Source organism: Galendromus occidentalis, unplaced genomic scaffold (genome assembly GCF_000255335.2).
Source record: "Galendromus occidentalis unplaced genomic scaffold, Mocc_1.1 scf7180000077497, whole genome shotgun sequence".
In the NCBI taxonomy this organism is placed as follows: Eukaryota; Metazoa; Arthropoda; class Arachnida; order Mesostigmata; family Phytoseiidae; genus Galendromus; species Galendromus occidentalis.
In genome coordinates, this window is record NW_003805485.1 from 1,263,562 (window position 1) to 1,403,649 (window position 140,088).

At 51.0% G+C, this 140,088-nt stretch overlaps 9 protein-coding genes across 9 annotated transcripts; 6 read left to right on the forward strand and 3 right to left on the reverse strand.

Moving 5' to 3' along the window:
* Nucleotides 1-28,641: 28,641 nt before the first annotated feature.
* Usp39 (ubiquitin specific protease 39) lies at nt 28,642-31,550 on the forward strand. Its single transcript, XM_003746462.1, has 10 exons — nt 28,642-28,898; nt 29,130-29,346; nt 29,513-29,690; nt 29,797-29,898; nt 30,047-30,179; nt 30,336-30,413; nt 30,572-30,661; nt 30,784-30,890; nt 30,990-31,180; nt 31,285-31,550. Exons 1-10 carry the CDS (start codon nt 28,719-28,721, stop codon nt 31,524-31,526), a joined length of 1,518 nt encoding a protein of 505 aa, XP_003746510.1. The 5' UTR covers nt 28,642-28,718; the 3' UTR covers nt 31,527-31,550.
* Nucleotides 31,551-43,879: 12,329 nt separating this feature from the next.
* LOC100900462 (potassium/sodium hyperpolarization-activated cyclic nucleotide-gated channel 4) lies at nt 43,880-47,167 on the forward strand. The gene is made up of 10 exons (XM_029112398.1): nt 43,880-44,058; nt 44,217-44,496; nt 44,604-44,767; nt 44,989-45,218; nt 45,319-45,468; nt 45,582-45,714; nt 45,821-45,906; nt 46,075-46,260; nt 46,415-46,619; nt 46,891-47,167. Exons 2-10 carry the CDS (start codon nt 44,252-44,254, stop codon nt 47,118-47,120), a joined length of 1,629 nt encoding a protein of 542 aa, XP_028968231.1. The 5' UTR covers nt 43,880-44,058; nt 44,217-44,251; the 3' UTR covers nt 47,121-47,167.
* An 826-nt stretch (nt 47,168-47,993) lies between these two features.
* On the forward strand, nt 47,994-50,485 carry LOC100900603 (legumain). The gene is made up of 7 exons (XM_003746465.1): nt 47,994-48,256; nt 48,738-48,900; nt 48,995-49,094; nt 49,188-49,414; nt 49,548-49,685; nt 49,793-49,975; nt 50,086-50,485. The coding sequence occupies exons 1-7, from the start codon at nt 48,027-48,029 to the stop codon at nt 50,335-50,337; spliced, it is 1,293 nt and encodes a 430-aa protein (XP_003746513.1). The 5' UTR covers nt 47,994-48,026; the 3' UTR covers nt 50,338-50,485.
* mRpS18C (mitochondrial ribosomal protein S18C) lies at nt 50,473-51,702 on the reverse strand. Its single transcript, XM_003746466.1, has 4 exons — nt 51,447-51,702; nt 51,156-51,217; nt 50,927-51,010; nt 50,473-50,779 (listed from the first exon to the last, which is right to left on the reverse strand). The coding sequence occupies exons 1-4, from the start codon at nt 51,511-51,513 to the stop codon at nt 50,561-50,563; spliced, it is 432 nt and encodes a 143-aa protein (XP_003746514.1). The 5' UTR covers nt 51,514-51,702; the 3' UTR covers nt 50,473-50,560.
* Nucleotides 51,703-52,992: 1,290 nt separating this feature from the next.
* On the forward strand, nt 52,993-54,185 carry LOC100901701 (cytochrome b561). Its single transcript, XM_003746551.1, has 5 exons — nt 52,993-53,017; nt 53,151-53,337; nt 53,436-53,675; nt 53,752-53,884; nt 54,150-54,185. Exons 1-5 carry the CDS (start codon nt 52,993-52,995, stop codon nt 54,183-54,185), a joined length of 621 nt encoding a protein of 206 aa, XP_003746599.1.
* A 5,775-nt stretch (nt 54,186-59,960) lies between these two features.
* Lerp (lysosomal enzyme receptor protein) lies at nt 59,961-69,380 on the reverse strand. The gene is made up of 14 exons (XM_003746552.1): nt 69,195-69,380; nt 68,826-69,084; nt 68,508-68,719; nt 68,165-68,330; nt 68,019-68,024; nt 67,530-67,719; nt 66,698-67,380; nt 65,195-66,522; nt 64,637-65,085; nt 63,759-64,522; nt 62,383-63,569; nt 60,679-61,911; nt 60,196-60,471; nt 59,961-60,068 (listed from the first exon to the last, which is right to left on the reverse strand). Exons 1-14 carry the CDS (start codon nt 69,378-69,380, stop codon nt 59,961-59,963), a joined length of 7,047 nt encoding a protein of 2,348 aa, XP_003746600.1.
* Nucleotides 69,381-76,164: 6,784 nt separating this feature from the next.
* Nucleotides 76,165-77,985, forward strand: LOC100901989 (glycine receptor subunit alpha-4). The gene is made up of 5 exons (XM_003746553.1): nt 76,165-76,469; nt 76,651-76,906; nt 76,984-77,251; nt 77,360-77,519; nt 77,637-77,985. The coding sequence occupies exons 1-5, from the start codon at nt 76,165-76,167 to the stop codon at nt 77,896-77,898; spliced, it is 1,251 nt and encodes a 416-aa protein (XP_003746601.1). The 3' UTR covers nt 77,899-77,985.
* A 1,695-nt stretch (nt 77,986-79,680) lies between these two features.
* LOC100902139 (MPN domain-containing protein-like) lies at nt 79,681-82,696 on the reverse strand. Its single transcript, XM_029112386.1, has 12 exons — nt 82,561-82,696; nt 82,346-82,449; nt 82,172-82,220; nt 81,893-81,995; nt 81,637-81,776; nt 81,289-81,466; nt 81,029-81,198; nt 80,655-80,897; nt 80,371-80,531; nt 80,160-80,240; nt 79,982-80,060; nt 79,681-79,835 (listed from the first exon to the last, which is right to left on the reverse strand). Exons 1-12 carry the CDS (start codon nt 82,694-82,696, stop codon nt 79,681-79,683), a joined length of 1,599 nt encoding a protein of 532 aa, XP_028968219.1.
* A 2,388-nt stretch (nt 82,697-85,084) lies between these two features.
* Nucleotides 85,085-118,219, forward strand: LOC100900890 (puromycin-sensitive aminopeptidase). Its single transcript, XM_003746467.1, has 21 exons — nt 85,085-85,357; nt 102,997-103,144; nt 107,076-107,238; nt 108,730-108,851; nt 108,939-109,140; nt 109,270-109,418; nt 109,806-109,894; nt 110,096-110,210; nt 110,293-110,424; nt 110,552-110,689; nt 112,174-112,329; nt 112,569-112,676; nt 114,909-115,016; nt 115,209-115,343; nt 115,669-115,891; nt 116,190-116,277; nt 116,437-116,557; nt 116,695-116,796; nt 116,881-116,978; nt 117,654-117,765; nt 117,945-118,219. The coding sequence occupies exons 1-21, from the start codon at nt 85,311-85,313 to the stop codon at nt 118,062-118,064; spliced, it is 2,676 nt and encodes an 891-aa protein (XP_003746515.1). The 5' UTR covers nt 85,085-85,310; the 3' UTR covers nt 118,065-118,219.
* The last annotated feature ends 21,869 nt before the right edge of the window (nt 118,220-140,088 follow it).

Here is a 140,088-nt window from a genome sequence, read left to right on the forward strand (position 1 = left end):
ATATCAATTTCCCTTTTGGCGTACGCGACGAGCCTATTCGTAGGCATGCCGCCAAGCACGTCGTCGACAAATAGTCCCTTGCCTAGGAAGCTTTGGAAATTATTTAATGGTTTTCTCCGGGTCCGCTCTGACCAAGCTCAAAATCATCTTGGATTTCGCGGCTTCTTTTTTTGGGCGTGTCTTACAGCATGCCACCGAGAAGTGTCGCGATGAACCGTCAGATGAATAATCGCCGCATGTCGTCGGCGGAAACCTTCATTTTAACCTTTACTCACGCACCGGCCGGCCTGGGAGCCCGCAGATATTATCCCAGGCTTAGCTTGTGACCGAAAAATGGAGAATCGAGAGATACGAAAGAGAAAAGTCCGAAAATAATCAGAAGGTGGGATATTCGCGAGGAGATTGTACTCGGCCGAGTGTCGGTTAAGTTTGGGCGGGCCTGCGGTGTTACTTGTCGGTGTCGTGGTCCCATCTCCAAACCTGGCGATGCTCGACCAGGGAGGATCGAGGGAAGAGGCAGTTTGTATTCAGGACCCTCGCAAGTTTTCTCGTGCTAATGGAGGTGTTTTCGTACTACGTATTGCTTTCCTGCGTTTATATCGCATTCTCGGATTTCTCGCGTGAGCTAACCCCTGAATGAACCTCCTCGGTCTTGAAAATTATGGCAATTTTTCAGTCTCGACTTGCTCTTGTGCAATCTTCCGTTCGGTCATGAAGACGTGTCTCGGAGAGATGATACGGGTTTCCGAGGAAATATTCGTACACTAATGATCGTGAGTGGAACTCGAACGATACAGAACGGGATTCACGAAAGAATTAATGCCAGATGAGGCAAGTGCTTTTCGAAACGTAAGGGACGAGTCGCACCTCTTCCATTTGCCGGTCGGTTAGCGCAACGAACCTCGGGGATGTGATGGATATCGACTTCTGGCTCACTTAGACGGGTAATCCACCATTGTGAGACCGAGTTAATGGACTCGCTTCTTATGTCTATGTCTTCATTTCACCATTTACTTCTCTTCTACTCCCCCTGTATTAGATCCGGTCGGGATCTACTTGGATATATAGTTAGTCGAATGGATGAAATGAAGGAGAAATAGATAGATAAATGAATGGATTGCTGGTCGAATCGCCGAGCGGGACAGAGAGGTTCAGGACTTCGCTGCTTGCAACGGTGTCGATGGGCGATTAGGCGAGACTTAGAGTGGCTCAAAGCTAATCATTAGCTCATAGAATGAATTGTTGATTCAGCCCCAGGGAAGTCCTCCATGCCGGAGTCTCGCGATCTAAAACTAATTGATACGGAGGAGTCACCAAGAAAGTGATGCGCGATTCATCACCGCTCTGGAATCTTTTCTGAGATCGGCGCTGTCGCCGCATTGCAAGCGCGCGAGCACGCATGTGCTTCGGAGGGAGAGAAAAAAAAACACAAAAAAAAAGCGAAGAGAAAAAGACAGCCGATAATGTAAAGAATTGGCTTTCGATCCGGTCGGATCGGGGTCCGCACTCAAGGCTCCACGATTCTCCGCGATCTCCGTGATCGACTTTTTGATTTCCTCGAGTGCTCGGGGACGATTTTTCCTCGGCACACTTTCTTCCACAGCCCTTCGGGAGACGGCGACGAATCCCTACAGCGTCTCGGTTTGCCCCGAACAGCGTCCGTCAACTCCCACGTCGTAGAGCGGGCTAGACTGTGGGGGTTGTTGTTGTCGCGGAAAGGGAGAGGGGTATGAAGACAACAGGAAAGAGGGGCATAGGCAACAGTTTTCTCGAGTGAGCCGGACCCACGGGCGACCCGGACCGAAATATCGAACTTCGATCCCAAGTCAAGAAAATAGCTTAAGCAACTTTCTCGTGCAATGGCCTCGGGATCCTAGCGAGCTCCCCGGTTTTTCATTCCGTGTTTCCCCGCCTACCAGGATCGATATAGCTGTCTCGACTATGCTTTCCGGAGGTTCGTCGAGTCGCAGTCGGTAGTGAGAGTACATTCTGACAGTTTCACCGCGTATCCACGAGATGGCCCCGTCGACACAGCGCAAGAAATCTCCAAATATGCCTGGGGTTGATCCCTAATTGAGGTAGGGGGGAGGGGCACTAGAGAGTATCATTAATCATCATTCGCCTATATTGAATCGCATCCTCCCCGCGGAGTATCCACGTATTCGACTCAAATACAATGCAGTTTGCGATAGCCTTCCGCCGACCGAGTCTCTGACATGGGCCAAACATCTTGATCCAGAGGGAAAAGAAACAATTCATGCGGAATCCCGCCCAGCTGGAGCTCGGGGTACGCGCTCTATGCATCGGTCGTCCGCAATAACGCCCATGTCGTTCGCCGATTTCGTCGTTTCCGTCGACGTCATCGTCTTCATCGTCATCAGCATCGAAACTTTGCGGGATATTCGTTTGATTTGTCTCAATTTCCGACCGAATTGACATCTGCCTCTTGCTGTGAGTCGGGGGCAAATATAGAAGGAGCGAGGAGCGGGAGAGACGGAGAGATCGGGGGGACATGGGGCCGGGGAAGAGAGAGTATGAGACATGGAGCGCAGGAGGCTCAAACAATGCGAGCAAAGGAGGAGAATAAGGCGAAATCCTCATGCGTAGGTCTAGGGAGCTCCATGTCAGCAGAGCAAGAAACAGTTCGGCCCGCGGGAGAATGAGGAGCAGTCGGAAGAGATGCGCGGACGGTGAAGAGAGTGATAGGGAGCAAGAAGTTCTGCAGCTGTGAAACGATTGACAGCACAAATCCGATTTCGTCCCTTCCGTCGCATCTCCGGGCCCTCGCGATTGCATGCTCTGCTCGCTTGCCGTTTTGTCTCCGAGCTCATTCGTCTTGCCTACTCGCTCGGTTGACTGGCTGCTAAGTTGGAATGCCTGCCACAACGCTCCACTCCTGTCATCAGGGCCACATAGGAGGAGAACGTCTACGGATTGCGATGCTGCAATCCTTCGATGAGGGAAATCCCATTCGCTCAATTCAATCTCTCTCCTTCTTTCCCTGTGCTTCGAGTCACCTCGATGAATAAACCCGCTCGAAACCTCCAGATAATGCCGCACCGATGCTGTTCTCCGTGATAACGTAGAGAGCACTTGTTCCGATCGGGGAAGCCCCTTAAGAGCAATGACGTCTATCAGATCACGAGAATCAGGGGCAGATCACCGAGACAGGGTGGAGTCTCGGTGGAAGTCTTTTCTTCAGGACGTGGCGGATGCAGATCGTCTGATTCCGTCGTGAGTCGTGAGGATGTATATGAGACGTGCCGTGTCATTGCCGGATTGTTTTCCATCGCTCGCTCTGTTCGACTGATACCCTGATGCTGATGACATGTAGATGCATGTGTAACTTTCCAACGACGCGCCGCATCTCCACTGCAGGGACGGAAACTGAGCGTTTCGTGAAGGGGGGGCATGGGGACTCCATCTCGGACTAAGCGAACGGAGCGTCCAGGATGGTGAGCTACTATCCTAGACCCGCAGGCAACGTCGAGAGGAATGGGCCTGCGGAAGTCTAAGGAGCTGTTCGTGCTACATACATGCGCAACAATTATTTAGCTCCAAGAAATGAAAATCGGGATGTCGGAGGGCCAGGAAATGCCGGGAGTTGAACTGACGGGCGAGGCATAGGCGAGGTTGAGATTCGATACTAAAGGCTTCGAAAAAAGTTCTTCTCATGTTTTTCTTGTCTCATGCATCGATGCGTAATCGCATTGATGATTCGAGTGGAGGAACTGCTTTACGGCTACAGGTACAGGACAAAGAATTACCAGCAACTGATCCTATTTCAGAATACAACTCGCTCACCAGGGAAGAACAGAAACGGAACGCTTGCGATCGCGAGCGGAGTCGGATGAAGGACATGAATCGAGCGTTTGACCTCCTCCGGGAGAAACTGCCCTATTGCAAGCCGCCGGGGAAAAAGTTTTCGAAGATTGAATCTCTGAGGTGAGCGATTCACGGTACAGGAACTCGAATACCCGACCTTGTTCCCCTCGAAGAGGGCGGAAACGGCAATATTACCAGCTTTGAGGTTTATTGGCCTGCATGTTATCTCATTCGTGGGAGGGTCCTCTGCCAAGCTCCCTCATCCGCGTTCTCTCTCTGTAAGGGATTTCTCACGTAAGCGACTCTATTACTCTATTTCCTCCTCGCCCTCTCGTTTTCTCTCTCTGCGACCCCTCTCACCCTCGTTCCACCCATCGCACCTTCACTCTCCCTCTACCCGCTTCCCGCCGCTCACCCTCTTCCGTCCTTACAGGGTTTTATCTTATTTATTCGTTCCTCTCCATGCTCATTTGGGTCCCGTTCCCTTCCTTACGCGTAGCATCAGTTTCATGAACTTCTCTCCGTAGGTCTAATTAAGGCTCTCTTCTTCTGGACTCGCGTGCTCTGCGCTGTCTTCCGAAAGCCTACCCTCCGATGTCATTCCTTCCGTTCTCACTGCATCCCCTTGCAAACCGTCTCTGCCCGACCAGTAAAAATACAGTAAATCTCGCCTTTTATACATCTGTAGTTAAGGCATTCATCTCCCCTTTTCTCACATTTACCCGCTAATATTCCACGCCGAGCTCACTCCTTCCCTTCCTCCAGCGTTCCCCGCACACTCTCTCGGTCTTCCCTAAGCCTGTCCTTGTATGCCGGGTAGTAAAAGCTTTTGTGGTTTATACGCTGTGAGTCGATAACATCGACTCGACGCCCGAACTTAGTGCAGGTTCACCTTTCGGTACGCGGGAAAAATGATCCAACGTGATTTCGAGAAAACTCCTCATAGAGCCCACCATAGACTGGGATGCTCGATTCATTTCAATCGCTGTCTATGATGCGTCCTTAATTCGACGAGGTTCGGTATAGCGGAGGCACTCTTTCTGTACCGTGACTGGCGCGGAATGATCGTCTGCCGTAATCGAGGGGTTGAATAATTTCTCACCTGAAAGTAATGAAGAATTCTTAGGAGTCTGTCTTCCGGCGGATGATTTATTCTGCGGATGATTCCATATCAAGAGCATGTATCCCAAGGTGAAAAAATGTATCCTCCAGCTCCTCCCGGGGCCCCTGCGGAGCTACCACGACACAAAGAGTTGACTCTAGGGGCTTTCCTCGATTTGTTCCCACTGAGTGGGTCTCCGACCCTCATACATATTTCCCTTAAACCGTGTATCCCCTCAGAATGGCGATTAAATACATCAGCCAACTGGAAAAACTGTTGGATGAGCCCGGACATCCCGGCGCGAATTCCGACTTAGCAGTTGGGGGCATCGGTGGAGTTGGCTACTACGCTGTTTCTGGCGGAGCCATGATGACCAATGCCGCATGGAACCAGACGACGAACGCGCAGTTCTCTTCAGGCACACAGAAAACCTACTGGATACGACAAGTGAGTCACAATTCGTTCCTTGTATTACACGCCTAGAGCACGGGCCATCAGAAAGGCGATGCTGAGGTTTCGATCGAACAAATGACGGAGGTTGTCAGCTCGTAAGAAGATGAAGGACCAGAATCGACAGCATGTCTAAAATTTCGCATATCGCAGGGTGAAGACTCATTGTGAAGGCAACCAGAGCAAAAGTCTCGCAGCTAGAATGATAAACAACGACTATCTCCGCCCGGAAGCGACGGATTTTAAGGAAAATGATTTTCATGATTTTCGCCACCGTATTGACAGCAATATATACATACGTTCATCAGAGCAGAAGTCATAGGCTCATCAGGAAACTGCTATTGAGATGAATAAAAAAAAAGAATCCCAAAGAATTCGAACCCATGAGAAACTGAGATGTGATCCTTTTTGCCCATCGAGTGCGCCAGTCGTGACAACGCCGCCACAGGACTCCAAGAAACTGTTCGAATATGCGCAAGTATTTCGTGCTATCTGGTGGACTTGGGCAATTTCTCGGTTCGTCGAGCTTGTCACTTGAAATTGAATCGAAACCGCTCCGGAAATATGGGAGGGAGGGTCAGCGGAACTGAGTAGAGGGGCAGGGCGGCGGGCAGGGAGCCGCGTACGGATGAGGCGACGACGGCGGCGGCCGTGGAGCTCTTGTGTGGGGAGCATAGTCGTCGTCGGAGTGGACGGTGGTCATATTGAACGTGTCCCGAAAGGGGATGGGGGTTGGAGAGCCGCCTGTCTGCTTCGCTGCTAGCCGGCGTGAACAACCGCTCTCCACCTTCCTCCTCCTCCTCCTCCTGCCGTCACGGGGAGCAAGGATAACGGCGCGAGGGCTATAGGAAAAAGGCGAACGGCTGACGAAATTAATCGACGGCATTCCTTCTGGGTTTTGCGTTTAGCAAACAGCGAGTGAGAGGAGAAGAGACCAAAGGACGGGCCCCTTTGAGCGGCGGAATGGCAGGCAAGAGGATGAGAACAGCCAAGACATGGGTCTTGGCGGAATAGAGCGGGAAGTGCGAGACGTTAGGAGAAAAAGATGAGGGAGCTCGATTGGAGTGTGGAATTGAGCTCGAGAGAGTCTGGATAGGAACGGGGAGGAATCATGGGACATAGGAGGGGAGAGCTGGAGGAGCAGTCCTGGAAAAATGACAGGGGTAGTGAGGGTAGTGAGGGTAGTAGGGAGGGAGGGAAAACATGGGAGGGGGAAATGATCCGATAGGGGGCCGAAAAATGGAAGGAGGTGCGAGATGAGCTGGGAAGGGGGAAGGCCGAGAGGGAGAAACGTGGAACGGCAGATGATAGCGGTGACATGTATTGGATTCCCCTCTGTCTGCCCCTGTGGCCAGCGAGAACAAGAGGTACACTCCGTTGGGCACAGAGGAAGGCTTCGACAGCTTGTCGCAGAGGTCAGAAACGTCGCGTCGATAGCGTCCGATGACAAAGTTCGCGATCTCCGCTCGACAAGCAGAATTTCACAACTTCTACTCGGGTTTTTGGAAACGACTGAAAAAAGGCGCTCACTCAGACCTGCGACCCCCGCCGGAGCTCACTGAGCTGGTTGCTCATCGTGAAACTCAATGAGGACGTATGTACGTACGTATTTCGGGATACCTAGACGAGAGACCATACCTTCCGGGCAAGTTTGTGAGGAATGACAAGAGCTCAGAAATTCGAGGCGCGCGAGTAAGAAACGGAAATGTCTCATCCCCCGACTCGAGCCAACTCAATACTCTTTCTCTTCTCCCGCTTTTTCGGACTCCGCTCGGGAGAATGAGACCGACGCCGGGCTCTAGTGGAGAGGAGCGGCATATCTGTCGTGTGGTATGCTTGGTCGAGCGCGAATGTCTCCGCACGGACATGAGCCCGGCTTGAGCGGAGAAGCCCGCCGAAGCCCGTCTGTCTGTGACTCTTGGAGCCCAGCTATCCACTCGCCCGTCCGCCCGCCCGGAATCCGCTCTGGATCGACCGAACACGCGCCGATAACTTCGAAATATTCTTCTTTGTCGTTGACGTGGACCCTGCCCGCTCGATCTGCCCCTTTGCCTTCATCTTCTTCAAGGGACTATTCGATGGGGAAATGACATCGAGATGAATCTGGATCTCCCGACGGGAGTCCTCCTACGGGAATGATGTTGTATCGATGGCATTCGGCCAGTTTGAACATGTCGGGCCCGAGGAGAAACATCATCGAGCCTGAGAAGGAGTTTTAATCCAACAATCTCGACGATGCTCCTTGCTCGATTTGTCAGCGTGACGTCGCGACGTCTCATCGGAAATCGCAATGGAGACTGTTCTTGCCTCGTACTCGACGACTTCCGGGTCGACGCCTCTGACTTCGCAGCAAGAGTTTAGCTCCCGACATGCAGACGCATTTGACCTGCATATGATGCCGAGAGATGCGGAGCCGTTGGAATTTTCGTCAGAATGGAATACTTTCCCCATCGGTCCAGAAATCTCGGGACAGACAGGCAGACTGACAGAGCGAGTGGGCTCCTTAGATGGGAAGGATGACGTAAAATGCGCATATTTCCCGGATATGAGGAGGGCGGCCCACCGTTTGGAGCTCGAGAATACGAAAAGTCGCACTAAAGGTTTCTCCGGAGCTCGGACCGCTCCATCTTCCCGACGCAGGAGTCCCGCCCCGCCGACGTGAACGGTTTTCCGGAGTTGACCGGCTCAGTCTCATCTCTATCACGGAGATCATGATCCAGGTGTCCGACGACAATGAACGGCTTAGCTCGCCCAACTCTCGAAGGACAGCGGTCCGTTGACTTAATGATCTGCCCCCTCCTAGAATTCGGAAGAATACGACTCTGAAAAGACTATCAAAGAGCTCTACTGCATACGGAACGATGGAGACGGTGGCCGACGCCGTCCTTTGACCGACCGGGGAAGAGCGGGGTTCCAGTATAAGTGAAGATGAGAAGACGGCGAGCGCGCATATCGGAAGAACAATCTCCGGATTAGCGAGCGAGATAAAGGTCGCGCAAACTTGGGCGAAGAGAGAAATCGTGCATTGGGGCGCGGCGTGAAGAATGGGAGCACATGTTGGGGTGCGATCAAGACTCTCCGCCTTCCCATGAAGAATGTAGCTCGCGAAGGAACTCCCGAGTAGAATCCCTCGGCCTCCCGCTCATCTCAGTCCCATTCCGATCTGATCTCTCGCTGATTTCTCTTGTGATCTTGAACCTTTTGTCAGAATAATCAAGTATCGTTCCGGAGGCGGTTCGTCATCGTCGTTATATTAATTAGCTTAATCTAAAATCCTCTTACGAAGAATAATTAGGACGGAGTGCCACGTCCTATCTCAGCGCCTTTAAAGGGCTCTGCTTCTCCCCCCCCCCGTCTATTCACTCCTTCGATCGACACCCGTCGTTCCCGCGGGGCCCGAGGAGACAAGCCCGCCAGGGGAGTCCGAGGTGAGAAAATCTGAAATCTCATTATCCTTGTCGTGTGCATGCCGACGCTCGTGAGCGCCCGCGCGAACCTATTATAGTCTCTTGCATCGCCAATCCTTCCACGTCCAGTCTCGGAAAGAAATCTTGACTGGATAAGATCGGTCAAGCATGTAGGGTAAAAAATCGCCTACTCTCCGTGATACAAAGAGCTTGACGTTGGGAGAGCTATCCGATTTGACCCGGAAGCGGATCCCGGGACTCGAAAGTCCCGATGTGATTCGAGAATGATTTACCTGCAGACCTCGGTATCGGTCATCATGTCACACCTCGACTATCTGCCCCTCATTCTCACGAACAAAGCGACGCCTCTGACTGTGGATTTTGTGTGTTATTCGTTGCTGTGGCGAGAACTCGAGGCAGACGGCCGACGCGGCGAAGATATTTTAGGAGTAATAAACGTAACAGAGACTCCAGGCACAAGCTCCGACGTATGAGCGTGTCGTTCGGTGAGACTACGTAAACATTCATTGTGACGCTGCCTCTCGTCCGTCGACTGGTTTCAGATTGCGGTTTCAGCTATCCCGCTGGTTTTTGTTTGAAATGGAAAGAGGGTATAAAGAAAACCGAACTACCAGCATGTCAGAATTGAAATAGAGAGAACAACGCGTTGATATGTGTTCCTCAGACTCCTTTCGTCCGTTACTCGAGTGTTCGGCTTCCTTCAGCGATTCGTCTCTGTGGTTGCTACGAAAAACCAAGCGATGTGAGTGAAATAATTCTCGCCAGAACACTTTCGTACCGGATGAGAGTCGAGCTTATTCTGGAACGTACAGGTAATCGGCGACCTCGTCGCGATGATGGAGAGAAGAGACCAATGAATTCGGCGAGTCACGGTGAATATACCTCTTTGCCGAACTTCCCGCCTATGAATTCCGATATGGTTATCCCCGAGCTCATCGTATAAGCAGCTCGCGAAAGGCTCGGTCCCCGCGGAACTCTCACCGCTTGATAGCAAGCCAACTGACGCGATTGGTCCTCGATTTCTCGGAGACGTTCCCGAACTCACATGAAGTCTTTGCATATTGCATAGAACGCGCGAGAGATCGAATACCGAGCTCAATCAGCCATTCGCTGACTGATCCGATGGCAGCCTTCGGAGACATGCTCCGGAGGCAGGACAATCACAGCCTACAGTCGAGTGGCCCTTTCTAAGTTGATACCAGTGACGGTGATTGGGAGCTCTCAGGTGATTATTTCGACTGGAGATCCGATGAAATGCACGCCTTGAAGTGCGCCGTAGACTTCGCTCGCTGTGATCGCGGGAGGGGGGAAGCGGGGGAGAGGGAATAAATTCAGGAGCAGAGCAAGGGGGAGAGAGAGATAATTTACGAAGGGAAATCCCGTAGAGTAGGGAAGGAGTGAACGGGGCATTCTCTGTCGCAGCATCACTGAGATGGGATTTATGTTAATTCTAGATCGAATTAAACAAGAAATTCGCCTCGCCCGCATCTAGTCACGAGCGCAGACAAGGCTTGAGACATTCCGAACCGGGGACGGTTGGTTGTTGGGAATGGGATCCATGAGTCTATTCGTCGCTCTTTATATTCGATCCGTTCACAAAGCCCCTCGCAGAGTCGGTGCTGGCGGCGCTACAAGCGACAGGATGCTCCGATGGCTTTTGACTTGTCTAGTACGCCGAGCGAACAGTTTTGGGATCAAGACGATCGACAAGCCAGGAGTCGTCAGACGGAGGAAGCCGTTAAGTAAGAAAGACTGCGTCACCAGGCAGCTGACTGGGTGAGCGAGTGGACGAACGAACGAGCGAGCGAGCGGAGAAGCATCCCTACGGATCGTTGGATAGCTGATCGAGTGAGACGCGGCTTCAACGAGTCAGCTTGCTTCTATCAACAAAGGACCGAAGGACGTCGATAGTGCGATCTGACCGATTAACGATTCCCTGCAGCCAACCCTAGTTCAGACGATGGACTTGGGAGACAAATTATTATGGTGTTCCGGCTGACTACCTCCCTTCCGAGACTCAGGTCAGACCTTTGCGGGAATCCGTAGCCGGCGGAGTGATTCGAATTCATAGAAGATAATTCTGGAATGAGCCGGAATATTGAAAGAGTCCGTGGTAGGCTTCGGTGCAAGTTCTGGTGCCGCGGCTCAATCCGCCAGGCACGGTTGCTGCGGTCCTCGACGTCAATTCTACGGGGGAAGGATTCAATTCTGTCTCAATCTGGTTATTGCGGTCGCCGGTCTCTTCATTTTCGACCCTTACGGCGAAGAAAAAACCGGCATAATCGCCTTATCACAGATTGATTCTGTCCCCATAATTAGTCAATTGCCATATCGCTAATCAGCGGTGAGAATCGAGTCCCGATAGGTTCTCGTCGGCGTGCCATCGCCCCGTCTGCTGGTCCCTCTCGCTAATTCGATCAATCGGTCTTTCTGTCTCCATTCACCTACCTAGACTGCACACATAGTTTGCCGCAAACTAGGATAGTAATGGAATGTAGCTAATGGCTGACGGAGCTGCAGGATGGTAGCGGACAGACTGCGGGAAGAATCGTATGGGACGATGAATCAAAGAATGGATGAATCAGATCCGCATCACGAGATCATCTGACGACCGTAACTGTACCGCTCAATTTACGGTGGGGAACAAGTCATTACCGACTGATCCCGCTGTATCGACGAGAAGTCCTCATTTCCAGCGACCAGCAATGTGTCGATAGAACATTCGAAAATTGGCATCCGTCAAAGGATCGGAGATCTCAAACTACCGCAACATAGAAAAATCTCAAGCAACGGTCTAGTTCGCTTCTTGTTCCCTGTATTAATGGATATCGGCTCAATCTTCCTCCCTGACGTTCGCGGCTCAGAGGAACACGGTCTGATCCACGGACGAGTCCAGCGGACGCGAAAGAGCAAGTGAGAGAAGTAATGTGCCGAGTGATCCGAGAGTTTATTCAGCTGAACGAGTCGAATGATGGACGGCTCGTCTAACAAGAGACCGCTCCCGAGGTCTCTTTGAAGCCTTCGCTCGACAATGCTCGGCGGCAATCTAGGAAACAACATTGCTCCACTCGTTTCACTGCGCTCTGGCTTACGGGAATTAAGGAAAAGAGAGACGCGAATATTAATATTTCAATACATCAAATGCGTACGAAAGTTATTGTACGCTAACGATTTCTCCTCCCTCTTCTTCGAGTCGAAGACTCGCAGGTAACAGGGATGGGAGTGATATATTCGAGGTACAACAAGAAGATCATTAGCAGAGAGACGGAAGACAAAGGCGTCTGTCATCGAACGAGAAATTGCTCGTCTAGCGAGGAAGGGAAGTCCTCTCTCCGCGCGATGACTCAAGGCAGGCGCGCGGGACTAACGCGGAAACAAGCGAATTAGCACAAGATTCGGCAGAGACAGAAACAAGGACCCATACCAATTAAGAAAGGGGTGCCGAAAACCTAATACGTTATAATCTCAGGCTCCAGACGCACCCCGCTAGCAGCAGCCTGACTTGTTCTCCCTCTGCTCAGCAGTATCTAACTCAGCAGTCCCAGCTCTGCCTGGCAATGAAGCACCGGCCCACCCTGGGCATGCATTCGAGTGGCAGATGCGTATGGAGATTCCAAGAGCTAAACACTACAATAATCCCAGAACACAGTTGCGAGGGGGTTGTTCAGATTGCTGGTGACACACCCGTCCGACGAGGGCTCTCGATTCAGGAGCAGCCAATTATTCGTGGAGCAATTTTTTTCCTCGAGTCACTTCCTCACTTCAGTTCTTCTGAACGAAATACGACTCGGATGCCGAAGCTTGAGAGCGAATCCCCGACCCGGAGACGCGGGATGACTGAGAATCGACGGGAACAATTATCCGATTCGACACAATCCTGTTCTGGCCTCGAATCCGTGTCCGAAGACCGAACTGCGTTCCAGGAGCGGAGCGAGTGATCCGATTGCAGCCCACAGTACATGAGGAGACAGGAAGACGTCACGAGTCACCACGGATGCGTACGCGGAGCCGTATCCGCCCACACATGAAGCTCCCGAGGGTTAACATAGGGTGTGGTCACCTTCCATTTCTGTGTGAATACATGCACCTATGTGTACACATCCGATTCATGGCGAAATTGGTACAAATAAAGGAGCTCGATCCCACGCCTGCGGCTTGGAATGCTCGTCATCGCTGGCTTCACACATAGCTCGCGATCAGACCTTCTACGTGTGAAGCAAACGTCCCCACAGCGACCGCGACAAACCGAAGAACTGAGCCACAACCATAACAGTTCCAGCAACCGCTTGGTTCACGAACTGTACCTACTGCCAGGAGCTCCCTCGTGTCGATCATCGGAGCGACCTCCGGAGTAAAATATCGGCTCAAGCTCTCAATGTGAAGTCGCCCGGTTCTTGCGGAGAAACAATGCTCTCGGAGACGACGTCAAGAGCTCCGGAACGAGACTTCGAAACAGATCCTTAGAACAACCATCCTTCCTTGAAGATTCAATAACTTCTAGCATTCCAAGGAAAATGCCTCCGCTGAATATCTGGGTTCCATCGGTTCGTGAACACGAGTTGCGAGTACCGTCCAGGGGGAGGGGAGAAGGATTCGCAATAAGGCAGAGCGTGCATGGTGAGGAAGTCCTTCTCACAAACGGCCGAGACACACCGCACATTAGCGACAACTCCGTGGCGTGAATCGACATGCCTGAGAAGCCATAAGAGTCCACCGGCCGTTGCATCGCACAGGAAGTTATCCCTGGATGGAACACCTCAATTCCAAACCGAAGGGCAGTCGCCGCCTGTAGTACGTCCGAGAATGAGTCGGCGCGACGTCGCGTCGGCGTCGTCGTACTCCAAGCATTACAGCATCTCCCCGCGGCATATAATCCAAGTAAGTAGGATTTCCTCGATGCATCCTCGGAATTCCCTGACAACGACATAGTGCAGGAGACATTCTAGCGATTGACTGAACAAAGATTTCGTTGGTTTTTGTTCGTCATCGAATAGGCACCTGATCGGGTAGAACTCCCCCAGAAGTTATGGGTAAACAAGTTCAGTGTTGGCCACTCCTTGTTTCATTCCGAAAAATCCAGTGCGGCACGCCATTTCAAAGGTAAGCAACAGATGGAAATTCGTTCCTCCATGATTCGGGAGGGACAATGGAGAATCAGCGAGGAAAATGACATATCGATGGGAAAGATCGCCAAGGATAGCATAGACGCTGTGTATTCTCGATTCCCACTAATTGCGAATCGCCGAGGATTCCGAAACCTAAGCTGGCTCTCAATCGTTCACTCTAATGGGGAGCAGAACCGTCTCGGATGGGAGAAATATAAAGACGGACTTCTCCACAAGAGTATGGAGTTCCCGTCTAAGATCACTCTAAGACGAGGAGAAACGAGTCGCGGGACCGGATGAGCAGCATCACCAATATTCATCCACGGCCGGCAAGCACGATGTGTCCGAGGGCAGTAAACGTAACGGATATTTTGCCAAGTCGAGACTAGCACTTCCCCCGAAGCCGAACACTTTCTTTCCCGATCGGCGGGATCCGGGCCGGCATCTGAGAGTGCGTGAATCACTCAGTCGGAGCGAGAGTCATGTGTAAGGAGCTGAAAAGTATTTTTATCCAAGAGTTAGTGGACAAATCATATGCTGGATAATATTCTTAGATCCATCCTCATGTTCCCGCAGCGGATATCCCGACGAGTTCCCCAACGGGGGCCGCTCCTGTGAATTACTTAGGGAGGAACGCTGTCGCGAAAAATTGCAAACTGTTGCGGGGACTTTTTTCTCGCAAACCTGTGGCAGTGCCAGCAGCATGCAATTGATGGATTGAGGACCGGATCCTTGGACGAGCGGAAGGATGAATGGATAGACGGATGGATGACTCGCAAATGCGCTCCCGTGCGCACGAGATCAATCTTGTTAAAATTGTGCGAGAGGGTGGGGTGTCGTGCAAGAGACCCCACCCTTCTCCCCCGCCTCCTGTTCCTGCCTCTGTTCCTCCTCTCCCCTTTGTGTTCACCGCCTGCTTCTGAACTCAGCCGTGACAGAGCAAAAAGGATCTGGAGAATGCGAAGAAGTGGAGAGTTGTCGCACAGAGTCGCGCTCCCAGTCAACAAAGCATCCCTGGGGACGATTTGTTTGGGAGCTCGTCAGCGAAGAAGTCGTCAATTTTTTGCACTCGCACGATGATCTGCTTGGGATACAACATCTCCCAGTCGCGTATTCTCGCGTTTCTCGCATTACGTTTCGGCACCGAGCGACTCGCATGCTCAATCAGATCTATTTTTCGTTCATGAAACGCATCCACCATGCTCGTATGAGATAATAAATTCGGGAACACATACTCGTACCTACTGATGTTCTGCGCATATGTTCGAAGAATGCTTTCTGTCTATACACCGAACCGGGTCTCGGAGGACTGATCTTCTATTCCGAAAATGACCCGCCATCCTATCGCTTCTCGACACAAATTCGCGGAATCGATGACAGTCTGACTTGTTTTTTTATGTTCTTCGTTTCGTTCGGAGCTTAGGAATAGCCTGTTCGAGCTCAACCGGGAGTTCGCGAAGTCAGTGAACGATCTTCTCCCGATGTCACGTCTCGCTCTGTCTTCGTGGTCGGCCGGTCCGTACGTCATAATTACTACGAGATACGTCGCCTCATATTGTAGGATCGGCGGGCAAACGTTCCGGCTAGGCCGGCCGGTCGCCAGGCCGACCACTCGCCCGGACGCGGAGGATCTCAAAGGATGGTCGCGACGAGCGCCAGAATACGTGCCCAGAGACCATTATCTGAGGATCTAGAGGATTATTCGAATTTTGCCATTCTCCCTCGTTTGAGAATTTATGCATATTACTTGCTCGTCGTTGTTTCGCCCGTCCCTGCGTTGATACTACTTATTTCTTGCCTTCGTTCGTTCTTCGCTCGCCCGTTCGTTTGTTCAGCGGCTAGTCAGCATGCTTTTAGGCAAATCCATCCGATCGGAGATTTAAAAGCGAGTCCGATCTCCGCCCTCGTTAGTGCCCTCTCTAAGGACTGAGAGAGATGTTTCAACTCGGTGAATCCTTGCGGATGGGAATTTCGAGACGGAATACGAGAGTTTCCGCTCCACATCTTGATTCTTCTCCGGGAGTGTCGAGGCGTATAATTCATACGGGTCTTGTTGGTTTAGGCCTTCCATCGTCTGAAATCCGAGTTCACTCAACATATTCATGCAATTGTCTGTCTCTGGGATGAGCTGTATCGCCAATATGAGCCGTCAAGCCGAGAAGTCCAAAGATCATAACACACATCATCCAGCGATGACATTTCGATGAAGTGTCGAATGACCGGATGACGCGACGGCGGAAGCGAAACATCGAATGCCGAGCTCTGGAATGGCTCCTTTTTGTCCTGTGAGTTCAGAGTATTCGTGAGCTCTGGATACAAGAGACGTAGCGAGTATCTGCTCAATGAGCGAGTTTTCTCATAAGCTTTGTGCTCAATATCACGTTCTGGGGCTGAAACCCCGAGTCCAGGGAAAGAGACTCCGTCTGGCTTTGGGGCTGAACTAAGCTGTTGAGCCCATGTGTGTAGAGTGACGGCGCGGAATCCATTCTCAAGCGCAGGAACAATTCCGAACTCGACTAGAGACTAGAGTACTCGATACGAGCCTCGTTGACCGCTGAGAAAGCTTTGGTGAACGCAGCTTACGTCAACTCGATGCATTAGTCAACCCCGGCAGCGAGGAAGGCGACAAGCCATAATCCGTATTTCTCCCTGATTCAAGACAGCGGATCCACTGAAATTCAGCCGACTCAAGCGGAAAGTCGTCGCCGCGCCATAGCTGATTCCTAGAAAATTAGACCTGAATTGCGGAAATTGGGCTCGCTCGAGGAGCCTGAAAGAATTCTCGACGTGTCAGTTTTCTAAGTAAAACTATGCTTCCCGATTGCATAATTCTCTTCTCCGAGCCGTCCGTCAAGTAGTCGACGATAACAAAATAACGTCACCTTTCTGTAGATCTCGAGTACAAGAATGACCGATTATTATACAACCTATCACTGTTCATGCTCTGCCCCATAGAGAACGGCGAAACTCGGAATTCCGCGTTAATCCATAGAAGCTCAAGTGACGGGAATCGTCGATGTATCCGGATTTTTTCTCTCAATACTCGATCTGAGAGCCTGAGTTTATGGTAGCCGTCGAGTCCGGGGCTTGAAATGGGACTGGTCACCTCATACGGACTTCCTTCCGATTACGAAACCCGAGTTCCGGATAATTCTTCCCCGACTGCAGACTGATTTCGCATCCTCGGATCTCCGACAACCAGAGTCAGAATCGTCGAAGAATGATTATTATCATCGATGCTCGGCGAGCCCATCCGGAGAGTTCGCTTTGAACGTACTGGAATGTGATTCGACCGAATACAAACAGAAACGGAAGACAGAACGCCGTTGAGCAATGCGTCGTGTATCGGATGACGACACTGCGGCGATTCCGACGATCGCTGGAGCCGCTTCCCTCGCAACAATCTCCCCGAGCGTATAATAACGCTCAACTCTCCAATCGAGGTCGAAAGATAAGAAACGAAAGCGCCGTAGATAGCGTCGTCTTGACAAACGTTTAACAACGACCCGAAGAAACGCCGATGCCCTGGAGCTTATTGCCGACTGAGACGGCGCGCGGTGGACAAGCGACCACCACCACAGGAGCCGCCCCGGAATCGTTTTCTCTCATACCGTCTCGGCATCGTTTTCACTGCGATCCGGAGGGAGGAAAACAGCGACCAGTCTGCGAATTCAAGCACGAACGTCCCGCTGAATTCTCCCCGTGGTGGTCGGTCTGTTGGCTTTCGGACAACAACTTAGCTCTTCGGAAAGCGGGAAAAATTACTGGAGTAACCTTGACAACATCAACAGTATGACCGGCGGTGGCGAGCGGCGAATACAGAAGCGGCCGAAATTTCGCCTCCCTAAACCGAAATGAATAACAGCGATCCGGACTCCGAAATTAATATGAAGCGCTTCTTACTTCTGTCGGACATGAAACTCTGGTTCGTCTTGAAGAATATTCGTTCTGATCCGAGATTCGATTCCACGAGTCTTCAGTCTGGGAAGCTCTCCTCCAGGTCGTGAGTCAGTTCCGTGAGCTCCTTGCGCGGCAGTAGAGCCGATTTCGGGATTCCGGGAGCTGCTCATGTGCTCACATGTCTATTGCTGATTCGCCTGGGAGCCGAGAATGATTTTGCGGATTTTCGAGGTGACGACTACGGAACATGTTTTCCCACGCGACTCATTTGGCTCTTGTTTGAGATTTTGACGCGGATCTCACGGAGGATTTTTTTGTTCCTTCATCGGTTCTAGCCGCGATCGCACCCCGCTCGATTGGAGCTTTTAGATAAATCGCTGTGGCCGGGTCAGAAGCTGGTATTCCGACCGCGTGTTAAATTTGCTGACGAAGTTCGACCGGGCGGGTACTCTCGGATGACCGGCGGCGCGGTGATGACTTACCTTCAGTCAATGCAGAGTCGTAAAACTGAGCTCGTATGCTTTCGGTCCTGGGATGTAAGGATGTCAATCCTCAAAACACAGCGAATCCCGCGATAAAAATTTTCACAGTTCTTCCTTTGGCGATAACTAACACCGGCGGAGAATCCCGATGTACGGGAGCGAATTTCCGGCGAGCAGAGAACGACAGGCACTTTCGCCGTAAGCAGATGTTGTAAACAGAACTCGGCACTCACTCACTCATTCCCCGGCTCGATTCGAACAGAATTACTTGTTCGCTTCGTCGACATTCGGCGGCGGCGGCAAGTCACTGACCGATCCTCACGCAACATCTCCCAATGGTGCTCGTGGATAGCTGCTGCTCGCCGAATGCCTCACTCCCCCTCGGATGGGAGAGGAGAATGGTAAGGGCAAGGGCAAGGGTGAGCATGCCGGCACCTTGACGAGAGATGAATGGGATCGAGGAAAAGCGTGAGATTCACCTTGTGCGATACAAGCGACAACCCTCTTCCGAAAACGTCATCTAAATGTCAATCTGATCTGGCATGTTGATGTACGACTACAAGCATTACCCTTCAACAAGGTCGTATCGAGGGACCGTCGATCGCATGAATTCCTGCTGCGGAGGACCTCGATTGATGCTCAGGAGGTGACAGCCATCAATGACTATTCACCGACGGCAGAACTTTTGGCCAGAATCGGCTGAGTCTCGTCGGGGACATAAAATTTCATTGAAATAGTGTCAAATGAACGAATCATTTTTGAGTATTGCATCTGGGACATGCATCTCAAGCTCTCGAGCGATAATTTTTCTCCCCAATCCCTTTCACGAATCGCCTCGAGCGTAAACTTAAATTTGAATTCCCTCCTGAGGCTGCTGAGAACTCGACCCAACAGGAGCAGTTCCGAGCCTCGAGCAACTCTTCTTTCCTCATCTGTGATTTAGTACCACAAGCGGTTGCCCTCTGGATTGATCTTGGTATCGATTCCAGGGCGCCGGATTTCTGATGGCCTTCTCTTCAGATTCTTCCTCTGATATCGATTCCCCGCGTGTTTTTCCTTCAGACAATAATTGACTTCACATCATCGGAATCTTCCTTTCAAGGGATCTTGAAGCTCTCGGCTCCCGACGATCGCCGCTCAACACCATGCGAGAGCCATGTATTGGCCCAATCTCGACTCCCGTCCTGGATAAGTTTTATAAATTCAGGAGACGCTCATTCGAGTATATTGAGTCATCTGTGGTGCCTTCTTGAGCTGTTCAGCCCAAGCTCGATGATTACTTTTCAACGTGCGGAGGCCACGGCGAACCGCTCATTTTCGCCCTCGAAACGTCATTCGGCTGCTTGTTCAACGGAGCAAATTGGCTCATTTAGCTCGCAATCAATATTATCGCTAAGATCCGTTTTGCAGCGCCGATGGATCACTTGACGATTTAAGCTCTCGTCACGCAGAAATGATCAATGAGTTTGCGGAGTTCTCCCCGAAAAGTGTACAATCGCAGCGAGGGGGAATAATTTGGGCGTGAGTTGAGAAAAATTGACGAAAAAGGAGTGTAATTGACGAAGGCAGATGAATTAAAGGACATTCGTGGCGCCAGTCAAACGTTCGGATCCGGGTGCGCGGCGGAGCATCTTTTCACGATGAAGGCTGCTGGCGCAGGGGGAATCTTTCGACGGTTCTGAAGCTTTCGATATGGAATGGGACTCTTCGTCAAGACCGGTATCTTCCCGCATGAGGTCGGGAGGAGTGGATTGGGTGATTTCCTCGGGAGATTTGTCCTCTGACTCCCAGAGCTCCCTAAGCCCTGGAGAGAAGGCGTCGAGAATGACTGACTGATCATGGAGGTCATACACGGGTCGGAGCTCGCATCAGTCACCATGTATTTCATGGATACCAGCGAATCTGATTCTTTCAGACCGGACTGGTTTCTAGGCGATATCAAAGCTCTTGCGGTGTTTCGGTACTCAGTGGTCCACAAAGGGCGATCGCCCTTCGCCCCCGCCCGTTCCCCTGAGATCCAGATTCACCACTACGATACCCCAAGTCGCTAACGTATCTCGGTTCTTCACAGCGGCATAGAGAATTAGACTTGAGCGAGCTAATCGGCTACCTCATAGATGCACTCCCTCTGGGGAGTTCAGCAAAGTTTTCCTCTGACTCGACTGACTTATAGATTCATCCTCTGACCCAGAATCCCAGTCTGAGCAACTTGAGCTCGTGTTAATCCCATTTTGACTCCATTCCGACGTCCTCAAGACTGAAGACCCGCTCGAATGCGCAACAACGAATGAGGGGGCAGCACGTCGCATCCGACGAAGCAGCACCGACGGCGCTTTCCTCGTTTACGAGCCGGCGAAAGGAACATTGAGCACAGAATCAGCACAACAGCGACAAGAAGAACGCATCGAGGTGTGAATCCGACAAAGTTTCAAGAGAAGGACTCCTTCGCGGGAGCGAGCTTTCTGAACTTTCCGTCTCCGAGATTCGTTAGTCACCTAAGAAGTAGACCCGAATTCCCAAGCGCTCCATCCAGACCTTCGAGTCCGTCAGTCCAGTCAACTGAAATCCTTATCCAAGTATCAGGATAGGTCCAAGTCTGGGACTCCAAATCTTTGATCGGCGCTCAAACATTCCATTATTGTTTGGGTTTGCCAATAGAAGGTTCCGGGAACGCCCAGGGACAAGCTGGGAGCTCACATTTCCAAGACATGTCTATTCCAAATGCCCCGGGATCGGAGGAGAATCGGTGGAGAGGATGTTGGGAGGATGTTATTCTCAAATCAGGCAGGATGATTCCGCATCAATTCAGTTCCCCCCCCCCCCGACCGTGCAGTCTCGAAGCGGTCTTCTTTCTCTATACTTCTACGGTAAAATCGCATAACGACGAAGCCTGTGGGACCGACCGGTGAAATTCGGCGGAAGATCTTCAACCTTATCGAGCAAGCCAGCCGACGGACGGGCGACCAAAAAACATTTCCGTTGCAATGGAAGTTCGTTGTGGATGAGCCGTTCATGTCCCTACCAACGGTGATCTAGGAGCAGGCTCATCTGCCCGGACCCCATGGCTGCGCTGATGACGGCCGAGGAGCTCTCGAGGATACGGGGCAAAATTAATTCTTTCAAATCCGTACCTGCCTGAACAGAGTCTCCTGGACATTCCCAGCTCGGCTCGATGTTTTGCGATTATTCTGGCGATTCATGTGCGGCATTTTTCCAGCCCGACTCGAGCCGGAATAAGAGTTTCGCAGAGCTTCTGACGTCTCCGTCGCCAAACTCGAGAATTCCATCATAATCCATGCCTGACTTCCATACGAGTGATAATGTCGAACGTTTTAAAGTATGCGTAAAAGCGAGCAGTTCCGTTCAAGAGTGAGCACGGTCGGCATTGTCTCCGGATGTCGCCGGACAGAATTATTATGGCCGACAACTCACATTAGTTTCTTTCATTGTAAGGGCGGTAGTTTTTCACCTTGAGAGAGGCGAGATCCCTACAACTATTGCGTCCACTGAAACAACTATTATGACCCCGACAGAGCACTGTGCTTTCGGTCACTACCACGGCTGCCGCCGATTACTGTGATTGTAATTATAGTGGTCGAGCGCACGGCTTTGAATCTGTGAAGATGATCTTTGAAGATGAACACTAGACGGTGAGAAATATGGCGTCCGATATGACGTTTCCCTCTTCGTTAGGCTCCCGGGATTCTCCGATGATACGATCCCGCTATCCATCGGTCATCCGAGTCAGAGGCGAATGCATGCCCATAATAATAATTGGTCGGAACTTCTACGAGTACCGGTATGAATGAAGTGACCGCGGAACAAAAGTGGAGAGTGCGTACATACATGGCGGGTAGCGCCGATAGGGACTTTCCGTGGCACTTCACTTAGTACTCGATTGCCTGTTCCGTTTGTTCCCCTAGAAGCTGAACAGAAGCGTATCGATGGCATACACGCATGAATCTGGGCTGGCCGCATTCTCTTACGTTCGACCCAGGTCAGGTTGATTTTGAGTTGTAGGCTCGAAGGCAAGCTCCGGATGCGAAGAGGAAACACAACAGAATCTCAGATTACATGATGAAGTTCATATGCGATCCACTTTTCGAGGCGAGTGAGCGTCGACTGGTCGAGCGGCCGAGGCGGATGAGAAGGCACTCGTCCAGAAACAATTTTTCATCCAGTGAGATCCGCAGGCGCTGGGCAGGTGAAAACTTCTATGGGCCCAGAGGAGCTCTGGGGTTTTATTCTGAATTCTGTTCCCTCCCGAGCTGTAAGCCGACGGATGGTCAGCCCAGAGTCGCATGTTGCATCGATACCGATACTGCTGAGGACTCTCACATCCATGATGAGGACTCCAATGGGGGCCGATGGATGAGGGAAGGGTGTTGAGCTGGGAAGGCCTTCCGACAATAGTTCATACGACTTCCAGTAGTCTAATGGGGCCATGAAAAGAATGCAGTAAAAATCTTGAAAGAAGCCCTCATCGAAGAGAAATGGACGATGATTCGTTCAAATCATGTTCTCGAGCCTCTCAGATGACCGAACATAGCCCTCCGTCTCCGATCATATGATGGATGTCTTGAATCTGCCCCTATAGCCCCCTCAAAACCATTTGAGCTACTCCGATTCTTATGAAATCAATAGAAAAGAGCTGCAGCAACGATTCTCCACTCCGGACCAGAGCCAAAGTGCCAGCCGAAGTGCGAGCCCCGAATCATCTGCTCTAGAGCCACGAGTTCTACTGCACCGAGTTCGATGGATTGGTATAAATCGCGAACGTCCGATGTAAGGTCCTCTCTATTCCCTTCTTGACTTAATTACTCAATCGAACGTGGTCGGACGCAGATTCATTTTCGACCAGTCTGCGCGTCTCTTAGCTTTTGAAGCTCACTCAGAAAATCGGGCGAAAGGGGGCCGCCCAACTACTAAAGAAACGAACGCGAGTCACACGACTACGAGAAAGAAACTACGCTAACAAACACCTCGTTAAACGGTCGCTGAACTCTCTCTCTCCCAATGTTCTCTCCCTCGCTCCTCGTCAAGAGTGTTTCTCATGTTGAATACATAACAAAAGCTGAGTGAGCAGTATGTAGGATAACAATTACAAGATGGTACCTATTGTTCTGTGGCATTCAGGATCCTATCCGCCGCGCCTGAAAAGAGAACCAATGCCGGCGTAAGCTCAGAGAATTAGAGAACCTGTTTTCGTGCATTCTCCTCCATCTTTTCGGATCCTGCAGCTGAGCGCCACGTGCCATGCTGCTCCGAGACTGACTCGATGCAGGCCTGGATCTTCGCTCTACGTAGTTATCAATCAATCGATCGTTCGATCGATCGGGGACGGAGCACGCGAAAGCACCGCGAGTGACTCGATCCATCGCCGAATTCGGTTTCGCTCAATAATTCTCGAACCTGAACCAATTAAAATCATAATGGGAGAGACCGGGCTATCCGATCCAGGAGAAGCTTCGCATTTCGATCTGTTTCTCACGGCGAATGTACGCAGCGAAGCTCCCAAGCCTCTCTGAAGACGCTAAATCAGACATCGTGTCGGGGCGCGTCGACGGAAAGGTCCCGTCCAGGAATCAGGAATGTATATCGAGGGAGAAAATGGAGCAAACATGCGCCACCTTATGCCTGTGGATCACACAGCGCAGCGGGGGAAGTTAAGATTGAACGACGGATGAATCTCGGGACCTGGATCACGCGAATTCCGCCCAATTTTCAGCCTGTCGCCGAACGGGGATTTTCCGTGAGTATGATTCCTCGAGCCAACAATCTTCAAAATTTCGATTCGACGAGGGAGGACTTTTTAGTCAGTTTTCTTCTTCTGCTGCAGACATCTCTGACGCGATCCCCTTTCTTCTCTGAAGTTCGTCATCGTCTCTTGAAGGGTCGACCACCGGCGGTGGCTGTCAAGGAACAGCTTGTCGACCGTAATCCGAAAGGCTTGTCTAACGGAGGCTCGAGATGACATCGGATTCCTCCTTGTCGTCGGTTAGTGCATGCTTGCGTCTGCGTGTATGTATCTCACAGATCCGAAATACGTATTCAGCACTTCTGCAGATACCCAATCAGACGTAGCCACACGCAGCCTCAATTACGCTGCGATGGTATTCGTGCAGTGATCGATTATCCAGACGTACCATCTTCGCTCTGGGAGTGACAGACTCTTCGAGCGTCTTCACCGCGGGCATTTCTCGATTATCGGCGACCTCGTGTCTGTTGTTTTTGTCTCTCTACTTGCGATTCGGACTCCCGCTTTCTGAACTCCCGTTTGTCGGACCTTGTATCCGGCAAGAAATCATGATTATTCTTAAAGCAAGAATCCCTCGGCTCCGCGGAAACTTCACGGACCACGTGAATCGCGGGAAACTCGAACCCTACGAAAACTGCCGCCACGCAGTCCCTAGGGATCTCCACTTTTCTTCCCTTTGGAAGTTCGGATCCCATCCCCCAGGGATTATGGCACGACGATTGAACCAGTGGGGTCGACTCGTGACTACAGTCGGCTCTCCGCTTTCCGAATTAATTGGAAACCGGTCGTCTCCATCGGTCGAGTTGCGCACTCGCGTTTCTGGGAAACTCGAGCAACTAGAGGTCGAAATTGTCACGTTCCCGATTTCGAGCGAGGACCCTCCCGCTCCGCGGAGTAGCAGAGAACTCCAATTGCGAGCAGGGCAGAGGAATGGGGGCAATTATTGCGAGATAACACGCGGGTTGGTCATGGAATGAAAAGACTGGGGAATTCTCCGACGACAAGACCTTAACGAAAGCCCGCCTTTGGCAGCTACGAGGGTCATCTCGGCGCAAAAAATTGGAGTCATCACATTCAGATGGAACGAGGAAATTCGCCTGCTCCGACGGACTTCGGAGCGAGTTCCTGGGAGCCTCAACGAGATCCCGGCCTCCCCCCTCACTCATTTCACCGGGCGGTCCTTTTGTTCCCGCCGCTGTTGATTCAATAAATGAATTCGGTGCCAAGCTAAGTCTAAAAAACCTGTCACGCCAACCTGGGAGCTTGTCCGGGTGGGGTGTGGAGGGCTCTGAATTTGAATATCCTCTTGGCTTCCTGCTTCAGCTGTCTGACTTTTTTAGTTTTCCTCTCCCACATAAGAAAATCAGGGCTCTTTCATTCGCAAATTCACGGACTTCTCCGACCTGAATATATTATCTCGCGTGATTTATTCATTCGAGAGGATAATCCGCAGACAAGCTTCCCGTTATTATAACATTCTTGAGCTGATAATCGTGGAAGGCAAACGATTCCCAGGAGCTGGAGAGCGACGTCTAAGAACTTTTTTCATGATGCGATTGCGACTCATCTACGGGATGAGCGTGAGGCATCAAAAGCAGCAAATGAGTCAAAGTTCTGCGGTCCGATCGACCATTGGATGGCAAGGCTGATCAATGAAGCCAAGATCAAGTGTCAAGCTTTGGTCAGCGCCCACTTGGGGGCCTCTAACTCAGCTCGCCGTCTCCCGAGCGATTCCGATCGGTCGACCGACTGAGCGACTCACTGACCGTCTGTCTGAGTTTGAATGACGGACAATCCTCAACTTGCTGTAATTTCGCTGGTCGGTGCAGCGAGCAAAGAAGTGAATATGAGCGACTGGTGGGTCTCGCATCGCGACCCGAATCCTCAATAAAGATCGGTCCGGCTCCTGCACTTCGAACCCAGCTCCAGTTTATCCCCGCTCGTCTGAGTGCTCTCTTCTCTGGCTCATCTGTTGATTCATTTTTTTTGATGCTCCGCGAATTAATTTTCTTCTCCGTGAGGAATCCGATCTCTTGCCTTGATTGGATCCGGTTCCATGTAGGTGTAACTCAACGAGCCCGCGAGATTGGTTCGCTTGGCGAACATCTGTACAGAATCATCAGGTCCAAGGTGGATTTCGGCAACCCAGAGTTCCTAGATGCTTTTATTTTGAACGCCTTGCTTAAGTTCGAGAGCCGAAAGTATTCCTCTGACATTCCGAGTCCCCTCCCGCTGGACCAACATTGAATCAAGGGAACTGCTGACTGCTGGACCGTTCACCTGATTGGAGAAACGTGTCTGCTCAGGGAGATTGAAGGCAAGGGAGGAAAATCTCGACGGATGTGTCGATGCCGCTCATACTTCGCAGAGGGTACCGAAGCAGCCCGCGGCCGATATCGAGAAAGTCGCGTATTTTTTCCCTTGTCCATGTACGTATGTATAAAACTTTTGTACTCGGGCTGTTCGCCGTATGAAAGAAGGGGACGACAGGGCGGGGAGAAGAAAGACGAAACTTTAAACAATGACCTCTCTCCGACATCCGTCCACTCTCACAGTCGGAGTCAAAGACGTCTTGCTTTCAAACTTTGGGCCGGGAACGGATGAAGCGAGCGGACAAAACAAGCTTGAGACAATTTTTATTCCGATCCCTCCTCTGCTCCCCTCCTACGACCTTCCTCCTACGATCTTCAGAACCAGTTCATCCCTGCGGCAGATCATATGTGATTTTGTCAGCCATATCATTCGAGAAGATTCGCTGCGGTATGCAATTTAGACAATGTAGGCTTTGCAAGGATCGACGCAGACGGACGGAATGGCTTCCGAAAGAGGAACGTGCGACGAGGATCGAACTAGGACAGAGCAGGGAGCGAAACGATGGGGAATATGGAGAAGGAGCACCCACGAGACAAGTCATTTTTCGCTCATCGACATCGTAGAAGTAAACGACATCGTTTGAATGTCTAGAGCACATCTGCTGAGGGATTTCACAGATTGGGGCGTGTCGCTATGATCGTTCCGATTATTGGAATCACGTCGGGCTATCTGGATGATTTTCGGAGAGATTTCACAAGAACGATCCGAATTCGCTCAGCTCCCGACTTTTTTCCCCGCCATTGTCATGACTCATGACCTACGCCAAAGTGCTCATCCCGAAGAGAGCTAGCCTGAAAAAGTGCATCCGAAACAAGCGTTCTCACTCCGGGCCCACGGCTACGGACCTACCCTGCTCTGCAAAAGCCGCCTTCCTTATTGAATGACGGCCTGTTCAGCCCTCACTCGACAGCCTCTGACACGCTTCACGATATTCTAATGAGGAGCAGCGCCTTGCTCGCCGTTCGTTTCTTACTTCTCCCAATTCGTAGCGTGAGAGGAGTGTCATACTCGCTAGAACGTCGGGGGCGCAGAGGACCTTCTCAAACCCAGCTGTTGCCTCGATCGGATCGCGGATGCCTTGGATCCGGGGGTACTGCCCCTAAATCCTCGGTCCTGCGTATGAGGGGAAAAACAGAACGAGCGAGCCCGGCCGGAAAACTCAATACGAAGTCGAAGGCATTGCCTCGTCCGATCCAGCGGAGGGCTCCGACTCGTCGCGTATCACTGTCAGAAGTCTCCTCGAAGAGGATATTCCATAGTTCATGAACGCGTATCTTAATACTACCCTCATCATGTCGTATGCATTTCCTCAGCCCTGACGATGGCGTTTTTCTCTCGCGGTCGTCTTTGTCCCGTTCTGGAGGAAATCTCCGTATTTTAGTTCTAATCGAACACGTTGCATATCATTGCAGGAATTTTTCCAGGGATGCACCCCTCTGAGGAGAGACCCTAACAAATTATCGAAATGCTCTTGATCGAGACTCCGGAAAGAGCTCTCGAGGGCTGTAGAGAAGTCTACCTATGCCCTTCAGGAGTTCTCCCGCCGTCATCGTCAGGCGGGTCGTCACAACCCCAGATGTATCGAGGGACCTCCGATTTTCGGTCCGGAATGAAGCGTCTATCCTCCACTGGAAGCGAATGCCCGTGGAAGTTAGGCGCCCTCCGCCCGACGATGAATATTCTCTGCTCTCCGGCGCTCTATATAGATTCAGTTTCTATCTCCTTCATCATGAAGCCTTCCGGTTGGGAGTCTTCTTGCATCCTCCTCACAAGCACACAATCGTTAGAAGGCTGTGCATGTAAGCACAATATCTCAGATTTCATTGAATTAGCCCACAGAAACATCGGTTCTTGATCTCCAAGTGCTTTTTTCGATGATATTGGATTCCCATCTCGGAGTTGATTCTTCCGAGGGCTCTGTGAATAGAACTCCGATGAATAATTTCCGTGAACCTCTTATCCCGAGCGCTCCCGGAGTTGATTCTCGGAACGGCTCCAAGACTTCCTAACCTCGTTCAGTGGCCTCCGCTAGCCTCAGCTATCCGTTCACTGGGACTCGACTAAGTCGGCTCAATGTGTTTTCCCGACTTCCGACTTGTGAGGTTCTCTTTCGGACACTCAACGAAGGATCCTCGATCGACTGAGCGATTCCGATTTTGGCGCCTTTCGTAAATCGTCTGCTCGAGCTTCGATAAACAAACGGAACAGGCGATGAGACGATAGACGATGCGCCGGCGGTGTTCGAATTTCGTTTCAGACTGATCTCATCCGAGCTGATATAGCGTCGATCTCCGCATGTCTCGCTCTGACGTAGCGATGACGTTCGACAAGAGCGTGTCCGACAAGAGCCGGACTTGTCCTTACCTCGACACAATAAATCGAAATGTCCTGGACTTCGACTTCGAGAAACTGTGTTCTGTCAGTCTGAGCCGGATCAATGTTTATGCTTGTCTGGTGTGCGGGAAGTACTTCCAGGTAGGGCTCTCATACGACTCGATTCTCTCTTATATCTACGACCCTCTTATCGTCAGTCTCTCTCTCTCGCGCGCGCGCGAGAACTCCCGCTCGCTGCACGAGTATGGTGTACCGAATTAATCTTGTCGCTTCTCCGCTCTCGGCGCGGCAGAATCCCTCTACCGCTTTGGTGTATCGTGAACCCTCCCTCTGGATTGAGCATCCAATAATGACCGGATATCTCTCCCCTAGGGTCGAGGACCATCAACGCACGCGTACACTCATAGTGTTCATGTAGGGCATCACGTTTTCCTCAACCTGGAGTCATTGGAGTTCTTCTGCCTGCCGGACAATTATCGGATCGTGGATTCTTCCTTGGAAGATATTCTTTTCGTGCTGCAGCCGAGATTTTCAGCAGAAGACATAAAGGCTCTCGATAAGAACGAGAAGTTATCGATCGCACTGGACGGTGAGAGAGGGAGAGAGTTAATTTACGCCGTTTGCGTGCGTCAGGTGATCTAGATGGCTTCGGGAATGGGCTCCATGCAGGGACCCTTGTCCTGTCGGATCTCGTGCAAAGATACAGTGCGGGAGTCTGCGCTCGAAATAACATAAGTTCTGTCGAACCCCCGCAGGTACGAAATATCTACCCGGTGTTATCGGACTGAATAATATCAAAGCAAACGATTATTGCAACGTGATCTTGCAAGCTTTGTCGGTCGTGGTTCCGTTGAGAGATTTCATGATCCGCGATGAGAATTACAAGGATATCAAGAGACCTCCAGGAGACACCATGTTCCTAATAGTTCAACGGTAGGGTTCTGTTGCTCAGAGTTGCCCGCCAATACGAGTCCAACATATCGCGAGAGCTCCGACATCGAGAAAGAATCACGAGGATCTTATTTTTCATGCACAACAGTTTCGGTGAGCTCCTCCGGAAGTTGTGGAACCCAAGACATTTTAAAGCCCACGTTTCTCCTCACGAAATGCTCCAGGCCGTCGTTCTCTGCTCGAAGAAGAGGTGAGTCCATCCGGCCTCCTCTACCCCTTGTTCATGATCTCCCCGATGGCGTCAGAGGGGCCGATCATCCTTGTAGCGCAGTCAGCCTCCACAAAAGCATGGTATCCTCTCCAGTATTGTCTCATATCTAATACCTTGAGAATTGAAGATTCCAGATCACGGCCCAGGGTGACCCAATAGACTTCGTTTCTTGGTTTCTGAACTCGCTTCACATAGCTCTCAACGGAACGAATAAAGACTCGAGTTCGATCATCTACAAGACCTTCCGTGGCAGAATGAGGGTGAGTCCCTCCTGCGGAACCAAGAAGGAGATTCTAGGCATTCTGATGTCAGCACGCCTCTGGGGACGCCTCCGTTCATGAGATTATCATTTATCACTCACTCATTCTTATTGGTGAGAATCCATCCGTGCCTTCAGAGAAAAATTCATCCGGCAGGTATATACCAAGAAATTGTTCCCAACAGACCCAGAACACCAGCCCAAGACTTATGATCCCTCAGAATACGAAGAAAAAGTGAGTGACCCTCTGCACTTCGAGCTCCGACATTCGCGCATTCAATTCTCCCCTCATTGCCCATGTCACGTACCCAATTCATTATTATCCGTGCCGGTAAAAAATGCTTCTACTCGTCGTACCATTTTCACGCGAACTCACCCGTGTGGCGGTTTCAGATGGAGAAAATGCCATTCATGTATTTGACGGTCGACCTGCCGTCGCAACCTCTCTTCAAAGACGATCAACAAGAGAACATCATTCCTCAAGTAAGGTTTTTGTCTCGGTCCTCGGAGCTCGAACCGGCACCGAGAGAAGGAGGAAGAATTATTCCAATGCTGAGGAATATCGGCTCTGATTATCCGACTTATTCCCCTCCTGACGTCTGCAGGTCCCCTTGAATGTCATCATGGCAAAGTTCAACGGGATCCAGGAAAAAGAGTACAAAACCTACAAAGACAACTTGCTGAAGAGATTCGAGTTGATCAAATTGCCAATGTGAGTCGTCCTATATCTCTGAGAGGGCTATTTCCTGTCTGACTGGTTTTCTTGGGAATGTGCTCCTTCCTTTTCGAGGACAAAGAATTTCTTCCGCAGGTATCTCATCTTGTACATGAAACGTTTCACGAAAAACACGTTTTTCACGGAGAAAAATCCGACCATCATCAACTTTCCGATCAACAATGTTGACTTCAGTGACCTCTTGTCGCCGGAGCTCCGTCGAGTAAACCCCGAGAACGCATACGAGCTCGTCGCGAATATCGTACACGAAGGCGAGCCGAACAAAGGTATTGACTAGTCATGATAAGCCTAAAAGGCCCATCCCTCGATTCTTTGTTGCTACGACAAGCATCGAACGAGATAGAAAAATCCGAATCTTGACGTTCCGCAGGAACCTACCGATGCCACGTTCTGCACCGCGGTACGGGTAAATGGTACGAGCTACAGGATCTCCACGTCACCGAGATCCTTCCCCAGATGATCACGCTCTCCGAAAGTTACATTCAAATTTGGCGGCGCACGAGCCCTCGATTCAAAGATGCGCCGAACTCGGAGAAGACGAGGGAACTAAACGGCGAAGAGCCAATGGAGGCTGAGGGAAATGGGAGAGGTGTGAAGCGCAAAGCGGAGTGATGACTTTTAAATAAACCTGAATGGCATTCTCTGGAGTTCTCTTCTTTAATACGCGCGGAATGGAAAGATCTCGTCCGTCGTTTCTCGACTACTTCTAGAGACGGCTCCGTGAAGTGAGACTCGGCGAGACACTCCGCAGCTTGTTGAGCTCCTCGACGATCCCCGGGAGGAGGGGAGGTAGGGGGCTCATCCGGCATGTCGTGCCCGCTCAGCATCGTCGAGAGCGGCAACGGTCCTCCGGTGGTGACCTCTCATGCCTCTCTTCCTCTTTACCTCTCATTTTCTAAAGATAAATTAGGCCAGGAAGCGTCCTGATTCAATGATGGGCGGTTCCAAGGAGAGGCTAAGCAGGTTCATCGTGATTTCCTGTCCTTCTGTTCCCCTTCCGGATGGCGTTGGAACCAGTCAGCTCCACTCTACGTTCCATCTACATGTCTAGCTCGTGACTTGTCTGAAACTGAACATTCTGTAACCTCTCCCCACGCGTGATTTCCAGCCGACGTCCATCGCGGTATGCCCGAGAGCAGGCGCGACCGCAGGGGGGCGGGCTAAGGGGGCCGTAGCCCCCTCCAAGACTGAAAGTTCGGAGGTAATACTATAAGGTATGAGAGCGAGTCGCAATGTTGGGAATCAGCCCAATGCGAGGACCCGATCTGGCCCCGCCCCCTCCCCCCCCAACGAGAAGAGTCCTGTGGACGCCACTACCCCACTTGCTCTAATGCTCAACTCCCGCTTCTGGGCATATGAGCCATCCGAGTAATGGTATGGCCGTCTAGATTCTAGAGCAAAGCTTTTAGGAAGTTTCGCTGGAGGAGCATTGGAAAGCGATCGATAGTCCACCCAACCCTGATGGGCATCGACCCAGCTACAGTGGAGTAAGTTGATGAAATCGATTGCTCTAGTCGTGCGATCCACGTAAGACTTATTGCCCAAATGGGCTAATCCTGCAGACGAAGGTCGCAGTCCCTCTGGGAACAGCGGTAGAGCTTGGATATGCCTTACGGCAATGTATAAACGCTCCGTGATTTTCCATGGATGGATAGAGGCGTGCATGCCCTGTCTAAGATGAGCTCGAGCACAAGGCACGCGGACCAGAGCGAAAAGTGATGTGCGCGATTCGGATGAGATCGAATTGCCAAAGAATGATGGGGATGATTCATTTCGCTGAATCGATCCGGTAATTCCTCTTGATTTAAACGATTGTCAAATGCTCGAACGTACATTGGATTATCATTTGCGAACCTCGCCCCGAAAAGTCACGCTTGCACATACGAAAGGTGTCTCCGCGTCGGCGTCGTCGATGTGATTGAAAAAACTTAGAAGAGTCGTTTAATGAGTAAGGCTGATTGAGGCTGGGATTTGCCGCGTACGGTATTATCTTGTCGAAATAGTATCATCGAACGCGCCGGCGTGATGCCGCGGACGTCGATACGAATCAGAGCGTGAACAGCTCCGATGACAGGAACTTTTCGGGGCAACAAGGGTCCCGTAGGGTTCTCAGAGGGGTGTTCAGTGAAACCCTTCGAGACGAGATGCACAGGCCATGCGCAGTTAGGGAGCGGATCTGGCTGAGTCCTCATTCTGGCGGGCGTGTTTTCGGGGACCTGTGAGGGCGGCTCCGGCCCTGGACACGAAGCTGCACCCCGACCAGAGAGAATGAATTAACGATGGAGAATAGGTGGATCGCGCGGCGGAAGGTGGCACCTGGGACCTCATTCTTCCCAATTATTAGGATCGACAGAGATGAATTACTCCCAATCTTACACGAATTCCACTGCAGGGATTCCGAATCCCACGGGTATTGAGGCTGCGAGGAGGCTCGCCGAGCTCGAGGTCCCCGTCCAAGAAGCCTATCGAGAGCGTGCTCTGCCGTAAAACCTCTCGAAATTCGCTCTAATGTGAGTCATTCGAGAGGCCTTGCGCCGGATTAGGAACAATCGTAATAGATAGCCGCGACCTCCTCTATCTTACGTGCCCGCAGATTTGCTTAAAGCCGCGGCTCTCTCCTGTCCGCGACGGCGCTCGTGCTTCTGTCGTGAAGAGATCCCACGGGAGAACAGTCGACCGATTCGTCTCGGTCGTAGTACTAGGTCCGGTAGCAAGGGGTATCTAAGTTTCGACTCTCCATCGGAAGTGAGTGCTCGTTCTCCTCGCGCGGATATTGCCTCCCCGAATACTGGTGACTCCCATATTCCTTCATTCCTGGCATGCCTCTGGTCTCTCCCAAGACTCATGCACGTAGATTCGCCAATTAAACACCAGAAGCACCTTGAGGCGTCTCGAGGCAACAGTCGTCCCGACCGGGGATCCATTCTTTGGGTAGTTTCCTGAGTGAGTCCCAGGTTCAGAAGGACTAGATGGATGAATCGAGCGTCGCGACGTTCTCAGTTTCAAACGCCCGCCGCTTCTCTCGGGAGGTACTCTCCGATGCCTCAGTGACCGACCATGAGTGAAGTCGTGCTTCAAAAGCAAACACAACAGCTTCGACTGCTGAATTAACGCTGGAGCGCTACATACGGTATCGATCATTCCTGGCTTCCCTTACGCTGGAGCATGAAAGATGTGAGACACAATTCGAACATAATCCCACGTCTATTCCCCGGCCTTTGAGAGGATAACTCTCCCGCTGGACAAAACGATCTAGCCGCTAGCGTCCACCTCTAGTCTCCTTATCCGCCTAAGACAAGTGAGCTCGAGCGCCCTTGTTGACAGATGTCCGGCGGGAGAGATCTGTAGAGTTCAGTCCGGAATGAGTTGGGCTCATCCCGAGGACGAAAGATGAAAGTCCTCACAAGCTTCTCGAATCTGTTTCTCGGAGCCCTGAGAACGTTTTGATTCTCATGATCATGATGATCTAGTTCCGATGAGATCGATGAGATTCGATCGACTTATTCCTCGAAGATAGAGAGTACGCGGAGCAAAAATTAAAAAAACATCTCGATCCTGAGGTTTGCGGCATCAGAAACCGAAAATCGTCATTCTGAATTTATGTGGCGGTGGCGGCTCTGATCTGCTGAAGTGAAGATCCAACATTTGTGTGGAAACGGGGATCTATGTGTCTCCCGCGGCTCCAATGCCCCCGAGAAGTTACTTCCGAGGCTTTGGACGAGCGCTTCACTTCTTTGCCTCTCCCTGATCTTTTCAGAGGATCTTTTATTTGGCCAGGATCAGTCGATCTAGTTCTAATGTTGAATTCGGTGAAATGTCTATCCAACGCGAAAATTCTTATTACCTTACTATCATAGTGGTAGAGGAGGTGTGTCTCATTCATTTTTGGATCCTTCGCCTGGTCGGAATCACGAGCGCTGCTTAACGCAGGTCGCCACGTCGCGCCGCCTGCGCTGGAATCATCCTCAGATCGGGGCTGAGGATTCAAAGCACAAATGTATGTTTTAGAGAGAGTTCTTGAAAATTCTCCATATTTCAGGTGTACAGGCTTATGAAAGTCTCATTCGTCCTTGCTGCGTCCATCCCCATCGCCGGTCATATCGGTCTTGAGTCGAAGAGGAGTCTCCAGCTCGGAAATCCATTGACCATGATTTTCGCACTATCATCCGCGCTGCTTCTGACAACCAGCATCCACGGCGAAGAAACTCCTCCGTCCACCAACGTCGGCATCAAGATTAACAGTTCAATGTGCTCCCCCATCTTGACAGCGCTCTTCCAGACGAAATATGAGAGCATAAGGCTGCGAGATATCCAATCCTTGACATTCAGAGCGGGAGAGAATGCCCTTCGATTGAGAGTTCAGAGGAAGCAACTGAAGTGAGTTGCGGCGAAACGAGGACCAACCTCTCCGCTTTCCCACCCCCGAAAAGTCTTTGGTATGTAGGTAGAAAATATCGCCTAGGAGGTTGAGTCCTTCCAAAGTCGTCTCTGATTTCCAGTTGCCTTGGAGGCTGTAGCGGGGTTCTCCCATCAACTGCACTATGTGTAAACAAAGGATTCGACGGACAGGGGATAAGCTGGAAGTGTGAAGCGCAAGTGGAGATAGGCAGGAGACTTGAGAACCCGAACGTTCGATGTGAATCGTTTCCTCAAGGAGATCCAAACTACGTTCTCGCGGGAAGTTGCGTATTGGATTATCAGCTCGGAGGTCGAGCGAGTGAGTAAAATCCCGTTGAAGCTTCTGCATCAATAAAGATTACCTCTTTCCCACTCAAAAAATAATCCCGGAGAGGCGATCCCATCGAATCTCGCAATGTCGCATGTTCACAGGCGGAGGTTCCGGGGATCGGAATACATCCAGCTCTAGCTGGGAGACCGGGGTCATAAACATCATTGTGCTCGTCGTGTTCGTGGCGATCGTAGTCGTCATCGCGGGGAAGGCTGCATCGGGTGAGATAGGGGGAGTAATCCTACCTCAGCGCTAATTGAAGTCTTAATCACCGTTCCGTCAGATCACGGAGGTTTTCACTGGAGGCGTAATTAGTCTCTACCTGGAAATTATTCTCTAGTAATTCCACGCGGTGAATGAAAATGATAGATCAAAGCGAGAGCACCGACCTGAGCTTGAACGTTCTTCTAGGTGGGGATTCTTCGGGCTGTGGTGGGGACAGTGTCTGCGATAGTACGTCGGTAGATCTCGGTACACGCCCCACCTACGGGCACCATCACCACAGCCATCACAGATACGAGAGGGAACGAGATGGGAGACGAGCCAGTGACTGTCGTGATACTGGCAGCCGGAGTATTAATTATGAAATGAGTACGGCCTACGCTAAAACGACATTAGAATAGACGACGCGAGACTTCCACTCAACGACGACGCGCATCGAAGGCTGCGCCTTCCAGTTCTCCTCACCGTACGTCTCGAGCTCATTTATCATGGTCCTCAGCGCCCCGTGATCCAGCTCATCTCCTGGAATACAGTGTTATGATCGATGCTCTTCGGTTCGGGAAGGATCGTGGGCCGCGATTCAGCGGAGGAGGGCCCGCGCGGTCGCCCATTCAATAAAGTCGGTACCAGGATGGAGATTACGCGGTTGATTCTCGTTTCTCTCTCATTCCATTTCATTATTCTGCGAATAGCTCGATGTGATCGAGAGCGAGAAGGCAGTCTGCCCGAGGGCGGAGGAACGTCACGCTTCTTCACTCGGGCGTGGGAACGACCCAGAACTTACGCATATGGGGCTCCGGGACTATCTCTATGGGAGGTTTTCACGATAGCTGCGAAGGTCTGCGGAGAAACGGGACATTTTGAACGGGCTGGGCAGCTGTTATCCGGTAGGAGACATGCAAGGTTCTCGGCGTAGAGCTGCTTGAAGCTCTGCACATGGAGGGAGCTCGATATGGGAGCTGTTTGCGCCTCGTACCTTGCGCTTCCGGATGCAGTTCTTTGAAGTCCCTCAGTTCCGGAAGTTGGGTTCTCGGAGGTCCTGCCTAAGGTAGCGGTGGAACCTTTGATATCGAACGTGCCTTGAAATACTTGCTTCGATGATGGATACTGAACCTTCTGAACAACTTCGCTCGCTTGGGAGATTTCGATGAAATGCTCGTCAAGAACGGAATGGTCGAGAACGAACTCGAGCCCCTTCCCGTCGCGAACGTGCCACTCTTGAATTCTTCCAGCTCTTCCTGCTCGTTGCTGACCGGAGAAACGCTCATGGATTTTTTGATGCCGCTCGTGACCGGGGTCGTCTACTTGAGACATCGTCCCATGATATTGAAAAAGAAGTTCTCGACTGGACCATTGAAACGAAAGAAAATGGAATACTGTGCAGTCAGGACGGTCGTACGGCTCAGTGTGCACGGTGTGCCGACTTGACGGAGCGAGACTTAATTCATTGGATCGAAGACGCGGATATAATTCCGCTTCTCCTGGAAGATCCGCTCCACCAGACGCTGCATCTGGAGAAATTGGGGAAAGTCTTCCGTTCTATGATTCGAGGAGAGGCACTCTAGGAGAAGGGCTTCGACGCAATTTGGTGGTTCTTCGAGGGAGCCGCGCCTGAGGAAGGTGCTGTTGAGGAAATGTGCGATCTGCTCATCGACATAGCTCGTGAAGTCCAGCCTGGCCGATTCGGTTACCTCTTTGGCTGTTCCTCACAAAAGAGCGGGTCAAACGCATCTCTCGGTAAACGACGAGAATGCACCATCGAGTTGATCCGCCGATTAAATGTGTATGATTGTATGATGATTCCGGGATATGGACCGACAAGATTCTAGAATTAATATGGGATTCAGCTCATCACCGGACAATAGTCCCGGAATTTTTTATCTCGCACTGACGGCATACTCGAGAGCCAGCTCCTGCTTTTGCTGCCGGGATCAGTCGGCCCGCGGGCACCATTGGCTCGAAGAGATTTTGACGGTGCTCAAATCTGATCATCTATTTTCCTCGGTGGTTTCCAAAATGTACTCGCAGAATTTATAATTTGCGTCGCGAGACTTTCAAGAAACGGTCGAGCCCTCTAGGGTGCCTCGCACAAGCGAGGATATCATCGTTGCTAGATGAATTCTTGAACGAAACCTGGCTCACGGAGAATTCCGTAGAATACGCCACAGAATCCACGAACGACTCTATCAGGGACCGCATGTAGCTCGAGATGGACACACCAACTCATACATTGAGAACTCACACTTGAGACTTATTTTTGACATTTTTTTCGCTCTCTTCCTCTTCGACGACCAGACAGGCTCCGCTGAAGGAAGGACAGACGACCGAAATTCGGGGGTGTCCTGTGGACTGTGGAGGATGGAGCTCACCCATCCGATCGAGACGCTTGTTTCAGCTGGGTCGCGGATTTGATCGACAGCGAGCCCCCATTTGATCGGGGCGTCATTCTGGAAACAAAATTCTTCTACTCGACCCCGCTCCATTGACGCGTAATGCTTTCCAATGCTTGAAATGCTTATTCGTGTCTGTCAACATCGCGGAGAAGAATCTTCCGGCGATCCTTGGACAACAAGATTTGGCCTAGCTTTCGCCCTCTTGAAGCCAATCCCCTGGGTTCAGATCTGGGACTCCTCATTGAACCTCCTGATCCCTCGAATTACTGAGACACCGGAAACGATTTGTTTATTCATCCCTAGAAAAGTCGCAGCAGCGAAGCTCCGGATCGTCACCTCGATCCGCGTAATCGCCGGGAAAACAACAATGTCTCCAGAACCGGTGATATCCTTGGATAGCGCTGGCGGAACGGGGAGGTATATACCGATACCTTTCGATTCCGCCACTGCGGAGAACGACCCGAAAAAATCGGGGACCGTTCCGATAAAGGGCGATGCCGGGGAGCGCAAGCGCGGCACGTCGAAAGAAATCGGAGGAAAGCCCTCGAAAAATCAATCTGCGAAGAAAGCAAGCGGGCCCGCGTATTTAGGAGTTTCGAGAGCTCGTCGGAGGAAGAAGGTGCTCTTGTTTCTCGCACTCCTTCCCGGCGCACTCCTCCTGATCGCTGCGTTCTACATCCTCCTTGAAGAAAGGAATGCCACGACGCCGACGCCGAACACGTGAGTACGAACACGGTGACTCCCGGGACCCTCCCGGCCCCAAAGGCCAATCACAATTCTATAGGCCCGCATCCTACCTTGCAGAAAGGTCGACTTCAGATCGATCATATTGACCACGAGGAACACAACTGCGGTTGTAGGAATATTTGAGTTCTCCAAGCGTCGGAGCGATGCGTCCGGCCCCATCCTCGAATTAGTCAGAAGACGAAACATCGAATACGATTACTTGCACTGGATCAATTACGAGGACGAGCGAGCGTTCACGTGAGCGAAGCTCTCGTAGGGAGGATTCTGTCGAAGATTTCATGATTTTTTCTCGAACAGAGCGGACCATGACCGACTCCCTCTCATAACGCACGATGATATGTAGGAAGGGATTGGTGGACGCCGAGAAAATAATCCCCGTAATGGAACATGCGCGAACGCCAATGAAACTCTTCGCCAAATTCCGGCCGAAAACCAACCTCACCGAAGAAACTCTGAAGATTCTTCGAACTTATCCATTCCTGAAGCCCGAGAAGTTGATAGTTTATCTGCATCCAGCAATGATAGGTGACGATTGCCGATTCATTCTCATATTCAATTCAATTCGATAGATATCCCGCTTTCTGATGGAATCTCCCGTCCACAGAAGTTTATCATTGGCTCAGCATGCTGATTCTCTTGAAGCAGAGTATCTACGACTCAGGAGTCGGATTGTTGAATCTTTACGACACTCAGAAATTTTCGGTGCATGGATCGAGGAACTGCAGCTCGGCTCCCTTCTGTTTCTCTTCGTCTGAAGATCAGCTTGGGGTTTTCATGTTCACTTTCCACTGGATCGAGACGACGAATCGTTTCCTCTCAGATCAAGACTTCAATTCGTACATTGACTCATGCTTCCATTCGGCAGCGAAATATAAGTACGGTGACATACTAATCCAACCTGACCCGAATCGCAGACCCAACCTGGCAGGTTGCGCGTCGACTCTGAAAAGTGTGATCGAGAAAGACATTCAGATCGTCCACCCTCGAAATAAGACGAACCTGAAGATACATGTAAACAGTAAGATATTTCGAGGTTCCGGGCTGGCGACTCCACTCGATAAAAGTCGGATATTGGCTCTTGAAGAACGAGGTAAAGTCTTTACTTCCCCGGTCCGAGCTTATATAGTGCCTACCTTCGCGATTCGACGCCAACTCTCAACGTCGAAGCCGATCACGACTAGGAGTGCACTATTTCAGCTTGCCGCCAGAAGCCCGCGCATCATACGGAATATTTTCTGTGCTCTGACTTGGCTCTCTTGCTTCATATTGTTGAAGAGAGGTCACATCAGCTGTTTGTGAGTTTTTTTTGTTCGAATATCGCGGAAACAAAGCCTATCTGTCTCTTAAATCTCACGGAATGCGACCATTTCGAAGCTATGTATATACATGATGATGATGATATGTATTGCGCGAGTTTCCTCAGCGAGGTGTAATAATTTTTGGCATCGTATCCCAAGTCGACTGGTGCGCTGATCGATGCCTGGGACAGGTGGATATTGGGGGCAGCTTTGACCGATGTACTGCTCCCCGAATACTGGGAGCATCCAGAATTGACTCAGTTTTTCGAGCTTCACCATGGTTGGGACGATTGAATGAAGTTTGTGCACATGACAGGCGCCCCGGAGCTCAGGCCTCGTTTTCCTCAGTGCATGGGCCACGGGCACCTGTGGATCTCTGGGAATAGTTCAGGAAATACATTCCGAAATAAAAATATTTTTCTGCTCTCGTGCACGGAATTTTGCTAAGAGTTCGGTGGACACTTAATGAGGAGCGATGCTCCAAGAAATCTCTGGTCTTAACATCACTGCGATCGTCAGTGACGTGGTTAGATCAGCGACGTATTATCTCGTGTGCATTCTTGGATTGAGTGGTTGCCGGAAGTCAGCGCCCATTATGGGCCAAACACATCACCACAGTTGAAGGAAGAAGGGAAAGGATCTTCTCCGCAGAATTCTTCCGAAACGAAACACTTTCCATGTCCACATTCCATAATTCTTTCTGTTCGCGAAGTTTTTCCGTCCAGCGATAATAATCCAACGCTGAATCGTCTGAGTTTGCTGACAAGGATATTTTCTGAAGTGGTGCGTGAAGGTTTCTTCAGGATTCCTCACATAGAGCCAAATATTTGTCTCTACCATCTGCGAGGTTGGTTCAGTCGGAGTTTTCAATCGCCTATCGAAACTATATTTCCGCATCGAACCTGTAACGAAGTGGAAGCGGAAGGTCTTTGCACTCTGGCCGAAACACACGGTCGAGCGGAGTCGATCGAGAGCGAAGCATTGTGTTTTCAAGCAAAGGGCCTCTCGCTGGCTTTTCTGTCGAGCTGAAATCACATCTGTCAACGAACTGTTGCCACAGGGACCATTTGGGATCCGAGGCGCTGCTGCCACCAGTGATCCCATGGCGCGGCGTCGTCGTACCGTTACAAGCATCGGCTCCGATTTCTGCGGCGGAACAGTCATCTTCGTGTCACAAAATCAACCCGGTGATCCCCGTTCCAGGTTTCCAGAGTTACTACACTGACGGAATGAAGCTTATCTGGGGTGCTTTGGCGCTCTCCGGATTCTGTGGAGCGCTCGGTGTCCAGCTGCCGCGCGATTCCAGATGTCCTGCTCATACCACGGAGAGAGTGCATTGCCCTGGACATGCGAGAACATGCACTTTGGCACGTCTGGACGGCTGTAATCGCGACGGTAAGCTACCCCTCAGAACCGAAGGAATTCGAAGGGAACTTGTTTTCGCATGGATTTGCGAAGAAAAACCTGATTCCCTATCGATTCCAATTATTAGGATTTGCAGTTTTGACTGTTCTGACAAAATATATCCCCTGATCGCAGGTATGTACTGCTGCGAGAACAAATGCAACGATGCTGTCTGTTATGACAGATACGGGACGGCGATCAACATCGATAATTATCGCAATGACTTCGTACCGAACACGCAGTTCAACCGAGACTTCTTGAGACTCAACAACCGAGATTTCAATCGGAATCAGGACTTCGGGCTCAGAGACCCCAGCATAATCGACAACACTCGCTTTTCCAAGAATCTAGTCGATAGCACATTCGATCAAGATGAAAATCTCGGACTTCGAGATAGTATCAAGCGATCATCGGATCCGGTTCTACCAGGATATGACTGACTGATTGATTGATTGATTGATCGATCGATCGATCGATGTATAGATGGATAAATGGCATCCACCCTGAAGAAAAAATGAAGCTCGCTTCTTTTCGGGATTTGTCCTAGTGAGATCGGAATTTCCATCGGAATCAGTCACCTTCTCCGAGGCAGAGACTCCCTCTTCTAGATATCTGGCTCGATTCTCGAGAAGGATGCAGAGAGCTTCCAGCAACCATTTCTCTCAGAAACATGTGAGGGAGATCAGAATAAATCGAACTACAATTCAATCGATCCTTCCTTTTTTCAAAACTCCCTCTGGCACCGTCACCTCTGATTACTAGCCCCCAAGATCCATATGGAATATCATTGTTTTGAGTTTCACGACTCCCCCGATTGAGAGTTGGTTCAGATCACTTCAAGATCGCGAATCGCTGCGCTATAGATTCCGCGGTCTACTCCCTCTCGACACCTAGCGAGCGTTGTTTCCTCCAAGACTTCCTAGAAGTTGATGCGCCTCGCTTTATTCTTTTTGTCCCTCCTTCACTGTGTCACGGAGAGCGTCTCCGCTCTGAGGCTCTCAGATACCGAGAATTTCTCGAAGACACGCCCTGGAGTCCGCCAGATCCGCGACGGAATAATCGTCATCTTCCATATTTATTCGCGGTTGGAACAGCGTCTCCTTCATATAGTCACAGCTCACCGACAAGCCTCCAGCTTGTCTCGGCAGATTGATCATGTCCAGAAAGGATCATCGGAGAACGAATCACGTACGGACGCTCACATCTCCCAGCTTGTGGTCAGGGAGAAAAGTGGAGGCAATCATTGGGTTCCGCTGAAAATCGAGCAAGCCCGCTCTCATCCGCAGCCCGTCGCCCAGCGTGACGTTTCGTTCGGTCGACACACAAATCTGTTAGCTCCTTACATAATAATTATTCGTTTCTAAACCTTATCGCAGGGGTCCAGAGCACGGTGCCAATATCCAAGGGGGGTCCTAGATGACAGAAAGTCGGGGAGCGCCGTCCCACAGGAAAATGAACGGTGGGAGAGTATCCGAGGAACAATCGAAGTGCCGAACGACAAAAGAGCTTATGTAAGGACTCTCTCGTTCATTAGGGACCGACTCCCGGCGAAATCCTGCGAGACGCTGTCTCTGCGGCGCCAGCGCGAACTTGACTTACGCACACCTCAGGTGAGACTCGATAGCAGTCGACTGGGAAAGTCACTTTTCCCTCTCGATTGAAACGCGTACTACATCCGACCCGCGCGACGATGAGTTCCGTGAACGCTTTGAACAACTGTGAACACAAACCAGTGAATCAAGTCGGGAATTTCTCGCCTCAACAACGGAGTGGTCTGCCCCTTTTAGGTTCGACCAAGCGGCCGTCGGACCGCTCGATTCGTCCGTAGGGGCGTGTATGATCGCATTGAGAGTGGACGCTCCCAGCTCAGAACAATTTTCGACAGTTTAAACACCCAACGATCCATGATAAGAGAGCTCGCAATACAAACAGAGCGGAACATTTGTGATCCAGACGTCAGGAGTTCCCAACGTACAAGTGTTTTTGGCTTCGTCCGATGTCAGTTTCCGCGCTGAGCGCTTCAATGTCACGACAAGTGGGTCGATTTGACGATTGCCTTGTGGAAAAAGACTGATCCTCGGATGGGTCCTGAAGACATCGCCCGTGAACTGTGAGAAACAAGCGGAATCCTGAGGAAGAACGCACGCAGTCGATAAATCAGAAATTACCCAGCCGAATGTTGACGTATGGAATGTGACTTGGATGCAGCTGTCCCCAAAATTCGAACCCATCTGAGTCATGCTCGGGAGTTCCCGAGGAAAGGTGTTTTGCCTGAGAGCATGAGGCTTCGGCATCCATAGCGAACCTCTCTCGTTGCCGCCCCGGAGCTGCTCCGGAAACCGTTGGATGTAGTGAGTTAACCGTTGAGATTTCTTTCGGAGATTAATAACATCGACTCGAATCAGAGAAAACTTATCAAGCTCACCTATCAAATATACTTATCGCTGATGGGTGTTTTCCCCAGGCTAATTCAATCCTTAATCTGATTTGCTGCATCTGACCCTTGCAGCGTACCTGTTAGTGTCCGGCGTGTGAAAAGTCGAAATGGCGGGAGGGATAAACATCGATCAGATCGAGCGGTGGGATTCGGAAGATTTGAAGACCATGTCCGGCAGTTCGGATTTCCAGACTCCGAGCTCTCTCCTGTCGTCTCTGTACGAGTACTGGTTCCTCCCCAGTCAGAACAGTCTCTCGATGAAGTTCTTCGATTCTACGACCGCTCTCATGGAAGAACAGCATCGGCAGCTACAGTTGGGTTACTCCATCATCCATCCGTGCTCCCGATTCAGGTAACGATTTCTTCTTGATTTTTCTTCCCTCGTCGCCGATATCATGTCTCATGTCGAATAGAGCGACAAGGTTTTCGAACGCACTGACCTGGGTTTGGATACTCCAGATCGGCGTGGGACATAATCATTGTGATCGCACTGTCAATCAACGCACTCTTGTTACCCGTGCAATTGGCTTTCTGCGTGACGGAAAACTCGACGTCCTGGCTCTTCTTCAGTTTCTCATCTACAACAATATTCGCATTTGACATAGTGGTGAACTTTTACTCAGGTGTGTATCCTGCCTCCTCCGCACCCCAGGCGGAGTTCGTCAAGACTCGACTTGAGACTCGCGGAAAATGTGGAACTGCACGATTTCCTTCCGCGGATGTCGCTGTTCAAAATTCTTCGATGGCTTTAGACTCGCCCGAGCAGTGTCTGATGAGACGATTGCCGGCAGGGATTTCAGAGATCGCTTGTGGGATACATCTCAGTAAATCTTACGGATTCCAGGCGTGATAGTAGCGAATGAAATACGCTTGGACAGGCGATACTTGGCGAAAAAATACCTGAAAGGCTGGTTCGCAGTTGATTTCTTGGGGACTGTCCCGTTCGACCGGATCGTTCACCTGGTCGAGTTGACCAATAAAGCCCTGATCAAAAGCGCCACCATTCTGGGCACCCCTAAACTACTGCGAATCGTTTCTCTCATTCGTCGAGTTAACGAATGGCAACATATTTACGTGAGTTTCGACCTGTTCCCACAAGGAAACAAACAAACGAAATCGGCTTGTGCAACTCCATCGAGGGAGAAGCAGCTATCCAACCGTCTATATCTTCCAGGTCAGCACTTCGAATCGAATCTACTTCAGAATAGCAAATATTGTGGTCTGCATTATGTTCCTCGCGCATTTCAACGGATGCCTGCTTTACTTCGTGCCAATGATCCAGGATTTCCCGCGCGGGAGTTGGGTCCACTCAGCGGGAATCCTGGTAGATACGCGACCCACAGATGATGACCCATTCCTGGAGGATTTGAAAACTTTGAGGCGAACCGACTTTAAGGCGTTTTCCGTACGGTGGTTCCTTCTATGCGAATCTTTCAGGGGAAAAACAATTACGACAAATACATTTGGAGCTTGTACAGTGCACTCTGCCAGATGATTACGGTTGGATTCGGCAAAGTCGAAGTTCAAACCGATGACGAGATCTTCCTTTGTTTCTATGTTCTCGTCTCGGGTGAGTGGTGAAGATTTTAGAATGACATATCATAGACAAAAGACACGTTGAGCTCCAAGCGACAGCGACGGTTCATTTTTTCATCCATGCTGATTCCGATCTCCAGGCACTGTCGGCTACACCGTTCTCCTGGCCAACGTGACTACAATAGTGCAAAACTTTGAGTTCACCAAGACTGCTCACGACAAACTCGTGAGTACCCCCGAGTATTGTCACCGACCTCCAGTATTGTCACCTCCATCCTCGTATCGCAGAGGAAAGATGGCGGATTATCGTATATGTCTACATCGTATGGTACATGTATACATATCTAAATACCAATCGGTCTGAATCCTCTTCGTTCCCATGTGCTCCGCGAAGATGTCCGAGGTCTGTGAATATATGGAATACAAGAAATTGCCGCAAGCCTTGCGGGAGCGAGTGAATGACTTCTTGGAGAAAAGATACCGGGGACATTACTTCAACGAGCAGAAGATTTTGAACCAGATGTCGGACGTTCTGCGTGACGATATCCTGAGCTACAGCTGCCAGGCGCTCGTCAATAAGGTGAGTTCTCGGAAACCTCGCCATTCCGAAGTCTCACTCTCGGAAATCCCGCGCAAGACGGTCGTCATTGATTCAATTGCGGACGGGAGGGCGAACAGGGTCTCTGTCGCTCAGCAAACCCGCGAAAGTTATTCAAGACAAAACTTATTTCCAGACTCCTGTGTTCATGAATATGGGGCAACATTTCAAGGAAGAAGTGATCAAGAGATTGCGTCACGAATATTTCCAGCCCGGAGACGCCATAGTCCGCGGGGGATCTGTCGGCTCAAAAATGTACCTGTTGGAAAGCGGCAACGTGTCCATGGCACTGCTGGACGGAACCATCATAGCCCATTTAAGAGATGGGGCTTTCTTTGGGGGTCAGTTCTGAGTAATCATTTCTCTCGTCGGCCTGACGCTCATGGTGTGCGACTTTCCGGGCCTAATTGACATTTGCCTGGACTCGTCGGACATTGCCGGGGAGCGGATACACCGCGATAATCCTGGCTTTCACGAGGGATCACTTTGTAGATATCATTTTCGGCTTCAATGAAACGGGAGCTCTCATTTACCAAGCCATGAAGCCTCTAAGCTCAGCCAGGCGATCCAAAATCACAATCGAGTAATGAAGATCCCTTCAAACTTTTGCAGAAATATGTCTCTTCACGGTGCAGGAATCGAGTCGCGTTTCGGTGATCGCAGAAACCTATTGTTCCCTCTACTCTCTGAGTAGGAGTGATTTCCGATCGATTATCGAAGACGATATCCAAGCTCAGTCAGAACTCGCACGACGATTCCATAGTGAACAGAAGTTGAAGAATGAGTCCGTCCAGAGCGCGACGGATCCACTGTCCGGCGGGAAGAGCAACACGAAGTTTTGATGCTATCAGCAAGCGTAGAAATGTCAATAAATTGTATGGTACGGTAACTCATATCGAGACGATCCACGATCCCTCTGACGGACCTGTACGATACTGGATCCGCTTGGTCGAGCTGAGTGAGAATCCCATTCAGCTGTGAGGACAGGAGGATGGCGACCTAGGTCTCGAATGACCGCTGTAGCAGTTTTGTGCTATCCAATTCGAAAATTTTCGGGCTAAACCACTTTGCAAGGGTTCCACGTCCCGAATCCTTCACATTGCTAGTGGGAACGGATCCAGGGAGCCCATGTTCGGCCGTCCGAAGGAATATCAAGGCCGAGAGGATCAGGCCCGCTCTCCCGTGAGGAGATTCCGTGAGGATATTCCGCCGGCGGTGGGAGCGGTTTTCCACGGAAGGCCTCCAGAACGAGACGAGCACGTTCGCACGAGATATGACAGACGCGCCGACTACTCGACCGGCCGTGGCATCGGTCGCTCGTCCTCGACCGAGAGGATATTTTCAGGACTTCCCGTGCGGAAGGGTGGGTAGCTCGGAGTGAGACTCCTTTGAAGGAGTCGAATGGGGGGGGGGCTAGGTTACGCGAGATGGAACTCATTCGGACAATGCAACTTATGATACGTCATCGGCACAGCGGCGCAGGTTTGCTTTCCGGAAGATGACTCTGTAGTTTTTCTCCAACGCGCATGAATTGCGATGATGTGGGCTCATATGGATTCTATCATCCACGAAGATGATGTCGTTTAAAGACAACCCCAGCAGACTCTCGGTAGGGCGAATTATTGAGTCGAAATCACCGGCTTATAGGGAATCAGCTCGAGCATGATCTCACCGTCACGGCCGACAGTTATATAGTACCGCGGGAGAGCCAGAGTACGGTCAAGAGTGTTTCGAGTGCTCAGACGAGCATGTTATCCTCTTCTCTGCCTTTCGTCGCGGCGGTGGTGCTTTCCATCGCCGGACTGTGTTCGTCAGCAGATAGCGAGCCTCGGATATGGGCTCTGCTCGTGGCCGGATCGAACGGCTACTACAACTACCGACACCAAGCCGATGTGTGCCATGCGTACCAAATTCTCCACAGAAATGGAGTTCCAGACGAACGGATAGTGGTCATGATGTTCGACGACATCGCCAACAGGTGAGACACCAGGAAAGCTCTAAGACCCCAAGGAGCGCGAATTGTGGATTCGATGATCGCCTAAGAACTACAAAAAGGAACGAGGAGCCAATGAGCTCCGTCGCCATGGTGCGGTGACCCGAGGATGTAGAATCATGAGCGCTATCTCAAGTGCCAACCTGATTACGAGCGATTAAGTCTGAGCGGAATCGTCTGTCTTATCGGTCGCGCTCCCGGGCTTGAGCTAAGGAAGCTTTCTGAAGCCACACGCGCGAAATTTGCTGCTTCAATCGATCTGCTATCGACCGGGGAACGGATGACACTCACTTGACTGTTTTAGGGAAGTCTATAGACTTGGCAGCTCTTCGACCGATTCCCCATGCATCGGTAGACGATGCAACCTGTCGGGGGCTGCGTAGGGTATATCCATAGCGCCAATTCTACCTCAATTAGATCCAATGCAAAGCTTAATTCCCTAATGGAAGAAAAACTTTGCCGCCAGCTCCGATAACCCGACCAAAGGAGTCATCATAAACCATCCTGACGGATCGGATGTTTACCGCGGCGTGCCGAAAGACTACACAGGGAACGACGTGTCTCCCCAGAATTTTCTGAGTATCCTGAAGGGAGACACTACTGCTCTGAGAGGTATCGGCTCCGGGAAGGTGAGCTCCGTCAAATACTCACAAATTACATTTTTCAATGTCGCCTTTGATACTCCTGGAACGACACCTACGGAAGTGATTCCACGGCGTGCAGGTTATCGAATCGACTCCTGAAGATCACATCTTCGTTTACTTTGCTGACCATGGAGCCCAAGGACTCGTGGCATTCCCAAATGACTACCTCTACTCAACCGGTAGGAAATGGCGCGCGACGTTCCTCAAACTTCTCTCTTAATAATTGGATGCTAAGTCCATTACATCAAGTCGCTCCGTGTCGCCTGTTCTAGATCTGGTCAAGACTCTCGTCGACATGCACAGCAATAAACGCTACGCAAAACTCGTGTTCTACATGGAAGCGTGTGAGAGTGGCTCCATGTTCTCGGGTCTTCTGCCAGAGGATATCAATGTATTCGCGACGACCGCTTCTTCCCCCGACGAGAGCTCATACGCCTGCTATTTTGACGATCTGCGTCAAACCTACCTCGGTGACGTTTATTCAGTCAAATGGATGGAGGTAATGAATATAATCCCGCTGAACGAATGAATTAATGTAAACCGAATGAACTACTCACGGATCTCTCACCACCCGCGGATGTCTCGTCCACGTCGATTGGTGAGCATCTTCACTCAATTTTCGATCCCCCCAGGACTCCGATATCGAAAATTTGAGCCAGGAAACTCTTCAGAAGCAGTACTCGATCGTGAAAGCCGAAACCACAACCTCAGCCGTCCACGAGTACGGAAACCTCACGATGGGTTCTTCGTTCCCGGTATCCCAATTCCAGGTCACCGTTTGAACATCATCTCGAGCCGAAGACTGATTCAATTCGCATTCTCAGTTCGCAATTCGCATCCTCCGAACAAGATCTAATGTTCGCGATTTTTTTCCCAGGGGACAAAAGGAGCGACGGCGGAAAAACTACCCCGGGCCCATTTGGATGCGACCAATGCGAGAGATGTCCCGGTGGCCATCCTGAGGAGGAGAATTCGAAATTCGTTTGACGAAGACACGCGTTCGATATTGCAGAAAGACCTCAATCAATTGCTCCGAAATCGAATTTTCTTGAGGAACAAGGTACGCAATCGCTGCCGTCGGCGGATGCGCACCGGCTGATGCAAGGGCTGATTTTGATCCCTCGGATTCCATCTGAACATTGAATTCACGAGTCTCTCCCTTTCCCTCAGGTCACCCAAATCGCCAAGAGTCTCGGCGCCGCCGAAGCGCTCCAACGCAAATTGACTTTGAAAGACCACACATGCTACCGTCAAGCCGTTGAGAGGTTCCACAACATTTGCTTCAATCTGCCGTCCAATCCTTACTCACTGGGATTCCTCAGGACTTTCACCAACCTCTGCGAGTCCGGGGTCAAGATCGGGGACATCCTCAGCGCCATGGACTCCGTGTGTATCCATCCGAAGATCGTCGGCATTGTCTAGGTTCTACGCTCGACGCGGAGCCTAGTTTCGAGATGAAAGCCTTAACATTCCCGAGCTGCCCACTGTATATTGGAGTTATCATGATAACAAAAAGACTCGCTTATATGTATGATTTGAAAAAAAAGTTCGACTGCGTTTACGAGAAGAATCTCCACCCCTCCTCATTGCGGGGAACAAGTACTCGTACAGCGAGACTATGGGCGTAAATTTATTCTTGAACTTATTAATGAGGGTTAGGCCTCTGCGGATGCAATGGGTCGAACAATTTGGGGTCTCTGATGAACCTCAAATCCTTGTGATAGTGAGGCAGTATGCCGATGCATTGCGCGTGATGCAAGGCGAGTCTGACTTTTTGGTGCTGATGCTCACATAGACCCGTGATGTGTTTCTGGTAGAGTTCTCCCGTGTAGTTGGAGACGAACTGCGAGAGGAGCTGGGTATTCTGTAACATAGACAGGAAGTTGGCTCAACGAGTGCTTCGGGAGGTTGGAGGTTTGCAACCGACTTCCGCGGCCTATATGTTCGTTACGAGATGAGGGGTTCATGAATCGAATTTGAACCCGTTGTCTCAAGTCTCCGGATAACGTGCCTTGTAGTCGACCTCGATCTTGTTCCTGCACAGAATGCATTCGCGTCTCGTCTTTTTGAAGGGGTTCTCCATGTCCCATATGGGCTGCGAAAGTTACAGAAATCCGGCCGATTATTATGGGAGAAGAGAATTTCTCCGAGGAATTCTCCGGTGCCTCATCCGAATGGATGTTCTATCTTCATGATGAAATGCTGTGGAGGGTCAGTCATTTCGGACGACCACGAATTACCTCGTCACTGTTCGTTTCGCCGGCGGCGGCTTCATTTGAAACACCCGGGGATGGCGTGGAGGCTAGCGGAATATCGAAAAATTATTGTAAGACCCCAACTCCCAACGCTCAATACATCAGCACAAAATTCATAGCGCGGGGAGAGACTACTTGGCGCTCTAGCATCCGTGGAGCGATTGATATGAAGAGCGAGGGGACCCGCTTCGGAAACTTGCGATTTTCTGCAAAGGCTTTCGAGCTATCACCAGACAATCAATTGGAGCAGAAATCGACTATGCCTTGGTTCCTCACCGGCTACGGTAGAGCAGAGATGAGATCCGGTCCGAGCAGTGCCTCGCTGAATCAACGTTCGAAGCATGACGGATTTGGAAGGTTCTTGACTCTCTTCGCGCGGTCCTCAGCCTCCTGCAGAAGTTCTCCGAGACAGAATGTGCTGCTATTGCACCTCTCGAGTCCCCGTTCACCGGAATCACAGGACCCCTCTGCGTGTGCGGTGCGCGGAAATAACAGCAAGTGACGATATCTGTTTTTCACCGACTGATTTACCAACAAGGGCTTCGTCTGCTACCGTGCGCGAGAATGGGTACTTCGGGATAAGACATTTCGACTCAGGGAGTTTAATGAATTGACTAAGTATCTCCGCTTGGTGCCTATATCAGATCAAGTCGGACTCTTGAACTGACGCCTGAGAGAATGGGCGTAGGGGATCGGGGCGCGATCAGCCCTTGTGACGATTGAAGAATCCATTGATCAAATCGAGCGGCGTAGGCGATCACTGAGATGATCTTTGCTGTAGCTTGGCGCGGCCCCGGGCGCCCCGAGCATCCTCAGTTCTAGGACCGTACCGCTCCCTTAAAGTACGGTTCCGCAACGCTACAGTAGAGTCTTCGTCTAGGATCGGCGGATGAAGGACAATCGCATCGAGCGACCCGAGATCTTGCGAAGCTAGGAACTGACTAGGAAGTGATGTAGGTACGTAGGGAGCGATTGGTTCAGAAATGTAATCGGTGCGCTATACGATCATCTCGAGTCTGCTGCAGAAAACTCGTGAGACGTGCATTCAGGCTATGATTTTGGTCACGATGACCTAACCACCATTGACTGATTACTCCTTCGTTCGAGGGCTTTGAGCTTTCGCGGGTGGATCTTCTGCTTTATCGGCTTGCCCACGGTCCTTCCAGGGATGGGCTCCCCAGAACATATCCATGACTAATGCACCGATTCAACTCCGGATCCTCGCGACCGGTACCCTGTCCCGGTAGCTTTTCCAGACGCCAAGGGAAGTGTAGCGTGGAATAGAATCGATTAGGCTCGATTTCGACGGTTCATGTAGTCAAATTCGAGTGTGGCTACTATGTAGTACTCGTAGTTCCCACTGGAAGTTAAGGCTCCGGAGATGACTCCCTCTCACTCAGCCCACTCTTTTCCGAGATCACTCCATTTCCAATCCCCCTCGATCGAGTCCGCGAGGACTAGATATTCACCTACTAGACCGATCCATACAAGCTCAAATGACGTCGTCTCTCTCGGTAGTGTCGATCTCGAAGGTTCGGAAGCTCCTCATGGAGCCCTTCATATATTTATTCACTTCGGGGGACTCTGCTTCAGTTGCTCCATGTATCATCCGACGCGACGGAGATCGTCAATGATGGTTAGAACTGATTTACGATAACGCACGTGGCAGCAGAGAACGAAACACCACTAATTCCCCGAGACTAGAAGAGCGAGGAGTCATCGAGATAAAAACGATTCGAACGATCGCTCAGGGAATATTCATTCCTGTCATCGCTTCCATTCGACTGTGTGAGGGTGTCGCTACGAAAAATCACAGACAGGGATGTCGTCCTCGGATGTCAGCCCCCGTGAGTTTAGAAGGGTGGATTTTCCGAGCTCTTGTCGCCCACCAAGGAGAAAACGATTCTCCGCAATCATTTCCGCATGGCCCTTGCTCTTCGATATGCTTCCTTTTACGTATGACGAGATTCCTCCCGACAGTCGCCCTCAAGATCTTTTATGGAGCCTTTGCCCTGACACAGATCACTGGCTTCGCATTCATGATTTGCCTGATGAAATGGATATCCGGTTGGGGAGATATCCTCCCGCCCTCGAGGCGTGTTTGGCATCCGATTCTCGCCTCGTTGGGTTTGATCATCCTCCAGGGCGAGTCGATCCTCATCTTCAGGCGAGTGCTTAAAATCACGCCAGACAAGTCGGACCCCGAATTTTTCTTCTCTGCGATATTCCGAATCACAGTCTTCCCTTCCTCCTTGGGCATTGCAGACTCCTGCGCAATGTCCGCAAATCAGTGACCAAATCCGTGCACGCAACTGTGCATCTCGTGGCTTTTATCTGCGTCTTCGCAGCTCTCGTCCTAGTTTTCTGGGAAAAACGAGGGTTCGGAATCCCTGCGGGGATCCATGGTAGATTGGGACTCTTCTCTGCCACCCTTTACCTGATCCAATACGTGGCGGCCTTCGTCACCTTCCTCGCCCCTGGAGCGACGAACAACTTCAGACAAACGTGGGTTCGTGAATTCGATGTCTATCCTAGAGGATCAAGCCTCGCGAAAAAAGATTTATTTCTGCCACGATTTCAGGCTACTGCCCGTGCATATCTTCGGTGGAATATTCATCTTCTTGCTCAGCTGTCTCACGGTTTTCTCGAAGACTGCAGAAGTTTTCCCAGTGACTTCCACACTCCTTCTGTATGCCCTTTGCCTTAGCGTATCGGTTTGTTTCGCGAGCTTCCGAAGAAGATCCACGCCGCAAGGAGACCGGATCATCTCGATGAATGTAAGCTCAGCTTCCGCTTTGTGTTGGACGCTGGAATCCGCCGCAGGTGCAGTCATACTCGGAATAGCTCTAGTGTGTTGTAGTCCAGTTGGGGACGTCGGGTGGATGAAGTCGTTCTCCATATTTAGTTCCAAGCGATGTTTCTCAGTTTCATCTCATGGGTCATGGCAGCGCTCTGACTAAGTTCTTTCCACCATTCCAGGGAAAACGCCGAGTTGCAGAATACGGTACTTATTGAAACCAAATGCGAACATTTCGCTCTCAGGCTCGGTGATGAACTGAATGATTCCCGGACCAATCCTGTCCGAATCCTAAATATTCGTCATATTCGAGTATATTTGACGTCACGACGGATGCCGCCTGTCAAAGGTCGACTAGCAATGAATTCAGAGCCCATCAGCTGCGATTCTTTCGGAATACTTGAGAAAATCTCTCTCGGCTATGGGAGTCAGTCGTCCGGTTATTTTAAATTGATATCGAAAGAGAATAAAGGTCAAGCGCAGAGTAAGCTCCCGGAAACCTCTTATCGCCATTGCGGCTGATGCTTGTGGTCAAATCTTGCCAGGAGATCGAGCAGCGAATTAAGGGCAAGGTTAGCCCAAGCTCACCGGTGATCGTTACAAAGACAATAGGTAGCGCTCCCAGCCATTCTGAAATGAGTGCTCTCTTTCTTCACGCGCGCCACTCAATCCGGACAGCTATTATCGAAGGGATCATGCAACAGGATTGTGGAGAGATCGATCCATCCCGATCAATGCTCATTTGAACTCTCTAATGATGAAGCTTTCTGGGCAGCTATGAAGCTTTTCATTAAGCGAAGCTCGGGCTTTTGCTTCTTTTAATATTCAGTCTGTCATGCCCTTGGCCAGGAGTGAAGCCATTACACAGACCTGCGCCAGGTGGACCCGAATACAAAGCGACTTCGGCAGGGTCGCTTACTGTGGTTCGTGTCTTTAATGATACCGATTGAGCAGCACGAAGAAGGATAAAGAGTTCGGAGTCGGACTTCTCAATACGGAGGAAAGGACACCGAGTATTGCGGACATCCGCGACGAGCTAACGACTGCTGAGCGAATACGTGTCTCGGAATTTCACGCCAATTGCCCGTCGCTGATTAGGATCTGCTTCTCCCCTCCGTCTTCCCGCATTCCAAATCACATCGCCAAGTGTCATCCGAGATTTGTGGCCTCGACTTCTGCAGAGGGGGCTCCTATCTGATTCCGGATCCGGACGAATCGTCAGATCAAAGGCTCTCCGCTGAGTATTTTGTACCGGAGGATTATTGTCCCGAAGCACGCAAAACCTCGATGAAAATCGTTTCTGATACTCCTCTCGTCCGATTCTTGTGAGCAGGCAGATGACATGGTATTTCCGAAATGGGGCTGGAGCCAATGCAACCGATGGAAACGCCCTTGATGAGCGAAGCTCCGAACGGAGATCAGCCTTTCCGTCGATAACAACCCGTTCTTCCGAGTGCTGAAAGATTGGGAAGAGGGACACGACGGCTATCGGATGGATTCGACTTGCTAGTTCCACAGCTCATCGGAGGATGTTCTGGTACTCCGGGTGGAAAGCAGACAGTGCACACGTAGGTAGGAGCGCGGTCCTTTCCAAGAACGAAATATACATTTTTATTGACAAATTCCATCACAATCATCCCACCGAAACCTCTGTGCATGCAGAGATTCAGCTGCACTATGACTTTCTCTGAATAGGTATGTCCTATCGAGTCACCCATCCTCTCGACCGATCTCGTCTTGATCTGACCTGTCGAGCTCACACGTGTGCTATTATCTATATATAAATATCAATAATTGTATACACAATGCTTGTTTCAATCAGAATTGATTGACGGGATCTGTCCAATGATCTACTGCCCCCTTACCGCCTCCCTTACCAAAAAGTGAACGTCCCGGTGACAAGATGATGGATTCAATCTGAAGATCGATGCCTCCGGCCGATAAGTCCGTGCTCAGACTTCATATACCCTGAGAGTCGGTATGGCTCCTGGCTCCTCAATCTAGGAGCCATACTGAATCGGATCCTCATCCATTGAGTCGCCCCGCCGGACCTTCAAGCTCGTGACTGGGAGCGACGCTGAATTTGTCCGTTATCCAACAGCGGAATATTCGGAATGCATCCCTAGCGGCGATGAGGTCTCCAGCCAATTCAGGGCCTCGGATCATGGACTCCGACGGAGACTTTTTTCCACTAGACTTGTGGGTTCTGAATTGTGTTACGCTTTGCCTCAGGCTCACTGCGCGACTGTTTTTCTATCCAAATGACAATCAGTCGCGCGAAGACATAAATGCACGGCGATACAACCAGGTAATTTATCAGCACGTAGAGCTGGAGAGCAAAAACCTCTTCTACGAAGCTACCGTATCCCCCAAGACCGACTTTCAGGGGCAGAAGAGCGCACAAGGCGATTTGCACAGTGCCTTTCGAACATAGCGATAGAGCGAGAGTGAGACTGGAGGGCAAACTCATCTTGAAACCGCATGATACCAAAGCCACGATTAGGAACTTGATAGCGAACAAAAGCAGACTTGCTGCCGACATTTTCCACAAGTTTATCCGGGCCTCTGCCCAATGCATACAGAAATAACCCACAACCACATACGCGAACGTAGTGTAATACAGGAGTGATGTATAGGGCCAAAGCATTGAGAGAACGGAAAAGGCGTTCTTGTTGAATCCGCTACTCAAGCGCAAACTCAAGCAGGCGCCGATCGCAGCCAGGGCCGCTGCTACGGGCACGTAGACTCCGACGCAGAACATGCAGAAGGCCGCTGTACAGAACAGAAGCAGAGCCACCAATTGCGGGGAGGCATCCTCGCGAACGAACAAACGACCGACGACGCAGAACGCGGCCGAGAAGATCGCGGCGACCCCGAGACCGATCAGAGCATTCAAAGCGATCTTGTTCCAGTCTGTGCCGACCAGAACCGCCCCGGCGACATCCGAGACGACGAAATTCACTTCGCTTGCCACAGAACAAAACGCACCGATTGTGATGAATATCAGAGGGAAGGCCGTCGCTTTGAAAGTGTTCAGCGTCGTGATCAACTCCTTGCGGAGCTCCTCGACGCGGGCTGGCCCGGCTTCAACAGTTCCTCCGTCCTTCGAGTCGTCGATCACCTGGGCGCAGGACGCGCTCATCAAATCGAAGAGGGGTAGCGCCACCTCGGGCGACGGGGCTGGGGAGATTGAGGCCATCAACGCCAAGCTTGGAGAGGGCCCGTATCGCAGAATCTTCATGATCCCGAAAGTGGCTGAAGCGTCGACGACGAGTGCGATGCAGGTCAAGGTCACGATGAGCAAGATGTTCGATCGATAAAGACCGATATCCATGGAGTAGCCACCCCGAGCCGTTAGGAGTCCAACGTGCCACGCTCGGAAAAGGACGAGGGTTGCGGTGCCATCGAGAAGCGTCGGCAGACCCTGGTAGACAGACGGGATGACCGCCACGGCCAACACAGAGCAGCTCCAGTACGCTGGAAGGACCACACGGAAATGGTGATGCACGGCCAGAACCATGAACGAGCACGTTAACCACATGACAAAATTCAAGTCGATGGTCACATCGTCGATTAAGGGCCCGAAGACGGACAGCGAAATCAATGCCGTCAGGCAGAGCTCCTGGACGAGCCTACGAGACTCCATTTTTACAACGGCGATTTTGCGGAGGTTTCCTTAAAGAGTATAGATTTCCTTCGAATAGCGAATCATTAAGAGTTTTACGAGTTCCAGTGGCCAACTCGATCGCCACTGAAACTCGATGTCAAGTACACAAATGTTCACAAGAGGACTAGGAGGATAACGCCGGAGGAATCCGCAGATGGTCGTGTGGAAAACCGGGAATCTCGAGATTCAGAGAAAATTCAGGCGGACACCCCCGCTTGTCGGAGCGCAGGATCCCCAGTTTTCATCGCGGATAATTTCGCGTCGGTCGCTCATCTCGTGATATCTGGCGCAGGTTTCTTCACGGGACACTAATTTCCGATGGTTATGCTCTCTCATTCCATGATGAACTACACGGAGATCCTATGTCCCGGTCCGTGGGCACGAAATCGGGCGTCGGATCGGACCGAACTCCCGGCTCACGGCTTGTGCTTTCGAAAAGCTACGTTGCTGAGTGGTCATGAACATCAGGTCGAAGTTCATGCGCAAAGAGTTTCCGACGTGCAGGAGGTCAGGTGTGACGGCCTGACATTCTCTGACATCCTACCGCAAGTCTACGGGTAATTCATCCCGGTGCCTGGGATCACTTGAATTGCTTCACTTTCGTCAATGGACAGATCAAAAACCTCTCGTAAAAAACACGGGGTCGGAAGTCTCGAAATGAAAGACAGAAATCTGACGGTCGCATTATACCTCCTGGAAGCGCGCCAGCAGCGTCTCTCTCTCAGCTTCTCTCCTCATCATTACTCGTCGGTGGAGCTATCACTTGATCTACATACAATCGATAAATTCAGTTTGAGTAATGCGAGCGGAGATCGAAGGACGACATCTGTGGAAGGCATTGGATAGGGGATGGGCGTTAGAAGGCAATCCGGATGCGCGGTCCGACGGGTGAACGGTGAAAATCGTGAATATTTCGTGGAAAAACTGGGATCGATTTTCTCATATAATCCATAATAGATGAATAGTTTTTGAGCTCTCTTCTTTTGATAATCTCACGCTCTCTCCATGCGCTCTCGAAGCGGGTCATCTTGTTCGCATGTACTTTACATGCTTCTCGACTCTCGAGTGGCAAAGTCCGCTCCCGAAAAGAAACACAAGCTGTAGAGCAGGGATTCCAGTATTCCGAACTCGGCAGAATACTATAAGGGCGGTTCATCCAATGGAGGAGCGGGAGATATTCTTTGTCTGGCCAAGCCAGAGATTGGTACTTCAGAAGTTATATCGCGAAGGGTCTCGAGCGCTGTCGTGGACTCCGGAGAGGGTCCCATGCTGAGGACAAATCAGGAACTGCGGATGTAGAGCTGCGGTGAGATCGGCGCAAAGCGCCTGAATGAAGCTCGCTCCGGCGGAGAAATGTTAGGGAAATTCCACCCGAGTGCTCTAAGAATCGTCATTTTTTCTTCGTCTAATTCAATGCGATCGAGAACACTGTTGAAGCTTTCTTGATCATACAGCACATTTTATTCACGAACTACTCGCTTCGCGTTTTCCGACAGGATCTCGCTCGATTCGCTTCGGTTCCTCAAAACGCTTTCTCTATGCCTTTGGTATCGTGAAAACTCCCGATAGAAAAATGAGACGGAACGCTTCCTTGAACCTCGGATCTAATTCCCATTCCCCCGAAAGAAGATGCGCTCTGTCCGAGATAAGTCCACAAGATGCGCCGGATTCGTTGAATTCTTCGCCTGAGCCAGACCTGCAGTCTGGCCTCCATCCGACTTTGTCGTCTATATTTTTCTCTAAATTATCTAAAACATCATTGCCCATGACGCGGCTATCAGCATAATATTTCTGAATAATAATATTGCTCTCTGTACAGATGTATATTTACATGCGTCGCGCAAGAGAACTCGCGTCGTCGCTTTCCGCACCCATAGAACTAGAAAATTCTAAGATTTACGGCACATGATGCCAAAGGCGATGTAGCCATCGACATCTGGAACGTTGAAGGTGGCTTGACTTGTTGCCCCCAGGAGCGGGGCTTGCTAGCCGACTCTTTTCATCACAGACGATATATGTATTCACGATTTTCCCATTTCCAATAGGATCCGCTTGTTGTCTGATTGCCCCCCTCATCGACCGTGCTCGGCGACACGGTGCTCATTCTAGATGAATTAAAAAAAAACTTCGCATCTCACGAGGGAGAAAATTCCGCTCCTTCGAAAAGTTCTCATAGTTTCTCGATATTTCTTAACCTATGTTGTGTTTCGCTTGCTTTTTGAACACTCAACACTCCATGTCGGAACATCTGGACGGCCTCGTACAAAACCGAGAACCGTTTCAGGTCCCGAGCTTAACTAGATTTTAGACTTTTGGAGAATGTGATTCAGGCCAGCGGTGTGTAATCCTCATCTTCCGGTTGAAGGACCAATGAGGGACTCAACAGTACAGTGTCCCCGTCGTTGTCGAGCGGGCTTTGCATCTCGGATTCGGTCTGGAATAGATTTGGGCTTAGACTTCCACTGCTCCTTGCGCTGGATTTGTCGAGAAGTATTTTCTCCCTTCGGAAGATTTTCGGGATCTTTATAGATTTGAATAATTGAATTTTCGATTCCGATTACCTTTGAGTAATAGTAGTGAGGCATTGTGACGGTACGGAAGAAACGCAACGTTCTGGACCTCACTGCCATTCTGTTCTCAGGTTTTGAGAAGAAAATCATCACTCCGGCCACAATTACACCGAGAATGGTGAGCGTCGTCACGACTCCGGCCGCTGACGAAGCGCCTCCTCCGACTTGGTTATCGATCACGTACATAGAAACGAATTTGTCTGCGCACACAAATTCGGTCGGCCAGGAGAATATGTAGTGGCAGCTCCGGGTTTCGTACACGAAGACCTGCAACGAATCATCAACGCATTGAGGATAAAATATCTCCAGGAAGAGAAAGGTCTTGCCCTCTACTGGAACGATGGAGCCTCGTCACATGGAGATGCGAAAAGGTCCGGAGTCCCGGAGAAAGAGGATTGCGAAGGTCTTCAGAATTGCGCCCCCCCCCTGAGCTCCGCGTTCTCCCGGGAAAACTATTCCCCTTCGTCGACTCACCGGCTCGTGTGATTTTTGTGTCCGCTCACTATCACAAGTGAAACTAAAGATGGATTTCACGGTCTCGTTGGCCTTGTCCAAGCAGAGAGCACCGGTGTCGATCTCGAGCAGCAGCTCACGGCCTCTCAGAAGGAACTTTTGTTTGGTGACAGTCCCGAGGTTTTTCATGAAGTAATTCTTCTTCGATTGGCAAACGGCGCTCTGAGCACAAGGACCCATACGCCAGGGAACCGCTCGGCTGCCCCCCACGGTGACCTCACCCAAATGGATCAGATAGGTGTAGTTGTCGTTTTGGTTCCTACGTTCCTGTACCCTATAGGTGGTATTGAATAGCGAAGTGAGGTTGAAAGCTCGATGGAGACGAGCATCAACCAGGAAGCCATTCTTCTGCAAAACGAGCTCGTCCGTGGTTTCAGCGCAGGCTGAGCGCGTGAACCAGCGGAAAACGAAGCTGCAGTTGGTGGACGTGGGCTCCTGAACGAGGGTTGGAGTGCCGATCAGGTCCCCGTCTTGAGCGCAGATCAAGTCGATGACGGTCGTCGGGTGTTCGTCGAGACGGTGACAGTTCGATGGATCGCCCCCGCGGTAAGTGATCCGAATGTGGTCGTCTCGCACAACTTCCATCTGTCTGGACAAGTAGTCCCCAAGAGAGCTGTAATCGGACTTCTTGTTGTCTCCCATGCGATTTACGCAGACCCCAGTGTGGCTGCATTTGTCCAGCGCCTCCAGCGGCCAATTGTATCCGATCCCGCATACGTTCAGGTAGTATTGACTCCTCGACTCGGGTTCGTTCAGAATCCAAACGTGCGATACCGAGGAGAGCATCGTGAGGTCGTATGATTTGGAACGATCACTGATGATGCACTCGTGCGAAGAGTGCTCCTGCAGCTGTTGCTTCGTGCACACGTGCGCCGTTTTCCAGCGGAACACGGTTGTGCACGTGAACTGTTTCTCGATGACCGGACCGCCGGTCTCATAGAAGGGATCGCACTCGAACTGGACAAGAGCTGCGTGGGTTTTTTTGGTAGCGCCGACGCACGGACTTCCGTTATCGAATCTTACGAACAGACTCTGGCGCTGGAAGAAGAACGAATCCGCAACTCCATAGCTGATGTTTTCGTGCTGTGAGCTGAAGCACAGTTCTGAGTTCCTGCACCCGCTCGTGGGGTTATCCTTGCAGAGAGACATCGAATAGGTGCCAGATTCCTTCCCGTCGGGTCCGTTCGCTTTTATCTGTGGAAAAGAGAGGGGAACGCGTTGAGATGGAGTAAATTCCCGGAAAATCAGTACCTACGTGTTCGTGAAAACGTTTGATTCCAAGGCAAGCTCTACTCCGAATCGACCAAGCAGCGCGGGGAACGGTCGCAACGACTCATTCTCGGGGAGGAATATATGAATGTCTATTGTTGAACTGAAAGCAAAGCTTACCAGGGGGTCCCATTTTGGCTAAATGGATCGGGAGGAAAACATGCATTAGACTACGTGATGGAAAGCATGCGTTCAATGCGTCTAATTAAAAACCACTGAAGGGTTCGCATCGCTTGAAGCAAGCTCGACCCAGCGAGGTCAGGCCAGCAATTTAAATCCAAGCAATTCTGACGGCTATAGTCCCCAATGTGAAAAAAAAACATCGGAAACAGTATCTATGAAAGGGCTCGCAGTCAAGCGGAATCGGGAGCTCGAGGCGACAACGGAAGAAATTACCTGATAGGGCGATTTTCTCGAGAGCGCCGTGAGGTCAATCGTGAGACCGCGCTGTGGGATTTCGAACTTGCATTTTTCCCTCCTGGGATCTATGATGGCTAGATCCCCAGCGCCGGGACACACGAGATTCGTCCTCCATCTGAACAGATAAATGCACTCATCCTTGTCGATGTCGATGAGCACAGGCTCCCCGGCGTCTTGGGAATAGTCACATTCGAAAATGATGCGCGCTTTGTTCAGTTGCTTCTCGTCGTATTCGCACTGACTTCCATTGATGTAGATTAGGGTGATCGCGTTCTGGAAGTCAGTGAAAGGCTCGAGAAGTACGTGGCCCAGACTCTCGACATGTTTCGTGTTGACGGCCACCCGGACAGCAGCTGCGTTCGGATGCATCGACGTGTAGGGTCGGATCGGCTCGAGGGGTCGACAGACGCTGATGAAGTATTGGTAACCGGGATCGATGATGTTGTGGACGGAGTGTGCCCGTGACGACAGTGCCGACAAGTCGTAGGTTTCGCCTTCTTCGTAGTGGACGCACTGCAGGACCTGGTGGCATACCAGTTCGGTCGGCCAGACGAATCTGTGCTCGCAATCATCGCGTGACTGCGAAACAAACGTCGGCGCCTCGGTGCCGTAACCGGCTGACGGACAAACGAAATGAATGATCGCACTCATATTCTGTTCGCGGTCGCCGGTCAGAAGTCCACATCTGTCTCCACCGGTGAACACCATGGCCAAAACACCGTCATCCCAGATAAGTTTGGTGCTGGGCGGAGCGACCTTGTGAGCGCTCTCGTTCTTTTTCTCGAGACAAATTCCTGTATCTTCACCGCACGATGTCTGTCGAGCTTTCCCGCAGATGTTGAGCTTGAACTCGCTGCCGTTCGGACCCCGGATCCGGTACGGAGAAACGGTGTCCGCTCGAACGAGCGACTGGAGGTCGATCGTTTGATTCGAGGCTGGATGGATCGTGGTGCAGGTCCTGTTCTCGACAGGTTTCGTTTCGGAGCTCATCGGACAAGCGTCACGAGTACGCCACATGAAATAGACCGTACATCCTTGGGTCGAGAAATGCACCAAACTGTCCTCGTTCTCGGTGCACCCGAACGTGATCGAAGTGCTCCATTTCGCGTCTTTCCCGCCCTCGGGACAGGGATCGCCGTTGAGGAAAGAAGCCTTCACCGACACTGCGAAGGGACACACGGAGCCGATTAGAGCCTCAGCGAATCGATTAGAGATTCGGGAACCAGAGGGAACCGACGGAGAGATCTCGTGCATTTCCCGAATGTCATCGATTGATGGAATATGAAAAATTCTGAGGAGATGGAAATCGTACCAAAAGAGCGAAGCAAAACCCCCGCCCCCAGGCTACTCACTTTCTTCGTCATTGTAGAATGGTTTGCTGGCCACGCCTAGGTTGATGGTCTTGTTGCCGCTTACGCTGCAGGCTCCCGCCCTGAAGTCACAGGACACGGATTTCTTCGGAATGACTGATCGACAGATATTGATCACGTATTTGATGCTTTCCTGGGTTACCGCGTCGTTCACGATATAGTTCCCTCTCGGATTCGACAGCTTGCTCAGGTCGACCAGACCGTGGGGCGTTTCTATCTTGCATTGGACCTCTTCTCGTGGTGGACACGCTAGTTCGGTGTACCAATGGAAAACGTGTCCGCAGTTCTCATCGACGGAGCCAAATAGCGGAGACGAGATTCCGACTTTCGCAGAATGATCGCAAAGGAAATGGATCGTGGTCGAACGCTTCTCGCCGGAGGATGCGCAGCCAGCGGCTCCGTCCTTGTAGACCAGGGTGAGAATTCCGGTGTCGTACTGTAACTTCGACGAGGCTTTGCCCAAGGAGACGTTTCTGCCGTCTTCGCCCACGAGGCACGCGGCAGCTTCGTCATCACCTCCGCAAAGTTCGGCCGCTCCTCGCAATGCCTGGCAGACGCTGATTCGGAAGGTTCCTAGATGATGGGGGTACATGACGCTGTACGTTCGACCTTGGGCGCCAAGAGGAGAGATGTCGTACTCGTGCTTGAAGTTCGGGTCCCAAACCCGGCATTCGCCCCCGATAACTTTCCTCACAGGACAGGCTGCCGGAGTTTCCATGTAGAATATGTAGTCGCAGTTGTCGGAGCTGGGTGGGTGACGAGAGGGAAAAAATTAACGAGGTATCTTACCCCGGTAGAACCAGTTCCCGACCACCGTATCGAGCTCATAATTGTACGATGATTTCTATATATGTACTCACTTTCGGAGTATTTTGGGCATTTCCTCATCGCTGGGACTGCACGCGAGCGTAATCAGACTCGACTTGAGTCTCGCTTTTGAAATTCCCGTCTTGTTCGAATCGGTTTGCGGGCACGGGTCGCCCCCGACGTACTTAATCAATATCGTTCCGTCTTTCGTGAAGCCGATTTCCTCGATATGACGACCCAGACTGAGTCCCATGGTGGGAGGAGTGCCCGGGTGCGTAACGCTCGCGAACGAGTCTTTCGGGAGGTTGTCTCCATGATTGCCCATTGGGTTGAGTTTCCTGCAGATGTTGAAATAGTATCTGCTCTCCGCATCCCTGCTCTGGGTGTATCCTTGATTGATGCTCGTGTATTCCTCAGCCTCCCAGTTGAAGAGGGACATTTTCGTGAGCGGTCGCAAATCGTACACTTGGCCCGTATCGCGATTGATGATTTCACAGGATGTCTGTAACAGGAAATTATTTGAATATGCTTTTTCAACATCGGCGGGGCTCATCGGAAATAATTGGAATCGACGACTCGAACGACCCCGGGAACGAGAGAAGGGCAATCACCTGATCGCTGCGCTGTGACACGCACAACCCGCTGGAGTAGAAAATTATTCGGTGCACCCTGTCGCCGCCGACCGGTCCGAGCACTTCAGAGGAGCCTTCCTTTGAAGATTCGGCCGAGGTGCAAACGAGTTCGATTTCGACGCGGGTTGTGTTGCCGGCGACGTCGCCCATGTAGCTCAAACGAAGACCGTCGACGCCGATGAAGTCCAACTGATAACCGGACGAGGTAGCTATGGCAGTTCCCTTTCCGTCTTTGTCGATCAAACACACGCTGACGTTGTTTCCGGGGCACTCGCTGCTGTTCCGAATGGGCCCGCACAGGTTGAATTGATAGTTTTCGGCGGTGTAGAACGTCGGAGCTATCATGTGCGACACGTTGAAGGCGTCGCCAGTGAGTCTATCGACAACTGTGCACTCATCCTTCACGGTCTGGTGGCGTATTGGACAGGCGGCTTCGGTCGTCCACAGGAGAGAATAGCCGCACTCATCCAAGCGACCGATGAACTGAAGGTACTCGCCGTTACCTCCGAAATGATCTCCGCACTGGAAGTGTATCACAGTCCGACGCGTTGAATTCACACCGCGACGCAAACACGGCTCTCCGTTGCTGTAGTTGAGCATTAGCTGACCCCTCTCGAAAATAGGGGGATTAACTGCGTGCCCCGCGTCAGCAACCGTCGGTTTTCTGTCCGGGTATATAGTTTCAACGCAGATCGACGCCGTCGGGTCGCAGCCCTTCGGCGGCTGCTTCAGGGGCTGGCAGAGGTTGACGTGGAAGCGAAGTCTGATCGTGGGGTCTTTGGGGTCTTGGCTTTCGACGATCCAGTCTTTGCCTCCTTTCACCCTCGACAGTCGGGACAAGTCGTACAAATGATTACTAGAGTCTTTCGAGAACACCAAACAGCTCTGGTAATGAGCGTTCGTGGTGGGACACGCGAATGACGTTGCCCATTCTATCGCCGTCAGACCTTGCTGCGCTGCGAAGACGACCGGTTTACCGGCTTGTGCGTTGTAATCGCATGTGAAGGTGATCGAGGACGACTCATTCACCCCGTGGTACTGGATAACCGCTAATCCTCCGTTGTAGGTCAACACGGACGATGGTTCCCCCAGGGGCGTGAGCTCGTGCTTGTTATCCAACTTCCGACGACAGATCGAGGTTTCGTTCACACATTTGTAGTTGACGCTGAGGGGGGCACAGACGCTGATGTCGTATTCGTAACCCTCATGCTGTATCGTCTGCACTCCTAGTTCCTTCAGGGGCGTGAGATCGATCTTGAAACCGTGGGTTTTACTTTCGACCATGCAGCCCGAGCTCACGAGTGAAACTGCAAAACAAAGAATTATTCTCAGAAACGACCCATGATAGCCGGGTGTGGGACTTCGCTGAGTCATCGCGAAGACCGCCCCGTGGCACGGACGGACGTAGCCGACCGACGACGTGACATCGGGAGGTTGATTTCAAGTTCGGAAGCGAAAATAACTATTTTCTTCTTGGCTCACCTTGAGGACAAGCAGCTCGCGTGTGCCACTCCAAATGGAGGACGCATTCCTTCTCGTCCAGGGCGATGAATCGAGGGCTGATCCCGACCGCTCCGGGAATGCAAACCATGTGAACTTTCGTTCTGTAGTTCAAGCTCGCATCCGTGGCGCATTTGTCGCCCGCGGAGAACTCGAGCATGGCCACGGGTCGAGCGTGGGTCTGCGACAGCTTCATCGTCGAGAATTTACCGTACGAGATCGTCTGAGCGTTCTCTCCGATGCCGCAAATGGACGAATCATGCGAACAGTTCGCCGCGAGCCCGGGAGATCGGACGGGCGAGCAGACGTTCAGCAGGAGGGGATACGGGAATCTCTTGTCCTCGTCCATCACGTGCCAAGGACCGGTGGATTGGGACAGGGATATCAGGTCGACGGTGAAATTGCTCTCGACGTGTATGCAGGTCTCCTGGAAATCGCTGTAGTCCTCGCTGTCGGGGATGACGACGTCAGGCACACAGGACGAAACGGTTCGCCATTCGAATTGTACCAGACACAGATCTTTGTTGACCTCGGTGAGGACGGGTTCACCGAAAGCCGAGTCGGAGTCGCAAACGAACTCGATGACGGTGCTCCATTTTCGGTTGCTTTGCTCCTTGCAGAGGCCGCCATCAGGATACACGAGAACAGCACGACCGTCCGTGTACCTAGAAACGTCAATTCCATTCAGTAGCAGCTCATGTTGCCGGATCGTCAGGATGGCTGAATCTCGATTCCGATGCGATGCAGGAGGAACTCCAAATTCTTCTCCCCCTTTTATAGGAAGCTCTCAGTCGCCGACTTCTGGGTAACGAACCTTAAACGGGCATCTGCTTTTGTACCGAGCACAACGGCTTGACCTTTGTCGTCTTTGAAGCACACGTTCGCTGAGTGGAGGGCTCCCATCTCTCCACAAGGTCCTTCGTTCCCGATCCCCATGTTGCAGATATCGATGACCACTTCGCGGGGAACACCGTCGATAGTTACGTTTTGCACACGATGATATCCTGAAGAGATAATTGACATTGATCAAATGCTTTTAAATATTTCTCTCCGCACAAAGGGCTTTAAGAGGTTGATCGGAAACTCGGGGTAATCTCATCTGACCGATTCTCAGGAACGGAAGTCCTCTTTTCCCTGTGCTAGAAATCCGAGGTAGTCGTACGAGCATACCGCGCCCGGAGATCGAGACTGTCTTTCATACAACCTGATAGCGTTGAGAGTTCAGTTCGAGATCAAGGAATGAACATTAAGATGCTTCATGCACGACGGGTAACGGAACTCGCACGATACCAATGAAACTCACCGTTATCTGCATTGGAACGAACGAGCTTTTAGAACACGAAACGTGTCAAGGGCCTTCTTCGCATGCAACATCAAACACGAAGCTCCCCTCAATCGAGCTGCAACAGCGTTCCAGGGAGAGGAAGTGCGGAATATAGCGAACTGTACCTTTTGGATTGCGAAGTCGGCCGAGTTCAATCGGATTTCCATCCACGTTGAGTTTGCACTCATGAGCATCACCGAGCACAGCATGTTCAGGACAAGCGTGATCTGTTTCCCATTCGATCATGTATTGACATGAAATATTCGCCAGTAGCCGAGGCGGTTTACCGGGCTGCAAGAGAGACATCGAAAGGTTTCAAATTTTCTCCTCAGAACGCAATTTCTTCCGTGGACTTGGATTCTCTAGAAAGCTGTTCTTCGGTTCCGTCTGGGGCCCGGGGTCGGCATCAAGGGAAACGATCGATCTTTACAGAGGCACTCTCGAATGGAGAAATTTTCAGCAACTCACTCGGCCTCGCTTGCTGGGACACCGGAAATGAATGACCGTTGACGGACTATCGTCGCAGTTGTGGAAAGGTTTCGCCGATATCGGTCCAGGATATGTAATGATGAGATCCTTCGTGCCTTCAACAAGTTCAACTTTTGTGTTCGATCTGATCACTCCGACGGCTTTCCACGTTTTTTGAAGATTCAGACAGGCCGCTGTGCCCGGGGCACAACCTGGTGGGGAAGCGGGAGAATATTTTTTTCAACAATACTGTGAATCATCTCGGCTTCCCGCTTCATTCTCGATTGATTGATTGTTTGCTCGCTCTCGTAGTCTTACGGATCATTGGATCGTTGATCTCTTGGCAGACGTTGATGAACAAGTCCATTTTTGACGCTTCGACTTCATGATATCCGGTCGTTCTCGTCAGGTGGCTGAGATCGTACTTGACGCCTGTCGCTTCGTCCACTACATAGCAAGGAACTTGTACCGGTGCTTTGACTCCGTCATCGTTGGGATGCTTTTCCTTGCAGGCCGCCGAAGTCCGCCACCGGAACCCGACCTGACAGAACCACTCCAGAAGGTACTGAGGGGAGCCCTGAGGAGCAAAGTCCAATGAATTAGGGGTTTGTTCTCGCGTCCTCTACCTTAATCGACTAGGTATCGTCTCGGATGGGAATTCATCATATCATCGAAATACACGCTCACCAGATGAGTTCCGCAGTGAAAATTGATGAAGACCTTCGACTCTCTGTGCATCTTCACGGGACAAGGCCCTCCAGTCATGAAGAGATAGTTCTTGTTGAGTTCTATGCTACCGTTCTTGCTCTCATCGAACGGGATATAGGTCTTGACTTTCGTTGCTCCTCCTTCGGTGACCACTCTACACGCCATGGCCCCATTACACTCCTTGAGATTCTCCCTGTCTTCAAAGTTGAGAGCCTCGCACAAGGATAAATACATGAGATCCGTCGTTTTTGGGTTGCTGCTCGGTATTCGGGAAATCCATGTGGATCTGTGGAGCGGAAAAAAAACCTTGAACCTGGAACATCGTCCTTTTTCGCGCCGTACCATCGATCGGTGTTCAGGAAGGAGGCCGAAATCTCTTCCCCTGATCTAGGATTTAACCCATTCCGAGCTCCGTGCCATCGGACTCCGGAATCCCGGAATCGATTCGGTGGGTTTTCGGGGCTACGGAGTCGATATTAGTGCTGAAGATTCGGGAAATATTTCCGTGACTCCTCCCCGGATCCAAGTTTGTATGTACTCATAGAAATCGGATAAACGAGAGAAGTCCCTCTTTCCCTCTCAAAACGATTTGATTCGGATCATGTACCAATGAAAGCATTCACATGCCGGCGGGAGATATGAGTGCTCTCGGAGGCTGGTCGAGCGAACGCTGTTTACGCCGTTATTCCCTTCATCGCGGAGGCGTGAGTCATGCTGAGATAATCGAATGACGCATCGTTCTTCGGAAGGAAGAAGAGCGACATCGAGACCTGTGCCAACGGTCCATCATCCAGGTAGCCGAACAGCCGACGCCCGCGGTCCGCAACGCGCCTTGGACAAGAAATTCGAGTTTGCAGGATTCGTTCCCCTTCCAGATGCGGCTATTGAACTCTGTTCATGCTCGCTTGAACAGCTGTGCGCAATCACAACTCTGTTTACGACTTGTTCTTGAACGTAAGCTCCGAAATCGCAAATCGCGCCGTTCTCGAGTTTATTCGGAGTTTCTAGCCACAGCGGTGTTGGTTGATGAATAGTTCTCGCAACTCCACCTGAGAGCAGTAGAGCGATCCACAGGCGCACTGCCCTGCGTTATGCTTGACCGCTAATTGGTCCTAACAAGTCAGATGCTTCATCCGATACCGGTGAAATCAAGACGAATATTCGAGGGCCGTCCCACGGCGCCCACTTCTGGGGAGCGACTCTTTCCGAGCGAGATCTCAGAGATGATCGCGGCGAAACTCCTCTATACTGCTTCGTTGAGCTATCCGCGGAACCGCTTCTCTCTGACGACAGAGTCGTCATGAATCCGTTTGGGATTCCAGATACGTCGGCGGAGAGATGGGAGGTAATGACAAATTCGGTAGCCGAAAGAGCTCGACCGAGACACGCGTCTGTGGTCTGTTGGCATGGACCTTAAGCCGGTAGATTAGATCGAGTGAACCACATCTGACCAGACGCCAGGCCGGTGCCTCTCAAAACTCCCCTCGCGGCCTCGGGCATCGAACAGCACAGCCGTGGTGCATGGGACACGTGTCGAATCGTCCCCTCCGAGAACGGATGAGGATTTGGTTCTGAGCGAAATCAATTGGAAAGAATCACGTCGAGATGCTGCGAACGCTCATTCGGTCTGCCGGAGAGCCTTGCGTGACTCCATCTCAGTTTCGACTCGGCTGCCATCTGGCCTCCTTACCACCCAAGCGTCCGCGTCTCACAAGTTGGGTAGTCGGTAGCTTGCGAAGGAGCTCCCTTTTCACGCTGGCACTTTACGGCCACTCGGAGAGGAGAGAAACAGCTGCAGCCTGTCTTCTATGGAAGAGATGTTTTTATGTATCGATTTCCTGGGAGAAAGTACCAAGGAAAATTTCCTCGTGGTCTGGCATGATTAGGCTCAGATTCCGACGGGCGGAAACAAATGTTGCAATCGGGTCCGAGAGCGCTCGGTATGAGGATGGGGATAGGGTCGTTTTATCAGTGTATTTCAGATGATAGCGGATTCTCAGAAGTCGGTCATTCAGACGCGATATCTAATCGATTACGGACGCCGATATTCAGAACCCATGGGATCGTACTCCGCACTACCCGAGGGATTCTTGACGAATCAGCCTCATCTACCGGGAGCGATCGAGATTCAAAGAGGAACGATTGGCAATTCCAGGGAAGACTCAATGATTCTTCTTGGAATAAATTCTGACCAAACCAATGAATCTCCGATATTTTGTTTTATCTCTCCACGACTTTGCGGTCACGTTTCCTAAACTATGTATCGCAATCATTGCCGCCGTGTGGTATGATCGGGACCTCAGCCGTCCTCATGAGGAAGTTTGTCAAGGTGACTCAAAACTTCCACGTATCGCCTGTCTATCGCGCTCCGAGTTGGTCCCGAGAGATTGCTCGGATTCATGCATAGAACCCATGAGACTATCCATAAGTCCATGAAACTATTCGGGAACGAATCTGACTTCAAGAGAGGAGGAGTCTCGCAGCCGAAATACACGAATCTCGACTCGGGCTCTCGATTGGGATTCCGAGCATTCCGCGTTAAATCAACGACCAGCCGACGCTCGATCGGCATTCGAACTACTGTCTTGACTACAAAATCCACGGAAAATATTTTTTCTTCGTCGAGAGAGCCATCGATTCACTGAGCGCCTCGTCCACGACAGAATTGCGGAGACGATCTCCGCTCAAAGCCGCTCTGAGAGGTCGGAGACAGAGAGAGCGTCTCTCGTGAGACCTGAGATCACGGAACGTGAGAATTAAGGAACTTGATGGCAGTTGCAGCCGAGCACGCAAATATTCTCGCAATTGAGAGGAGCGTCAACGGCTCTGCGAGCTGTTCATCCGCTACCCAGAATAATGATTCCTGGGCATTGATGAGGATTCCGGCAAGTACACTTCGAGGAATATTCTGGCTCCGAAGAAACCTCGGGCACGGACAACGACGCCAACGGCTGCAGTCGGTCATGGATTATGTCATCGCCCATCGCTCATGTACAGAGTGTGACTCCGGGAGCAAGGTCCTGTTCTCGTGGTCAGATGTAGGCTACAACTGGTTCAAAAACCTTCAATTCATTGTCGGTCTGTCTGTAAATTCTTATGAGCCTCCCGGCGACGAGGCACACAGGAGAGCGCTCCGAAAAGACGCATAGTGGGATTCGGTGGTTCACAGAACACACTGTGGACTCCTCGGACCGAGCTGCGAGAGAAGTGGCCGGACGACGTGTCTCGCAAAGCAACCCCGTGCCCCGTGGACTAGTCCAACTTATTTATGCTCGGTCCCAGAGCTCGCGAGAGCATTCATGGAACCGGGCATCGGCAAACGTAGTCATCGCCGACATCCGAGCTGTTTCGTAATATTTGCGGCATGTTCCGCCATCGAATGATTGCGTTGCAATAGGTTCATCCCCAAACTCTGCACCATCTAAACTCTCAAGTTCATCACAAACATTGGCCGCGGACAGCTGGGTCAACCTAGCTGGCAGCCGACATGTACTTTCTGCGAGCCTCGGGAAGGGTTTCTCCGTCTGATATACTGCGACATTGGTATACAGGCGGAAGACGCAGAGCCTGACTGTCAGATCGTCTCAAGTTTGCGCCGTGTATCAATCTGTCTGCAGAGACCGAAAATCACGGCTCGGTCCAATGCTCTCCTTGGCGAGATTTCTTGCGACGCAAAAGATTTCGAATGGGAATGAGATCATCTCGTGGTGGACGAACTCTTCCTCCTGAGACTCAACCCGTCGGGAATCGATATCAATGAGCGCTCGGGGTGGTGTTCAATCGCAATCGGGAAAGTCGCATCGGAGCTCGAGGATCGAATCGAGCTGCGCATCGAATCCCTATAATCGACCCCGGAAATTCATACTTACTGGCCGAGCAGTTTCGTGTCGAGATCTGTTCTCTGAGACGTACAAAAGTTCTCCGACCTCACCGACACAGGGCTCGATACGAGCGAACACACAAATAGCAACAGTACGCCGGCCTTTCGGCCGAGCGATATTGGATAGTTCATTTCTCTGACGCGGTCTACGAGCTATTCCATACTCGTCCACGTATCGTCCGAGCACAAATTTCACTTTCAGGAAAGTCCAAATCGACGCTGAACGATTCACGGCAGACGTCCAACTGACTGACTGAATTCGACGTTGCGAGCTAGTCTTTTTCTCCACTCACTCACTCGTCGTCGGTAACAACCGCTAGCAGCAGCCACCGACAGCTTCTGCTTGATGTGTGTCAGAATGTGTTTTTATTTTTTTCTCGCCGCTGTACCTCTCACTCTACCAACAACCAGCGGCAGCGGCAGGACACATATGTGGGGTCTGTAGTAGGTATCTGTGTAGCGGTTTGTATGTGTGTGCGTATCGAGAGAGAGAGCGAGAGAGAGAAGTAAACTCTGCGTACAGGGTTGCCGATTGTAGGCGAGAGGAGCCGAACCCTGAAGGCGCCAACATTCGAATCTGACGGCTGTCACCTCGCGCGCCCGTGGCCGAGCTTTGCCCCGTTGGACGACGTTCCGGTCCGCGCCGCGCCGTGCCACGGAACCTCCCCGAGCGGGGAGAGAAATTATCCATGCGACTCGGCAAATTATGGTCCGGCGCGAAATTTTCCTCGCGATTTTCCAACTAACAATTCCAACTACGACGATGATCCCACACAGAGAGAACTTCACCGTCGGAGAGAGCCTGTCCCCCGCTCGCGAGCGCAGCCTTCTCTTCCTCATGGAATGCTGATGTGTGTCGACGAGTCTACGTGATTGAATAAACTCATGGGAGAACGCTGCACCGTAAAATGTGGAGTTCCAGGCGAAGGTTAGGTCCGCGGAGAAATTCCGAGACTCGATCGGCTACTGTAATTCTGGAGCGCGCAGATGGCATACAATCGAGCGTTATGCGCAGTTCGCGACGAGATCGTGACTCATCCGCCTCTTGAGACGGTCGATGCGATTCTAGTTGAATTCTAAACATGATCCAATGAGCATGCCTCGCGTTATAACAATGTATTTCATCACCTCTATTTCTCTACCATTCGACTATGTGTCGAATTCGTGACGGGGTCCGACGTTGTACTCGACTCACGGCTCCTACCTGGGACATCACTAATTATGGGGAGGCCAAAGACTTTCGAAAGGTCGGTGATCGATTTCCGAATGACTTGAGCCTGGAAGCGCCGACCTGGGAAGCCTAAGCGAGATCTATAGGGGGCACGGGAACCGTAATATTTGTCAGTTTTGATAGAGGTCAAAACGAACGATTCTAATGAGGGACTTGTGATTCTGCTTACAACATACGACGGGCATAATAGTCGTACTGATTAGAGGGAGCCTCAAGCTTCCGCGAATTTCAGGGTTCGCGAACAGTTTTCGTCTAATGCTCGCGATCCTTGTACATTCTCCTATCCCCAGGGGATGATGAGATTTTCGTGCGTCTATCCAGCGATGCTCATTCGCAAGCTCGTATGAAGATTCGTTTTTGTGATTTATGATGAATGATGAAGGATGAGGAAAAAAGATCCGTTTCCCCATTATTAGAGCTATATATCGCTATGCGATCGACAGTGTTGCTAGATTGCCTGATTGCTAGATATATTGAGAAAATAGAGAAAATAGGGAAAATGGAGCTCATTGTCTGATCATCGAAAAGTGCTCGATTCGAGTTGAGAGATTCGGAGAATCCATATGTAGACTGTTCTGGACCGTGCTCGAAATTGCTAGCGAATCACGCTGACGTTCTCGACCCTCTACAAACTTATTCGCCTGTATCCAACGCATTTCCAGAACCCTTCCTGCATTCTCGATTGTGATTTTTTGCGAATCCTTGGGTCGAATTCTGGACGCAGATGTGCTCCGACAGCTGTTCGGCTCCAAGATATCTTCGAGGTATTCTCGGATGCCAGGAATCATATATATCCATATATTTTTGTTACGAAATCAGATTCCAGGACCGCTCCGTCCTCCTTATGTATCATGGCGGAAGCTCTCCGAGGGATTTTCCCTCGCTCCTCCATCATCTCTATCCCGCCATCCCCCGGGCAACATCATTCCGATGATATCGACTACGAAGTCCCGAGATACATATCATGATGTATGTGCCCTTTATCATATCATATCCCTCCCCTCAGGTATGCTCCACGGAAACGGAAGGACCAAATGCTCGATGGGAAGGGGGGGGGGCAATCCCTCAATAGAGCAGTTCAGAAGACGCTGCGAAATATCTTCAGTCCCATTTAATTTCCATGTGACCGAAATACATTATGATCCGAGAGAGATTGAAATTCCGACGAATGCTCGCACGGCACCGACCAGAGCTCGATTGGCCGTAATTTTTATCCAAATTTTCGAACCCGAATCTCGTGGAAAGCGACTTATTTTCCGGGGTACAATCGGAGCTGAGGTTGCTGCCGAGACCTTGGCGACGGTTCCGAATGCTTCTTCACGAGCGTTGCTGTCGAGGTCCCTTCACGGTTCCTGCACAGGTCCCCGTCGAGAGGGTTCGACCTTAATCAACGGTGGGATACACCATAATAGAATCTGTCGCAGTCCTTCGTCCACGGACGAAACTACTCGGACGATAGCCAACTCCTCGAAATTCATGAGCTAACAATAAGACGGGGATTGCCATCAGGTAGAGATAAATTGGGAGACACCGATCGAGGGAGCGACCAAGAGCGCTCAAAACCGATAGGGGTCACTAGAGCGCATACCGCAGCATTGATTGGTGGTCTTTATCGGGGTTCTAGTGTGACAGGAGATGAGCCATGTTAATTAATAATTATAATTCTCCACGAGTTGGAGCTAGACGAAGCGGGTCGACGATATTTCTAACAGCGACCAAGCGGATTGTGTCATCTTTGACAATTACTCGTTTCCCAGCATGGGCTGAGATACAATGCGAGCATAGGCCTCTCCGGTAGCTTCCTTATGATTAATTCGTAAAGGGGAAACTCATTCACGATGCGACTGGAGTTCGTCGTTGGTCTACAAGCTGCCCTGATTCTGTGCTCTCCGAACCTGGTTTCGTGTGACGATACCATCCATTGTGCCGAGAGACGTCCGAACGACGTTCATGGAGTTCTGCGTTGTCTCATCGATCAGAAACACATTTCTCGAGCTCCACCATATACCGTCAATGTAAACGTTTCTGTCCGAACGCTCTCGATAACGTCACCGGATGACACAAGCTTGGATTACGTGTTTCATATGATCGTCACCGAGAAATACATCGATACACGACTCCGCTTCAAGGTTTACCAGGCAGGGTGAGCACGAGAATCGGGCCGCTTTAGGGCATCCGCAGATCCCGCCGACAAAGCTGGGGAGACGGTCATGACAAATTTTTCCCGAGTTCAACTTTGTGTGTTCTCGGTCTCGAAGAAAAATATTTTCCCGTAATGTCTCTCGTAATCACTTTTTGAAAAATCCTCTTCGCCCACTCTGAAGCCGCTACCACCATGGTCTCAATGCCTTCCCGTATCGGAACTCTTTGTGGACGCCTAAACTCCTACCCGTGGAAAATGATCCGCCGAGCAATTTCCCGACTTTCTGGGAGCGAGTGACAGTTTTCCCGTCTGGAGAAGTACACTTCCGCAGACGGATAAAAGTGGCGCTTACGTGCCGAACGACAATGGACATATTCCCTTTCGACCATCCCGTCTGCAAATTCAGTCTTTACGCTGCAGGTTATCGACGAGATCAGGTGAGAATTCCTGGAAATCCGAGCGTCGGCACTTGTTCTGACCCAATTCATTCACCGTGAGAGGTTCCCGTCTCTAGGTCCATCTATCTTGGGACCATCACGCACCCGCATTCATCCTCTCTGAGGGTTTGTCGAATGTGAACGCACCCCCAGTCCGAGTTGAAGTCGCATCATGCTCAATCGAAGAACAGGCCACCTACAACGCAGCGTGCATCAAAGCTTCAACAATATTGGCCCGCGATCACATCGTGTACTGGGTCACCTTGTACGTGCCCTCGATAGTTCTGGTCACGAGTGCCTTCATGACGTTCTGGCTCAAAGCTACCCCTCCGAGATCGATGATAGGTTCGTTCCCGAGAACTTCGACGAGAAGAGCTCGCACAGGAATTTTCCGAGGGGATAGAGAGGGGAAACCCGCAAATTAGAAGAGGTCTCCCAACGGTATCGTTGCAGGAACCACGACCCGTCTCACTTATATCTCAACGACGAACAACCTCCGGAATCAGCTGTCTTCGGTATCGAGCTTGGTTTCACTCAACGTCTGGGATTCGGTCTCGATTATCATAATCTACTTCTGTATTCTCGAATTCATCTTCACCGACTATTTGGGAAGGCAAGTCCCGCGCTCGAATCCGAGTGGACTCGGACAGTGACTCGCGGTCCTACTCATTTGCGGCTATACTCACTGATCCTCTCTCGACAGCCTAGGAATGACATCTCCTTTCCACAGGCATCCTCGTGCGTATGAGAAGGAGGATGAAAAGTTTTTGGAAGAAGCTTCGGCGAGGAGCAGTCTGACTTTCTGTGATAAGATGATTCTCTACCTCCGGAGACCGAACGCGAAAATAGCGAATGACATCGACGTCTTCTGCCGAATCGCCGTGCCTCTCGTATACCTCAAGTTTCTCATAGGCTACTTCGTGGCGAACCACTCCGTGTTCGCTGAGGACGTCGAGCGAACCCTGAAAGCCTACAAAGATTTCATGGACTGATGCTCTTCCGCCTGATCTGAAACATTCTCTACATTGACCAATCGCCGGAATCAATGATGGATATCATGAGCGCCCATCCCGACCAGCATCGCGTTGAGCTCAACGATTCTGTCTCCTTCATCAAAGAATAAAAGCTCCTGGAAAAAAAGTTCTGAAAAAAGTTCTTTCGAATGAGTTTTTCGCGTTCATCAGCGCGAATGATTGCGGGCAACGCGGATCCGAGTGATCGGGTCGGGAATCCCCGTGAGGAGTAGGAGTCCTCACAGTTCCGAGGATGCCCTGAATGAGCCATCAATTGTTAATTTCGTAAAGGAAATCAGCCGGCTTTCGGATATTCGGGTCCGCTGAAACCCTCGGAGGACAAGAATTAGAAACAAGCTACCTTCCATTCAGTACTCTGTTGGACTAGTAATCCATGGGCGGTGGACATCTGTAATGAATGATGCGACTGATCCAGGTATCTAGCTTGGCAGACCGGCTCTGAGTCAAGCGGTGCCGACTTTCCAAGTATCCGGATTTCTCGGAGCTTGGTTCTCGCGGATGCCGACCGGACGATATTGGAGACTAGGGAGAGGAGGCACTTTCATTCTTGACCTTTAGCGGACTGACCTCCGTCGACGTTCCGATTGTCGGTCACTGAGTGAGGGGAGTAGTATGACTAATTAGGATCCCTACCGCCGTACTAGGATGCAGCATTCTTCTAAGGCTTTCTCTCTCTACTCTCATACAGATTCCCGACGGATCCCACGAGTCCTTGTTTGCCCTAGAGCGGCCTGAGCGATCGCAATAGCGAGCAAGCCATGACGGACAAGCACACGTAAGAAAATCAGCCTCGAAAGAACCAGATCGATTCGACCGGTGATGACGTTTCCCTACATCATGTATCCTCCGTCGCCCTCGATATCGACGCTCGACTCGAATGAATCCTGGTGTCGCCTCTGTGCAGCGAATCAATGCTCGCGTCCACGACACTCCTCCGCTTCTCACCCTCATCATGATTAACTCCTCGGCGAGACGAGCTAGGTCCGGCGGCTCGATCCGTAGGTCATCGATGATTTTGTCCTCGAGAACTTTTCCAGCGGGTATTCCCTATGGAAAACTATATCGACAGACCTATCTTTGACCGGAAAAGGGAATCAGGCGGTGAAGTCGTTCTTTTTTTTGCTCTCTTCCGCCTATAACTACCGTCCCGGTGTGACTCCCGCGTCTTGCCAGGGGGCGGATAACCCGGACCGTCGTTGGGCGCTCAGGGACCTTCTAATCGGACGCTGAGTTATAGAGCGAGAGGAAACTCATGGCTCTCACGCCGAGTCGGTGAAACCTCAGTCTGAAGTCATAAATGAAGAGGGGATGGTTTCCGAACAGAATAGTTTATTACATTATCGAGTATACAGATATTCTGCGTCGATTCCTCTTTCATACGGGATAAAACTATCTCCAAATGAATGTGACGAATATGAGATCGTGACCATTTGCCTGATCCGGCACGGAGATACCTACGCGAACTTCCTTTCCGCAAGTTTACAATTACATGTACCTCAGGTGTTAATGTATTCATATATTAGTATAGGATGATTCCGGGCACAAGATGAATCAGATTGTACAGGGAACACTTTTTCGCTCGGAAGATCGAAGGATCGTAAGTCCGTTGACTTATGCTGAGTGCGATCCTTTCGGAGGGCTGTGGGGTAAAATGTTTTCCCCATTCTTAAGAATTTCGGAGGACATTGGAGGCGGGACCTGGAGTGAATTGAAAGAAACTGCCAACTGGCGGAATCGCGACTAGTCTCGGCTGGTGCCTGGTTGCTCCGAATGATTTGTAGCCGAATTCTGAGGGGCAGGTGCATTACTCGGAACAATGAGACCCCTGACGAACTCCCAGAAGTGCTGCACTGCCTGGGCCGCAGTATCCTGGGAAACTCCACCTAGGGCTCCCGCTGAAAGAGGTTGCTCTCATTTAATCTCGAACCCTACTCGGACCATCTGTAAGCTTCGACACTCATTCAGGAGAGTTCCCGAATGCAGGAAAGGGAGAAGAATAGATTCTCTCCGTCCGGATTCCGAATCCGAGAACAGAACTTACATCCACCGCCTGCATTAGTCGAAGTTTGAAGATCACGTGGGAGCTTCGTACTTAGCGAGGCCTTCAGTTGGTCCCAGATCTGAGGAAGGAAAATCGGCTTTGGAGATCGCATCGAGATCCTACCCAATAATATATGTCTCCCGCATTCCTGGTCGGGGAAGTTTCTAAAGTCGCTCACTGTGTGACTCGTCGAGTTCGGCGTCTGCGCGGTGAAGTCGGCTAATTGGTTCGTCGTCCGGTAGTGCTCAGCGAGAACACGCTGGAATTGGTTGAAAGTTTTAGGGCAATCATCCAAAAGGAAGGAAAATACCGGCGGAAGACAGAGTACCCCTCCGATCCCCGAGTGGGCCCAATGAGACAATGAGTGAAAAATCAGCCCCGATAATCACCATTTCCATGAGGAGGTCTTGAGTGAGGAAACTGTCCTGCTGGTTCGCGTAAACCATCTTCATGGCTTTGCCCACTTCGTGAGGTCGATTTTCTGGCGGCGGCATGACCCAGTAAACCATGAGCTCAGCCTCCGTCAGTGATTCCATCGCGCCTTGCGGAGCTGGAAACGATTGAGTTGAAAGCATCCAAACCATCATACGTGGGTATGTATATTTCTACTTGACTCGTCAATATTCCTCAGAGGGTTCAGGGACTCATGGGTCCGTTCCACTAAGAAACTCACAGCAGATTAGGCCAACCACAGGCATGTATTGAGCCTCGTTGTCTCCTCGCATGGCGAGCTGGTACTCCAGCTGATTGAGAACGTCTCGCTTCGTGGGGTGCGGTGACAGCCGCGGATGGGAGTGGTACCAACCGACAGGGTAGATGCCTCTGGACGTCATGGATGCTTGAACTTCATCCATTATTCGATTGTCGTTGGAGTCCAGCGATACTTTTAATGGGAACGCCTGGGTAATTGTCATCGCTGCAAGGAGGGTATTTAGTCCATTTCAAGATTCGCTCATTGATCTGCACGTCAGTTTTGAGCGTCAAACGTTCATATCTGATAGACATTCGTTCTGATGCGCAGCTCGCGTATTGCACCAGTCAACTCACCGTGAGTGGCGACATCCCAGGAGCCTCCGAGGTATCCACATACTTCGCTTTTACTCAGATGGCAATGGAAATCCACGAGGAGCAGCACGTTTGATGAGATCGAAATGTGGAATGGTTGTAGACGTTCGACCGATGCGAAAGTCACCGGATCGTACTGCGGATTAGTTGGTCTGCGAATAACAGAGGGAAATCAATGGACCGAACTTTCCGAAGCCCGACACTATGTCGGAGGAATCCTTACGTTACGCTCCTCAACTCACAGTTTATCTTGGCCGGGGACATCGAGTTCCTTATTCTCTTGGCTGCCCGAAGCGGACTGCCGGTTCTCTTTCTCTTCTTCATCCAGCGAGGGGAGGCCCAGGGCTTTCCGCTTGGACTCAAGAAACCAACGAGGACGTCGAATTATCGTCTTCCCGACTCGAGTCATCGCTTCGACCGCTGTCAAGATAGACTCCGTCAAACATCGTTCTGACGTTTAAGTACAATAGCAGAAAACTAAAGAATATCAATTGAATATCCGAATAATACTGAATATCCGAATCGAGGGAAACTCGAGAGATGTCATCGTTCTGAGGTGACGGAAAAAACTGAAATAATTGTCCGCATACTTTTCGGAGCCGGCACTTCTTCGGCAGCCGGTCTAGCGACGGGTGGAGCTGCGGCCGCGGCGGCGGCCGCGGCTCGCTTCGCGGTCTGATGTCGATGAAGCCATTCTTGTTTATAGAGCTCTAATTTGCGTCCTTTATATCTGTAAGAGTCGGGAGGTGATCAGTTCCAGATTCGGTCCAGGAAGCTTCGTTTTTCCCATCTGCTGTAATTACTATGTAGTATCGCAAGTCGATAGAGATGGTGAGCATGACTCACTTCACTTGAGACCATCCGCAAGAGGTTTTCTTGTCCGGCTGGGTGATGCGCTTGCAATGGATCGCCCAAGCGGAGGGGCTCGGGAAAACTTCACCAGATTCTCCTGCAAGTCAAGCAGCTTGTCTCAATCCTTCGCTATATGCCGGAAGGGTCGATCCGAGAACCCTAGCAGGTGCCAAGTCAATATAGGGACCAAGATTTTTTCACTCAATGATCCAATTTATTGAAGGAAGACCCCAATTAAGACTCATTGATTTCTGCTGGGATCAGCCGACTTACCCCAACGGATAGCGCCATCCGACAATAGGTCTCCCGTGAATCGCATCCCCTGTAAACGGAACTCAATCATGAGATTCTTGCGAGAAGACCATCCTCCCGCCTGAGCAGCTGTTCATGGAATTCGAAAACTCATTCTAGAAATCTGCAAGGGGAAGTGCGGAAGAGCAAACGAACCATATACTCCATGGAGAGAACACCATCCCCGCTCTCGAGAACGCCTTCTCTAAGCAGTGTCTCCAAGGTGAGTTTACGGGGCTCTCGCTCTTCAAGACGCTCTCCTGCAAATTTCGAAGCAAGTCACGATGTGGCTTAACAGTAGATCCATCGATCGAGGCTGTCGGAAAAATGATCTTCAATGGTGTCGGGAAATTCGATTGAAGAGTCTTTACCATCAGTAGGTTCCTTCAACTCTGGTGAGGCTTCTTTTGCCGGTGACGGGATTTCTTTCTCGACAGCCGCGGACTGACTTGCCCCGCCATCGACACCACAGGTCTGGCCCTCCACTGACGGGGAGGACGCTGGCATCGAGACTGCAAGCGTCAAATGTTCGTGAGTCGACTCGGGAGGATATCGCTTTTGCCAAATATTCTTGTCTAGGGATTTTCTCCTTCCGAAATACCTATCCATTTGAATGATCGATGGTAGGATCCTGGACCCTAGCCCCCAATAGATTGCCGCCCGACATGATAAAGCTCGCACCGTTGCAATATTCAGGGTAATAAACGGTCATTATATGTTGTACGTTCGAATCGGTTCTGAAAGAGTTCCATCATCGTTCCCGACTACGGAACTGCTCGTTGTCAGTCGAACTGCAGGAGAGAGACATTTCACGACAGGATGCTACACAGAAAAGCATGCCCCCGGCTCCTTGACACTTTGGAGCCGTCTGTCCCTACTCCGATATCGAGAATGAATGCAATCGCAGGTAGAGTAACCCCGGAACTGTCAGCGCACCGAAGCATTGTTCGCTACGAAACTCGGAGCACGAAGAGGATTCCTCCAGTCCCTCGTCTACGAACCTTTATGGAGATCAGAACTATTCCACCGCCTTCAGCTTCCTTCCGACAACTCGAGAGTGTTCCCCTTTGCTAGAGAAGCAGCAGGCTCGCGGCCGCTCAGCAGCGGTTGCCAGGCTGCCGGGGATCCTTTCTGGCACCGACGACCTCTCTCACTGCGACCGAGAGCCCGACCACTGATTCCCACCGACTCGACGAACCCCAGCGGAGATAGAGGCAGCAGCAATGAAATCTCTCCCCGCGGCGGCTTCGTCTCGACGCGGCTCGCAATTTGCTCTTGCAATTAATCGAGTCGACGGGCATACATTAGCAGAACTCCACTTACGATGGAAATACCGTACTATTGACCCTGTTTTCTAAAAACCCGCACCGAATACCGGGGGTAAAATTGAACAGAAGAGGAGTCTGTCGATGGGAGAGTGGAGGTGATGATGTTAATGATCTTCGGTGAGACTCAAACGCGACCGGGCGGTTCCTCCTAGAGCCCTCGGGGTTCTCTCATTTTCCTAGTACTCAAACCTGAATTCAGTTCTCAGCCCCCAATGCCACGGCTTCAGAGCGAGCTAATAGCGCTCCGATTCTGCGCTTTGCGCAATTCCTATCGGTAAAGACGCTGATTCTCTGCGAAATACGAAAGTGGAGTTTTTTGCAAGAGAAATGAGTCGAGCCTTGAGCGTGCACCCGAGAACTCAGGAGGATGTCTTGGCCCCCTCGCGCGATGCCGAGGTCCATGAATTCGAATCCAGCGTCGGGCTCTGCACTAGGAATACGTTGTCCCCAGCATCTTTGAGACAACACAAAAGTTCCACCGGGAGGGGCGGAGGAAAGCAGTGTATCCGCGATGCTGCTGAAATCCTGCTCCCAAATCCAGATCGTCCGGTTCCAAATTCGCCCTCCGCGTCATTGATGTCGGAAAAGGATCGGAGAACTCAACCAGCCACCGCGGGGAATTCTCAGGGAGGACTTCTTGGTCATCTCCCTCTGGATTCGATTGAGACACGAGGAGTCAGATAGGTTCTCGCGTAGCTCCCTCCTGGGATTGAGGGAGCCTCTCGGTGCTTGAGCTACCATTTTGAGCGATTATTATTGTTCTGAGCGCTCGTGCTTCGAGGCAGCATCAGCCAGGGCGATTCCGCAACGGGAGTTCCAATGATTCTTGGCACACTGATGTAGCCTCGGACTTGTCGAACCTCACTGCAAGGCGATGTCGCCTCATTTGTGACCTCAACCTCGCCGTTATCGAGCCGCCTTGATGCGGTCCCTCGGGACCTCACCATCTCCATGAATCGATGGGATAACGGTTGGGAAGAATATGACTCTCCGAATTAGCGTTCCGCGACGTTATGCCAGCCGAGCACAGGGAGAAGTCGCGCATCAGGAAGCCCCAATGGAACCCGGCCCGATCCGTCTACGGGCATGGTGCCCGAGGGTATATCGCAGCAACATCTCCAGGCGATCGTTCAGCGTTGCCCGACGAGATCCGAGCAACGATATAAAGCCGTTTTCGGAGCTACTAGTCGGAGCCGAGAAGATGGGCTGAAGCGATCTCGCTCCCAGACCTGAAGCAAAGATCACAGATGCAATTCACTTCTCACGCCAAGCTCACTGGGAAAATCCAATTTTGAGCCTTTTACTTCCTCATTCTACGACTGCCGAATCAACCCCGCAACGATTCATCATCTCCGAATCTCTCTTTTGCGTACAAGCGCGCAGGAAATTCGGTGTAGTAGCGAAAAAGCCTGAGCAGCGTCCCGAGCGACAACTACCGGGATATAAACAAACAGCTGTCTGCGGGCGAGCCTGTTCGACGAGGGGAGTATCGGCCGGCTGACTCATTGCCTATCACAAAGGGGAAGAGCGTTGAACGTGAGCCGCGCGTTTCGTTTCTGTGGAAATTGGTGACCGGCGAATCAGTGAATTCTTCGCTTGAAGGACTTTGACAACTGAACCTTTGTCAACTCGTAACCTGAATCGTGCAATCGGACCAGTGTCTTCACCACCTCCATTCCGTGAACTGCGGAAAGAATTGATCCTGGGTTGCCAGCCAAGGAGAACACGTTCGCATCCAAGGAGGGTCAATCCAGGTTTCTGATCTTTGCCCCAGAAGCTTGGGGAGAAACATTATGTCAAGTTCAGGAATCAAGGACTCAAGTACACCAATGGATGAATCGTAGGTTTCATTTTTCTTTCGAAGTAGAAGGATAGCATATTGAAAACACTACACGTCGGGTGGAAAATAACGATAACTGGGGGAGCACGTAGATCGTGCGGAGGGCATGCGTCCCAGGAGCTCGAAAAGTATAGCTTGGCCTCACTGAAGTGATTGGGCATCGATTGAAGAAGTTTGAAAGCTGTTCGGAGACGGGAAGCGCCGAAAACTGCTCCGGTGACAGACAGATATTGCGATTCTATACTGCAAGGGGAATAGGGGGTAGCCATATCTGTCCTACACATGTAGTATGAATATGTAGTTTGTCCATTTCTCACTGATCTTATTTTCGGCATATCATCATCCATACATAGGTATTCATCATGATCAGAGGCTCCATCGACGCGAGGAGCCTCATTCTAGGTAGGCCGACTCGTGATCCGCGAGCCTCTCGGGGCGCCCCTTTAACCAGGGAAGTTTCACCCGCAATCCTTCCAGTCCTTGCTGGAAAGACCTGTACCGCGCGACGTCTCGCTCCTTGCTGCTCTCGTGTCAGTGCTCGGCAGGTGGCTCACTCTCTCCGTACCATGGTCGCCCTCTCCTACTGTGGAAGGGCAAGCTCCTCCTGTCACGCGGGCACTTCGGATTCCGAGTCTTGATGATCAACACGTAGGCGCGGACTCCGACGTTTGTTTTGTGTCCATTTGGAGTCCTTGTGAGTGACGCGACAACACGAAAACGTCTCGAAGAACAACGTTCTCGAACGCGTCCACCCCGGCCACCACCATCATGGTGTGAGCTTGTTGCGTGATGAGATGTTGCTGTTGTCCATCGACTTCGTTAACAGAGTAGACCGATCACCTTATTGAAAGGGTGCCCTTCTCGATTTTATTGTGTCAACTGACTAGCCGCAAATAATGCCGCGGGTAGCCTTGAATAAGGTTTGTGCTGCTGTCTCCGTCGGACTCGGTCTGGTGGCCGCGTTCTCTTTGATCATCTTTTTCACAACTGGAAGTCGCCGGTAGGTTCAATCACTAGATGTCGAGGGATCCTAGAACTTGGGAGCGATTAGAATACGCACCGAATGTTGTCGTAGATTTGGAACTGTAGCTTCCGAAAAAAGCCACAGGTGATCGCTTTGGAGAGCGATATGCGATGACAAGGACGTTCTCGAAATTGTAGCGCTCCTACGTCGCTCATTCTCAACATGATCAATGGGGCTAAGAATTGGGCGGACAATTCGATGAGACCGCATCGAATTTCTTCTCCCGGACGGACATTCCACAGAATTTGCGAATGACTTGCACAAATTACTTGATCAATGGTCGATCGCGTCCAATGAGTTCTCGGAGCTCCAGACGGCCCTTTGACTATTTCCCCGAGTCGTCGCCGCTCTATAGATCTCCGAGGCTAGAATAAAGTAGAACGGAGGGATCCAGCTGTGTTTTTTCCGAATCGGAAAAGTCGACTTGAAGCGGCTTGACGCGAGAAATAGACATGCACGTTCGCGGAGTTCCTCCTTCTCAGTCTTTGCATGCCCGATAAACAAAGACAGCGATCCATTTAATGATACGGTTTCTGTTGATTCTTCGAACATATCGAAGATGCGTGCAGATACCGCCCTCCTTATTCTGCATCTCCCCCTGCCCAGATGATCGGGTTAGGGGATCAAGGTATCGAGGAGGGTTAGTTTCGAAAGGACGCAATCCTTTCAGAGGGAATCATCGTTCAATTTCCGGAGCCTCTTTTCCTGCATGCAGAAAGATTTTTCTCCCGAGTGTACGCTCCTGAATCCCGGGTAGCCGCTCCGGGGACTGTCTATCGCGACGCAATGACTCAGGATTCGATGGATTCAGTCCCCGGATGAGCGTCACGCATCTGTTATATCCCGATATGGATACAGGAGTCATATCGAAACACAAGCAGCACAGCCTCTCAGCAATTCAATGTCGAGGCTCGGAGTTTGGGAATGTTCTCTGGTTCCGACATTATTTTCACCGAGAACAGTGTCTCGCCGTGTGTGTCGAATCCCTCAATGGCCGTATGAAAGGAGCCACCCTTCCCGAGAATTACCATTTCGAGATCAGAATAGACCGGATCCTCAGTGAGCGAGTTCGGACTCTCAAGGCTCATTGCGGGTTTATTCTCAAAATTTCGGGAGCCGTCTCGTGGGGCGTCCAAGACCAAGACAAATCTGCTCACTCATTCATTCGTTCACGGCGGCGGGCTATCGTCTGTAGAGATCTCGAACACGTACGAGCAACAGAACGAGCCTGAGATTCTGGAGGAATTCATGAACTCCGACAAGTCCTTTGATGAAAATTGATACCCATATGATTGTACGGTGTAGAGCTCTTATAGACTCCCTCTGTCGGAGGAATGTATCCGATTACTGGATTCGGAGCTGTCTGACGCACTCCAGCTCATCGGAGGCCCTTCAAAAACCGTGCATTTCATCACTTGGCACCCTAGTCGTCGGTTTCTCTCCGCGAACAAAGGGTAAGCGAGGTTTCATTCGAAAGTGTCCGCCTAACAAATTGGCGATGAGATGCATCGACTTGCGGCGATTAAATTATCATGCTGTGCCTCCAATATAATTTGGGATTCTTACTAAATTCCTCTACGTATGTGGAAATCATAGAGAGACTCCGAAAGCACATCGTCGACCGCGCCTTCGTCTTGCAGAGGCCTGTCGATCAGGAATAGACGTTCCGCTGACTATGCTAATGCTGCGATTCATATTGAAAACAGAAGTATAACTCTGTATTCTCTGCTCAATGCTCATGTCTTCGTCCGCTGCTGCAGCTGGCACAGAAGCAACTGCAGCTGGCGATACCGCATAGGTGCCGATAGATTGCATGCTGCTCTCATAATTCATCAGAACGGTGCGACGTCTCGAGCTCATGCCTTGATCTCCGGCGAGTCATGGAGTTTCCCCATCGTGTAAGATGCCGTAGCTCGATCATCAGCCCATCTCGTGAGCTCTGGGCATCCAAAAGCAGAGGGATCATCCTACGCGCTCATAATATCGCGCCTCAAACCGAGGTCCGTTCGGAATTCGCCGAACACTCGATTCATACAGTCAATTCACTTCTCCCCGCCTACAATTTCATGATTGCTCATCGAAAACGTATTGCTTGCATTGTCGTTGGATGAAATAAAACTTCGAGTTCAGCATGGTAGAGGGAGATGCGTCGAAGTCCATTGTGTAACTTCATCGTGGAGATCCAGTGAAGCGCTCAGTCGGAATTCGATACGAACGATGCGCTTCTTGGGTCGCGAGGACTGACTCGGCTGCACGGCATCACTCCGTACGCCATGCGCGAAACGACGTATGTGTGTGTGTGTGCGTTCCACAAACACTTACAACGCGAGAATGAACAGGAGCAAAAAGCTGAACGAGACCCAATGACCGAGACGGAAATGAGTGATAAACTCAGCGACAGCGATCAACTGTTACATAACATCGGTTCTCAAAGCATTGTCGTGTAATTCACACGCACTGCGGCGAAGCCGATACATGGATGCGGAGGCTTTCTCGGTTCCCTCACGGAATATTCCCTCGCGATCGATGCGTTCCAGGATTCTCGAAACTGAACTAACTGATAATTCGGAATCGAAATCAGGATGACGTGATCAGCTGAGAAATAATATTTGGCATTATTCCCCCGGGATCAATATTGAAGGCGAGATCAGGCTGCTACGAGAGAAAAAAATACTCAGCGACAGCCTGGAGGACTCGATGTTGCGATCACTCGGTATCACTCACTCGTTGTCAGTCACTCCAGGGGATCCGCGTTGTCTCCGAAGGCACCAAGGAAAGCAACAGGCCAATCTATCGCTTGTTCCGGAAGTTCGACTCGGGAAAAAGACCCGAAGTCTCTGGGGTGAATCCTCTCCAGCGCGGCACAGGAACATCCTCGTAGGAGTTCGTTGCCGTATTCAAATTGGACTTGTTGTCAGCGTTGGTGAAACGGATGAAACCTCTGTCTCGGCGACTCAAACGTGGGGCCTAACTCTACCCCCTTGCGAACACGACTGCTGTACGAGGAACCGGTTGAGGTATCCGAAGAAGAGATCCTTTCGTGATCTTCCCGTCGATCGCCAGCTGCTCGACTGATTCTCCTTCCACCGTGCTGTGGAGAATTGTAGCAATGCTCCCACGATTGATGATTATACCTCCTATGATTCTCGAGCAGCTCTCCATCGACGCTGCGAAGTCGAAACTCCGAATCGCGCCGGAAAATTAAGGCTCTCCATTGATGTGAGATGAAACGAAACTTTCTACTCCTCGAAGGGCGCCTCTGCTGCGAGCACGTCTCAGAGAGTCCAGCCGAGGAACTCATTTCGGCTCGACTGTATTATTCGTACTTCCACTGCGCGCATTTGTTGTTTTTCCAAGGACGTTCGTGATACACCTGAACTTTCACGGACTCTGTCGGGATCCGCTTGGTTCAGAAGAGGGAACTGAGCACTTCTATGGCAGTTGTTGGGGGACGCCACGTTTTTTCATCCGTCACATTCGAGGATGCGAAGGCTTAGTCGTCGTCAAAAGTATTCACGCGGTCGAGATCGCGGAACCTCCTCGAGGACTCTTTTGAAATCCATCAAGAATATTTGAACGCATCCAGTACTCGCGACGCACTCGATGCGTCTCGAAGGTAGGAGGAGAAGGGCCTCGGTAGACTCGTCTCGTTTTCGAACCGCGCTCCGGCATTGTTCAGAAAAAAAAACAAGCGCTGGAAATCCTTCTGTGCAACCAAGCCGCCGCACGGCTGTCGCGAGTGGGACGATTGAACGCCCGTTTCTCCCACAGAAGGCTGAGAAATGCGTGACGGATCAGTTGTGAGGTGCGTGTTCCCAAACGCAACCGGAAGCGGCCTCTCTTCAGAAAATCCTGATCCCAAACAGAAACGCGCAACTCCTGCTCGAATGCATCGGAGACACTGCTGAATCCGCTCCTTCAATGATTATGCATGGCGGCCGGGAATTCGGTCGCGTCGTAAAGTTTAATGGCGTTCTACTGAGTCGATGTTGTTCGACGGCCACTCATCGTCGGAGTCTCATCTAAGGAGAGCGTTGAACAGTCTCCGTCAAGAATCTGGAACAGCGCCGAAAAACTCTGTCAGATACGGACTATTGATTGTGAGACATTAAGACTTTACTCCTGCATCGGGCGACTGGTGTGGATCTCCGATCCTTTCATCCTGCCGGGAAGCTGCCAATAGGACGTCGTCATCAGCGAGATCCGTCCGGCGCCCTCCTCCACTGGCGGTATCAGTTTTCGCCGATTATTCGCGGCGGCGATACGGTTTTGTCGCGGTACGAGTGCCGTTTAGTGATTCGGATTCCGACGCTCAGTCCGCCTTCATCTTCGAAATTTCAAGACCGATCCGAACGGCTCAGGACTCCTTCTTTCATCCATCGATTTACTGTGGCATACGTCAGACGACGGAATATCATATTCGACTAGAAAATGAGCGTGGGACGAGTTCCAGAAATTTCATGAGCTCCAACTACTCCTCGTACATGAGTCGAGGCTCATGCGATCGAATTCCAATGGAAATCGTGCAGACGCTCGGTGTCTGTCAGGGATTCCCGATCACACGGGCAACCGGGCGAGGCACATTCAGAAGTGTCACAAAAGACAAGTTCGCTCATCTCCGGTCCTATGACGCACGGGTCGAGCGACAATCCTCCCCATCACACCTGTAGATCTTTAGGAAGAGCATGGGTGCCAAAAGATCTATTAGTGAGATACAACACAGTCATTCAGTGAAGCGCTCTTATCATTATTGAGCTATTTTCGGAGAAGCTACAAAACTCCTCAGGTACCTAAATCAGGAGGCCACTCGAGTGCAGACGCCGCCCGATTATTTTTTTCCGCTGCGAGAGCGCGGATTGGGAATATTTCATTTTTGAAGTCCCTCTCCGATGACTCTGTCTGCAGCTACTTTTGATGCTGTCGAGAGGAACGTGTATCCATACAGAGCGCATTTTTCCGTGCCTTCAACACTCACTGCATATCCAGGCAATCGATGAGAATGAGTGCAAATTCGGGGATCGACGGCTTTCATAACCGCGGCTTAGAATAGGAGCCTTCCAATTCATATAGAAGACAGGCATGCCCTCCTCATTAACACTCTGACGAAAGATTTAGCTGCCTCTCGGGATACGGCAGCCGGTCCCACCGCATAAATGTCCGACGTTAATAGATAGATTGGTAGATTGATTATTGCTGCTATTGATTCTCTATTATTCATCAAGATCATTCATCAAAACATCTCTCGATCTCCGAGCTGGTCGCGGGGCATCTCTGTCTGATGCGGATCTTGGCTCGATCAATGGTCAGACAGATTTTTTCCGTGTCCTTCTCATCTTAGCCGTCTTCACGTCGATTCCGAATCTGTGCTCGACACCTGGGCAGGAATGGAGGCGGCGGCCATGCTCAGTCGCTGTATGCGGACCCGGACAGACTCTGCGCCGATGGGAAGCTGGCGAGATACGGTTGGAGCCGGCAGGGCAAGTTTCTCCCAGAATCAAATTCCTAGATTTCTAAGCGTCCTCGGCCATGTCATCGGATGCCTCTGTGATTCATCGCCGCTTTTTCTGTAGTTTTTTGCGATCACATTTGCATTCCTCAATCCTCTACAATTCAATTCATGGGGGAATGGGAAACACAAAGAATAGCTCGCTCCAACTTCGCATATGAAACTCACCATCGAGCTACTCGAGAATTTGAATAATTCGGAAAACTCTCGAACCCCGTTATGAATGCGTAGACTGATGACTGATGACGTCAGCGTCATTTCGTGTTAAACAGCTGCGTCAAGTTGCGGAATGCCGCGTCGGCATCGGTGCGATCCCGAATGTTCGCGGTTCGAAAAACGCGAGAAGCGAGAACCTTACACGGCCTAGGCCACAGATTCTGGTGAAGTCCAGCGCAGGCTCCGAATCTAAGGAAACGGGCGTTACCCGGACTGATCGCGTTATTCGAATCGGGATATCAAGCATCCTGATTACGGCTGTGGAGCTCTTTTCGAGAGAGAGCGCCTGTGTAACTCCCGCTGATCCCTGGAAAATTATTCATCCTTTAATTTTATAATAATTTAATATTATAATAATTCATCCTATACACATGATTGCTCCTAAATGCTCGAAGCTTTGAAATATCGAGAAGACAATGGATGTGTCGCGAGACGATTATCCTCGGGCAGGAAAATATACTCCACGTGATCGCACGCGGAGGATTTCTTCTCCACTCGAATCATTTTGCGATGATGTAGCTGAGACTCTTAGCGACATGATACGTGATCAAAACTCCAGCCTCGGATTTTCGAGAAAACTTCGAAGGAAACACCAGAGTCGAGGAGAGCCCAACTCGTATATTGTATGTAGATAAATGATGAATCTCTCTCACTCTCTGCATTATGCGACGCATGAGAGAACGTCGAGCGGGGTCGCTAATTCAGACGCTTGGATCGTTGGCGAGAATCTTCGGATAGCGAGATGGGCAACCCCCAGAAGAAGCGTTGAGTGTCGCAGAGTTCCCCTCGCGACGCTCCCAGTATCGCCTCGTCACCTCGGTGTCGTCTCATTAAGGGGGGGCGAGTTTTGTGCCATCAATAAAAAATCATACACGATCGAGGGATCCGGTCTCCTCATCTCGTCGGCCTCGCCGAATCGTCCATCCGGACCATCATACAGAATATTTACGTGTGCAATTGGACCATCGGAATCGATATCTCCGCCTTCGCTCACAATCTGTCGAGCGCGAACAGGAGCTTCGGGGTTGATATTTCTCAGATCGCCAAAGGATCGAGCCGCATAACTTTCTCGTATGAAGGACCTTCGAGTGTCTTTTCCCTCGGATTCCCAGATTATTTCTTCGGAGAAGGTAGGACTTTGGATGATGAAATGCCTTGGGCAAACATTCCGAGAGAAAGTTTATGGCGCCCGATCAATTGAAACCTTCCGGCGTTGTTCGACTCGTCCGTGAGGGATTCTGAAATTGCTTCGACCTAGCCGCTAGTAGCGGCTTTCAGGATAGTAGCGGCCCGCTACTATCCCGAAAAGTGGCCGGCGCCCTCGAGCTAAGCACGCTCCTTTGTAGCGAGCTGTATTTCCTGGAATCTGAGAAACACAGCTTCTTCACGCGAGGGGGATGGTCTTTGATTTCTTAGAGAAAGGTTCTAATCCGAGTGGAGTGTATTCTCTCGTGCTCACTCCCAATCAAGATTCCCGATTCTCTGCGAGTGAAGTGGTCGCGACGGGAGCTTCCAGGTTTCGGAGTGTTCTTCCGCTGGACTAGAGCGGCGCTTTCGTGTGGTCGAGTCCTTTGCGATGTCACCGAGCATTTATGGACGGGGAGTGTTCAGCCATACGGGCGTGAAAAACAGCGTCCACCACACGCTTTTCCTCGGACGTCGAGTTCTCCGCGTGAAACCCGATTTAGGGCATGGTATGAGTCCAGTGGCTTTCCGAATTCCTTGCGATCAATAGCGAGACGAAGCTGTGGAGAATCGCTCTTCCATTATAGTTGCGAGAATCAAGTTTACACAGATGTTGAGTGTTTGTCCCCTGCGACATCGCCGGCGAGCATTACCTCGAGCAGCATCCTCGGCGGAGGTCTATCGGGAGAAGTCCAGAACTCGGAAGCTCGGAGCTCCTTCGAGGATCCTAGAGACGGAGGGGAAAGGTTTGTTGGGGGAATTCCCAACCGTGAGGAGGATGCAGGTACAGTTGGCAGAGATCTGAAAGTCGAGGAACGGGTTCTCGTTCTCAGACCTGTATTGACTGCCACATCCAGAGACCCGCGAGAGTTAAGCTGTCCATACCCGAGAGCGTTCCCTCCCGTGGATCGCTCCGTGCGCCGTCAAGTCGGCGAAAGATCACATTCCCAGGACGTACGCATGGCGAGGTGCAACAAGTGGACTCCCCGTAAAAATCGAATTTGGCTCGCGCGCGGAGCGCTCGTTGCGCCACGAGGATTTTTTCGCGATCTGGAGCTTGGAAAATTACTGAAATCTGGTTTTGCCCATCCTTTCGAGTGACTTCCGGACAAACGACGATTCGCACGGCCGGTCGCCGCTCACAATTGAATTTTGCTTTCGCTCGGCGGCGTTCTCTGCCAAGGCTTTCTATCGATCCATGGCAGTGCGTGACCTACCAAAGCCTTTTTTCCGCATAAACTCTGGAGCATTTCGCGATTTACTTGCTTCCGGAATATGAACCTCGCGAACAGGATGAGTGCGTATCTCAGAGCCATGTGAAAGTGGATAGAAGCCAACACAATCAACGAGAGCCGTTCTCTCGCCAGAGATCCCTTGCAAGACATCTTCTCCGTACCTTCGGTCCCACGATTGGGAGTCGAGCTTCCCTCTGTCCGTGCTCTCTCCCATTCATGCTATCTTCTGCTGGTGCATTGATGGATTCCTCTCGAAAGCCCGCTCCCGATAATCTGGGCATGAGGGATGGCACATGAATTAGGCATCATATTAGAGCTTTATGTGACACTTCATCCGTCGAAAGTCAGAGATTCATCAGAAAAGTGTTTCCCTGCGGATATCGAGTTTGTCACCCCTGAACCCCTGAGAAGCTTCCTTCCATCACTGTGAAGTTCTCGGGAGTCCATTTATTCACTGATTCGAATTCTCTCGGTGAATTGTAGCGCAATAATCGTTCGACGGGAGTTCGCCCCGCTGCGACCTAATCCTCCCTGTCGATGACACCGCCCAATCTTCCCCGAGTCGACATTTCCCTTGAATGGCGGTTTTTGATCCTGATTAGAAACATTACACCCGCCTCTCCGACCTCTTCCTTACTTGAGGTCGAAATCGAAGACACTCGAGCGGCTCAGACAAAATTTCTCTCAACTTTTTGTGCCTTATGCCACAGAAGCTACCCGAAGGCCTGCGGTTCGCGGCGGAGAATTTTCTCGAAAACTCAGAGATCGAGTAGCCGGACGCGAATTTCGTCCCTGTGGCAGGGCAGCGTCGGGTCAAGTTCAATAGGGGAGGCGGACGCAGGACGAGCTTCAGGGAAGATGAGTACTGCTCAAAGGCTTCCGGAACGAGTGGAGAATTTCCTCGGCGTCCCGATGGAGTCCCATTCATCTATGCGGAAGCTCGGAGTGATTCGTCGGACAGGTTTCTCCGCCTCTCCAGGACGGGGGCTCGTCGTTGGAGATCGAACCGCGTTCGCGGATGAACCGAAAGAAAATTCCATCAAGGAGAGGAAGAGAAAACGGTGGACACAAGAACTCGGACAGGCATTGAAAAAACGGACTCTTCACGTTACGTGAAGAACCTTTCCGCAGAGATCGAAGCATGTACACTTTGATCGGGCGCAGCTTTGGACCGACCGGAGCAGTGGAGAAGCTCGGAGGTCCGTATCCTCCAAGTCAAACGGCGATAGCGCCTCGAAGAGAAGCCAGTGCGTGGACTCTAACCCGTGGTGTGCTCGGAAAGCTTCTCTCGGATATCTCTCGAGAGCTTATTAGGCTTAGAGCCGAGATGTTCCATGCGATACGAAGAGCCTGAAGTCGGGGGAGACATCTTTCCGAAAAGAGCTCAGTGATCAGGCTCACGGCTCGCTGTGGCAGATCGGTACCTAAGGTCAATATGGATATTATCGCATTTTCCCGTGATCCACAACTAACAGCGATACCGATCCTTCAGACTTCACTGAGGGAAGAGAACCTGAACTTTTGCTGTGACACCGCATTCCGAAAGCGGAGAAGATACGATCGCGAAGAAGAAGATTATTCGCCTCGGCTTCAGATAAATTTCGAATTCAGCCCCGAACGACCGTCTCAACTCTGAAGAGACCAAAAAGGAACCCTACGCCTTCTCAGAATGCAGTGGAAAACTCGAGCTTTTCGGAAATCTTCTTTAGAGCGAGATATCTCTCCGCTCCATCGGACTCCTGGGAAGATAATCAGGGTCTGAAAGAGGAGAAGAAAACTGCGTCCCGAGACATAAGGTAGAAATTGGTGAAATATGAGAATCTCTCGGCGTGACTTTGCATGCTGAGAGCGGTCTGAAAGGTTCTAAACGGGCGAGAGAGTACCTGCGGAAATCCTGAGAGCGGAAGCGGGATTCTCTCATATGGAGTACGGAAATCAGCAACGCGGGGCGATTCTATTCTTAACCGTAAGAGAGCTCGTGCCATCTTATGTAATAATTCAGGGAAATTCATTGGATCAGATTGGGGATCCTAGAGGGTGAAATAGTGCATGTCTCAGTCAGCTGGTAGTCCCTCGTTTCGATCATCGGGGAAACAGGATGGAATCCCGCAGTATCTCAGTTGGGATCTGGAGAATATCAGTGCGCTCTGCCGGATTGGCCATCGATTGATTTCATTCCAAGTTTTCCTGCGTTCGTTGGCTCGATATTTCATCGGGAAGTGAATTTATCATCTTTGCAGATGGTATATGAATAGAATAACCTTCGAAATTGAATCGGAGAGTCCATCATCGGAACGGACAGCTTACTTCCCGAAGTCTAGCCCATGGGATCTTGATTTACACTATAGCTTGACTTCGCCGTAGCCGACTGCCCTCGAGGGGCTTCGGCGAGTCTACTTTTTGTGACTGTTATGCTTCTTCTGCTGCTGCTGCTGCCGCCGCCGCTGCTGCTGCCGTGCTTGAAAGCTCGGAGACAGACGCTATTAGATAAACAGTCATTACAAGAATACCAAGGTCATTCCGGAGCAAATCCCTAGTTTTCCTTTTAGTGCTTGGCGAGCTGAGCTTTTTTATGGCTCTCCGCTTTTGCTGCTTGTTTTTCGCTCCCCCTTGCTACCTGCCAGCCGAGCTTCCACTGTGACTGGCTCAGAACTCTTCTCCGTCTCGATTTCCGACTGATTGTGAGCTGTCCAAGAGCTCCGTCGCTCTCTGGGACCAACCTGAGCGCTCTGCCGAGCGATTCACGGGTCCTGATCATTTCTTCAGAAACACGGAGGAGAAAGATCTGATATCGGTAGAAAAGAAAGAGACGGTGTTGCGATTGATGGCTGCTCTCAACGTCGCTATCTGTCGGGTTTCCACTTCAGAAAAGACGAGTTCGACGCCCGACAAGTCTGTTGATGCTCTTTTTTTGTATCAATGGAGATGTTCTTGTCCACTCGGATCCCGAGACTTGACGGCAGCGTCAAAATCAGCTCATCAGATGTCGCGTCGAATTTTTCAACAATTTATGGGTTCCTCGACGATGATTGTGGAATGGCTGAACACTCCTTACCCCCCTCGTTGAATCCGTCCCGGTATTCCCACTCGCTTCTCCGTGAACTTGACAAGGAGAATCCGAGCGCGAAGCTCATCGTCCAGCTGGACCGGGCAACGTGCTCCGAATAGGGAAGAGAGAGAGAGGGAAATATTTTCATTAGCTACTTACCTCTCTCGGACGGATTTTCCTCCTCACAGGGTCTCATCCTTCGGGATTCGCCGACGTGTGAATAAGAGTATCAACCTGGTTTTCTATGAGCTAGCCCCTCGAGTCCCGAGAGGAGTTCTGGACAACGAAGCATCTACCTGTGTATCTATATTCACGAGCAGTTGTAAACTGTATGAGCGACTCGGTCCGCTCACACCAGGGGCGCTGACTCCTTATTAATATAGATGGAAGAAGAAGCGCGACGATGACGTTGTCTGAGACACCTCGTATTTTATAAGACACCGTGTCGAGCCCGTCCGACAAAGCCGCTTGAACTGATGAAAATCCCGGAGACGGCAGCGCGAGTCGTCTTCGGGATATCGGAGGTCTGCAAGATTGCGTGTCAACGCTCCTTCTGCTGCCAGGAGGGGGGATCTGAAAAGCCCAAGCCGACTCTGGTCTGCAGAAGAAGGAGCTTATCGCGGTGTCGAATAATTCATTCCTGCTTTCTCTGTATATTCCGGGTGAATACGTAGATGATATCCTCGCCATATCTTCGTGATTCTATTTACGCCTGGAAGAGGACTCCTCCGTTCCCTAGGCGAGAAATCTGGCACGTGCTCTCGGAGGCCATTGCAGTCCGCTGCCGGCGGGGATAATTGCTTTAAGAGGCTGCCATAAAAACATCGTGGCACGATGCGCAATCCGCTGGGGCTGTCTTCGATGTTGGGGCTTATGCAATCCACACGGGAGCGATCGATCCTTCTGCGGTGCTCTCTGTGTGAATACCACTTCGGACAACTCTGTGGTAGGCGAATCATTAAGTATAGAAATGCGGGCTGGCGACGACTATGATTTGCTCGTGGCGGTTTTCGGAACTTTCTCGCACAAGGGCTGCACGTCGCGAGGGAAGTTTTTGAGTTTTGCGATGGAGGTTCTCCGGGTCTGGTGAACGGCTTGCTGCGTACTACGATTTCTTTACTTCTCGTATTTCGCTGCGAGTCGAGGCAAACTGCTATGGCTTCGGTCCCATTCGACGACTCAGCTCCTTTACACAACTCCAACAATGGCGATGATAATATCTAGTCCCGAACTCCTCTGGGGTACATTGCGATTCGAGACTGGCCAACGTATTTTAGTTATGTTGGATCTCGATTCCTTGTAATGACAATTTTTGCCTCAATGCTACCGAGCCTCCCACGAAATCTGACCTGATCGTTGAAAATCCCCCCGGAATCCGAAACCGAAGCAGTCGAATCGAGGGATCCCCTTCTGCCGGCCACGGAGAGTTACGTGAGGAAAAATGGAACTCTATGCCCCCCAGCTCATCCTTAAGCTGCTCCGGTAAATGAGTGCAGGTCTCTGCGACGAGGCGTACCGTCGACTGATGCCGGCGCCGGCCTACCTCTCGATCGATCGGGACCGGAAAATTCTCAGTCCGAACCAGTCGGCGCGCGACACATTTCAACCAACCTCAAGCTTTCAATTGTGCTCGTGAGGTCTCGCCGCCTCATCAGGGTCCCGAGTATTTCCGAAGCTTTGCCGGACAAGTGATTGTTTGTTCTCCGCTCCCCAGACACTTCTGTCAGGTGAGCGGGGAGTCCGCTCTCTCGTATCTACCCGACCTCGGGTCTGAGTGAGTTTTCGAGCTGTGAAAAAAATCACGTTTCATTTGAGTTCCTGGGGAGAGGGCCTCGCGGAGGCTTACCAATCTGGACTCTCTGAGGGAACTTCGGCCCTCCTGTTTCGGACACTATAGCTACCGATGACCACGATTTCTGTTCCCATTCTACTGGTCGAGGCTGTCCTCCTTCCTTTCTTTCGCTTTGACGAGGACATCTACGGCGGAGCTAGTGCGCAAGCCAGCCAGAAAGATATTTATACGGCGCCGGCGCTCGCTAACAGTCTGACTGACTGCAGGATGCCGAGACGAAGCTTCGTCCGCTGTCAAGCGTGAAGGAAGTGTCAGGTATTCTGTTGTTTCTTGTGAACTCAAGGAGTCAATCCAAGTGAACCTGGCATTCAAAGCAAACGACACTTTGACAGGCCGTCTTGGCCAAGTTCACGCTTGTCAATGCTTGATGAAACAGTGTGACTCACGGATGAGTCGTTTGCCAGCGATCGAGACGATTCATTCCGAGACCACCGGGGAGTGATCCCGCGTATGTCAAGACACTGCTTGCTTAGTGTCGTAAGATTGCTTCCGATTCCATCGGACGACATGTGTCCTCCATTATGACGTGAGTTCCACTCGCGGTCGATTCTGATCCGCTCATGGTAAGCGCGACGGTCGTCCCCTCTGGCACGGCACGCGAACTTTTCGACTTTTTTTTTCCAAGTGGGGATGGACTCTCGTGAATGATCCTCAGAGGTTGTAGGCATTCCCGAAAGGAGACGGCGATCCCAGAGCCGGGTTCCACCGAGCGACCCCCCATACTGAGCGATTGGATGGAAAATTGTCTGCGGACGTCAGGAATCCGGCTAAATCTACACGGCTGAATCGAGCTCAAAACTGATATTATAAGAGCCCGGCTCAATGACTTCAGAGAGATATCGGGTACCTTGCATAAGACTTTCGCAACAAGCCGTTTAAGACGACGGAAATGGAAATCGGATTTTTTAGGATTCTGATTTTCTTTTTTTCGTGAGGGAAGCCTCTAGCTACACCCTCCCGACGCCCCATGTGATAGCATCGGAAGATTGACAGGATTAGGACGCTAAGGGTCGATTCTCTCTTCGTTACCAAGAGAACGGGAATCGATCTTTGGCTCATTATTGGAGTTCCTCAGACATTTCATATCTATCCAATACGGAAGAGCGAAGACCGACGACCGAATCGAGGAGGGAATCGCCAGTGATGAGTTTACCCTGTAGCTTGACGATGTGGGGAACGCTAGAATGAGAATGCCACAGTTGGATCTATCCCTATTCGAGAGTCGGAAAATGAAAATGTCCGAAAAGGAACTCTACTCATTATTGACCTCGATGGATGGCCTTGACGTAAAAGTGATGATGAATTTTGACTCTAGGAGCTCAATCAACTTCCATCTCCTAATGGATGGTGGCCTTAATCACAGACGTCTTTGAATAATTTATTTCGCATTGCTCCCAAAAATTGAAGGCTTCGCATGATCCTGCGTAAGGAGAGCAAATTCTTGTAGTCGTGCGGCTTCGCTCATGAGTGTCTCTCCCTCCCACTTTTTTTGAAAGAGCGGGATGGTCGGCCTTGCTAGTCTTCTTTTGAGGGTTCAGCCTTATCTCATCGAACCCTCCTCGACAAACGGAGGATGGCGGGATAATTACGAGCCTTCGGCGCTTTTCTGCGAGCATATGAGGAGGACCGATCGTTGTGGAAGAAAGTCGGAAATGTGGATTCACTCGCCCATCCATTCACTCGCGATCATCACCCGTGATCTGTGTGCGTGTCGCTCGGCAAAGGTAGCGGCTACTGCGCTCCATTCGAATCGGATCAAATCTAAACCAACCCAGTCCTGTCTCGGCTGATATCCAAACAATCAGACCCGGCTTCGCTGCGAAATGATGGGGATCACCAAGACGTGTACATTATTTAGACCTACGGTCCGCAGATGTCCGCTGTGGGGCCATCGGTAGAGCCAGTGCCCATGGGTCGGGCCTCCCCGTAGCTGCGTACAGGGGTATAGAAGCTCTTGTAGCAGCTATGCCCGTTTGTGACGCCTGGGTCCCCGAGTGGGACCCTGTACAATATATGGGGAGGCAGCTTTGGCAGTCAGGAGGTTTTTCTGTCCGTTCGGGCAGCGACGATCGGAGTCGACCCAATCCGTTCGGGCGATCGACGTTGCTGAAAATATGAGAGGCCATAATTTTCCTCGCTTCCTTCAACGCTCTCGCTAGGCCTACCAGCGAGGGGCAACTCCCGATCTCTTGAATGAAAATTCTCCGGCTCGGCACGCACGACGGCCGAGGGTTCAGTCCCGGAGTCGACTCATTGCGTAATTCGACACTCTTATTGGACCGCGGTCCGTCCAAACTTTGCGTCATAAGATCAAAAGAAGATATCGGATCCCCCTTCAAAACTCGGTCGTAAGCTCCCACTCCGACCAACATGGGCCGCGGATCAAGTACGACGCCGCGAGTGCGAGGTACGCCAAGACCGTCCGGCGTCGTGACGAACGGTCGATGGGTCTGCCGGCCTCTGTCGAGTTCTCGATTATCAATTCTCCCCGCGATTAGCAGTAAGACCGTCTCTCCGTGACGGAATGGCATTCGGCATCATTCGTTATCATCGGACGATCGAACTACAATAGAGATCAATAATCTGGAAAGTGGCCGTTCCGATAACGATGGGTCAACTGATTTCATTCACAGGGTAAATATCGGCCGTTTACACGTTTTGAGCACCACCTAATCCATATAGGCGAACTCGCCGTATTTGATTGCGACTGGTGTCGAGTAGCGATCCTGATCTTTCCCTGCTGCACCGTGAGTGGGTTGAACGGTTTGGGCCGACCCGGTCCCGCCGGGATTGATTCCGGCGAGTCATTCTGGTCAATTTGGTGATGACGTGATGACAAGCAGGCTCGACCCGAGACCAGCAGGCGCGAAATGGGCTCAGGACATGCAGACTTCCGGAGTTTCCCTCTAGACGTCCGTGTGAACGACGGTTTGTGAAAAGTCCGGCATCCGTACTCCTTGTCCCCCATCCAGTAGGCCACTCAGTTGTAGGCGACGCTCCAGTTCTACGAAAATCGGATACCAGGCTCAATGAGCTTGGAATCCACAAGTCAAGACCCCGGGTTGGAATCAGCTTTCGCGTAGAACCTTGCCGTCCCTTAGGTCTTCTTCGTAATCTCTCGCAGACGTCCGCTGAGACCTTTCATATCCGAAGCCCCCTTCAGGTGATAATTCTTCTGAATCTTTGAAGTAAGGTTTCTGACCGGGTGCCGCTTTCATCGATACCTTTCGGACGTCGTTGCGATCATCTCTCAGTCGACTGTGCATCTCGTCAGAAAGGAGCCACGGCTCTCGAGCCGAGGAGATTCTGTCCCGCTCTCCTCCGAGCTGAATCGCCATCGAGCCCAGCTCAACGATTTCCGAGTGAAGCTTATCGAACTGAGGAATTGTGGGAGCGAGACCCGAAAAATTGCTAGGACTTACGCACGATGTCTTCCTCAGTGAATGGAATTCGCCCCCCTTAATTCAAGTTTCTCCTCGACCACAATGGACCGCTGCAGGCGGCTGAGAGAGAGAGAGAGAGGCGTAACCTCCCCAGTTTATTAATTAAGTTCTCCTTTGACTCCTCCACAGCCAATCAGCCATCTCTTCGGCTCTCTCGGATCATAAGCCGCAGTTCCAGCGGTTGCCGAAGAATATCGTTCCCGAAAGTTATAACATCACTCTGAAAACTGATCTCGAAGAATTTATTTTCCAAGGATCCATCAAAGTCACCGTAAAGGTGAGTAGGGGCGAGCTGCTGCCTCCCCAACCGGCGAAGTTCCACCGGAGGCATTGACGAAATTAATTATTATACAATCACGAGCACGGACTTCGGAACCGAAGTTCCAGCATCTTTTAAGCGGATGGCGAATCAATGCACGTCATCGTTTCGAGTCAAACTCCGGGACCGGAACCCTTGGGTGGTCTTTCGACTCTCGACCCATTCACTGAGGATGCGTTCCACTATGACTGGGTCTGTTATGTATTTGTGGTATATCGTGCGCGCCCCATGAGATCATTATTTTCGTCTAGTTTCCTCACTCAACTGTGTCAGGGTCATTTGTAGGCGAGGGTCGACGCATGTGAAAATTCCATTGAGCTCTAATTGCGGACACGCGGGGAGTGGTCTGAAATGAGACGACTTCTCCGAGTCAGTGGATCGTCCAGAGAGTCGCTCAGAGAAAGGTGGAGTGACGCGGCCTTTAGCCTGTCTCCTAGCGACAGGGTGTGGGGGGACACTCGTTTTCTCTCTGGCGGAATGTTGTTGTGTGTCGCTTCATTCAACCTCTCCATCGCTGTCTACGTGTTATATCTGTAACGAGTCTACGTTTTCGAGCGTGCGTCGTTTAGGGCTCTGGAAAAATCAATCAATCAAGGGATTTTGACGTTCCACAACAATTTCTTTGCCTCTTCTACATGGGAGGCAACTCAAAGTCACGGCGAAATGCATATCTGGTTTTCGTTTTTCCACCGATAAGTCTTCCTTAGAGAGTATCGACCGTTACCCGGAACTGAGCGGAACGTCACGCCGGTCGTTTTAGTCAAGAACGACCAATTTGTGCTCTGGATTCAGTGGAGGGAGGAGAATCCGCGGGGAAATTATCTATCGACTTTGAAGGCGGTAGCGAATCAGTATTTTCTATTTTCTTTGGAACTTTAGCGATTGTGACCGAGTCTGGGGTTCGTGGGATCCACTCCGGAGAAGCTCGTCCGTTGCTTCGTCACCCTCTCGGAACCGACCGACGAGAGTACACGCGGCCCGGCCGGAACTGCTATCAAAATCGTATCAGAGGTGAAGTCTAGTTCGAGGACTCTTCGAGAGCTTGTGCTCGAGCGGTCTCTCCGGAGATACAACACGTCTGTCCCGTGCCACGTCCATGTTTTTTCCGATGGGATTCGATCTCACTGAGTAACTCGACACAGAGCTTCAATGATTCGCATAGAGATCAAGCTCTGGAGCGGAAACCTGTCCAAAATGATTATCTCACTCCCCGCGATTCTCGAGACGTCATCGATCGAGCTGCGAGAGCCGATACTTAAGGAATGACAAGATCTTCATGGGCTGTGCTCGTAGGCGGTGAGCAAGATATTGAATGAGCGATTTCATTGAGCATAATGAATACCTCGCGTCATGGAAAAGAGAACCTCCAGTGAGAGCCCCGTCATACCTCGTTCTGCTGATAAGCATGTGATCGATTGCTGCTGATGGGGAATGATCATGCGTGGTCGCTCAGTTTACTGCGCAATCGTATACCTAAACAAACTGACGTGTGACGGCTACCGGGTAGAGCGGAAACCCGACTTTGGACGAGTGTGCCGCGCGCGTCCCCTTTTCATTCGAAGATACCCCCGAGGGGATGCAGCTCAAAAAGCAGAGGTCTTGTTCCCGGCCAGGATCGATTCCACAAGAAGCGGAAGATAGTCATCATGCCGAAAATTGCATGATCGAGATAATACAAGCTGCTTCCGTTCGAGTTATTAAGAATGATACCGAAAGGCTGCCAATGTTGACGAGCTGAGCCCAAGTTTATTCAGTACTCAATGACATCGCTCCGAACAGCTCGCTGGCTGTCAAGTAGGAGAGGACTCACTGTGTCGTCCGTCATCTTTCCTTGTTCGAATGAGACGCTCTGAAGATGCGACTCTATTCGAGATTCTCGTGAATTCATTGTCCCTGGAGAATGTGCGCTATCGGTCTGACAACGGCGCTTGGACTCCAGCGGCTCGATCGAACCATCCCGCCGAGGCTGAGCCTCGGTCGAATGAGAGGATATCTGCGTGTTTTCTCTAATAAATGGTGGGCGTCGAGCGGCCATTGAACCTTTTGTCGGCGCGCTTCCCCCCTCCTCTGCCTACAACGCCTGTATTCGGTATTCAAGTTCCTGAGGCCGTTCTTTGAAGTCCCGCGGAGGCGGGTTACTCTCTCGCAAATCGACAGTCAACAAGTGCTTTTTACGGAACGTTCCACGGACGCACCGAGGAAGCTCGTCACATGTTTATTCACAAGCTGCGGCTTGGATGATCCGATAGCCGCGAGCGTAACCCTAGTCCAGTCTCAAGGGGAATGAACGAGCTATTACGAGCGTAGGCCGTGTTTATCAAACGAGGAGCGTGATCATATCGTTCGACTGATGAAGCCGCCCATGGAATCCCGCGAGCACCCGATTCGCGAGAGCCGGAAGTTCAATCTCGATCGAGTCTTCCCCTAACCACCGAAACCTCTCCCTTCGCTGAGTCCCTGGAACAGGTCAATCGCGCCGGTCGATTCGCGGTCAAGTTCGCTAAAAGAGACGTAATTTCGGGGTCGTAGCTGTTGAAGTCCTCTCCGAACGCTAGACAGCAGTCAATTTACGGCAACGCGTGGGAGGTCTCGAGCGCAACAACAGCCTGTTGATTTACGCGAGGATTCGACGGCCGGACTGTTCACGGTCGTTCCTTGTCGAGGCCTGCACTCCGGCGAGCTATCTAAGCACTTGCAAACATTGCGGTGAGCTTTGATGATGCTCTTCCCCGCAGATTGGCCCTCCGGAGAGACATCCGTAATCAAGAAGAAGCATTTCTGCGAATGCTGTCATCATTCGCTCATATAATCACTACAGCTCCATTTCTACGGTCGTAATCGAGTTGCCTTGAGCAGCATAGCCCGGGAAATGGACACACACTCCCCGCGTATTCGACGAGAAACGATTCCTCGGTGCTGTGAGTGTTCCTCCCACCGACGTCGTCGTACAGCTTGCCGAGTTTCTTCCGAGCCCTGCGGACTTTTCGCGGAAATCTCCCCATGGAAAGGAATGATCGCGGAGCTTTTCATGCGCGGAGCGGTCCACGTGAGAAGGCATGAGAGCACGATTCGGTTGTTCGGTGGCGAGCGATCTGATCGTATCCCATACAACAGATCGGATCGAAATTTCAACGCGAGTCCTCTCAGGGGTTTTCTCAAGCTCTGACAAAAAACGTTCTGGAGGTCGGGGCTTCTGACATGAATTCCGGGGTCGAGGGTCATCCCGAGCGATCGGCGGGATCGAGAAATGATCGCGGCAGTGCGCCAGTCTCTTCGACGGGGACCGGCCGCTGAACTCTAGCTGAGAACTCGCAGGGCTAGAGCCTCCCGGGGAGACACCGGGTAGAGAAGTAAACTGCGGCCTCGAAAGCTCATGAAACGGTTTCACCGTCGACTGTTATTGACATTGAATAATACGCGAGGGGAACGAAAAGCAGGCTTTCATATCTCTAATAGCCTGGTGGAAGAACGCCCTTCCCCAAGGGATGGACGCACGTTCCGTGGAACACCCAGACACTTCTGGCTCGCGTAGGCGGCGTAGAACGAATCACTCGAACATACGTGGGTGGCTTCTTCCATCAGACACAAAAGTGTCGATTTCGAGCCGATATTGTCGTCGCTGGAAGCGTGAGGAACTTTGGCGCTGTCGGAGACCTGAACATGGCGAGCGTCGATTCGAAGGCGTGAGCTACGTTTTAACCTTTGTACGTATTGTCCGTGGGGAACTTCAGAATCTAGGACGTCCGTCTCCCTCAATCGCTGGGAGCCTGCGCCGATCCGCGAACTGTCCTCCTTTGAAAGTCTCTCCTTCGTCTACTCGGCGAGTTTTGGAACAGGCCCTCGTTTGTGAAATAGCTCTGAGTCGACTCAACCGAAGTTCTTCTTCCAGGTGTTGGAGGCGTCGCGGACGCTGAAACTAGACTCAGATCAGCTGAATGTTTCGAACGCAGAGCTAGCGATAGTATCATCTGGCAAAGTCCTCAAACCCGAGATCAAGATCCTCCCCGACGAGGAACGGTTACTCTTCGTTTTCGACGAGGAAATCCCTATCGGTGAGCAGAAAAAAAAGATACAGAATTCGTTTCATAAGTAGAGAGCCTGATTCCAGTTGGGCTAGTGTTCCTGGCGACGAGAGTCGGATGGAAACACCCACGCAGCCTGGCAACTACAACATAGCCGCGTGTCGCCGTCGGATGCCTCATTTGATTCCGATTCAGAACAGTCGGAGTTCTGTTCGAGCCGATCGTCGAATTCTCGGATGATCCGAGAGCTCCCGAGCTCTCCGAACATAATTACCTCGCGAAGAGATAGATAGATTTATACATTCGAATCCCCCGGAACTGGGAAACTAGACATACGATTTATGCGAGACGGTGCTTCTCCTCGACTCCCTCCGAAAAGGATTGACTCGGTGAGACCGTTTACTTTGCCGAGACGAATACGAAAAACTTTTAGATCTCTGATGAGGTTACTCGGAATCGGCGAGCCGTTCGCTCTGAAAGGTTCAGCCTTTTTTCGTACCGCTCGACGCGGTCGACTCGTCCCTAAGATTGGGGATCCTCCCCGAGGAACTCGCTCCCGGTAAATAGAGGAAAGAGTCAATAGATCCTGTGAGGACACGGAGCGCTGCCCCTCTCACATCCCTATCGCAGTCGTTCGATTAAATTGCGAGCTGGCTGACCGGATAAACTCCGGTGGTAGAGAGACGATCACCTGACAGTGAGTACACTCAGGATCCGTCGCTCGGGAATTCGACGTTTGGAATCGCGACGCTTTTCCGGACTTTTGGGAGTAGGTAGCGTTCGTTAGACTTAACAACAAGTCGGATGCTCTTTCGAAAGATTCGAGTCATTCGTCTCTCCTCGAGGACTCCGCGAGATCTCTCATGAGACGAATCCCGACTGCCACGCGCAGATTGTCTTCACAGAATATTCCGTCGGATTGAAGCACTTATCGTTCGCGGCGCCCCTGTCCGCCGTGTCGCCCGGGGAATAGAGATAGCTCGAACGAATATATCAAAATTTTGATCGAATTTCTCGAACTCTCGGGCTTCTCCCCCATCGAGTCGGAGATTGTTCCCTGCTCCCCCTGATATCGCTAAAAGCCGATAGAGGGCTAGATTGGGCTAGGGGTGGGTGAATCATCTGGGGAGGAATTCGACTTGTGTGGGAGTTTTCGAGAACGCAGACGGGCGCTGGACTCCTGTGGTGGAAAAGTTCTCATGCTCCCTCTTCTGTCGGGACCATGTTCTGACGGCGCCGAAGTTTGTCGCACGCCAAGTCGATAGACGACGAAATGTATTTGATTTTCGGAATCGGATTTCCTGAACTCTGCGCGGACTCATCCTGTGTTGTCGCGTCCCGGAGAAGTCTCAGATCGAATGGATGCTGAGAGGATCCCGTTCTCGTCAGTTCCTTTCGGAGAACGAAATAACACCGGGGACTCGGCCTCACGACAAAGCCCGGCTGAGGGCTCCGGGATTCCCATGGGTTCCTCGTTCAAGGTTATCCCAGTTCAAGAGCCGTCCTCTGTTCATATTTCAGGTGATGCCGTTTTCAGCTGTGAGTTTCGAGGGATTCTCGGCGACAAGCTACGTGGGTTGTATCGGAGCAAGAGCAAGAATGCCAAAGGAGAAGACGCCTATTTTGCCGTGACTCAATTCGAGGTAAGCCTTTCTTGATGCTCCGCAGTAAACAAGCGGAAGTGGATGGCCGGCGTCGCGAATATTCTGCATTGAACTTGTTCTCGGCAGCCCATGGATGCTCATCGTGCCTTCCCGTGCTGGGACGAACCCGCAATCAAAGCAACGTTCAACTTGACTCTGATTGTCCGAAAAGACAAGTTGGCGCTCTCCAACATGCTGCCTATCGACGAGCAACCGCTCCCCGAGGACAACGAGTGGAAAGTCGTCCGCTTCCAGACGACACCGAAAATGAGCACCTACCTCGTAGCCGGTAAAGTTCGAGACATCCTTCGGGAACCTCATTCCAGGAATCCTGATTTCAAGAAATTGAAGGATAGCTTAAATCGTTTCGAATAAATAGAAAAACTAAACTCCCTAAATATATCCCGATACGGAACAGTTGTGGTCGGCGAATACGATTACGTCGAGGGAATCACGCAGAGTAAGATCCGAGTCCGAGCTTACGTGCCTCTCGGCAAGAAAGAACAAGGGAGGTACGCCCTGGACACCGCTGTCAAGGCGCTGGACTTCTTCGAAAAATACTACAATGTGAGTAAGAAACTAAGCCACAACGAGTTTTCGTTGCATTGTTCGCATGGCGCCGTGTGAACACCGACGGGGAACGAATCGTCATATTGAATTTTTTTGTTGCAACGAGCTCCTTCGTCTGGGGCTCCGACCCTGGCAGACTCGTCCGTGACCACTCAAGAGCGTGGAACTCCTCGAACTCTTCTATCGTTATTAGTTTTTCCGCCAGCTCTGTCGCCCCAAGATAAATACATGTGTTTTCGAAAGTCTTCTCGAGAGTGTTCAGGGGTTCTTGGGCGGAAAAATCGCGCAAATACTTCGAGTACGACGACGAGGGAGGGGAATCGGGGTTTCTTTTCGAGATATTTACGGCCCGCTAGCATCCGGCTCACACGAGCTCATTCGCAGGTGTCTTACCCACTTCCGAAAGCGGATCTCGTGTCCATCGCAGATTTCGAAGCTGGTGCCATGGAGAATTGGGGTCTCATCACGTGCAGGTAATTCGCTAACGCAGTCATACAGAGGAAAACTGCACTGGTGGTCACTTCCTCCTGCCAAGCGAATTCCTCCTGAGCTGATTTCGCTAGACCGGAGGTTTGGGTTGCTCGTACCTTGAACGAATCGGAGGTTCCCCAAGTTGCGGGAAAATCAGGCCCCCGCAGAATTAATTCTAACTCGATTCTCCACTGAATTATCAGGGAAACCCTCATCCTTTACGATCCGACCCACACGTCAACCATTCGAAAACAGACCATAGCGGCCATCATCAGCCACGAGCTGGCCCATATGTGGTTCGGGAATTTGGTAACGATGGTGAGTTGATTTAAGAACTGTGTGTATGCAAATAGACTCCTTAGAGGAAGCATATCCAATTAGAGGACCAACCCGATTTCAGCAATGGTGGACCGATCTTTGGCTTAACGAGGGTTTCGCTCGCTTCATGGAGAACCTTGCGACACACGCTCTTTTCCCCGAGTACGACATTTGGACTCAATTCGTATCGGAGGGCCTGAATCAGGCGCTCGGGGTGAGTTCACCGCTTCAGGAGGAGCGTGCTCGATGGAGATGCCTTCGCGCTCGAGACATACTCCCCTGAGACGAGCACGTCAGGCATCGATGCTATTCTCATTTGTTGTATTCGTTCCCTCATCCAGCTCGACGCGCTCGACAGCTCGCATCCGATTGAGGTCCCGATCGAACACCCTGCTGTGGTGGATGAAATTTTTGATCTCATTTCTTACGAGAAAGGTGCTTCCATCATACGAATGCTAAACAACTACATCGGCGATAAGGTTAGTAGAATCCATGGTCCGAACCCGATGCTTTCCACGCCGCACTATGCGGTGATGTTGTCTGTCCTGGAAGAATAGTCTTGCCCGATCCATCCGTTTACTGTTACTTGCGCTTCCCTTGCACAAGTTGATTCGATATCCGATGTCAACGGAGCAGCCGGCGGGACCTCAATTTTGTAGTCAGACAGAGTTTGTGACTGCGCCTCTTTTTCGGACAACGGGCGTGACAACGGTAGTGGACATTGTTTGCCCCCTGGGAAGGCTTTCCGACTCCCTGGGCAGATGCCTTCAATCCACTGTTGTTTCAGCCTCGTTCTTTATAGCGGGAGCCTCGCTGGACAGAATGAAACGTGCTGTCATCACAAGATGCTATCAGGGTCAGAGATCGAGAAGGATCACTATTCACCGATGGCTATTTTCATTCTTCCTAGGGGGAATCTTTCGCGATTGTCCATCCGTCCAAATATTCGTCGCGTACCTCTGTCTCACGTGATGTCTCGAATGTTGACGATGCGAGAGATCGAGTCAGCTCGGGATTCAGCAACGACCTTGAGCGGATTTGTCTTCCTGAAAACAAATGTGCTCACGGTCTCTCGAACGCCCCTAGTCGGCAAGGCCGACAACGGCGAGATGGGTGCTCCGGAGTCGATGCGGTCCCCTTGAGACCGAATGGAATGCGCTGGAGCGCAATTGACAGCCGACATGGGAAACTCTTTCCTCATTATCTGTTGTCGCTGGGAGAAAATTCTCGTTGGAACTTCCCCCCCTACCGTTCAGAATCAGACGGCGAATCTGAAAGAATAATGAATCTGAAGTCTCATTATTAGCAATCTGAACGTGCTACACAGATTGTGCGCCAGGAGGAAGCAATTTTCGCTTTGCGACGAGGAGGGCGGAACTGAGAGGCGGGAAATTCGGTTCGCCTAGGCTCCCAGCGAAAAATCGGAAAAAATCGAATGCCGCATCTCGCAGAAGAGTTCGTGAGCCGCATGAGACCAGCGCTCGTCCTGCGTGGCAATGGTTTTCGCGGTAAACTCCAGGAAGACTGACTGAGACTATTATCGCAGTAGTTCCGTTTCTCGATTTCGTGGGGAAGCCGAGGCTTCTCGTTATTTTCGGCATTTCGTTTTGCGTAAAGCTCGCGGGAATCTTCCGTGTACCTTCCGAAGGCGGGGGGGGGGGCCGCCAGGAGCGCTGCGGTTGGCGCTGCTTCTTAGTTATAGGACGTGTGCCCAGAAAGAAGAAACTGACGGTCCTGATTCACCTAGGGTGCGCGAACTCGACCGACCCTCCATGAGGAAGAGTCCCGAGGATTTCTCAACGAATGGAGAACCTGGAACACGATAAAAGCGATCCAAAAGTGTTCCCAAGATTCATTCAGAGAGAGATCGCCGTCGCATGTCCTGCGTCTGGAAACGCTCTGATCGAGCTGGGATCATATGCGGATTTTATCTAGCTAGTCCGCCTTTTATTTCGATTTTCAGAAGTTCCGGGCAGGCATGCAGCTGTACTTATCCCAAAACAAATACAAGAATACGTTCACAAGCGATTTGTGGAGGGCTCTCGAAGAAGCCTCCTCAGTTCCGGTTCAATCAATAATGGACACCTGGGTGAAGCAGATGGGCTTCCCTCTGATCTCGGTAAAACAACGTTCATCGGATAATATTTCGTTTCTGCTCAAAATAACCTTGGCTATTCGGAATCGCGAGCGAGCCATGAATCATCCGTGCAACCAATGGAGATTCGGCCCTCGACTCCGAACGTTCGGAGATGGGAATGAACTCGTAAAGATTGAATTGAATGATCGAGACCGTGGGAGGTAATGTGGTTCCCTTGACCGGAGAGGCTGGCAACGAATGAAGAAATTGGGCTTCTCCAGGTGAAATCGCGAAAAGACGGCGCCAACGTAATCCTCACATTGAGTCAGGAGAAATTCTACTCTTGGGCCGAAACCCCACAGCGCAAGAAGTCCCAGCCAATTTGGAAGGTAAGTTCGTTCGCTATTCATTTGAAAACACTCTGAGATCCACCGTAAGAAGTGGGAAATATCAACAGGAGCCGGCCTTCCGCTCTCTCCCCGGAGTCATACGGATTCCCGCGCGTTCTTCAATCTGTTAGGATAACGTTCCCCATTGAGATTCTATCTTTCTCCTCACGGGCGTGTTGTTGTTGTTGTAAACATCGGTGGAGAAGGCATCGTTCTCGCGTAGCTGCTCGTAAACACGAGTCTGGCTTCGTCGGTGCAGAGAATCCATTACTTCCTCGAAACATCCGCTCCCCATAAGAGCAGAGAGATCCCGCCTCGACCTTCCGAGCTCTTCACATTTCCCTGTAGGTTTGAGCCGTCCGGAATTTCTTTCAGAACCTTACAGTATTCTCTCTCTCGCTGTCGAATTCCTCTTGGCGGGATGGAGCTTCGAGGTACATCATTCGATGGCTGTGTGGGAGAGATGTGTGGGGGTGATGTGCAGCTCTCGGAACGGAGCAGATCTTATGATTTTCAGCGGACAAATAGGTTCATGGAATAGCAGCATGTCTTAAAATCACATGTCACATCTTGAAATCTAAAATCGGATCGCGTGGATTCGCCAGTTTTCGGGACTGTGCTCCAAATTGTGTCAAGAGGGGGAGGGTTGAGTCCAGTCGGAGGCGGAGCACGCAAATCGCTACTCGACGTCCATCCTTGGACCGCGTGGCTGGTTATCTTCCCGAGAGGAGCTCCAAGGTCGCGTCAGGCGCAATTTTTATCCTAAACCTCCTGACCATCGATGACTTGAAAAGAAGTCTCCCCGAGATTCGAGTCGAGTTTACCTATACCTCTCAATTCTTTCTCCCGAGCTCCCTCCATAATTAGACCAGAGAGAGTAAGAGAATGATAACTTCCCGAATTGATACTACTCTCAGCATCCGAGCTCGAATTGCCCCCATTGTGGGCTCTCCGATGTTCCTCTACACTTTCCGTCGTCCCGTATACCCCACGTGCACCCCCCTCGTCGAATATTCGTCGATTCGAGCCGTTATGGGCTCATGTCGTACCGGAGTCAAATCACATAGGTTCAGAGAAGTCTTCAAGGAGTTTCGCGAATGCGAGTACTCTCAAGGAATTCGACGCGTGTATGTCGACAAGACGCGTTTCAACTCTTCCAGATGCCCGCATTCTGCCTCGATGAAAGTAGGGAGGTTCTCGCGACCTGCTTACATTTGGGATTATATCGTAGCAATGTTCGAAGCTCATTTCAGTCGAGGATTCGAGAACCGGGCTCGGGTTGAGCTTCGAGGGATGCGGGCTTGTCATAGAATGACGAACACACGCGCGTGTGAGCATTCCGGATCAAGCCTTTTCGATGACGGCCAACAGTGACTGCGGTAGTCTACCTCTCGTACTGTTGTCCAAGCTCAAAATGAAGTTTTTCCTCGACCGCTGTTTCGTACGGGCTGTCCTCGTCTCGGGACACTTCGCCGAATCAGGTCACATGTCCTCCTCTCGCATCCGCGTCGCCCGAGATCCGTGGAGTTTATCATTTAAATATATCCGTTGAATCCATCGAAAGTTTCAATACCAAGAGACGACCATATTCCGATTATCCCTCGGGAGAGGGCTGGCAGGATCGAACTGGATCATGAGGACCTCCGGCTCAGAAAAAAACCAAGCCGACGTTGGTCTCGAATTCATACGGTACCCGTTGACTTCTTGCGGAAACGAGAATGACCACCAGTCTGCTCTCTTGATGAATCGCTACCTCATCGCAGCCTCCCGTTCGATCTGCATGGCCTCACAGTCTCTCGGTGGGGTCTCTCTCGAACTCTCGACCCTACCGGGGATCAGATTGACATTGATATCTGAGCTCGATCGAGTGGAATTCGGTCTGATCCCGTCGTGCTCTTGAATGGGCGCTCGGACCTGATCTTGGGATCGGAGTCTGATTGACTGCGGGGGCGCTTTCCGCGTCGCAAAATCGAGAGGAAATCTGGATCCGGACTGGATTCCCTCCTCGAAAGAGAAACTCTGACAAGCAAAAGTTTCGCAAGGTGACCGAAGTCCTCGGGAACGCTGATGAAGCCGCGCTGCATTCAGCCTCGAAATCCCGATGATATATCCGCCAGCCCAGCCGGTCGTTGTGCCTCGAAGTCGACCAGGATATTTTCCTCACCGGCCAAGCTTCCAGCGCCGTTCGCGAGCTGCGTATGATTTTGTTTTGATTGCCCGCTCTCCCCTCAGGTTCCCATCGATATCGCGACTTCGAAGAACCAGCTGAAGCAAATCCTTCTCGAAACGCCAACGCAGGAAATCATTGTGGAAAATGCCTCGGACGCCGACTGGATTCACGTGAGTTGCGATTTCTCGCAAGAATTTCCAAGTTCCAGAGGTTTTCGTGTCGAGATCCCGCCGAACTCCACTGGGAACCTGGAAGGTGGCGGGACTACAGATGTGAGAGATATAATTCGTCGCGAGAATATCAGCGCTTCCCTCCTCCTTCCATTCCCCGTATCTTTTCAAGCCGGAAGATTGAATCCGCAGGTCAATCATGGAGCCGTCTCCCCATTCCGCACCTTATACGAAACAGACCGTCTGCAAGCATTCCTCCCAGCCATCAAAGACCTTAAACTGTCCGCAGTCGACCGTTACATGTTGCACGCCGACATCTCAGCCTGCGTGAGTATCCATGAATCGAATAGCGAAATTCAACGACTCACAATGAATGTCAGAAACCGTGTCTTTGAGTTTATGTGCCGCTATCGCTCCCCTCATTTCCGGGGGAATCGTTCCCTCGGAATGGGTCTCGCGATCTAACGATGGTTCGGAATGAATATCTCATTCGCGACCTTGTTGTTTCCCTCGCCTAATCCTATTGGTTCTGGAACGGTGCACTGTAATTTCATTCGGCATTGGATTTTCCCTATGTTCCACTCGAATCCCATTCAATGTCCAGAACGCTACGCAGTCTTTTTAATTCATTCACGCCCAAATCCTCTTACAGGTCCAAAGTGGTTACAGAAACAGTACAGAGGTTCTCCAACTCACTCGCGCATACGAGAACGAAACAGACTTCTCCGTATGGACTTCGATTGCGTCACTGTTTGAGAAGCTCAACGTTCTTTTATCCGAGCGCGAAGATTTGCAGCTGAAGTTGCATGAGTTTGGTCGCGGACTCTATCGAAAGATATATGAGAAGCTCGGTTGGGATCCTAAAACAGATGACGGTGGGTGGATAATGATTTTCCAGTATTATCTGAGGAAATCCCGCTTCACAACAACTTCTCATTTTCTTTGCGCCGCTGAGAATATAGTCGTGATGGCGGAAGCGTGCGTCGATATTAGGCTTTGCAAAAGACCGAAAATCTCATGAAAAATCGCGGTTATTGACTGCGGTTATTCGCTGTCCTTCAAAGAGTACCATGTTGAAGAAAAACCGCAATTGCGGTTATTAACCGCGGTTGCGAAGCCTAGTCAATATGGGCTCAGAGCCGAGATGTCCTGAGGATTCTATATTTTTAACAGTACACACAACGATGCTCTTGCGAGTGCAAGTCCTGACAATGCTGGTGACCTTTGGCGACAAAGAAGTCCTCGGAGAGGCGCGAAGGAGGTAAGCCATCCGGAGTTGTGATACGATGATCCATATATGTATTATTGATCCGCAGGATCATATCCCAACGCTACGGCTGAATCATTTCTCGCACCAATGCCCCTTTTCATCGAAGCTCTGAGCTGCTGACACGTATTCTTTGTCCGACGCGACTTCCAGGTTCGCAGATCATGTCAGCAAGAAGAAAATACTCATGGCTGACATCCGTCAACCTGTCTACAGAGCTATGGCTAAAACGATGAACAGCGAAACTTGGGTTCGGATGATGAAGCTCCACAAGGTAAGCGCTGCTTCTCTGCCTCGCATTGATTGGGCATCGATCGGAGATCATTTTGTACCACGATTGACTGTCCTTCGATCTATGTATTTTGTTGTTTGGTCGGCTAATCCGCTGCCATCATCTGTTTTTGTGCGCAGGAAACCACGCTCAAGGAAGAAGCCAATCGTATTGCTAATTCGCTCGGACACGTGGTCGACGAATATTACATCCAAAAAGTGATCCAATTCGCGGATACCGAGGTGAGAATCGAGGTGTCCCGAGTTCGTGCTTTTCGCGCGGGAAGGAGGTGCGGGGCGTGATTTGTAATGAAATGTGGCTTACAGGTTCGGATTCAAGATGCTCCTTTCGTCATCTCGTCAGTCGCCAGCACAGCATTGGGAAGGAACAAAGTCTGGGAGCACTACACAACCAACTTCGAAATGTGAGTAACTCTCCTCGAAAAATATTTTTTGGGATGAGAATCTAAAGGAATCGAGCGAGACACCTCGCGATCAGTCCCCGGTCAGAACATAGAGATTCTTCAAGCTTTGGGAATCGGGGATCGAAGCGAAAGTTCCGTCGGAGAATTCTTCGCTTTGATAGCGTGGTATGTGGTTGATATACAAGGTAACCCATTCAACATGGGCATCGGGAGTCGGGAGGCGAAGGGTCCTCTCGTAGAAACCATCCTACAGGACATATATGGAGGGATTCGCCATTTTTAGAAACGCGTGGGATTGTTCCAATTCGAATTGTTTCGAAATTCCAATCTGAACGTCCAGGGTGATGTTTTCCGCATTGCTTCCGAAAACGGGTCAAGAGAACAAGTGTACTCAGGAGGATCGAGGTCGAGTACCTGCTACTCCGTGAAGAGATCCGGGGGGAATTTTCGTCGGCAGCGGGGATCGAACCCTTGCCACCTCCCTCAAGAGCAGCGTCGTTGCGGCACTCCGGCGCGGAGAGGAACGCTTTTTCGCACGGGGACTGATGAACGTGCAAACCACTCGAGCACCCGTCGGCGTCGGTCTGGAATGTGTGGGATCGCATCCGAAACGGAACCTCATCAGAGCTGTGATATCCCACGGATATTCTTTTATCGAATGGTATTCTATTCAAGGTACAAGACGAACTACGCTTCCGGTCATCTTCTGACCCGTCTGATCAAAGGAGTCACCGAAGATTTCAGTTCTTTCGAGAAAGCGAAGGAGGTGGAGAACTTCTTTGCAACGGTGCGTTTTCTCTCTTGGCTCATATCCGGAAGGGCGCGAGTGACTCCAAAAGTTCACTGAGCGGAAGCCTACGGAAGTGAATATTCGAATCTGAATGTAATATAATCTCTCGTCTCGAGTCTGGATATCCTCGGGTCTGGAACTCCGGTCTGAGCTCACTCCAATTTCCTTCTTTACAGAAAAATATTCCAGGCGCGGAACTGACGGTCAGACAGAGCATCGAGAACATCATTTCCAACGCGAGATGGCTACAGAGAGACGAACAGTTGATCAAAGAATTTTTTTCCAAACTTAATTAGATAGGACACCCCCTACCCCAGTCGGGATAGCGATTTTCCATACGATTTTACTGACGATAATTGATACTATAACGGGACATGAACTCTGACGATGTTTACGGATAGACTTTGGATATTCCCCTTAGATCGAAATAAAACATGTTTTCCAACCGAAATTCAGTGGTGCCGTCGGGAGGTTAGACGGATCGTCCTATCGTATTTCGACAGCTCGATACAGAACCGCCCAAAACCTCGTACCTGGCAGGCTTATTTGTGCCCGGATTGTTCCAATCATTGTTCCGGGAATATACCAGGGGTGAATCGCTGTCTCATTGGCTTGAGGGGAAGTTGGGATGCACTTTATTGGGACTGCGGGAGATTATATGGGCATGCCCCTTTATCAGAGCAAATATGGTGATCGCTCTTTTCGATCCAACGAGGAACTATCCCTGAAAAACTGAGGGATCCAATACGTGAGCTTCATTTGGGAGAGATATCTGCTACATAGCGGTGCCCCCATTAGCTCTCGCGAATGAGATTTTCTCCACTGATCAGTTCTTTACCATAAGCGGACTTGATGCCATCCGTCAAAGAAAAAAATACTGTAGTGTCTTAAAACGGCAGAACCGCGGAATAGATACCCTCATCTCTTTCCTCTGTGGACTCATCGAATTCGGATTCACTCCCGGATGGACAGTTTAATCTCGATTCGAGGCAATTCAACTTTCGGATTTCGGAATTCACTCCGAATTTTCACTGCCGCGGATTCTGGAATAGATCGGAAGGTCCTCCAGAATGAACCCACTCTATGCGTCGGAAGGAACACAACTCGGGAAAGTGGTTCGGGGCATCGGCATTCGGCTTACTTAAATGCAAATGTCGTGTTTTTTTTTCGTATTTGTCAATCGAGCCGTGGACTCCATAAATAACCCGTCTGACAACGGCTGAGCTGGAACAAGTGAAGCGATACGGATGCCGGAGCGCCAGAAAAGGCCGCATCAGCAGCTCCGGCAACATCGATAGTCGTTGACTGTTCTCTCGAAGCAAATGACCATTCGATAAGCACATCGGCTACGACCTCCTCCGATCTCCGTGGTAGTTCTTCATCCAGGTCTCGTTTCCTTCCACTCCGCATCGCCATCGTCAGCTTCTCCCACGATGGTGAGACGTATTGCAAGGATGAAGAAGCTTGACCAGACTTGTAGCGCATCGGCACAGAATACTCCCCCTGTCCCAATCGTTTCTGATGCCGTCAGATAACGAGCGGCTCTCAAAAGCTCACAATCGGGTGTGAACAGAGAACTTTCTCGCTGTTCTGCCGACACCGCCTTGTTCGAGCGACACCCACTTGAATCGACACGTTATCGACGACGTTATCACGGACACGACTTCGTCTTAAATGTTTCCATCTTGTCGTACGGACAATCCGACACACACAAATAGATACTTTCCCGCGCCACCTAGCCACTCAGGAGCCAGAGCAAATACTCTCGTGTTTCGGCTGTGTACGTGAGCACTTACTAGTCAGACACCAGGGCTCACACGCTCTTCGAGACAAAACACTTCCCAGGAGCGTGAAGAGAGATAAGCCCATAGGATGCTTTTCCCTGGATCTAATGCAGGGACGAGGACCCTTATCGGGATGTGCCGGGAGCCCGCCGATCGATTACGGAAATCAGAGACTTCCCCGTTCTACCCCTTTGAGGAGGAAGTCAGGTCATGGCACATCAACTGATTTCTGGATAAGGCAACGATCGATGAGCTCACTGCTCCTGGAAATATTCTTCGAGAGAAGGATTCCTGAATATCCAGCCGAAGCGATCACGGGGCTCCGATTGAGAGCATGAAGACGCAGATCAGAAGAGACGTTCCCGCGTCCTAATCGATAGAATGTTACTACTTAACGCTTATCGTTGATGAAGCCATAGAGCACCCTGGGTATATTTGGACGGCGCGATAAGGCGGCCGAACTATTGCAGATGGATGGCGAGCCCTTGTCTCCCTATCAATCGCATGCTTTCAACCTCTTTGTATCAATCCACATCGGCTCGGAGCCGCAGGATCTATCCGATCCACGTGAATGCTCCTCACTCGACTCATCTGAGATATCAAAACTAGGCGGGGTCGATAGGCTACCCGCTGATGTCCGGAACGCTATCCAATAGATTCCGAACGGATTCAGATTCGTCAGTGGTCGGCAAGTAACCGAAAATTGCAACGATCGATCGTTTCGGCTTGTTTTTGCATAGATTCGAGAATCTATTGATTGACCGATCGATCGATTCGCCGATCGTCCTCTTATCGGCGGGGAGTCTGGCTTTTGAGAATTCGCCGATCGACAAGACGACTCGCCGAGTCGTCAACGGTGTCCAGAAAGGCGTTTTCCCTTTTTCGGCGGTTCATATTCCAATAGGATCAAGGATATGCTGGTGAGAGTGACTGCTTGTGAGAGGAATCGCTTTCGATTCTGCTCACAATCAGCCGTCGACCGAATTCACGTAGGAATTTTCTGAGCAGGCAGCTTTAAATCGATGGTAATGAATTCTTGAGAAAATACCTCAAATACGGAGATGTCATCCGGTCTCGTGACTGGTAACCGGACAGTACGTGCCCGACGGCTATGCGAACCTCAAGATTGAGCTCAGTCCGGTCGGACTACTCGGTCGGTCGCACGATCAGCGATTACGAGCTGGGAATCGACTATGAAGAGGAATGGTGACTCTTCGGGAAGCCGGAGAGCGCATCAAGTCTTCCCCCCACAAACGCAGACCCGTGATCCTCCTTCATGGGCCTGTCATGAGCAAGCGGCACCGGCGTTCGATCCGGAGGAATCATTTTCCAAGCTCTCGACTCCTTTACTTCGATAACTGCTGCCGTCCAACTCGGCATCCCCGACAAGTCTTTCCCCTAGATCAGACAACACTTCTCGATATCCGTTTCCCGATGGTAGACACGCAGGGAAATATCGAGCCCGCATCGCCCACAGTGGGCCAATACGATCATAGGCGGGGAACGATCGCTTCGATAATTCGCCTCTTGTACGGGGACCAATGAATGATTCCCGCTAATCGGCCCCCCTCGCAGGAGTTTCCCCCTCGGACGGAATGCTTGCGATTATCGGTCACGATGTATTGTTGAAGATTGATCGAGTAATCGATTAGTAATTCCAGAGGGATGGAAGGGGGCGGCACCGACTGAAAAACGTTCTTCCCTTCCGCGTCGCTTCCTTGGATGCTCGCGACTTCTCCCAATATTGGCAAGTGTTGAAGAATTTTCCTTTCGCTCTGGAATCTCACAATCAGCCAGTATTGGGGTCTCCAATCAGATCGGAACTCATAAACACGCGAACGTCTCGACCGAAATACTTTGTCTCCCAGAGGATAGAAACGACTTCCTGATCGATGGCTGCAGCCTTCCTGGAGCGGTTCATGATGTCACGGCGGGAGGCATCGACGAAGAAAATCGACCAAGGAACGATGGGTTGATGGAGGAAGGAGTCCCTCCTGTTGGACACGCTAAGCAGGGAGAAAACGCCTCATTGATTGTAATGGAAAGTCGTGACTGAGTCGCGGTGTCCCGTAATCGGAGCGTTGATTGATTATAATGGATCTTCTAAAACTGGTTCTTTATATTCGGGCAGGGACGGTCGTTGGAATGATTTCCCCTCCTCACTTTTCCCTTGCGACTCGCCCGTCGTGGTATACCGTTTGCCAGAAATATGTCGCGCGTCATTCTGGAGGATCCCACCGCTCCCGATCCTTGCTAAGCAGAGAGTCCCGCAGGAGTTCTGTTCAAATCGGAGGCGCGTTCCGCGATTCGAAATCTGACTCACTTAGTCGAGATTCGATGAATCTCCAATACTTCCGGTCGAGGAGCTATCGTCGGAGCATCAATGAGGACACTTCTACGAGACTGATCCTCAACAGGAGAGAAATGGAGCAAGTTCGAGAATTCGATGGAACGATCGAATATTTCGTCGAGCATATCAATTGGTATTCGCGTTGAGTAAAGTCAAATCGATCGCACACTGCGCGGAAGCGTCTTTGCGACTGTCGTAGACGTCGCTGCTGTCGAAGCCGCCGAGACGACGGCCGGTCCTTAAATGTAACGACGGCGTGGAGAAGTGAGCCGGATTCTCGCTCCAAGTTTATCCGACTTTTTTTTCTTTCTCTTGGGTATTTAAGAACATCACAGTGGGGCCTCCGGCACTGAGACGGTCGGTCGACTGGCCGGTCGGCCGCCCGACCACGGACAGACGGACGAACTGACAGACTAACCGTCTGATGCCATAAGACACTCACTGAAGGACATCCACCTCGTCGTCCAACGGCGACAACCAGCAGCAATGGGAGCACCGTCGGCAGCAGAGAGCCGATTTCTCCGTTTGCTTCATAAAGCTGGAGCTCTCTTTTACACTCGTCGTTAATCGTCGTAGATGCAATTAAATATTGAACCGACTTTACGGCATGTCGAAAACCTTACGGAACACCATGCGAAAACAACAACAGTAGTGACAGTGACGGCGGCAGCAACAGTTACAACAAAGTCGCAGAGAGCCCCGCAACCGACGAGGGAGGACGAATCGGCCAGCGCCAGGGGAACTTTTTCCGGATCCTGGAGTACTTTGACGAATATCGGGGAAATACATAGACCAGAGATCAAGCTCAGCTCATCAGCTCAAAAAGGAACAAATCCGACTCGATCGTGACGATTTTCAGGATAGGTGTCGCAGCAGCAGCAGTCGGTGCTGTGATCCCGTGCCGACGAGGAAAATTGGAGCTTCTGGATCACATTAGATTTATGGAATTCCCCTGCCTCGGAAATCTCCCAGGAGTCGACAAAATAAACAAAGCTCCGAGCAGGACGCTATCGCGTGGTTTCGGTGTCCAGCTGCTCCGCAGTCGCTGAGTCACTGGTCGGCTCTCTCGCTCGGAGCGTGGATAGGGTTTCAGGAACAAACATCTGCGCGAGTCAAACGTTGAAAGTCGTCGGGCTTGTATACGAAGTGGTCCTCGCAGCGGCCGATGTCATAGCTCAGACTTACGCCAGACCAGGCTGTGCATGCTAATCACAGGAGCCGGGTGTTTTTCTTCCTGAAAGTACGATTCTGGTGCATTATGGCGACCAGTCCCGCTCATGGCTCCCGTTGGGGCCTGCCTCTCCCCGGCGGCTTACGCTGTGCACAGTACTCGTGTCGAGAAATGTCAAACGCCGTGAACGCTTTGTATTGCGGACTGCGCGCAAAGCAGCTGTTCCGCCGGATGAACTCCCGACATGAACAACATCGGGACTCATTACGTCGGACTAATAGTTCACCTCCGCAAATTGTCTCGCCTCGCTCAGAGGCGTCCCGAAGCTGCGAGCACCAATGTATGCCCCACCAGGGTACCCTGGGAGTTTTCTATGGATTTCTTGCATTCGTAGCAAGAAGGACGCCCCCGACATGGGCGCTCGGAGTTTCTCCCTGCGCTTCCAGATGCTTCAACGGTCGATTTCCAGAAGTCTTTCCGTTCAATCCGGGCAACGACGTACAAAAAAAATCGTGGGGAGAAACGATGCTTTCAACGGGTATTGATATAAAAAAAGAAGACGGCGTTTTAAAAGTGTGTGGTCCAAATATAGCGGTGCGTACAATAGCTTAAAGAACACATACATCACTAATTCTGTGTGATGCGAGTGACGCCCTTCTGACAACGTCGAAGCCATTGAAGCCAGCAGCGAGAGGCACGGGCGTATCCGAATACACGCTTGCTTGCCTGCCTGCTTGGTTGCTCGATCGCAGAAACTCGCGTTGGCTACGAGTCGACACAAAAAGCCATGCTACATGGTGGTAAGCATCTTCTCGAGTACATTGTTACACATTGTTGACAAAATTTGCTTTACATCCCTTCGGACGGTTCGAAGCCTCCCTCCATCTCCACCCTCCCTCCGTCCGCTCGTCTCTCAGTCCGTCCACGTTCTTCATCACGTCATCATCGTTCCTGTCTTCGTCGTTTACGTAGTTGTCATGGCTTTCTGTACGGAACGGGCGTTTTCTATGACGTGGGATGCGATGAACGCGAGGAGGCGCCGTAATAACGTGTGACACCTGCTGCTGCTGTTGCCAGCAGCCACCTATTCGATCAACAAACACTGATTGCTGCCCAATGCTTGCCTTGCGCGTCGTCTGATTTGCCCCGTCCGTCTGAAAATGGGCAACACCGAGCGAGCGAACGTCCGTCCGCCTGCCTGCCTGCATCGTCTTTGGGGGAAACAAACCCTGTGGGAAATGTAAAGATCCGAGCACAGCTCTCAATGGCGAACGAATTTTGATTCAGTTCAAGAGCCATCAACGTTGTTGAGATATCCTCCTCGTAGTCGGCTGCGCCATCATCAGCAACATCGTCAGCTCCTCGAAAGTCTTCGCTCCCACTATCGTCAAGATCTTCATCGAAACGAAGAGCTCAGAATGGAATAGTCGGGGAAGTTTCCTCGTGCTTCACCTGAGGTGTCGACTGTCTCGTTCACTTCAAATTCGAGAATTAGGGGGAATGACTATATTTGATGTTCAGCGCCTGTTCTGAGCTCACGATTGTGGATTCTCAAATCAGAAAACTTTTGGTTTCCGCCGGCTTCTTTCCGTCCTGGTACGCTTTTCCGACTCGACACGTGCTGTAGATGTCAGAATTTATAAGAGCGGAGGAACTCCCGGTGATATCCATAACGAAAGCGATCGAAGCGGAGCGGCAAAGGGCGAGAAAATATCTTTCAACTCGTCGCCGCCGCCGCCGCCGCCGCCGCCACCCACTTAGCATTTTCGGTGTCGTCGGTCCACCGCTCGGATTGACTGACTGTCTGTCTGTCTCGCCGTGGAAGCCGCCGCCGCCGCCGCCACCCCGCTCGATGCCGCAATAAAGTTGTTCCGTTCGTCTTGTTGTTGTTCCACGTCTCCTGACGAAGTTTATGTAGGAAGCCAGACGAGAAGCGGTGGCAGAGTAGAAGAAAATAATGCACAGTGGATGGCACCGACGAGCTCGGGACTCAGCGGTCATACGCTCGCTCGGTCGCTCGCACGCACGCTGCCGAAGTGGAGTGAAAGACGTAAGATGAAGGAGAGCAGCGCTTCGCCGAAGACAGAAAGCCAAATAATTCTTCAGTTTGTTTCCATGCGCGTCGCGGGTTCGCTTCACTCCATGAGCGGATTTACATCTTACGCACGAAGCGCTTCAAGCTCGCTCCATTCTGTTTCTGACTCTTGATTCGCGATCTGATGTACTGAATGGAATGAGCCATGAGTGGCGGAGAACAGAATCTGAAACTGGTCTCTCCTTCCGGTTCTGCTTCCGGATGGAGAGACGGAGCCCGAGCCTATCAACTACATGCAACCATCCATCCATTTATCCATCCTTCCATCAGAACGAGTCCAAACTTTCATCCTGTTTTAGGTAGAATTCTCATCAATGAAAAGGAATCTTTCCATCCAAATAGTTTGTCAGTTTCTCCACTGGAGAGATTTCGGACCATTCCCCGATTCGGATTCCGCTCCCGGCGGGAACAAGGGCTTGACATATGGGAGTCAAATTGACTCCGAGCTTTTGTTCCAGCTGTACAGAATCGTCTCCACGGGATCGCATCAACGAGTCTTCTCTTGTCTTTTTTCTTGACAGCTTTCAAGTCATCCCTGCCAGAGAGTAATAACGTCGTGAGCTGCCGATTTGTGAGACAGAAATGCCCTCTTCCGTCATGAGAGAGGCGTTTTGTTAAACGGAAACGCGCGTCCTTTGTCGTACCTCCCGCCACGTCAGGGCTCCTGACATCTCCACTCGTGCAATCCAATTTATGTCTAATTTGACGGGGAGGACGAGCGACTTCCCTGAATCCGCGTCGACTTTCTACTTTCTGTCGGGAAGAGTCCTTCGATTCCGCTCGGTCCGTCCGCAGAAGCTCACTGGTCTGAAGATTGCGGATTGCTCCTCCGTAGCTCCTGGGATTTCGATCATCGGTGGGTGTAAGACTCTCGATGGACGAGATATTGGGTATTGAAATAAGGCCTCGACCTCGCCGCGAGGGCCACGGTGCGCATTCGGCGACCGGCTGATGAACCTCACCCGAAAGCCGAGAGATTCCGCTCTCAGCAGGGCAAATTGACTCGTGTTGGAGGCCGCTCCGGCAATCGACCGACCGACCGACCGACGGGTCGACCGAAGGACCGGTCGCCGGCTCGGAGCAGTATATGACAGAATGGCGTCGATTCGTGTACGACTCGTTGTTGTCCGGTGACTCCGACGATGACCTCATCGACCTCAGTTGTTCGCTTCCACGAAAACAGCGGTCTTGATCGAGTGTGTTACCGGCAGGGGACAACGCCCACTCTGGAGGCCTTCTTCGTTGCTTTGCAAGAAAACTTCAGTGGTGTCGTCGGACGTTTCTCCAATAAACGGGATCCTGTTTCACGTCATCATTATAGCTCAACAAGGGTAAATGGAAGGGAACGATATCGGCGTTTAATTATAGTATTCCACAACCACATCAGCGATATTCCAAGACATCATAGGACGAGTAATTGAATATCAGCGAGCGGCGGCTCGTAGATGACCGCAGCGGCGATCTTGATACTTTCGAAACGTTGCGGAAAACCAAGAGTTTCCTGCAGAACCCCCCACCTCCCCCGGGGCTCAGCAAGAGTGCGCTGAGTAACGGACAACGATTTCCTCTTCTTGGGTAGAGCTCTTTGACTTCCTTTCTTCAATTGAAGACCCTTCAGGGCAGAGCTCTGACTGGACGATCGCCCGAGAAGGAGGCGTCAGCCACTCGGCTCAAGTGCGATACAAGTGTTTTCTTTTTCATCTTCCCTTTTCTCGGTATCCTCCTCTTTCATTCGCGAGGAGCTACGGCTAGGATACGCCCGAAACGTTGGGAAATCCGGAGGGATCCAAGACGACGGCAGCGTAGCAAAAGCTGCTCAAGGTGGCACTGTGATTACCAATTGCGCTCTACGGAACCGCGGCGGCGACGGCGGCGGCCGCGGCGTCTACCGGCGTCGAATGCACGGAAGACGCCGCTCCTCCGGCTCACGATCATGCAGGTGCTCGGGTCCCGCATCGAGCATAATTACGAGCATTCGCGCGAGCTTAAGCTTTGACAACTCTAATTGGGTCTGTCAAATAGCGTCGACAGTACGACCATGGTACGACGACGACAACGGCAACATTGACGACGACTTAAGCCAACGAGACGGCGACAACCCCGGCGACCTGGGTCATGGGTTTGAGCTTCGCTTCCCGCTGCCCGCTCTTTGCTTCGAAGAGCGGATTATCTATCTTCTCTCCGACTTTTCTCTTGCGCGACCCGTATCCGAGCAGGAAGTTGCTCGAGAACTTTCCGAATAATTCGACGGTCTCGTACGCCGGCGCCGATGAACCGAAGGTTCGAAGTTGGAGTTTCACCAGGGAAGTGACACCCGGTCGCCACATGGATCTTAAACAGAGCGCTTGGTGCGTACGTCGGGGCGCAAAGACGACAGCTTGTCATTAGTCCCGTCACGTACGTTGTGCTAAGCGGTAGTCTCTGGGGGACGGACGTTCGGGGGAACGGAGCCGTCGGTAGATGATGAACAGACGTTAACCGTAGTAGATGTCACGGAAGGCACGGTACCCACCATTCAGATCGTTTGAATGACTGACTGCTTGAGTAAGTGGGTAACTCGGCGGGAAAGCCGTCAGGGAACAAGATAAAAGGGCAGAAATCGATCGAAAAAGGAATGGATCGATGCCTCGATCGATTGCTGCGTTCGGTTTGTCGGCTCAAGTAGTTGGACTTGTGCGTGCTGTGTCGCGTCGGGAGCCGCATGAGATCGAGGTGCCTCTCCAGCGTGAGAGCTCGACCATTTAATAAGCGGTGTTAACTTATGTTGTTTGGTATTCCGTCCTGCTGGGAAGGTTAGCTAACTATGATCCCATAGGGAGGAAAGGTCGTCCGGCCAAGCTACCCCGCCCCCTAAAAAGTTTCGACTGGGATCGCGGCAACGGTCGTTGTTGTTGTTCGCAGTTCGGATCCGAAAAACAGGGACCCCCGTCCTCGCCTCATGCCCGGAGGTCCGGTCCTTGATCAAAGGTACATATTTATTTATTTTCTATTTTATTTTTCTTATTCCCTACATTGCGCTCGGAACCTCCAAGTGGGGGTGCCCTACACCTGCCTTGGCACTCTCAGGCTTACGGGAATTCTAATGAAAACCCTAACGGGGACCCTGACGAACTTTCTGACGACTGCCCTGACGTAAGGATGGGAAGGAGCTCTCGGTGATGCGCCATGATGGAAAAACCCGGTCTCAATCCTTGGACCTGAGTGGCGCATCCGTCGGAAGAATACAAAAGGAGGAATATCGAGAGATACGCCGAGTCGGTGTGCACGCTCGTCACGACTTCAAGTCGCGGTCCCATCGCTCCGACCTCAGGAGTCGATCGCGTCCGAGAGCTAGGAATCCTACGTCGGCTCTTTCATCTCTAGCGAGATCTTCCAGGACTGAAGAATCGCAAAACGGGGACATATGTGAGGACCATGATTTCTTCTTCTTTTCCGCTCGAGTTCCCCTTTATGAAGACATCCGCCATCAAAGCCCTTCGTCCCGAGCCATAAACATATGGAAAGCGTCTTCTCATCGATCAACGCTAATTAGGAATGATTCTCGTGGATCGATCACCCGCAACTTCCGCTTATTGACGGTTGCCATCGCTTTCCAGTCACACCACCTATAAGTCAATGATCTCTAATAACTTCCAATCAATCACTCTCTCCCATCAGATCGCTCCGAATCCTTGCGGAGCACCGTGGAGCAGCGCATCTCAATCAACGAACCGGCATTCGGAATAGGCACCAGCATCTTCGCTTTTGCATGACGCGAGGGAGATTCACGATCACATTAAATTACAGCTTTACGAAAGGAAAGCTCTAATGAAGCCATAAAGTTGCTTCTACGTTCGGATACGTGTCATGTCAGACATCAACAAAAACAAGACGTCGATTCCGCTTGAATCCGACCGATGGCGAGTTGGCGGTGACGATCAGTCTACAGTCTGCACTGTACGGAACAGATTCTTGAAGCTTTCTCGGAATCCGCGGATGTTCGTCTGTGAGTCGACCCTCTAGATACGACGTCTGCATCGAGTCGTCGTCGTTGTTGTTGTTGTCGTCGTTGTTGTTGCCTGTTCTTCTTCGTAAATGGTGAAGTACTGGTGGTCAATCGAATCGAAACGGCGACGTCGACGAAACCAGAAGGCTGTCGGATGAAGCCGGTGAACGCGGGGGAACCGAGAGAAAAATGAGGTCTCGACGGCAGCAGCAACAACGACGACGGTGCGTATCGATGCGGGTACCGAGCGGCAGCAGGGACGGCAAAAGCAGCGACCGAAGGCACGACGACGTACATACGGTCGACTGAAGTACCCAACAACGATCGAAACGGACGTCCCGTCAGAGTCAGTTTCGTCTGTGTCGAGACAAATAGTCGCTTTAATTGGAACTCGGGGGATGGCGAAGCGGACGCTAAGAGAAAACGCCGCGCCGTGGTGGGAACGAGGCCAAAAAACGGGATATAGAATTTTGACAACATGATCCCGAGTACACATCTGGATAAACTCTTCTGTACTTAGGGCCTTACCCTCTTTCTCTCCTACAGAATCCGAGCGAATGTGTCCTCCGGCAGCTCATTTTATACATTTTATACCTCTAGTTCTTATTTTCGCCATTCATGTTTATCATCATTCTTATTCTACATACCCGAGCTCAGTTTCTTTCATTGCATTCATTATGCCGCTTCAGAAGCGCTCGGAAGTGTCCCTTTGCGTTCGAATAAATTCGTGAGTTGCCCTTTCGTTCCGGGAGCATCTCTGTCGGCGCAGGAAACGAGGTTTTCTGGGAGCCGAAGGGTGAAGCGTCTCCGGAGAGAATCGAGCTATGATTGCTCACTTCAGGACGGGATCTGATCGACACGTGACTCACTCATCGCCCGGTGGGTCTGACTATTTGTCGGCCCATCTCTCGGGGCGTCTATCGCATCACCAGTTGGCTGATCACGACGTTCTACTGAAAGCATTCTCCTCGATTTCATCGTGTGCATGGGTCACGTGACCAAGTAGCCGTTGCCACCGCATATTTGACCGAAGTTTTTTTCATGTATCGCGTCAATCAAACTTTCGGGGTAAGAGCTCCCGTTCGGTTATTTGTCGCAGAGACCGATCCGACCGAGGAGGAGTCCGTGCTCACATCATGGGGAAATGTCGGGGTTATAACTCCTCGTTCCAAGGGGCATGGATTCTCACGAGATGGTTAGCGGTAGAACAGCTGAAGGAACGATTCTCAATGAGCAAAGAAGAGAAGAAACTTATCGACGAAAAGAGACAATCGGGGCGTGTCTCTCTCCCCTCGTTTCGGTTGTCGTTGTAGTGCTACGACGGACGTAAGTGAGAGGTACTCTTTCGGCTTTTATCTCTGGCGAAAACTCTTGAGTCTATTGCCAGTGTGACGTGATGTCTCGTTATGTCACAGTGTGTGTGTGTTTATCTGAATGTGTGTACAGTTGAAAGCGTATTCTACAGCCGCCTAATTCATTCTTGTTTCGCGGTCTTTTATCAAATTTACGAGCCTGTCCTTCGTTTCCATTCGTCCTCGTCTCCCCCTGAGCCAGGAGACCGACAAGCCGACATGAAGTCGTACCGGTTCTGTATACTACTTCTTCAGATAGACTCATGGTCGTGACATCCTCGTGAGTTTCTGCGTCGAATCCATCCGGACCACGCGATTTTCGGAAAAAAACTCCGTGCCATCAAATTTGAATCGGCATCGATGTCGTCTAAATCAAACACGGAGGGTATTCGAGCCGCTTCCTGATGATGATTGAGACGATTAAGGCTCCAAGTCTACCAGATATACACAACCTCCGAATCAATGATTTCATCGCTGAGGTCTTTGATGAGGAGATCTTCACGTTGAGAAAAACTCTGAAATCCTTATCAACCCACTCCTTTGTTGGCGGCGGACGATGGGGTCATCATTTCGATAAAAATCAATTAAATGCGCTTCGCCGAATCTTTAGCAGCCGAAGAAGCGACGTTTATGGCGGTCTGAACGCACGCGAAGAGCGTTTCGATTGCGGAGCACGGCGAAATTTCTCTTCGGGCTCTTCTTTTCTCTTCTGGACAGTTATCGGGTCTTTGTAAATCACACACGAGCTTGTCATGCCGTAAATGCTACCTACCGCTTGAATTCATCAGCGAACTGTACGAGGTCCCTCTGCTGGAGCAGCTGAACGCGGGACCGCTCTCGTCCGCTCGAAACGGTGCCCGCTCGCGGCGGCTCGGATTTTCATTTGCTCCCCTCGAATCCTTTCCGATTCGCCATATTCGTTTCCCCCTCGTGGGAGGCTGGAGCTCTGAGGGCTTCGGCGAGTGAGAAGAACCTTTCCCTCAGACGTTTGCTTGCTTAGATCTCCGCGATGTTAGCCTTCCCGGCTCTGCAGAGGTGTTAAATGGCGTTTCGCCAAATTTGGAGGTGCTTGCTCTGCCATTCCTGCTCGGGCTCACCACGAGTTTTGTTTTCAATTAAAGCTTCCCCACGGCGCCACCACGCCATGCTTCCGCAAGATCTCGATCGATTATTCGATGAACTCGCCAAGAAGTATCGATCGTATTTTTGTCGAGCCACTGCTCCGAGCCGGGAGGCTTCATCTCCGCGGCGACCGTCGCACGCACGGACTGACGGACCTACACGGCGACTGACTAACGGGCCGAATGACTGACTGACGAACGGGGCGAATGGACGACGTATTTACGTCGGGCGTCCCGAGCTACCTGAAAAAGTCGCGACGTGACCCGTTTGCCGTACGCTGCGCCGCCGACGATAATTAGTTTCTTAAGAGTTTTATATGATCCGAAGTGGACTGAAATCGAGTTTCTCTATCATCGAGAGGGCTTGATCGAAATCCCTTTAATTCTCCTCACCATCGTGACGAAGGGAGTGAAGACTGGATAACAGGCGATTCGGTCTGGACACAATGGAAAGAAAAAGAATTGTGTCACAGAGATTGGAAAACGCCAATTTTCCTGATGACCGAAGGCCAGATTGGATATCAAAGCTCATCCAGAGAAGCTCTTCCTGTCCCCTCCTGGGACGAGAGGGAAGAGGATCTTCAATTTCAGAAAAGTTCCGTATCGCTTCGGCACCTCCCTTCGGACGTTCCGAAGGCCGAAGGGAACGTTTCTGCTCTACATGTCCGCAGCGAAGATGTTGCAGATGTCGTAGCGAATACTGATAATTGCCGTTCCGACTGAATAACTCTCTCGAATATAAACACAAGCTCAACTGTACAGTCACACAGACCCAGGGACCCACACTACAATTACACCATAAATTACAAGACAGAGAAACAGAACCCCGAACGAATGTGCTATTGTCCGCCGAAAATTACGTCTGTTTAAAGATCGTATCGCCTTACACGTACGAAAACTGAAAACGCTTTCAGACTTGCGAAGCTCTCATCAGGAGCGTCCACGAACTATATTTACGTTATATGGCGGTCACCACACGGGAATTGAAGATTATTTCCCCTCGAGAGGTTCTCCCCTGGAATTATCGCCGGAGCACGACACAGCCGAAAACCGCTCCGCTTGTAGTACGTCCACCCGGACTCGTTTTCCGCTGCGGACTGTAGGCTGCAGGGTTTGTGTCTGAAGAGGGCCGCCAAACGCGTTCCGTTGTTGAGAATTTTGAATTTCTGTCACCGTGGGGGTCCCGTGTGATCCTTCAACGTCAACGTAGATTAAGCACAAAACGACTCTTGCTTGAGCAGGGGCAGAATTCGGAGCGGGCTCAGTTTGGTGCCATTTTGATTAGCATTTTGAACATTCTGGCAGTCTCTTCTTTCCTCTCGTTGCTATGCATCGACAGGACCGAGGGAGCGTGGTCATCATCGTCGGGCCTGGGGCGCTTGCCCGCTGTCAAGAGCAAGACGAGCTGAACACAAATCCCATCATTTGAGTGACCGATGTGCGACGGACTTTACTTGTACGTTCGTCTGGAGAGGTCCGGAATCGACAAAATGAGCGAGAGTTTACCGCGTCGACTATTCTGCGAGTGGAAACTTGCCTTTAGATACTTGTTCCGCCTGTGAGCGCTGGCAGCCTCGCGTGGCAGGAGCTCTCATAGAGTTTTCCGCGTCATTTTTTGATGACGACTCTTAGAGAGCTCATTCGGAGCTTTCGATATGATATTTTCCAACGCGGCTCTCGGCGAGATGTGCAAGATTGAGCTTGCACGGGGAGCTTTGAGCTCCCCGTATAGATGTCCCCCCGTATAGATGACCTCCCTGGGCGGGAGGCTCTCAACGGATCTGAAGAGGTTCTCCCGGTGGAGGATATCCTCTAGAGGAAACCGAACTCCCCGCTATGAGATTGATAACACTCGCATACGTCTGGAATAGAGCCGGAAGCAGAGAGAACAGGGAGACCTCTCTTGAGTTTCACTCTCTCGCGGCAATTTCCGCTGTCCCGGCATCGGATCGAAGGTAGAAACCTTCGCGGAAGTTCGTCGTCCCCTTGGAGCCTGAAGTCGAATATCGAAATACCTGGAACGAAGCACCTCAGTCGGGACGGCCCGCACCCCCTCCCCCTCCTGCTTGAGCCACAGCACGGCGCCGGGTCAGTAATCGGTGCGGAGCTGCCGTGCACGCTTAATGGGCGGACACTGAACATTATCACCAACTAAATCAGCGAATGCGCGAAAAGAGAACCTGAGTCGAGCCTCACAATGACAACAAGCTCGTTGTTAGTCTACTCAGTCTAGCAGAACGCCAGCGATTCCAACGTCGCGTCGTCGCCGGTAGCGTCCCGAGCGGACCCTTACTGAAAACTCAAGTCCGTCCGGAAGCTCAGCTGCTCCAACAAGCGAGGCGCTCCTGTGTCGGGCCACGAAGGGCTTTACCGAAAGCAGAGGATCATCCTGGGCATCCGTCAATTTCATATGTACACGAGCGCGGCGTGTATGCTCTTCGAAAGTATCCTCAGCAGTGATGTAAAGACGACAATATCCGTCGCTTAAACCTCTCGCTTTCTCTCAGATCGGATACCACGGAAGCCTCCCGTAATCCCCACTTCTTTTGGGTCCTTCGTCGACTTATTGGTGACTTCGAGTCGATCCTGGGTCGGCTTTCATCGGCGTCCTCATAACAACGATCTCAACGAAGAGATGAAGGATTTTCTTTTTTCTGTTTGTCAATGTTTTTCATCTTCTCCTCTAAGGAGAGAAGAGAGTCTCTATACAAACAGAAACTCATAGCCCCGTAACAAAGGCCGCTCGGTGCGCAGGATTCCTACAGAGCAGTGTTTCGGTACGCAGGACAGGCGGCAGAAGGAAAGGAGACATGCCGCGCCGGACGAGAATTAAAACGATGAGGAGGAGATAGATGATCTCACTAGGAAGCCGGAGCATACGAATCGACTTCTTCGTCGACTTTCTTTTCGAGAACTGCTTGACTGACTGACTGCTCGCTCGCTCGTTGGTGGCGCTTCCTACCTTCGCGGATTGTTGCTCGCTCCGTAGTCCGCTGGCAGCCGGATGACAAATCGATATTTTCACAGCGCCAGAAGCGTCGTACCGGCTTGAAGTCATCCACAATCACTTGAAACAACGTTTTTCCTCTCTCTCGTTCTCAGTTCGCTTCTCCCTCTGGTTTATTCTCTTCGTTTTCTTTCTCCTGTGTTCGACTGCCGTTGAGGGTGTAACATTCTCACGTACAACAACGCCTAGAACTGACGGCGTCCCAGCCCGACGGTCGCTGATGGCCGAGACCCGTCGGATGCAAACTTTCTTGATCACAATCTTGGGTGAAAACGGTTCTGACCGTCCTGTTGAGAAATTATTCCAGAGCGGCGACTGGCGGGAATTCCATTTTCCAAGGAGAACGGGTACCCTTCCTCTCCTCTCCGGGATCGTTTCCTGCCTTCTCTCTCCCTCTTGGTTCCTAATCGTTATCGGCTATGATCAGGACTAAAACTCGCAGTCGCAGCGATTTTCCGATAGAAGTTTCTCGGAGTAATCGAGCGTCGAGCGAATCGGAAAGAACATTTCTTGCTGTAGCGGGAGCGAGGAGGATCGGAATGAACTCTCGCGTAATGAATGACAGGAACTGAAACAACAGCGTCGTCAGTCCATTTCTGCGAAGGAGAAACGACACATTCAGATTTGATTTGATGTACGATCCGTGTTGGCTGCTTTGATAAATAGATACACGGATAGATTGTAGAAACGGGAGAGAAACGAGGAGAAAATTACGGTTTCGCAGATCAAGAAGATACAGAATGAAGGCATCAGCTCAAGCAGCGACAACCGACCCAACGCTATTTCAGCTTTCAGTGTCGCCTTTGGAGTCGCGGCCGTACAATTCTTCGACGACGGCTCTTTCCAATCAATCGTTGCTGATTTCCTCCTCCCCATCGAGCCGAATTTACTCCAGAGAATCAGCCAGAATCAACTCCGGACTCATTGCATGTATTGAATGTATAGAAGACCGTCGAATCCGTCCTGGAGTGGAAGTTTCTCCATTCGACGCTGCTTGAAGCCTCTGTAACAGGTCGAATATCTCTGGTTCTGTGCTCGACATCCAAGTTAAGAGATAAGTTCTGACATTGGCGAAACCCCGTTTTGCCACGGTGACGTTGACGTCGACTCAAACCTGAGGGGCTGACCGAGCGTCCCGTCCGAAAATGTCATTTTGTCTGAGGCTCGAGCGAACGACCTCCCAGGTCGCATGGTGTCGTATCCGTTGATTCCTTGTGACTATCTCGTCTAAAGAGACGCATTTGCCGTCAACGCCAGAACTACGTGTCTTCTTCATGTCCGGGGAGCTCCTTTTACGCGCAGATGGATGGGCGGACGAGCGGAGGATTTTTTTCTATGCACAGCTATTCTCAAGCTTCGGACCGTAGAATAAACATAACGTAACCCAGAACGATATGTGAGGAATGTGTCGCTAGGCCGTCTTTTTTTTGTCGCATTCGTACGGGCGGCGCGTCTTCGTCACATACATAAATCTTCTTCCCCCGTGTTTCGTCGCATTCCATCCGTATCATTCGTCGATACGCATAGTCCATTATGACTTATGAACGTCGGAGATTGGCTTTACCTCCCTAATGATCTGAAAATTCCGCATTTACGGAAGCTGATTTGCGTGGAACGGGCCTTCCGAAGGGAAACGGGAGTCGTCCTCAGGCATCGTCCTCACAGAGGACAATTTCTTAGCGGAAATTCGGCAACGCTCTCGTTCTTGACAGGGCGAATATCTGGGCAGTAATAACTTCACCCAACAAATAGAGGGTCGACTCGATGTCGAGAAGAAACGAGAGAAAGTGTCCGCTCAATCAAAGTTGGACTCGGAAGCGAATGTATTCGGTCCGATTGAGCTGAACGGCGCGCGGTAGCTGTTGAAATTGACGTATTTCAAATGATAGGGTTGCGTCTGTCTGACGCCCGCCAAAGGCCGAATGACAGGCAGCATCCTTCGGAGCGATTGGTCCGACCGGGAAGAGGAGCAAAACATCGACGACTGCCCGAGAACGACCATCCACTATGATCAACCCGGAATCCATTGGAGCTGATTCCGCCGATCGTGGACATTTAGGTGGAGGCTTCGTAACCTGAATGAACAGGGGTCTGAGGGGGAAGAGGGAGGGGGTAAGCTGTGCGCTGGTTGTGACGAAACACATTAGTTCCACGAAGCTCGACACAGTCACTTTGTGTTTGCTGCTTCTGATGCGACTGGTGGCAACCAGTTTGCCTCCAGTGTGGAGGAGAGATTCAAACAAATGAAGGGACGGACGAAGGAACGAGCGAACAAACGAATAGAAAAACGAACAAACAAAGATCTCAATTCAATCTAGGGCCCCATCGCAGTTCATGCGTAGAGACGTACGTACAGAACACCTTCACGATATCCCAAAACGGCGACGATGGCTACCAAAGTTTAGCGCTACGCTCCGAGTCAAATCGCATCGAAACGATTTCTTTTTCACAGACCAAAACGTGTGCGTGAATAAAAGGTCCTGTGTACCTCTCACTCAGGGCTGCGTACGTTTTCCGAGCGACATCGCGAAGCATGGCTATCTTTTTCTCAGCTTGTATTTTATATGGATTCATCCGCAGCGGCGTTTTTTGCTCACCGTCTTCTCCCCGAACTCTGCTGGATGGCGGGCAGGACGATACGGGAGACATTTAGGCTGGAGCTGGACTCGATAAAATCCTCATAAAATTTAATTAGGTACTTTCGATGCCACGAAATACGTAGTGTCGCTTTTTCTAGAATCTGCGCTGTACCGGTTTTGCAGAAAATCATCCGCTGGCTGGTCCACTGTCTCAATGAGTCTATCCATCTTTCTCTCACTTGTTCCCTCCAACTTTTTAAGGTTCACTGAAATAAATGAGAATGGCTTTCGAGAAATAATAGTTTTTTTGTGTTGTTAACTACTTGCTAATGATACAACAGGGTTACAAATGGGTTTTTTCACGCATACACCTTCGACCGGTGTCATCGTCGCCGCCCGTCGGCGTCGAGGCAAGCGGTGTAACGTCCGAAGGGAAAGCGGAAAAAAAGAGCATGTTATTAAAAAAATTCAAACCACCCCAAGGTGCTGAGGTGATGTATGACGACTTTAATTTGTATCATGAACATAATAGGTAGACCGACTTTCTTCAGTCAGTGCAGGCGATCGGAACAAGGAAGACGCTTCCTCTAAAAAGCATTTCTTCCATCACTGTATAGTGGAGCAGTGCATGGCCGCGTGGCAGGAAACGAAATAATTTCGCACATGACGACTTTCGCAATGACAGCAGGAAAACTTCGGGCTGTCAATTCGATATGGCAGCCGAGCGAGAACCATCTTTCCCGGGGATAACAATTAGCAATAACACAGAAATGATCGATCCCTGCAAAAAAAGCACAAGTAAGAGCGGGAGAAAGAGCGTAAGCGTCACCACGAAATCTCTACCAGCACCATGCCGACAGGAAATGAACGTATCCGTGATTTTTTTCTTCACATTCTCGGCAGATGTTGCCAAGTTTTGAAAGTAATGGATGTCTTTCGGCGCTACGGTAGCATGGATGTGGTACCGAATCGATAAACACTGCTCCAAAGAATACTCATGGGGTCATTGAGCCCTGCTCTTCGCTGTCGAGATTCCTCGCGAACGCGATTAAGGAAAATTACGTCTCTCGGAGAGGCACCACCAGCGAGTTTCCGAATGTCGAGATTTCTGTATGCTAGACCCCGACTGAGCTCCATAGTCAACAATGCACCTTGCTGGGAGTCGGAAGATTCTTCCATGACCCCTGCTGGAAGGTCCGGTGGACAGGAATCACTCTCAGCTCCCAAGACTGTCAGCGATCAAGTTGAACTCAGATGTGGATTTCGATAATGATCGATTCATGAGTTTCATCCCTGTATGGTCCCGCGCGGATGGCGGTCGTGATAGAGACCAAAAGATCCCGCGACGCTCTATCTGGATGCGACGGAAAAGTTGGATTTCCATCATTTTCTCATTTCTTCTTACACTGATAACGTCTCTCGATCCAGATCGGTAGTTCTAATCCACAGCTCAGCGGTCGTCCCTCCTCGGAATCAAGACTACCCTCGCACTAAAAATCTGACATACTTTGATTCTCCCATAGATAATAGGCGCGGAATGATCCCAGGTTCTCCGCCGAGATAAATGAGATAGTGGCTTAAATAAAATTAATTGACATCATTATCGCGGTAGACACCCAACCAGGCTTCCAGCTACCTGGACGAAGACCGAAGGTACCTAGTCTGAAAGTACAGACAGAAACCGAACACACGCGTGGAAATATCCCTGGGACTCGATACATAGGTTTGGAAAAGTATTCTTGAGCTTAGAGAAAAGCTTGCATGTCTAATTTACATGAAAACTCTCGAAACGTATCTATTGAGGTGTCGTGCATTCCACACAGGTTATGTCATCCATGCCATCACACAGATGGCCGGTACTTTGGCGTAAATATTTGACTTCGAGCTCCTCGTCCAGAGGAGCGAATCAGCGATTCAACAGACGGCGGATGACGGATCGTGAGCAGAAGATAAGAAATTGTTTTCGAATTTTCTCCTCGTGTTCCTATATTCGATACGTGAACTTGCGAATTTTCGGCTATGAAACCCGAAAGCTGTCGTCGACAGAAAGCGACCGTTGACAGCCGAATCTTTCCCGAATCGGGCTTTCCTGCTCGTTTCCATATCTCGGATAAGCGGTCGGAAGCTGTGATCGTTCTCGATGTGTTCTCTCCGGTCTTCCCGACAACTTCTGACTCCGGCATCAACGCATAACGTCGGGACTCATGTACCTTCGATACATGAGCAATGAGCAGAAGGCTCACCCGCGCGACAACTGGTTGCTCTCAAGGAACCATAGGCATACTCAGCCTCTCGCGAACCGTGTCTGATACCTCTCTCGAATGTTCTCCAGTTGTGCCTCTTATCCTCATATGCAAATCGACGGAGTTTGTGGTTGTAGGCGGTATCGGAGAATGCTTTCGAGTAACTATCTATCGAATCGGACGAATGTTGAGGGGGAGGGCAAAATTATATAATCACTATCTGAAGCAATAAATGCGGGTAAAATCTGGAAACCGAAGACGAAAACTCCACAGTCGGATCTTGTGGATCGGACGGAAGTGGCGGGAAGAAGGAATATCGCAAACCAGTGCTGCGTCGGCGGATATATCATGCCATCACAATCTCGTTGAAACCTCCGAGCAACGGGTCCGACGGGAAGAGTGAAGACTCGCAGAATGAGCTCCCATATCAGAACATCATCGAAGCACGCATGCTCCAGTTAAACCATGAAGCGGCGTTCCTACCCCACGATGATTTCTAGCGATTTTTCTTACTGCACTCCGACTAGCGTTCGAACCCGTTCAGCCTCACGAACAAGCGTAGGCCTACCCGGACAGCAATTTGTTCAAAATCTAATCAGAGTATGTGACAACATTCAAATTGATTGGGAGTGG

Coding starts and splice junctions, on each gene's coding strand:
- Usp39 (XM_003746462.1), top strand. CDS start 28,719: ATGTCTCGCTCTGACGTAGCGATGACGTTCGACAAGAGCGTGTCCGAC. Junction 30,414..30,571: donor CCTCAGAATACGAAGAAAAA/GTGAGTGACCCT, acceptor TGGCGGTTTCAG/ATGGAGAAAATGCCATTCAT. Junction 30,891..30,989: donor GAGTTGATCAAATTGCCAAT/GTGAGTCGTCCT, acceptor TTTCTTCCGCAG/GTATCTCATCTTGTACATGA.
- LOC100900462 (XM_029112398.1), top strand. CDS start 44,252: ATGGCGGGAGGGATAAACATCGATCAGATCGAGCGGTGGGATTCGGAA. Junction 44,768..44,988: donor AGTGGTGAACTTTTACTCAG/GTGTGTATCCTG, acceptor TACGGATTCCAG/GCGTGATAGTAGCGAATGAA. Junction 45,715..45,820: donor TTTCTATGTTCTCGTCTCGG/GTGAGTGGTGAA, acceptor TCCGATCTCCAG/GCACTGTCGGCTACACCGTT.
- LOC100900603 (XM_003746465.1), top strand. CDS start 48,027: ATGTTATCCTCTTCTCTGCCTTTCGTCGCGGCGGTGGTGCTTTCCATC. Junction 48,257..48,737: donor TTCGACGACATCGCCAACAG/GTGAGACACCAG, acceptor CTTTGCCGCCAG/CTCCGATAACCCGACCAAAG. Junction 49,095..49,187: donor TGACTACCTCTACTCAACCG/GTAGGAAATGGC, acceptor CGCCTGTTCTAG/ATCTGGTCAAGACTCTCGTC.
- mRpS18C (XM_003746466.1), bottom strand. CDS start 51,513: ATGCTTCGAACGTTGATTCAGCGAGGCACTGCTCGGACCGGATCTCAT. Junction 51,011..51,155: donor GCGAAACGAACAGTGACGAG/GTAATTCGTGGT, acceptor TAACTTTCGCAG/CCCATATGGGACATGGAGAA. Junction 50,780..50,926: donor AGATCGAGGTCGACTACAAG/GCACGTTATCCG, acceptor TCTATGTTACAG/AATACCCAGCTCCTCTCGCA.
- LOC100901701 (XM_003746551.1), top strand. CDS start 52,993: ATGTCGTCCTCGGATGTCAGCCCCC. Junction 53,018..53,150: donor GTCCTCGGATGTCAGCCCCC/GTGAGTTTAGAA, acceptor TCCTCCCGACAG/TCGCCCTCAAGATCTTTTAT. Junction 53,338..53,435: donor GAGTCGATCCTCATCTTCAG/GCGAGTGCTTAA, acceptor TGGGCATTGCAG/ACTCCTGCGCAATGTCCGCA.
- Lerp (XM_003746552.1), bottom strand. CDS start 69,380: ATGGCGTGTAGAGTGGTCACCGAAGGAGGAGCAACGAAAGTCAAGACC. Junction 64,523..64,636: donor ATGCCCAAAATACTCCGAAA/GTGAGTACATAT, acceptor TCACCCACCCAG/CTCCGACAACTGCGACTACA. Junction 60,472..60,678: donor CACAAAAATCACACGAGCCG/GTGAGTCGACGA, acceptor GATTCGTTGCAG/GTCTTCGTGTACGAAACCCG.
- LOC100901989 (XM_003746553.1), top strand. CDS start 76,165: ATGCGACTGGAGTTCGTCGTTGGTCTACAAGCTGCCCTGATTCTGTGC. Junction 76,470..76,650: donor TTCAAGGTTTACCAGGCAGG/GTGAGCACGAGA, acceptor CCCACTCTGAAG/CCGCTACCACCATGGTCTCA. Junction 76,907..76,983: donor CAGGTTATCGACGAGATCAG/GTGAGAATTCCT, acceptor TCCCGTCTCTAG/GTCCATCTATCTTGGGACCA.
- LOC100902139 (XM_029112386.1), bottom strand. CDS start 82,696: ATGCCAGCGTCCTCCCCGTCAGTGGAGGGCCAGACCTGTGGTGTCGAT. Junction 81,467..81,636: donor AGAAGTGCCGGCTCCGAAAA/GTATGCGGACAA, acceptor CTATCTTGACAG/CGGTCGAAGCGATGACTCGA. Junction 80,061..80,159: donor CGAACTCGACGAGTCACACA/GTGAGCGACTTT, acceptor TTCCTTCCTCAG/ATCTGGGACCAACTGAAGGC.
- LOC100900890 (XM_003746467.1), top strand. CDS start 85,311: ATGTCAAGTTCAGGAATCAAGGACTCAAGTACACCAATGGATGAATC. Junction 115,017..115,208: donor CGGACGCCGACTGGATTCAC/GTGAGTTGCGAT, acceptor TTGAATCCGCAG/GTCAATCATGGAGCCGTCTC. Junction 115,892..116,189: donor GGATCCTAAAACAGATGACG/GTGGGTGGATAA, acceptor TATTTTTAACAG/TACACACAACGATGCTCTTG.